The sequence below is a fragment of the Triturus cristatus genome, chromosome 7, assembly GCF_964204655.1.
Source record: "Triturus cristatus chromosome 7, aTriCri1.1, whole genome shotgun sequence".
Classification (NCBI taxonomy): Eukaryota; Metazoa; Chordata; class Amphibia; order Caudata; family Salamandridae; genus Triturus; species Triturus cristatus.
This window is the reverse complement of record NC_140590.1, coordinates 409,788,561-409,932,739: the sequence shown is the minus strand read 5'-3', so window position 1 is coordinate 409,932,739 and position 144,179 is coordinate 409,788,561. Positions and strand designations below refer to the sequence as shown.

General features: G+C 44.0%; 1 protein-coding gene across 1 annotated transcript; it reads left to right on the top strand.

Moving 5' to 3' along the window:
• Positions 1 to 27,731: 27,731 nt before the first annotated feature.
• Positions 27,732 to 139,317, top strand: LOC146809810 (extracellular calcium-sensing receptor-like). Its single transcript, XM_085614904.1, has 7 exons — positions 27,732 to 27,958; positions 41,762 to 41,905; positions 47,824 to 48,115; positions 55,408 to 56,250; positions 91,863 to 92,090; positions 94,278 to 94,401; positions 138,404 to 139,317. Exons 1-7 carry the CDS (start codon positions 27,732 to 27,734, stop codon positions 139,315 to 139,317), a joined length of 2,772 nt encoding a protein of 923 aa, XP_085471030.1.
• The last annotated feature ends 4,862 nt before the right edge of the window (positions 139,318 to 144,179 follow it).

Here is a 144,179-nt window from a genome sequence, read left to right as displayed (position 1 = left end):
AGTCTCTAAACCTTCACTTTGCCACATTTCAGACACCTCTATGGTAGGCCCTAGGGCAGGGTGCATTGTTGGTAAAAGGTAGGTCATGCCCTGATGTGTGTGACATGACCTAATAGTGAATTACAGCCATTTTCGTTTTTCACTATTGAAGGGCTACCTGCCTCCAATAGGCCAGACTGGGCAGACTGATTATTAACTCCATTATAATCTATCTGACTAAGGGAGCATGGTAGCAAGTCGAGTTTAGTATCCCTGAACTCAGAATTTAATAACACACCCTTTAGGATGGATGGTTTTTAAATTCTATGTTTGAAAATAGCACTTTTAGAAAGTGGCTATTTTCTTGTCCAACTATCTACCGGTCTCTGCTGGTTTGGTGTGTGTGTCAGGGGCTGGGTGGCTCCAGAGGTCTGAATGAGTAAGTGTGGGGTGAATGGGGCGTTTACACATAGAGTGAGGGAAGAGTAGCCTGCCCTGCCTGACACAATACTGGCTCCGCCTCCTGCTGGGCGACTGATAGCCCTGCTCCTGCCAGTGACAATACTGGCTCCGCCTCCTGCTGGGCGGCTGAGGACCCTGCCCTGCTCAGTGAATAGGCCAGGTGCCTCTGCCTGGCAACACCCACAACAAACCTGAGATGGTGGGAATTTCCCTGCTTGGACAAAGGGAACAAAGGAGAAATGGGGTATAAGAGGAGGACCCCTGAACCAAGAACTCAGATCACTTCTGACAAGGAAACCTGTACCAAGGACAAGAAGCCTGCTGATCTAAGGACTTGCCTCCCCTTTCTGCCAGAGTGCTGTTTTGCTGTGGAGGAACCTGAAGCTGCTTCTTTATTTTTGCCAAGGAACAAGGAGAGAGGAACTTGGTGTGTACTCTCTGAACACTTGCTAGGAAATCTCCAAGGACTGGAAGAGTGCCAGTCTCCTGTTGAAGTCACAGGGCCAAAGGACTTCACCATCTACTGAATTGCTGAATTGCTGGAAAGTGTTGTTTCCAGTACACAAGGGAAAATCTGCAGTCTCGACGCCGCCGACGCCGCCGAATCCAGCTCGACATCGTGAGTAACGGCTCCAGTGTCTCGAGCCTTCGACGCCGGCCGCCGGGCCCGATCGACGCCAGCAGCAACGCCAGTGAGCAGTGGGTATCGGCCCCGGCTCCAAGTGACCCCGTCTCGACGCCGGTATCGACGCCAGTGAGGAGTGAGTATCGGCTCCACCTCCAAGCGACCCCGTCCCGACGCCGCTGCTGATCGCATCGACTCGACGCCCTTCTCGACGCCGTGAGCGCTGCTCCGGCCCGACATCCCTCGACGCCGCTGCGGATTGACCCGACTCCGAGGCACGACCTCGACGCCGACATCTCGACGCCGTGGATCATCGTTTCTTCGTTTCTCAAGGTACTGTACTTGTGGGGTCTGTTGCAACTCCAGGCTCGACGTAGCGCTCCTCGCGGTCGACGCTGAACCTTGGGAATCTTGTAGACTCGACGTCGTGTGACTCCTGTGGGGGTTACATTGTTGCCAAAGAACTGTGCTCAGAAGAATACTTTGCTAAAGAACTATTTGCCAAGAAGAAACCTTACTTGAACTATTACTTTTCCTTCCAAAGAGTATTTATTAAGACTGTGGTATATTTTTGTCGTTATTTGGTCTTGTGCTAAACCCTATATAAAAATCCTATTTTTATAATACCTTCTGTGTCGTGTCCATCTGTAGTGTATTCACTTTATTACTGTATGTGGTCATAAATGCTTAACACACTGCCTCTGAGATAAGCCTGTCTGCTCTGCCAAGCTACCAAGGGGGTAGCAGGGGTTATCTGAGTGTGTAATCCCCTTTCCCTGACTAGAGTTGGTTGGTCCCTATTTGTCAGAAGTGTATACCTCTGCCAACTAGAGACCGCCGGTTCTAACAGAGCTATATGTTTTTTTGCCCAGTCTTTCATCATCCTAATCTTGCGAAAAGGGTTCATTTGGGTAGAAAACAATTCTTGTTATTAAAGAGAACCCCCAACAATGATGTTACATTTTACATTCTGAATATGTGCTTTTACAGAATAAGGACTCTTTATTGCCTACCAGTATCGATGACATGTCACTCCTACACCTTGTAATCCTGTCTGATGTAACATTTCCTATACACTGATTTACACACATATGATAGTGTGTGATGTAAAGTGCTCCGACATCTAATACTGGTATGAGCGGTGCTATAAAGCCAAATGATTCTGGGAGACAGTTGTTATGGAGACTTGAGGGGCCCTGTTTAAGGGTGCTAGTGAGGGAATCCGTGGCAGAGGTGGTCATTGGGGGGGGCGCCAACAGACATTGTCACACAGGGCGCCAACAGTGTTAATGCCAGCCTGGGCAGCATGGTACCGGGACACCGGGCCCCTCGGGGCTTGACCTGTAAGACTGTGAGTGGGGCCTCCTGCAGCCACCAGCTGAACGCCCGCTGCACACCCCTTGATAACACCGGAAGTTGCCCTGCTCTGTGTGACTTTGTATGCCACCTGTACTTATTGTTTGCTGTTGTATTCCCTTTCTTTTTGTTTTCAGTCCTGCTTTAGGCTGCCTTTAGTGTTTTATGACATAAAACCACTAAATAACATTTTTAAAAAAGATTGGAGATTGAACCGTGTGCTGACAAGGATGGAATCCTGGCTCACATCTAGCAGGACGGAGACCAGGACAGAGGGCGTCTTCCGTTTGACCTGCTGTGCTCTGATGGTGTTAGGAGGTTCTCAGTGATTGATTTGAGTGACAGCTGAGCCTTCTTGCCATTCACCAGGAAGGTGCAGGAAGGTGGAAGAACAATATTCGACAACAATTGCTGAGATCACCAAGGCCAGCAGAGGTTTGTTTTAAAGAGGAGATTAACTGAAGGTAGTCAAAGACAACACCCTGGGCCGGTGAGGAGGTCAACCGAGTTGCCCAATATGGAACAATACGGTGAGTAAGGTCCGTCACAAATTGAGCGGGGAAATAGTTGGTAGAGTAACTGCAAAGGTAAAGAGCAGCAATGGTGCTAGTGATGTCAGCTCCAGAAACAGCCTCAAAGTAAGACGGCAGGATTATGATTTCCTAGTGAAGGCCATGGGAGTATAGCTTTGGGTGGGAAGCACAAGGTCAATTATTATGCCTCATTCTTTGTCATATCACACTTTTAGCTGCTGTATAAAGAATGGTGATGGGTGATATGGGGTGAAAGGCATTTTTATCCTGCAAAAATGCAAAAAATGTTTACGGCACTTTCTGGCAGTCAATTGTCTCTTCAAGGAAGGCTGAGAGGAAATTCTATACTAAAGTGAGACCTGATAGGTGCTTGCAGAAAAGCTGGTTATGCAGCTTGAAAGAACACCGTTTAAATGCCTGCATTTGTCAGGTCATCTTGTACAGAGAAGGGAGTGATTGGCGGTCCTTTAATCATCAACACTGATTTTACATTATACTGTTGGAGCTACATCTGACCATTAACTCAGTTAGTTAAACAAGTGTTGCTGATATTCACTGTCACCTTCAGGTCATGTGTACAAAAATAGCTTATTTTTTAAGTTCAAGAAAAGGTTTATAAATTCAAGAAAAGGTTTATTGAAAAGATTAATATGATTAATATGATCATAAAAACAATACTTCATATATGCAGTTATTTTTTAATACATAAATACATGAAGGTGTAATAAAGAACAATAATGATATATAATATCCATTAAAATAGCAAAAGGATAATATAGAAGATGATATGAATACAAGCAAAGGTTCACAGAAATCGTAAATAAAAGTACATGTCAAAAATACCCAATTAAATTTAAAAAAAGAAATATATATATATTATAGAAAATGATAAATTAAACATAATTATAAATAAACAATAGGAGGTCAATGAGGCTTGGTAACTTCTTGTTGTGAGGGAGCAGGTAAAGAAGTTTTCTTCACGGTATCATCTAGAAATTGTGTGAGTGGGCCCCTAAGGTGAGAACGTTTAGTAGCAAGAGAGATAGGATGAACGAGTGCTGTATCGAGGTGATGATTGTGACATACAGCATACCACCAAGCTAAATAGGACAATTTAGAGGAATCTTTCCAGTTTTTTTATATTTGCTGAAAAGCTACAGCTATTTACAAATCAATAAGTGGTAACAAAAATAGCTTCTTATCCTTCCAAGATCCGTAACATGCAGATCATTAAATTAAATATGACTGACACCGTTTACCTACAGACCGCAAACATTGTGTTCAAAAGTTCGATATAAGAAATAATATTCAGTTGAAGTCATAATTTGAAGAAATTCTTCACTTGTGTGTGATTTGTGAAAAATAAATAATAATGTAAAATTCAAGTTTTCTTCTAACGGTATTGTAAGAACTGCACTTTGCAGTAATGAGCTACTTCCAGTACACCACTTTTTTTCATAGTTTTGTATAGCGTGAACTTGACCTGAAGGTATCAGAGCGCTTTACGTGAGCACCAGTTGCGTTACAGACGGACACTTTCATTTTTGTGAGACACGGGGAGATTAAGGGGCATATCAGCAAGGGCCGGCGATAATCATCGCTCAGCGCTCTTAGCGCGAGGATACTTATCGCCGGCTAACGCAGAATTTTATCGCTGAGATAGCGTGCTATCAGCAACGCTTATCTCAACAGCGATAAAATTCCAGGCGCAAGCTGCCAAATGTGCGATTATCGTTGGAAATCCAGCAAAAATGGCACAACGTTTGGCGATAGCTTGTTGATAGGGCAAGGCAGACTCAGCCATGATATCCACCTTCCATTGGATATCATGGCTAAGTCAGATGAAAAGCAGGCGTAAGGAAAGTAGCGTAACCGCGGTTAGCACTACTTTTCTTATCGCTCTGCAGGTTAGCGTGAGGCTAGATAATAGGAGAAATGTCGGTTAGCGACATTTCTCACGTTCTTTTGGGAAGGAACGCCCACTTTGCATCTCATTAGAGATGCAAAGCTGGGTGTTAAGGGGAAAGGCGCTAAGGCAAGGATTCATGCGATAGCATGACCTTGCTGATAAAGCGATAAAATTATCGCCGCTTTTCATCCGAAAACAGACGCAAAAGCGGTGATAATTTTATAGCGCCACCTTGATGATATGCCCCATAGTGATTTGCCCAGAATCACAGGATGTTGAGCGTCACTGCCGAGACTCGAAACTGGTTCCTCCAGATTTTAATTCGACTGCCCTAGCCGGTAGATCCTTGCCCACTTGATCACATTTCGCCAATAACATCAAGCAGATGCTGAATTTGCCACCACGGAAGGGTGTACAGGAGGGTAATCTCTTGCGAAAGGTGAAAGTCCATGTGGTTTAAAGAATTTCAGACAAACAGAGATTTAAATTGAGAAAGTTAGAACGTTCCGCTAATTATTTTAAATTTTATTTCTATCAGCCTTTTTAGAATCCCTGGCAGTAGTCTCAATGGTACTTGAAGATTAAGTATATAACATTAGCGTCACAGCCTATGCCTCTCCTTGAGGACTCTTGATGCACCCTGGAGGCACCAGTTGGGGGACCCGTTTAACCTACACAGTGTAGAGAGGAGGAGATTGTCTCTTGCTTCGCCACCAAATAGCAGTATAACTCCTCTTTGAGAGGGAAATGGGTCTCCAAGCCGTGCGGTATTAGGCAGTGTGCTAATTGCATAGCTTTTGTTTGTCCATGACCAAATATTTTAACAAATAGTGTGAAATTCAGATCTTCACACCAAGGAACACATCCATAGTGACACATTCCAATTTGTCAACAAGATTCCCACCATATTTTACCTGGTACAGAGGGAATGGACACATAGTGTTATATTTCATATAGGTACCCCAATATAGGGCCAGGTAACATCACCTATAACCTCCCCTACATTACACACATAACGGTTCTTGGGGACCTTTTACCTAGATACGACACTGTACACAGAACACGGGATTTCCCTAATAGCAGCATCATACATTATGTATGAGGATTCTTGGAAACTTAGCAGGACTTTCATCTCCTGCATAATAACCATGTACAAAGGTAATTCCCAACATCATCCTAAGGCCAACAGTGGCACAGCAAGGTAGAACCCCCTGGGAGACCTTAGGGTATATAAACATCACATCTTGCTGAAACAGAGAAGATCAGGACTTCCCTGCCGACACACTGACGCGAGACGCTGAGGTTCCTGCATGCAGGTACTCCAGCTCGCAGTGGTCTAACATCCTTTGCGGGATGTCCAACTCAAGACCAAGATGGAGTCCCACAGTCTCTCACTTCAGGTAATGGGGTTGACTTTATCCTAAAGGCATTCTTGGCTTAACACCTACATACATGCTAGGTACACTTAGGTACATCTAGTTAGGGTTGCATCAGAGGAGTACGCATTTTATTGTCATGTATTTTATATACTTGCCTGTATTCATGATTATAGCAAAATATATAAATCTACCATCCTTTTACTTTCTTAGTGCTTCTAATCATTTATATATGTTACTGTCTAATGGTTGATTCAGGACACCTGTTTTACACTAGAATAACGTTCAGTAAATACTTATTGAAAAAACGTCCGTACCATTTATTTTGTGTATCTCTCTGAGACTAAGTGAGCATGAGTGACTGAGCGAAAAGTAGTAAACTGTCTCCACGGTACTGAGGGATCAGGGTTGTCATGTTAGATAGTTGCCAGGAACTATTCTCTCCTTGGTAAGAGGAGTTTCTAGTGGCACTGTGAGCTAACTGGTACACAGGCCAACATACCCCGTGGGGGTGTCCAGAATCAGTCTGACACCAATCCTATAGTGTGTGTTGTCCAAATATGCAGATCATATATAGGTTTTATAGGAATTACACGACATGGCGCCGCCAACGTTGGTTTGGTACTTATTTAACGGTCAAATCTGAGTAGTTCATTTGTGCTTCTCTCAGAGACCCCTCCTTACATTTCCCCAGAGACGTCTGGAGTGGGAGGGTACAAAATCCGCTGCAGTTGAGTAGGCAAAAATACTATTTATTGGCTGTAGGTTAATTAAGCTTGAAGGACACATTGTTCCTATTGTGCATAACACCTTATCTTAGTTCCCTTGAAGAGAACTCTTCTTACTAAAAATAATGACTGAGCAAGCGGATAACCCTGTGCATAACTTAAATCTCTCAGCTGAAGAAGAAGATGCTGATGCAATACAAATAACAGAAAATGTTAGAGATGCCAAACTCATAAAACTAGCTTCATATGGTTTAACAGGTAAAAGTGGGCCAGCAACCTTCGTGACTAAGGCACACAAATCATTTAGAACAGAGGTATTCTATTCATGGGTTACATTCCCATAGGCAAATGCACAAAGAAAGACATTTCATTACTTCACAGAAGATGAAATACCGAACTAATATTTTTCGTACAAGGACATTGAAGTTCCTCTCACTTACCAGGATCATTTATACTGGTTTAAAGGCGCCCTACCCCATACAAGAAGTAAAGTCGGCTCACAAGAGACAGAGCAACATGGCCAGTATTAGCAGTCTACACACCACATCCTGACATTGAAACAATGCCAGCATGAGACTTACTTACACTTCCTAAAGAATTAATATAACTTTACAGAAACATGACACAGTTTGTGATGCGAACACTCACAATTCAGCCGGCAATGGCCACATCAACAGGTCCAATTCAAACTTCAACAACTAAAATTACATCGCAAACATTACACGCAGTGATGGGTAAAAAGCCACTCAACGTGAACAAATGCCATTCTGGGTGGCTCAAAAAATAACACAGCTAGAGTCGGTATTTCCAAACACAACCCCACAAGTAAAACACAGAATGTGAACAATTTGCTTGCCCATGGGGATAACACCCCAGATAGAGGATTGTACCTCTTGGGGTACAGTTTTCGCTGCCATCTATATACCAGGACTCATGGTATACCAGATGTATTAAGACAAATACAGAACGAGTATGGAGCAGAACCTGCTCTGAAGTTAGGGATGAAGTTACCAGGTAATTTTACCCAGGTATCAGCTATAATATTAGCAAATATTACAGGGGAGGCAGCATCGGTGGCAATACGCCAACGCCTAAGGGAGTTCACTGCTCTGCAACAGTAAAATGAATTACCTAAAATAATTGAAACTGCATATGCAGCATTAGGCAGAGACAGTTTGGGGGATAGAGCAGTAAAACCTCAAGTGATGGGTAGTCCTGAAAAAGATACCTTTAAGCAAATACCTGCTTCTTCAAAAAACAAATAGGAAAATAACAAACAACAAAAGAATAAAGAGAACAGATCTCAATCCAGAGGTAGGTCTCATCAACAGGAGCCCTCCGAAAAGAGGTATAACCTTAGGAATAGGGACAACACTAGAAAACCTGAAAGGTATCAGGACACTGATACACGTTCTTCTCGTTCCTTTCAGGATTCATCGAAAAACTCAGAGAGGGAAGGACGTTCAGAACACTGGCAAGAAGAGGGTACAAAGTTCAGAGATGGACAACGCACTTAAGACTACGCTTCCAAAAAAGAAGAAAAGCCTAAAGCAAAACCTCAATTCAAAAAGAAGAAAGTAGCAGGTCACAAAGTTAGACATGCCCAGAATTCTGAGAACGCAACTACTGAACAGGGAATGGGCTCTGACGATGCTAGACAGCGCAGCAGAAGTAACAATAGATCCCCAGAACCTGATGGAATTTCTGGTGACAGCAGAGTTGAGTGAACATATCACGGTGGAAACGCCTGACACTAGGGTAAGTGTCCCACATGGGTCACATGTAATAATATTCCAAATGGAAGGGGACAAGCACAGAAAAATTAAAGGTCTCTTTTGGGAGAACCTGACTTTTGGCTACGATATTCTTTTAGCTGAAAGAGATTGGCCACCTACCATTGTTATGGATTGCCCAAAGGGAGAAATGGTATTTAGGTTTAAATCTTTTTATTGGTTTAATAGACAAGACAAAACAGAATGCATTTAGCAAAAATACCCAACATGTGGGTTGTGCTCAATGAAATGCTACATAGTGCATTTAAAACAATTCCAACAAGGGAAAAAACAACCCACTTCCCTGTTCCCTCCATACCCACCCGATGATCTAGAGGAACACTTGTCCAGGGTGAGCACCATATTTTTGGGATTCGCCTATGAGGGTTATAAATTCAACTTCAAAAAATCAAAAATAGCCCACCTCAATGTCCGTCCCATTTTTGGGATATGAGCTTTCAAGTGAAGGAAATAGCTTGGCAGCCAACTTTTTAGAAAAGTGCGCGCTGCTCCAACCTCCAAAATCATTGAAAAATGTACAATCCATACTGGAATTCCTGAATTTTGGTAGAACATACATTTTGGATTACGCAGAAAGGGTTAAACCTTTCTACAACCTCATAAGACCTGATTTTTCAGTTAGGCAATGGACATAGGAACATCCAGATATCCTTCGTTCCCTACAAGCTGACATGATAGCATCCAAACTCTTACAGACACGCGTAACTGTTCGCAATCTAGTAATCCGTATAGTTGCGGGTCAATCTGGGTACACCTATCTCACATAAAATGAAGGCAAAGCATATAGCATGCAAATTACACTTGTACACAAATGCTAGGATGAGTTTTGCATCTACAAAACAAATTCTGACAGCGGTACCGACTGCTGTAGTGAGAGAAAGAGCACTGGCTCAGGGGAAACAAATAATTGTCACGACTCCGGTACCGGCCTTAGAGGCTGCTACGAAGGCTAGCCCCAAATGCTAAAGCCTTACACCCAAGATGGATACAATGGGCTAATTCTCTCACTGCATCAAACTCAGAATACAGATACAACCCAAGTCTAAAAACACAAGCATTTTTGCAATATGAACTTGAATATCCTCTCCAGAATGAAATTATACCTCTAGATCAGTATGAATACATCATTTACACTGATGGATCTGCTCAGCTGGCCATTGGAAGTAAATAACAATACAGCGCTGCATGTGCGATTGTAAAAGGTCGTATGCAGGACGGCAAGTTCCATCCAAGCTGTACGAAAACACAGTCTCTAGGAGACTGCACGGCTCAGCTGGCAGAATTAAATTTAAAAGCTCTAATACTGGCACTGATAAATACGGATCGAGAATTCCCCACACTAATTGTGTGCGATTCGTTTTACTGTGTACAGTAATATAATGAATATCTTCACTATTGGGGACTCAACAGGTTTAAAGACTCAAAAGGTGGCACGTTTAAGCACAAGATGCTATGGGAACAGGTAGTTGAGTTGAAAAACAAACTACCAAGGGCTCACGTGATACACACACTGAGTCATCAACGTGATGGTGATCACGTTACAGGGAATTCATTGGCTGATGAAGCCGCAAAGGGGGCAGTACGAACTGTGTCTGTAGCTACAATCACTCATTCAAAAACGAGAATAGACGGACAGATAATAGTAGTTGTCATTGCAACACGCAAACACAATAAGGCATTGCCAAAAGGTTTTCCACTCAAGTACTCCTATAAGTTGGATGCAGATAACGTTCCATTTGCTCAGCTTCCCTGAGTGAGGGATAGAGTAATACCAAACATTCATTGCAGATTCGGCTTAATTTTAGCTGCACACGAGGAACTCGGTTCTGCACACGTCGGAGTGTCAGCTACAGTTTCTTTACTGAACCAACACTATTTGTGGCCTGGGTTAACAAAACAGACCAAAGATTATGTCTTAAAGTGGGACATCTGTTAACAAATGAAGGGCTCCTCCATAACACGTCCAGAGCAGACACCATTACTTATATCAGACAGACTGCACACTTGTGTAAATTTGGACTACTGCGGCCGCCTACAATCTGATGGGGCTTACAAATATCATGGTTGCAGTGGATTCCTGCTCGAGATTCCTATGGGTATGGCCTCAGCGCTCGGCTGACGCTCGAACTGTTATCAAAGATTTACGAGTCTTTATGGGTACATACGCAATTGGCACATTTCATTCTGACCATGGCCCGGCATTTAGCTCTCGGGCTTACAAGGAAGCCAAGGGAGGTTTGAGTATAGCATTGCGGTACTCCTCTCCGTACCATCCAGAGGGAAATTTGGCTGTGGAGAGGAAATACCGGGTCTTTTTTTTTTCTGGAGAGCATGGCCACTATTTAATAGAGTTGAATGTTATGCCTGGTACGCATTTCAGGTAAAACAAATGGTTTTAAAAGAAATAACAGTTCATCAATGACAGCGACTGGTAACCTCAGACAACCGCCACCAAGAAAACTCAGAATCCTTGAGCCACTTCCAAGAAAGCATCATCTTGTCCATCACAACTGTGCCAAACTGAGCCAGGTTACAGTAAAATAAGTATTTTTAAATGGAAACGATTAACAAGAAATACAGAATTTAAAAGCTTACTTCTAGAATACGTGCGTTCTCCAGTATCAAGAGAAAACAATCTAAAGGTGGTGCTGTGCTTTTTTAAAAATGATTTAAAAACTTTATTTGGGTAAAGACACATTACAAGTTTTGCATTTGAATACAAAGTTGTTGGTAAAGGCATATTTTGATAGATACATGAGTGATAACAATAGGTAGGGTATGCATGTCAACATTCACACATTCTGGGCATAGAAATGACATTAAGAATTAACCTGTCTGTTGTTTACTATGTCTCACTTGCATTGGAGTTAGGTCTGTCACTCTCCATGTCAGCTTGTTCATTTGTGGTGGTGAGGACTGCAGGGTTGTCAGGGGTTTGATCAGCCCCATCTGTCTGCTAGAGATAAGATACCAGGGGTGCCCATATGTCACGTGGTCTGCTCGTGAGGGGCATTACATTCCAGTACTCCCATAAGTGTGACTGGCAGTGTGCCACATCCGTTAGCCAGACTTCTGAGGATGGTGACGGGTTACACCCTCAGTGGATCGCCACCTTGCGCTGAGCCAGTACCAGCAGCATCGCGACCAGTCGGCGACTGGCATCAGAAATTTCTTTGACATATCCCAAGAGACAAATTAGTGGATCAGGTGCAAGAGTATCAGAGGTGATGTCACCTATAATGTGGCATATGTCTTGCCAAAAGGTAGCTACCTTCAGGCACATCCAGGCAAGGTGCACGAATGATGCGTTAGGAGCAGAGCATCTTAAGCAGGTAGCATCACCTGCCAGGCCCATTCTGTAAAGTGCTGCTGGTACAGTCTGTGTAGGTATTTGAAATGTATAAGGCGTAGTCTATAATTGGGGTAAAGTTCTTGGAATTGTTTGAAGCAGCATTGCCACTGTTCTGGCATGTGCTTGTCGGATAAGTCTGTTGTCCATGCGAAGGCGTGCCCAATCAGTGTCAATTGGGGAGGCTGCGAGTGTCAGAGCGTATAGCCTGGTTACCAGTTTGCGCAGGGAGGCTGCTGTATGAATGTATTTGAGTGCAGCGCTTGGTAGTGGAGGGTTAGGAATTGAGTCGTTCTTGTTTTTTGCAGGTAGCTCTTATCTGATAATGTAACAGCTTATCTAGTGAAGTTGCATGTTCTGGGAGGGAGATGAATTGGCCGTTTGGATATAGGTTGGCATTGGTACTGATGCCTAGCGCTACGGTGCGTCGTGCCATGCCACTCATCTGCAGTGGGGGGAAAGAAGGAATTTTTTGCCAACTGCATTGCCGGGAGTGTAAAGTCTTTGCTCCTCTGTGTCTGCGAATCCCCTCCCAGGCCCAGCAAACGCATTCTACAGTTTCTATTTCACCCCTTGGGGCCGTGTACGGTAAGAACAATGCCTTTGAAGCAGCCACGGTGAAGCGAGGTCTGTTTTGACTGCGGCATGTGGTTGAAAAGGCATGGAGTGTAGCCAAAAAGGAAGAAAGTTGGCCTGTGCAGAGTATGCGTAAAGTTTGAAGTGCTTTATATGCAATGGTGTTTGGCAACACGCCCAGAAAAGCATGATCATATTGGAGCGCAGCATCTGGAAGAAGTGGAATGTGAGTAGCATCAAAATATTTAAAAACAAGTAGAGGAACTTGGGCAGGATCATCATTTTGGCAATTGCAATTCTTCCCGCTAGGGAGAGTGGGAGGGTTTTCCAAGTGAGGAGTCTAGATTCAAGCCAGTCCATGGCCTTACCATAGTTTGACCTTCACAGCTCTTCTATGTCCCTAGTTAACCAGATGCCCAGGTATTTGGTTGGGCCAATGGCCCACTTTATCGGGTATTCTGTGGTGAAGGGATGGGTCGCGTCCGTTAAAAGAAACATAATTGTTTTTGCCCAATTAATCTGTACCCCAGAGTAGCCTCCAAACCTAATGACCTCCCTGGTCATAGGGGCCAGATTTTCTTGAGGTTCGCGGATGAAGAGTGCCACATTGTCTGCATACATAGAGGTCACTAAGCCACGGGACGAGAACCCAATGCCACGCAGCGTATGATGTTGCCACAACTGTGCTGCAAGTGGCTACGTTGCTAAGACAAAAGGCATAGGTGACAGAGAACAACCTTGCCTAGTGCCTCTGGTGATGCGTATGGGCTCAGTGATTTGTCCATTAATGCGGATGAGTGCTGCTGGCAGCATGTATAGCAACTTGATTTTGCTGATGAAGGCAGGGCTGAACCCCAAGTGGCTCAGCACGGCAAAGGGCCATTCCGAAGAATCGAATGCCTTGGTGGCATCTAGTAAGGCGGCCACTGCCGGCAGGCCGGGGTTAATCTGGTGCATGATGGAAAAAATGGTGCACAAATTGTGTGATGAGGCGCGACCTGGGATAAAACTGGATTAATCCGGGCGGGCAAAAAGTGACATGACTCAGGCGGCTTCTCAGGTTTGAGGAGGAGAGTGATCAGCGCCTCGCAAAGAGTGGTCAGGAATTGGCCGATCGTGACGGACTCATTGTACATCTCAGCGAGATGAGGGATGAGGATGGGAGCATATTCTTTATAGAAGGCAGCTGTCACCCCATCTGATCCGGGTGCTTTATCCCCGGGGAGACTAGAGATCAACTGCGCAATCCCCTCAGAGGTGAAGTGTTCATCTAAATATTCGCAATGCGCATTGCTGAGCCCTAGTAGCTCGATAATGTTTAAATATTGTTCGAGACATCCAATGGTGTCTCAGCCCCAGCGGTGTATAAGTTAGCATAGAATGCGGAAATCCTGTCGAGGATATCTTAGGGGGAAGTGATTCTGCTCGCAGTTTCGTCATGTAGTTCTGTTATGTAGGAGGAGGTGTGTGGCTTCCTTAGTAGGTTTGCTAGGGTCCTGCCTGGTAGGACTCCCTCCCCATAGTGGCGCGCCTGTGTTTCGCGGCCAAGGAGTGTGACCTTGCATTTGGCTTTGGTCTGATATTCAATCATTTTTAAATGTATGTCAGCCAATGTACAACGGAAAGGGTTGCTGATATAACTTTGGTCAAGTTGTTTGAGTTCCGTTTCCAGCCTTTCGAGGGTGCCACCAATGGATCTAAGAACACCCTATTGTCTCGCGATACATTCTCCCCTGACCACAACTTTAAAGGTCTCCCAAATGGTGGAGGAGGAGTCCGGTATTGAGTTCAAAGAATTCAACAATTGCTCCACGGAGCTCCTCTCGAAATGCAGCATCTCAGAGTGCGTGTGAGGGAAGGTGCCATGCAAACATACGTTGAGGGGTGCGAGGGAGTCGGCTAGCCAGGCTCACAGGCGACTGGTCCAATAGTGTGCATGCTAAGTGTGAAGTGGAGGTGATCCAACCCAGTATATCTTGAATGACAAACCCCAGGTTGATACGGGACCAGGAGCTGTGTGTGTTGGAAATGCAGGTGCCCTCGGGCTTATCTGGGTTACAATGCCTCCAACCATCGACTAGGCAGTTTTCCTGTATAATGGCGTGTAATGTGACAGTGGCCTGTGGGTGAAGTATGCGCATGCCCGAGCAGTCTAAAGTGTTATGTGGGGAAATATTGAAATCGCCGCCCCATATCAATGGGAGCGGGCCGAATGAAGAGATGAGTTTCCAGATGTGAGTGTTAAAGTCTGGGCTGTCCGTGTTCGGGCCATAAACAGCTGCCAGAATCACGGGTTGGGCCTGTGAGAATCACATACCTTCTCTCAGTGTCTATAAGGGTGTGCATGGGACACCATGGCAGACTTTCCCTAACCAGAATCACAACACCCCTAGCATAATTTCAGTAAAAGGAGGAGTAAGTGTCACCCAAGTATCTCGATCTGAGCCTGGTAGCGTTCTGAGCTGTCAACTGAGTCTCTTGGAGAAAGTAGACATCAGTCTTGTGTCTAACAACGTATGTGTGTATGAGACGTGCTTTGCGGAAGTCGTTCATGCCTCTGATATTCCACGTCATAAATGTTAACACTGTCATTGTGATGTTTCTGGGACGGGCATGAGTACTTATACGTGGTTGTCCATCCTGTTAGCGTACCTTGGTGCAACATAAAATGCAATAACCATGCAATCAAATACCTTCACAGTTGAAGATATAAGGAAATGTATTCAATCATGAAATATAACCCTGAGTTGCAATTCGGTGGCAGCACCAGTTTCAGGAAACAGCCCCTCCAACCCCTCCACCCCCATCCTACTCCAACACCCCAACATGGTTGAGAAAGTGACCTCCCCCCACTCAGGGAACCCCAACTTGGCTAGTACAAACATGAAGCAGGAATTATCCCAATGGGATACATAGGCTCAGCCAGACAACCTTGTTCCTTGAGACAGGGTGGCCAAGCACGGCAGATCACAACAAGGGGTAAAGATGAGAGTAATTGAATCACAGAAGTTAGAATGAGCAAGAGAGCAATAAAGAGTTTTACAATTGAGCACGATTTGTGAAATCCTATTGCAAAGAGGATCATATGTAAATGTAAATGTAAAGATTTATTTATATAGCGCGATTATCACTCCGAAGAGCATCTTGGCGCTGAAACAGAAACCAAAGATGGAACCCAAATCTGGTTTGCTGCTAACGGTAAAAAAAATAGGAGATCAGATTAGAGTTTTGAAGAGTGTGTTCGGTGCACCAAAAATCCAGGTTCTAAGTGCCTTCCTAAACAGGGAATCGGATGTAATCTGGCGAAGTTGTGCAGAAAGTTTATTCCATGCCTTTGAGCCTATGAAAGTGAGCGATTTTCCTCCCTTCGACACCAATCTGAAGGCTGGAATATTCAACAGATTGGCGTTTGATGATCTTAAACTTCGGGAGGGGACATATCGCTTAAAACCAGTTCGAAGATATTGGAGGTCTGAAGAGTGGAAGGCCCTAAAAGTGATGATAAGGACCTTAAACAGGACGCGTTTGTGAATTGGCAGCCAATGCAGAATATCCAGTGCTGCTGATGCTGATGAACTCCTGGGCCACTTCAGTACCAGACGTGCAGCCACATGCTGGACCATCTGAATCTTGTGCAGAACTGATCTGTTAGTTCCTGCATAGAGGCTGTTACAATAATCCAGCCTGGATGTAAGAAGGGCAACAGCAACAGTTTGCCTAGCTGAGATGGGAATCAGGTCGAAGAATTTCTTTAGGCTCTTTCTGCTATGGAAGCAGGTACCTGCAAAAGCCAATGTTTGCTGTTTAAACGATAGGGTAGTATCAAATTGTATTTCTAGATTCCTAGCCACCTTTATTGTGTTTGGGGGGGGGGGCATTTTCTGGCCACCAAAGTTTAGGCGAGAAAAAGTTTTGTTGGCCTAAAGGTTTTTTTCTGAATTACACCTCGAATGGTTATTATTAATCCAACTGAAAGTCGCTGTGAGGCATTTGTGGAGATTTTCTTCCGCCTGGGTAGTATCATTATCCAAGACCAACATTAGCTGCGTATCGTCCGCATATGAGATGGCGTTTATGTTAAAGGATGATATTAGCTTAATCAAAGGGGCCATATAGGCATTAAAGAGGGTCGGGCTAAGGCTCGGACCCAGGTGTACCCCTGAAATAAGTGCCTTTTCTTGAGAATTATGTTGGCCTAGTGTGATCACTTGGCGGCGATCTTGCAGGAAGTTCTTTATCCACTCTAGGACACTGCCAGATATGCCAGATGATGCGAGATGGTCTAAAAGAATGACATGTGAGACCGTGTCGAAGGCAGTCAACAGGTCTAATAGCACCAGGACTTCTCTCTTTCCCTGATCCAGGGCTGCTCTTAGGGTTTCAGATTGATTAGAGTGCAGCGTATTTGTTTTCTCCAAGAATGTTGTGAGTTGACTATTAAAAAATATTTCGGTCAACTTACACAGACTGGGTAGCAGCGAGATGGGACGTAGGGGGAAAGAGTAGTAGGATCCGCCAGTTGTTTCTTTTGGAGTGGTTTTACCGCGGCAAGTTTCCACTCTATTGGAATCTTGGCTGTGAGAAGCGAGGAATTTATTATGTTATTTATATTAGGGTTCACAATGTCAATGAGAGGGTGTAAAAGAGTAGGGGGGCAGGGATCGAAGGGAGAGCTCGATTTAATGGACAAGATCGCCAGGCGCGATTGTTCTATCGTAACTGTTTAAAAGTTTGCATTCAAGCTCTGTCTGAGCCTACAGAGACTTCCTTGTTTATGATGGAGAGAGTAGAGGGGGGAAGTCTTTTAATAATGTCAGAACTTTTTCTTCAAAGAAATCTGCTATCTTATTACAGAGACTCTGAGAGGGGGGAATCTCTTGTTGTAAACTTTTGGGATTTGTAAATAGATTAACTATTTTAAAGATCTCTTTCTGATTGTTATTGGGGGTTTTAATAGCCTCAGGATAGTATACTTTTTTAGTGGTTTTGATCGGGGCATGATATTTTCTGAGAGCTGTTTTGAAATTATTAAGCTCTTTTTCATCGTAGTTTCGACGCCATCTGTGTTCTAACGACCTGACATGGCCTTGCACTTCTTTCAGGGATTGTGAATACCATGGTGCAGAGGGTTTCATTTTAGATGAACTGTGAGACGAGACCGGGGGATCCAACCGATGTCTCAGGTCATGCACCCACTACCCAAAGAGCTGGTTGTCTGCTCTAAAGGTCTCCTAACATGTTGGGTCTGCCGTGAGGGCCTTTGGAAGGAGATCTGGATGCCCTATTAATTCCTTCCATCTAGCCTTGTCCTGTTGTGGGGCCTTGTTGCTATCCCTAATAGGGGGCCTATTCTTTATGAAGATCGCAAAGGGAATTAATTTATGATCAGTCCATGTTTGATCGACAGGGGGCTTAACTTTGAGGGTTTCCAAGTTAGAACAGATACAGTCCAAGGTATGGTCTGCGCTGTGTGTGGCAGATGGGGAACATTGTTGTAGGCCAAGTACGTCCACTATCTCCTTGAAGCAAGTTGCTCCTGGATCCTTGTATGAGTCGAGATGTAGATTGACATTGCCTAGCAAAGTAAAATTAGAAAACCTGAGAGCTATGGCGCTAACCACCTCTCCAATATTCTCTGGGAAATCTTTATGCGGTCCCGGAGGACGATACAATAGTGCTCCTGCGAAGGAGAAGGAGTCAAGTAACTAAAGGCAAAAACTAATGCCCTCTGCTCCTTTCAAGTCAGGTAGTTGGTCTATGGTGCACCTAAAAGTGTCACGGTAGATAATTGCGAGGCCACCCCCACGTTGTTCTGATCTGTCTGACCTCTGAATGAGAACCAGGGGGGAGGGTGTTCACAATGTCTGGGTTGCACCAGGCTTTCAGCCATGTTTCGGTCACAAAGAGGCAATCCAAGTTGTCATTAACTATTAAGTCATGGGTATGAAGAGCGTGCTTGTACATTGACCTTGCATTTATAAGGACACCGCGTAGGCCGCTACGCATGTCCTTCTCTTTAACTATAGGTGCTTGTGTGAGTTTAAAGGCCTTTTTGCAGTCTTTGAAGCTGATAGGTCCCTCCCATTTAGCAGCATCTAAAGACTGGTGACAGTTTGGTAGAACATTATTTAAGGATAGTATAAATTCCCACGTGCAGGGCTGTTCTGACCATGGAGAGGCAGCATTTCTGGCCCTGGGCCCGGTCCAGGTGCGGACGGGCGCAGACAGACGCACCTTTGGTGTGCCTGCAGCGTGCCCTCTGCGCGCATCCGCTGCGCATCGGCGCTATCCCCACGGTCTCCTTATCCGAAATGGACCCTCTAATGTGCCACCGAAAGTGAGGATTTTAGAAGTAGGTCGCATTTAGACCCTCCCTCCACACAATCAACACAAGCTGTGGTGGACCGGGGAGAAAAACGACATCCACAGAGGTAGGGGAATAAGTTAAAAACTATTTTTCAAGAAAACCAACCGTGCTTTAAAAGTGACAATGCAGCCAGGAATAGTACTCATTTGTGCATGCAGTCACCGTATGTGCGATAAAAGGTTTGTTTCTAGACAGGCATAATACGTGTCCCCGCAGCACGTGCTCTGCAGATCGCCAAAATACCTATTAAGCAGCTATTCCGCTGCGCGTCGGCGCCATCCCCATTTAAATAGTTGATTGGCAGCAAGCCAGTCAAAAGACGAGATCGTCTCCTTATCCGAAATGGCTCCTCTAATGTGCCACTGGAAGTGAGGATTTTAGAAGTAGGTCGCATTTAGAACCTTCCTCCACACAATCAGCACAAGCTGTGGTGGACCGGGGAGAAAAACGACACACACAGAGGTAGGGGAATAAGTTAAAAACAATTTTTAAACAAAAACCACCGTGCTTTAAAAGTGACAATGCAGCCAGGAATAGTACTCATTTGTGCATGCAGTCACCGTATGTGCGATAAAAGTTTTTTTTCTAGACAGGCATAATACGTGTCCCCGCAGCGCATGCTCTGCAGATCGCCAAAATACCTATTAAGCAGCTATTCCACTGTGCGTCGGTTCCATCCCCGTTTAAATAGTTGAATGGCAGCAACCCAGTCAAGAGACTAGACCATCTCCTTATTCAAAATGAACCCTCTAATGTGCCACCGGAAGTGAGAATTTTAGTAGTAGGTCGCGTTTAGAACCTTCCGTCGCACAATGAGCACAAGCTGTGGTGGACCAGGGAGAAAAACGACACCCACAGAGGTAGGGTAATAAGTTAAAAACTATTTTTGAGCAAAACCAACCGTGCTTTAAAAGTGACAATGCAGCCAGGAATAGGACTCATTCATGCATGCAATCACTGTATGTGCGATAAAAGGTTAGTTTCTAGACAGGCATAATATGTGTCCCCGCACGGCGTGCTCTGCAGATCGCCAAAAAACCTATTAAGCAGCTATCACAGCCACTTCCAATCATAAACAGATTCAGTCATTGTCACCTGCGCGACTTTGCTCTGTGGGTGACTGATGATCATGGGAGTTCTGTTTTTGTAATTGTTTAGCGAACACCAGGGCAGCCTTTGGGTCAGTTAAGTGGCGGGGTTTGTTCCCGGAGTCTATGCGCAGTTTGGCAGGGTACAAGATCGTGTATGTGATATGAAGATGCTGGAGAACGTGCTTAGTTGGGAGGAAGTCTCTACGGGCAGCCTGCACAGATAAGGTAAAGTCAGGATAGAAGGATAATGTATTACCTTGACCCCTGACCTCCCCCATCTCTCTTGCCTTCCAGAGTATTGAGTCGCGGTAATTCAGTAGGCGAGCTATTATTGGCCTAGTGGGGGTAACCGCGGGCCCAGCGATCTGTGCACCCGTTTAACGATGAAAAGGTCTGATAAAGCCTCGCTGAACAATTCTTACAGTAATGATCCCAGGTAAGTCTCCATTTTGTCGATGGCGGTGGATTCAGGGAGTCCCACAATGCATATATTGTTCCTGCGGGAGTGGGATTCAAGGTCTTTGTTTTTTGCGCAAATGATTTCCAGCACCTTGTCCATTTTCAGGAGTTGCTGTCTGTTCTCCGCCCCGGTGTCGTCTGTGTCTTAGACCCTTGCTTCCAGTTGCATGATACGAGTATCGTGAGTGTCAACCCATTGTGTGACCTGGTCTAGGCGGGAAGTGAGATTATCGATCTTAGAGTCAGTGGTTTTCAAGCTAGATTTCACCTCGATGAGCAGAGAGCGTACGCTGTCATCTTGGACCTCTGAGGCTTCCGTATGTGAGGCCCACTCACCGGCCTCCAGAGGCGACTACTCGGCCCTGCCCACCCTGTGGCCCTCAAATGTGAGCCTGGATTGTTTTGCATCGGCCTTCCCCCTTTCTGATGACCTGGAGTGATCCGGACCCCACACCAACAGTATCCATGAAGACGGAGCATGTCAGGCTATCACAGGAGTAGTATGTTTGTCTAGCCCAATTTCCATAGTAGCCAGAAGCTGTCAAGTGGGCAGAGCCAGTGCACGTTCATTCCGCTGTGTTCAGGCAGGCAAAAAGGGCGCGTTCTGGTGTCCACAGAGCTGATGGGGGTCAACGTTTCCTCCACTCCTCAATGCCGCTGATAGAGCTCCCTGCGGGGTAGATGAGGGTCCGAGTTGAGGGTTAAGATCTGGTTCAGGGCCATGGCGGTATCTTCGGGGGCCTCCTGGGGCTCTAAGCTATGAGCACCAAAGGACGTCAAGTGCCAAGTGGCTAGCGCGTCGCCAGACAGAATTGTCAGGGCAGTGGCGCAGCAGTCACCCATGCCAGCTACCACCAGTCAGTAGTGGGTAGCTGTGGTACCGATGGAGCTCGCGGGGGTGAGGACCTTATAGAGTCCAGGCGATGAGGCCGAGACGGCCCACAAGTTTTCGGGTGCTCACCTCCCCCTGCCTTTAGCTCCTCACCGGAGTGGGTTGCGGAGATGTGGCTGAGATGGCCGTAAGTATTCAGGGGTTTGCCTCTCCCCTGCCTCAGCTCCTTATCAGGCTGTCAGTGGATTGCGTCGTGGTGGGTCGTGCCTGCAGCTCCGCAGACCTCTATTGCGGTGAATGGTTTCCTCTGGATCAGGCCGGGGCCAGGCCTCTAGGTCCACACACTCCATGCAGGCCTCTCTGTCATGGGGCTGAGACCCAGCTGGGCCCCAAGCCCAATGCAGCCATGTCACAACCGCAGCAGCGCCCACAACCAGGCTGTGCCGCCCCCCCAAGGCGACCAGGTGAAGGGCCCAGGGATCGCGCATGCCACACCCTACCAAGAGGCACAGTCCACTCACACCAGGCAGGCCACTGTTTAGTCCCGGGCAAGATGGTGTCCCGCGCAACTCAATCGGGTGTAGATTCGGCATTACAAGCCACCTGGGTTGGAGAAAGGCAGCGATATTGGTGCCTGGGGTGTTGTGTGGAATGGGTTCGCCTGCTATGCGAGTCAACCCCCTCGCTGCTGTCGGATGGTGTAGGATTCTTTGCTCGGCCAGCAGAGCTTGCCTAAAGCACAGCCATCTTGCCGCTGGAGAAAACCCAGAAAAAACGCAACTTAAAGGAATCTTTAACAGCTAGAGTATTAGGTTCGGGTGGTAGTTGGGTCAATCATTTATATGGGGAAAAGTGGGCCCTCAACAATATGCCAAGAAGTTCTCTAGGGGGTGTCACTCCTTATGAGGTCCTATTTAGGACGAGAATGTGGTACCTGATCTCGATTGTTAAGGCACAGTGGCGGATGAAAACCTTTAGACATCAATAAGCGTTTAGCTGTTTTACAGGATCTGAATGAATCCAGAGCACTACAGAGCAATGTGCAAGTACAGTGGACCGCCACTGGGGAAGTCAAGTCAGTCATTGCAAGACCTGTCTGGATTCCTAAAATTGGGGATCTAGTCAGGGAAAAGAGAGTGGACAAAAAAGAATTTGGGCCATCATACAGAAAGCCTGTACCTGTCCTGGCCGTTGAAAGAACAAGAACTGTACTTCTGCCGCCACTCCCGGAAAACAAAGAGAAGGGATTCATCTCCATTGATCTGATAAAACCACACTATGTGGCCGATACTGAATGGTAGGCCACAAGGCTCCTGAGTAGCCGACGCCCTCCTCTCGCTACTATACAGGAAGTTCAGACAGAACGGCTCATCACGTTTGAAGAGTCTCCTATACGGAATGATGGACTATGCAACAATGCCATGGAACTCGTTCTCCTTGAACAGAAATACAAAATCAAAATGAAAGAACATTTTCAATTCAACCTAACACTGATGTCTACATAAACATGCCTCAACAAGAACCGTCTACAAATTCAACCAATCCTGTGGTACTACCAAAAATAGATCAAACTGCATCTGGCAATTTCATTGATTTCGATACCTTTTCATTGGATCCAAGTGAACCTGAAACAATGCCAGCCCCAATATCTCCTCAACAACAAATCAAAGACTTCTTCATTTTTCTCAAAGGACTTACCTGCTGTCACCTTGGCTAGAACATTGGATAATCGTTGGGATTCTATTCTTTCTTTTCTGGATTGGCTTAGTAACAGTCTTTTGCTTACCTATTAATGGAACTTGCCTTCGCCAAAGCTCGGCAGCATCAAAGGTGAACTTGATCCTGAAACCTCATATTTCATCACATCGTGAACAAAGAGACTTGTCATCTGTGAATATTACAGCAGTTCCTATACCTGATGGTATAGTATGCGACAAGGTTGATCATGACATATTTGGTCCGACAGAACTTTAAAAAAAAACATATTTGTTTTAAATTTCCTTGAATTATATCATTACCTCCAGTACATTTTCTGATGATTGGGATTTTGAATATGTTGTCTGATTTAGAACAATCTCCCACATTTTCGAGCAATTAAATGTTAGAAGACACATCAGACATTATGGTCATCATTTTCTACACAAATCCAGTACCCCTAGAAATGTTTTCACATATCACCAATTGGAACATTGTCTTACACCACCAAAAAGTAGTTTGAAAACTTTTGCACAGAAATTTTCATATATTATTCAGGGTTTAACGTTTCAGACCCGACCTCATATTACTATAAGGTTGCACCGACATCCACGCAGAAAAATATGCTGACTAACTCCAAACAGATTTCCTTCATTACCCAACTGTCTGAACAGGGTTTCAACTTATGGAAAGACACTATAGTCTTAAAATCAGTCTGGGGTTCTAGAGACTGTCAAGCCCAGGGAACAGAAGTGCTATTTAGAGCATGCCTCATTCCCCAGGAGAGGATATTTCTGAATGATACTGTGCACCAGACTTCCTGCCTTGCAATAGCCAAGAACAAGGATTTGAACACACCTCGGATTCCAACACCATCACACTCCAGGTTTACTTGCTGTATGCAAGTATTATTTCCACTGACACACACGGTCAGGGAGGCGCCGCTCTGGCCCTCGTTGAATATTCCCTTTATACTATTTGATACTCTGAGCAGAATGAAAGCCATGCTTCTACAGAAGACCGTGCCCTTAACCTCCGCCCGGGAGACGTTTGATCTCCAGATCAACTCAGATACAGGCACTCATATGTACAAACTGCTCCTTCCATTTCACAGAAATGGTAAGTTGTATCTTTAACATGTCTGATACTTCGGGTATAGCCCACCTATTTAAGATCATAGGTTCAGGACTTTCAGACGGTCCTCGGAGTTATACCAAACTTTATACACTCCGTATTCTGAAGCATTTTGGAGGACTTCCGCTGAACCTGTTTCTAATAGCAGGTATCCTGATTGTAATTTTTCTGCTATGTAGTGGACGTCCCAGTCACCAAGGAGATGGAGACCACTCCTGGAGCGTAAATACCATGATCTCATGGTACAACATCTGGGCACACCTCTCCTACGGGAACAAAGCGCCTCTTGGTTCCTGTTATTCAGACCTGTCTGGGTGGACTACATCCTACCTATTTTATGATGCCTGTTCTGCAGACAAGAATGTGTGTTGGATCTCTGTTTGACACATCCATCAGTTGTGCAACCGGATGTTGATGTTTTACTGGACCTGATAACGGCCTATGTTCTGCAGTGACCCTAGCGTATTCCTATGTTGATGGCGGCATTCTTAAAGCCTCCAGAGGAAGTCTCTACTCCTGTTGGAATGGATATCGTCTCCTCCACTGACACCCAGGCCTTTGATGGAGCACAGGCTGCCCCAGCATCGGCTGCAGGCAGTACAGAAGATCATCTGTGCTCAATTGATGTGATCTGTGATGTCTTACAAGGGTCGTCGTCTCCGTCTACCAGCCAGGACACATAAACATTTGGCTCGCTGTGTGCTGGCAAAAAATCAGCGTTTTTCTAAACAAACTCAAATTGAAACTTCAAAACAAATAGACACTTTTTTGAACCTGCATGGCTTTCCGATGCTTGTAGTATTTGGAACTATATATACAGGACACATTAGAGCTATTGCTTGAGTGAAAATGTTTTCTTTTAACATATTTTAGAATTTTTTAGCAAAACTATTGTTTTACTTTAATTGTTTGTGTACCAGTGCCTAGACAGCCTAGTAGTACGTTAGAATTTAAATATGTTGTCCAGTCGCATGAGGAGTGGGTGTTATATTCCATATAGGTACCCCAATAAAGGCTCAGCTAACATCACCTACATCCTCCCCTACATTACACACATAACGTTTCTTGGGGACTGACCTTTTACCTAGATACAACACTGCACACAGAAAGCGGGATTTCCCTAGTAGCAGCCTCATTCATTGTGCATGAGGATTCTTGGAAACTCAGCAGGACTTCCATCTCCTGCATAATAACTATGTACAAAGTTAATTCCAGACGTCATCCTAAGTCCAACAGTGGCACAGCAAGGTAGAACCCCCGGGGAGACCTTAGGGTATATAAACATCACATCTTGCTGAGACAAACAGAGGAGATTTAGGACTTCCCTGCCGACACACTGATGCGAGACGCTGAGGTTCCTGCATGCAGATACTCCAGCTCGCAGTGGTCTAACATCCCTTGCAGGGTGTCCAACTCGAGACCATGACGCGGTCCCACAGTCTCTCTAAATACTTATTGAATAAACATCCATACCGTTTATTCTGTGTATCTCTGAGACTAAGTGAGCACGAGTGACTGAGCGAAAAGTAGTACACTGTTTTCACGGTCCTGAGGGATGAGGGTTGTCATGTTCGATAGTTGCTAGGAACTATTCTCTCCTTGGTATGAGGAGTTTCTAGTGGCACTGTGAGCTAGCTGGTTTACAGGCCAACATACCTGGTGGGGGTGCCTAGAATCAGTCTGACACCAATCCTACAGTGTTTGTTGTCCAAACGCGCAGAACCTGTATAGGTTTTTTTAGGAACTACACGACAATAGAAGGGACTTGGAAGGGGCGATTCTTGGCATGGACAGACTGTCGCACACTTTGGGCAGCTGGGGCAGGGGGCACAGAGGGCGAATCAAATTAGGGGTAACTAGAGGTACCCTAGGGATACCAGAGGGGAGGTGGAAATAGGGTAATAAGTGGCGTAAGGTCAATGTACAGAGTATTGGGACTGAGTTATAGAGGGAGCATGTCATTGTGGATCCAGAGTGCACTCTGGGGAATGAAGTGGGAGCATCTGGAACACGGTCAAGGACAGGCTTGTAGGCAGTTGGTTGTTGAATACTCAGCAGCTGGGCCTCTTAAGCATAGGGAATACTGTGCTGGGCTAACTAGGATATCTAAGGAACAGAGAAAGAGTGTCTTTCTCGGGGTTCTGAGAGAAGCAACTGGGATTTCTTTAGGTTTCTAGTTAGGACTGGAACTGGGGCCATCATCGACTCCCAAATATCTGCTGAACTCAGGAGTTTTATGAAGGCTAAAAAAATTGTGGACACTTCCAGCCTCCACAAAACCAGCCAGAAGAGGCCTCCTAGAGACTTATGGAAATCCAATGTTCTGGCTGTGTGGCCAAGTACATCATCCCTGATACACTCCTGTCGGCAATTTAGCCCTCCTGCTGGTAAATACTAGTTTATTTGCTGTTTGGCCGACTGCTGACCATGTAATCCATAATGTGCCTTAAATATCTCCAGTTAGAAAATTTGCTATTTCCCTAGGCGCCGGCTCAATGATCATGAACTCTTTTATTTAGTCATTAGCTGAGTAAATTGTGAAATACTTTGCTCTATGTCTGGTGGCTGGAAAAATAACTGAGAAGCTTCACTATTTTTCCGGCAGCTTGTTAAGGATCCATCATCAAATTTAAGAAACTGGCAAGGAACAAGCAAGGTATATCGTTTCACAAACATGATAATAGTCACAGAAAGAAAAACTATTAGAAGCAATAAAACATGGTGTGATATGATCAGTAATTCAATGGCATTCAGTCACAAGGCAAGAGAGTGAAATAGCAATGAATGACGTGAGTTTTGACTAAACTGAAACACGGTCTGGTGAGCGTTAGAGGTGGTGCTCGCAGGGGATCAATGTTCTCCTAATAGTGTCCATCGGGTCACAGTTCTGTAGGTCTAAGATGATTCTTCATTTAGGAGATAAAGATATTATCTCTGATGTGCTATCACACAGACATCTAAGCCGGCTATCATGACGGCAGGGTGAGGTTAAGTTGGGGAGGTATTCCCTCATTGTATGACAACATAAAGGGCTGACAGGAAAATTGCTCAACACCAGGGTGGTAAAGGTTGTCTGACTAACATCTTACACAAGGTTTGTGCACTCTTACACTTACACTCCTTATCAGTCACATTTCTGACATTTCTTGATTTGTTGACCACAGCACAATTAGTGATCCATATGTCATCCTTGGATGCAAATTAAACCAGAAACTAGAAAGTCCTTGGGAGATGCTTGTCCAGCAAGATGGTTTGTGACAAAGGTTTAAGCAAACATATCAGGTGGGAATATCATTTAGATCTATTTAAGCTTGCTCATGTTGGGTCATTTCTTATTTTTGTCCCTTTCCCAACCATCATGTTCCTAATTTCTTTCTAATTATTTTCAGGTACAGACACAATTCCAGATCACTGATTTGATTTCAAAAACTCTCTGAAGGGAGACCCATCCTTCATCAAAGGAAGACATGCACAGTGTGTTTCTACTCACCTTACTCCTGATGCAGCCCATGCTGCTCTCTGGTGCCAATGCAAATGAAGACCACATAGCCAGCTGTGCAATCCCTTACAAGCCCAACCAGGCATACTTCAAAGATGGAGACCTTATCATTGGTGGCATTGTCTCAGTGAACCTAAAAGCCGTCTACTCTGATGCCACGTTCAGAACTCAGCCCAAACTTGTGCGCTGCGAGACGTAAGTCTTTTAACCTCATGAGTGTTTGGCTGACTTGAGAAACTGAAGCTGTCACAAGCAAATTCTCAAATAGGTATTGGGGCGTTCCAAAAATGTAAACCTATGTTGTTATTATTCTGTTTATATAGGGTCAGCTATCCTGAGGTTTGGCAAACTGAGATTGAAAATTCCAATTAGTAGTTGGAAAATTACATTTCTCATTCTTAATGTGATTCATTTTGTGGGGCACTACCTTAAGTCCTCTTGTACAGGTACTGAAGTCTAAATATTGGGACCCAACCTATTTCATTTGTGAATGCTCCCATTCACTCTCCGCATTTCCCAAATCCCACTGTCAGTTATAAGTAAAAAAATACCCATTTTAAAAAGGAACAAACATGACAACAAACCATAATCAGGGCTAGATTTGTAATTACACAAGATGCTTATACTTCAACTAGAAGTAAGTGCTGCTTTGATTACAAAACTAAGAAAAAAGAGAGGCAAAAAGTGACCACATTTGTTCTCAATGGTTTAATCCCATAGGATTAACCGTGCATCTTGAAATGTATAGCTAAAGTATATTCTCTATTTCTGATTTTCCTAAGCTCTCTGTTGACACACAAGATAACCTGTACCACTTTCCAGGCCCTAACCTTCCCTTTTCTTACATGTAAGTCCCAAGGTACCCCTGTGTGTAGGGTGCAGTGTATGTGAAAGGTAGGACATGCCCTGGTGTTTGTGGCATGTCCTGATAGCGATTTACTGCCAATTTCCTTTTTCACGATGCAAGGCAACCTGTCCCCATAGGACAGGATGGGGAGTTTGTTTATAACATCTCATATACATAACTACCCCTGGGAACAAGGTAGAAAAATAAAGTTTAGTATGCCTGAAGTCAGAATCTAAAGATGGATCTTTTTGTAAAGATGATTTTTACATTCTGTGTTTGAAAATACCACTTTTAGAAAGTAGTTGTCTTCTTGCTTAGTCATCCAGTATGCCTCTGCTGGGTTTGTGGATTGACTGTCTGGCTTTGGAATGATAGGGGCTAGGGAGGGGCTCCAGAGAGTCTAGATGGGCCAGGGATGGGCCTGTTAGACCTGGGCTGCATTTAGAGTAGGGGGAGGAGATTTCCTTTTCATCTGAATGGGCCTAGTCTGCCTCTGACAATGCTGTCTCCATCTCCTGCCAGGAAGCTGCACCAGGGAGGACAGAACTGGTTCTGGTTGGGCACAGACACTCTCTGCCCCAGAGAACAAAAGATTTTGGCTTATAAAAAGTGGGGCCCAAACCCCTGAACTTTAGAACTCTTTTGGACCAAGAAGAGCTGGAGAAGCTGTGAGGAGGAACTATCACTTTGCTGAGTGCTTTGCTGTGTTGGCCTGCATTGGCTGTTTCTGTCTTGAGCAGTTGAAGGACTTGACTGAACTTTCTGCAACTTCTTTATTGAGTATCTCCAACGGCCTGAATTAGAGCTTGCCTCCTATTCTTAAGTCTCAAGGACTGCAAAGACTTCACCAACCTCTGGGTACTGCTTCTTGAACCACTGTTTCAGCTGGCAGAGGGGAGGGAAACGCAACGAATTCCGTCACGGACTCTGTTGCTGGCTGTGTGACCTAACGGCACCACAGACCGCATCTTGCACCGTAACCCTGGTCTCACCAACGATCGCCGCCACCGCCATTGAGCCGCTGCTTGCATGTGACCTGTCGGCACTGCACTACACACTGCCTCGCTTCAGCTCGCCATCCTGGTCTCACCAACTCCATCGATTCTGCTGACTTCCATACCCGTGACCGCATCGTGGCTGTGGGAACATAAGTTTCACGACGCACCTCTTCGTCCCACACAGCCATCTGGGCCAACTGACGCCAGCTCCCACTAACCAGCTCTGTCACCTGCACCGCAGCCTGCCAGCACCACATCAAGCTCCGTCTTGCTCTGCCCCGTAAGTCTTGGTCTCACAGATTCCGTCTGGACGATCATCATGGAGCCGCTGCGAGCACCGCATCAAGAGAACACCACCTGCTGTACCACTTTCATTTTGCAAGGCAACCGCGACAGTTGCAATGACCGGCTTGCACCAACGTGTCAGCCGCAACGAGAAAGTTACTGTTACCGAGTCGGTTCACGCTTTCGCTGGCTTGGCTGGAAATGGTAGACTCTGTTGTTTTCAGCATCGCTGTAGCCCCAGACGGAGCTACCAACTCGTACGAACTGTGTTTTCTAAGTATTTTTATCGTTTGGGTCTTGTTTAAAGTATAGAAAATATTGGATATTTTTTTTAAACTGGTGTGGTGTCCTTTCGTAGTGTTTTCACTGTATTACTGTTGGTTATGTGTAAATACTTTACACACTGCCTCTAAGATAAGCCTGACTGCTTGTGCTAAGCTATCAAAGGGGTTGACAGGGGTTATTTTATCCTGACTAAAAGGAAGGGTTCCTACATGGACAAAGGTGCAAACCCTTGACAACTTGGCCTAACAAGGGCTCAACAAATTAACATGCAAAATCAGTGTTTAATTTGTGCTGGTGGTTGCAGATGGGGCCCACCAGTACTCATTTTTCGTGACTGGGACAGATGTTTTCATTCAGCAAACTTTGGCCTAGAAAAAGGCTGAAAAGGGGGAGAGAATGAGAAAGGAATAGATGGAAAAACAGGGAGAAAGCAAGGATGAAAAAGAACCTGCAGAAGTGAGAAAGAGGCAGAGCGTATATGATGGTGGATCGAAGAGCCATGTGGTGAAATCACAACTAAGCAGCCTTGCTATTCAACACCACAACATTGTGTAGCTCTGGCCACAGGTGTCTCAGCACATCAAAACCTTAGGCCCTGGCATTGATTCTTTAACAAAATAAACACTTTACAAACTAAAAAAAGTTATCTTGTTTACGAGACCCACCCTCTGTGGTAGCTTGAGTGCAATGTATGAATCATGAAAAGGCACTTCCCTTCTATTAAAGGAAACTTTAGAACTTTAACTCAGCAATCACCTCGCCCTCTTTCCCTGCATGAGTTACATGTGACTGGCACCTGTGTCTTCTGGGTGAGTTCCAGAAATTGATTTGTTGGAAAGTGGATTATTAGTAGTGATAAGTAGTTACTTACCACTAGTATTAAGGCCACAAACACGATAAAAGGGTTAGTCATGGTCTCAATAAATTATTCCCTTGTTCAACATTTTGTAACTTGCAACGAGCAGGCAGGCATAAGTTAGGATACATGTGTGTAAAGCATTTAAAAACATCAATCATAAAATAAGTAAGACATAGCGCACAAAAAACAAATTCCAGCTCCAATTTCTAAAAATAGATTTTATTTCTATGAACAAATAGACACCAAAACTACAAAAATCCAATGTAGAGGACGGGAGATATGATTTTTTTAAGAATAGATACTTTCTAGTGCTTAAAAACACATAGAGCCTCTGTGAGACATTTGGTCACGCGTGGCCGGAACAAAGTCAAAGTTTGAGGCCAACTGCGATTGAGCCCTGGTTGGATACATTAAGCGGGAGGCCTCAGTCAAAATGTTACCTTTGAACTTGGAAACTTTTCTAGAGAGTTTTCTCTCGACGTCGAGCAGTCCCCTCCTACAGGCCGATTTTGATGCAACATTATTGGATTGCTTCGCTACAAGGCCCAGGTCAAATCCTGGAAGTCCGGAGCTCAAAAGTTCTCAGCGGGACAAACCTGAAATCCAGGTCGGGTCATGGTTGAAGGTAGTCGGCTTGACTCTCGATGTCGAGTTGGTCATCTTATGGAACATATTCTAAAAGTTGCTCCAACCATCTCCAAACTTCTGGAACTTCTTCCTGGAGTTCGTCTTGAGGATCCAAAGTGTTGAAAACACAAATCCAAGGGTCTGGAATCTGCTAGATGGTCCTTGGGATACCTGGACTACAATTCCCACAATGCACCTGACTTAAACGTCCACTGGAGGCACTCCAGGATGGGGACTCTTGGTGAAGATGATGCAGGTGGGCTCTGTTAATCTGAAGCTTGCAGGGAGTCCACTCCTTAATCCTTATTGAAGTAAGGTACAGTCCCCAGGGCTAAAGTACCAGATTGTGCAGCAGGCACATTCAGTCAGAGTGCAGGCCTTTGGGTGCAAATCCTGAGTCAACCAGGGAAGTCCTTCTTCTCCTTGTAGCTTCAGGTAGCAGATTTGAGAGACTATGCAGCTCTCACATATTTATTCAGTGCTCTGGGGCAACAAGTAGGGGGGCACCTCTGTCCAATTAAATGATGGGTGGCATCCAAAAGCATGACAACTTCCTCAAACGTGTGACATCTTCCTGACCCACAAAGCGCTGCACTTCCATAATCCTACATGGATGATTTCTCTCAAGAGGAGCAACAGCCAGCTAAGCCAACCCACAGTGTGGCTCATTTCCATTAGCTCTCCTCCCCTGACCTCTGCAAATTCCTGTCCTAAGCCAGGATGTGTGGGTAGGTACACCTGGCATTCCTCACTGATCTGCTCTCTCTTTGAGCTCAATTTGATTTACCCAGCCCCTTCTGCAGGACCCATCCTCCTCAGCTTCAGAGCTCTCTCCATCAGATAATCTCTGCTCCGGATAGGCCACTTATCATCTAATCAAAGCAGCCTGGCTAAGCCTGTTAAGGCTGACCAATCAGCAGAGACCACTAAAAGGCTGGATTTTGACTTATAGAAGAGAAAGTTCAATACCTCCTCTTCTGTACTAGTTATGATAAATTCAACAGTGGCAAGTTGTTGACTTTATCAATACCAATCATTAGGTTATTGAACGATATTTCCGTCCTTTCCTGGCAATAGTTATACCTAAATAAAATATTTACAATGTTAGCCTATGGAGCTAAGTATCTACAGTGCGGCAAAATGAAATGAGCAGTTTTTCCCTCACCAGGGCACATAAAACATATTTTATAAGGTCCCTCCTTACAGTTTCATGGCCCCCCACCCCTGGGATAGCTAGGGGAGACCTTGGGATACCTAATATGTACACAATAAGGTAGATTATCACTTGTAAAGTGCCCATGCCACCAAAGACGACTTTAAACACAAATTACTTTTAAAGACAGTCTACAAAGCATGGCTGCCTTTAAAATGACAGCAAGCAGTCGGCAGTGCATACATGAAAGTGAAGGAAATCTGATGGGCCTCTAAACTTCCATGCCCTATTCTATACTAGGATATTTTTATATTTCATACAGAGATCACAAAGGATCATAGTAATGTCACATTATACTTTACAGTCTCACAACTCATCTTATCCAAAGCTGGACACCTCGCTGCAACAGTACAATTAAGCATCTCACTGGCACACTTTTGTCTTGACTTGTTATAAAACAGTCCCACACTAGCAAGGCTGCTCTTAAGATACTGACCGAGTTATGGTTTTAAACAGAAAAAACAGTGCTTAGATCCTGGTCACAGCTGAGGTCAACATTTAAAAGCAGATGGAATTTCCTACAAGTTTGTACTGCCCCCTTGTTTTATTTGAACATTGTTTGCAATGCTTATGTGTCTGTTTTACTGGATTTCATGTGTGCCTAGCATAGGGCTGGGAGTGCTGGATCTATGCCAAATGTTAACGGTTACCACTGACTATACACCTGAGATAAATTCTCTTTAATATATGGATATTTTAGGTGGATATTGTAAAGGAAAATCCGCTCACATGTCCACTTCGAATCTGAACAAGTTTATTAGAAAGAAAAATCGAGGTCAGTGACTGAAACAGTCGCACAACAAGACATTGCCGTATACTATTGCTGTTCATTAATTTCTAAAGCAAATAAGTTAATGAGGAAATGTATAGCTTTTACACACAAGGCTCCAATGGAGATCATATGGTCGAAATTGAAATATAGAGGTTATTGCATAGGGAAGAAAACCAACCATGAAACAGAGCACATTCAACCTTCAAAATGATGGAAAATGTGACATTTTCTCTGCTAAGGACGTTACTGTTGCCTAAGCATGAAACTGAGGCTGCATACATCATAGGCAGCACAGTTTGGTTCCACAAGTACAATTATCAAGTAAGATGGTACCAGGCATTGGAGTAGTGCGAAGGCAAATCAAAAGGTTTCACAATCCCTCCCCTTTGCACGTTTTAGTGTAACCTGTTTTAACTCATTGACTGACATGTCTGCTTAGTTCACAGGACATTTAATCATCTAGCCATTTTAAAGAACCATTCCCAGAATTGTTTTTCTGTGCCATCATCACTCTCAGGCAATGACAGAAGAAAGGAGGGAGAATAATCTTTATTTTTGGTGAGACGATGAATGGTGCACACACTGGGTCTTCGTAAGATGCCTAGTCGTAAAAGTACTACAAAAACAATTTGAGTTATTTCTAGATCTTTGATTCCATAACTTCCAAATATGTATTTAAACCACGGCCAGATACTCAACCTCAACAAGGTACAACCCATCACAAATTGTTTGTAAATCCTTGGCACTACTATGGATGTGTTTAATCTGATTATGTATACTTAATTAAACATTTGGTATGAATGTTCATCATTCTGATCCTACAAAGGCACAAACTCCACCCTTAGCAAGACAAAATCGTGAGCCATTCATTTTTGTAGGAGGACAGTTCTCTGGGTTTCAGCTGATCGGACATGGATCCTTACACTTTGGCCATGGCATTTGCAACCTTTTCCCAGACTTTGGGTATAGCCTGAACTTCATGGTTACAGGAATAGGATGCAGAAGAAACTAGCAGTCTCACATATATCTGAGGGTATTCCCTTCCAATATTGGGCTAAACAGGGGTGAATAGCTGTTCTAATATAACTTAGAAAATAGGCTCTAGACTAGTCCTTACTCTGCCAGATAGAGGTGGATTTGCCAAAGATAAAGTAAGTACCAGGTTGAGTTATAGTTTGACCACTGAAATAATGGATTCCTGAAGGAAATACAGATTGAACCATGACCCGAACAAACACATCACAGTCAATAGCCACCATAAATACTGTCATGCTGTAATTCACAAATTAGTCTGCAGGCAAGATGAAGGGTGGGTGCATATTCTTCTGATTTGAGATGTGGCAATCATTGAATACCATAGGGGTGGGGATAGCAGCATTATCACACATTTCGGGGAATTGTCCTCTGAGGTTCCTTTTAATGTACAATCATTTTTGGCTTTTAGGGATAGGGAGCATTGGCATACCCCCTCCGCCTCTTTATGTGGTGAGTGCATATCCAACAAGAGGAAAGGTTGAGATTCAGTTGATATGGTGCAAGAAGGTGCTCTCATTGTAAAAAGAACAACAATTCTGAGGGTCACCGCAAGCACTGTGCTGTTGTTCTCTAGGCATCTGCTACCTGACCCTCCAAGCAGAGCTACTCTTGAAGCCAGACATCAAAACTCATAGCAAAGAAGACTGGCCAGTGAGCCACTTCCTATATTTTTATATATCTTTAAATCTTTTTTAACATATGTTAATGGTTCATCGCTAGTCACAGGACCTATCTTTTGAAATGTAGCACACACATTGGGGGTGTTCCTAGATAGATACTAGAACTGCTCCCTACCTAAAAGAAAAATAGGGCGAATCCCAGGTATGAGGAATTAGGTGTGTCCTACATATCAAGGGCTATTGTTACGATTTGACCTCTAAATCTGGTGCCAGATCCACATGTGCATCCTCTATCTAAAGTGAATCATCACTCCTCTTTCCTACAGATTCCAATTCCATTGGAGGGGTTCCTACATAGATACAAGAACCATTCCCTTCCTAAATGAAAAATACGGGTATCTCATATATTAAGAATTAAGGGCCTGATTACAATGTGACTCGGAAAGCCTCCGATACGGTCACAGGCTTTCCGAGTCACATCGTAGGTTTCACTTCTGACCGCCACATTATAATGCAGGCGGTCGAAAGTAAAACCGCCCGATCATTCAGGCTGGATTCTGACGGGCCAGTCGGATGCCTCACCGTGCCCCCTAAGGATGGTGTTTCCGCTGTCAGGATTACGATGTTGGTTTCCAACGGGCTTTTAATGTCGGGCTTTCCCATATGGAAAGCCTGTCGGGAAGTGACTTTGGGGGCACCTAGCAGGGCCCCCTTCTCCTTGCGGCCTCTGGTTGGGGGCCAAGGGGGCACGTGCCCCCCTGTTAGTCCCTGCACTGTGTGGCAGGCACCATGGCGTTCCCTTTACTGACGTTGGAGGGCGGATTTACACTGATGAAGTTGCACATGATCCTAGCTGCCTAGCGCGATTTCCCACAGAGATCATGAACGAACTCCGTGGGGCAGATTATTAAGGACCACGAAAGCTGTTGGAGACATTGAATAAGTTATTTGCAGTATTGGAGTACTATATCATGTCTAACTACTAACTTCAAGATTTAGGTACAGCATTTTGTGTGCTGATTGAAAACATGGTTATTGGCACATCAAAACAGACCAATAACTGAAAGATTAGGTACCAATCTATGGAGCAGTGAATTGTACATCAGAACTGTTGGAAAACATGTTCTTAGAAACAGTAATTGGTAAACCTATTACATCAATAATTCTCTCCATTATATTCTAATGGAGATAGCTATTAGGAACTTCTTCGAACTAGGTGGTGTATTTTGAAAGTAATTTTCAGCTTCTTCAGCATAATTAAATAATAATATGTTTGACAGGGTTTTTTTTATGTATATTATGGGTAAAGTATAACAGAACTTGGGTTAGTCTTTGAGATGGATCAAATGGAAAAATGTTTTACATAATCAGTGCGTTTTGTAGAGAAACGTTTGAACAGAACCATAACATGCATTGCTGTTACACTTGTGAAGAGCAGAGGAACTAGAGGCATTGAAAAATGTACCAAATCTAAGTCAAGAGGAGGACAGAGGTCTGAATGAATATGATATTTGCTTTTAAAAAACTTGACCTACACTATTTACCGTGGGTTAGCACAATTATGGAAAGATACCATTTTGGGAGGAGGGTTCAAGGAGAAGGAGAAGAGGTTGAAGACTATATAACGTGTTCATGGTGGCAAAACGTATAGAGCACATGAAGAAATGTGTTCTTCAAATTAGGCAAGGTGGTGACAAACATTTAGCTGTGAACACCTTAGGGATGAGGAAACAAGAAAGGGTGGGTGTCGGACTTGGCTCTTTTTGGCTAAAGTTCCCTAAACTTTTTTCCTTCCCCCTAGACCTTTTTTCTGACATTGTGTTGCCAACTTAGATGCTTTGGGCACTTTGCCACTGCTGATCAGTGTCAAAGTGCGAGTGCTCCTTGCGTAAAGTTTAATGGTAATTGGTTATCCATGATTGGTATGTTAGCCTTACTAGTAAAGTCCCTAAGTAAAGGACACTATGTGTGCCAGGGCTAGTAATGCAAATGCTACTAGTGGGCCTGCAGCACTAATTGTGCCACCCACACAAGTAGTCCTAAAGAGAGAACTCAGGCGTGCCACTGCAGTGCCTGCGCGCAGTTTGTTAAACTGCCATGTTGTCCTGACAAGGGCACCCACTTGCCAGGCCTTACCCTTCCTTTTCTATGCACATCAGCCACCCCTATGGTAGGTCCAAGATACCCTCCTGGGCAGGGTGCAGTGTATGTGAAAGGTAGGACATGTAGTGAGGTGTGTACCATGTCCTAACAGTGAAACACTCTCCATTTCGTTTTTCACTGTTGTAAGGCCATCTTGCCCATAGGACAGAATGGGGAGGCTGTGTAATATTTTTCCAGCCTATCCTCCCATAGGCTTAAGATGGAGAGGTGAAGTATAGTGTGCCTGAACTCACACATCTTTTTGTGATGGTGGTTTTTGCATTGTGTGTTTAGAAACCACTCTTTTAGAAGTGGCTGGGTTTTTGTGCTCTAGCATTTCTGTGTGTCCCTGCTTGCTTGTAGATTGACTGTCTGGATTTGAATGTGATAGGCTCTGGGGAATGTCTTTATCCAGGGCAGGAGGTGAGACAGCAACAGGCTAACCTGCATCTGGAGTGTAGGGGGGAGGAGTAGCCCCTGGAGGTGAAGAGGCCTGAGCTGCTGCCATAAAACAATGGCTCCATCTCCTAATGAGTTATTGAGAATCCAGATCCCCACTATCAAAGGAAGAATGTGTCACTGGCAGGGAGACACCAGAACTGGTTTGGACAGGGGCCAGTGCACCCCTGAACACAAAGACTTCAAAGACATTTAGGGGTATAACCCCTGTACTTAGGAATGGAACTGCTCAAGACTGTAAAGGATTGAAACTACTTCATGGTCAAGAGGAACCTCTGCCATGGAAGAAACAGCTGAAGAGACTGTAGGAAAGGACTGACCCTTCTGTGTGTTCTGGGGCTGGCCTGCAGTTTACTGATTTAACCAAGGAGAGGCTAAAGGGACTTTGCTGCCTGCTGTGTCCCCCTTCCTGAAAGGACTTTACTGTGTGCTGTGTCCTGAAGTAACTTATCCCCAAGGGCCCGAGTAGGGCTGGCTCCCTGTTGTGGAAACTCAGGAACACAAACGTTTCCAGGTGTGTCCCAGAGATGCTGTGTGCGTGTGCTTTTTGCAGCCTGAGACCCTCGTAAGAATTGCCCTGTGATCGTGGGCACCTGGAGTCCAAGTGAGTCTCAGCGACGCTGTGCGTGTGTGCTTTGTGCAGCCTGAGACCTTCGTGAGGATTGTCCTGTGATCGTGTGCACCCAGAGTCCAAGTTATTCTCAGCAACGCTGTGTGCGTTTGCTTTATGCAGCCTGAGACCTTCGTGAGGATTGCCCTGCGATCGTGCATACCTGGAGCTCAAGTGAGTCTCAGCAACGCTGTGTGCGTGTGCCCTGTTGCAGCCTGAGACCTTCGTCATTGCCATCGGCCCGGACCGGCATCCCCAGAGGAGCTGTGCCGCCGGCCCGAGCCTGCTGCTGCCAAGGAGGAACCTCGAACCATCTCCGTCACGGGGGGGGGCCGAGTTCCTCTGCCCAAAATCAACAAAGTCGCATCGGAGGCCCAAATCGTGAGGACATGAGAGGAGAATGAGGTCACACCCCCCAGGTAACGCTCTGCGAGCGTGCGTGTGTCGCCACCTAGCACGGGATGCGGGCTCCGAAAGAAACGCTCTCTGCCTTTCCCATTCTCGCAGCACGAGCCTCCGCTCAAGCTCGTATCGACGCCCGTACTTGCCAAGGAGTGGCAGTACTGGGGCCGGAGTGTGGAGCTGCACTTTGCTTTCCACCTTACCCATGTTGGGGGCATATTTTGGCCATGGCTGACCATGAGTCAGTAAAAGTGGCATAGAGACTGTCCAGAGCACCGTGATCGGTGCCGGAGTACATTATTGTTGGCATTACAAACTACCTGATTGTTGCATTACGCATTGCATTATTTTTGCATAACAAACTGCCTGATTGTTGCATTACGAATTGCATTATTTTGGCATTACAAACTGCCTGATTGTTGCATAACGAACTGCATAGCATTGCTTTAGGACTGCATTGGATCATCTAGAATTGCTCATTAATACTGCAAGAACCTACAAGGGCTTGCTGGCCTAATAACCGGCCAGGTGAAATATTACAAATACGCATATGTTGGATTTTTATCATGTGGTCTCATTGTATATCTTTTTATATAAACATATATTTGTTTTTATGAAACTCGGGTGGAGTCCATTTGTGGTGTTACCATTGGGTTACTGAGAGCGTGGTTGCAAATACTTTACATATTTGCCTTGGAGATAAGCCTGGCTGCTCGTGCCAAGCTACCGGGGGGTGAGCAGGGGCTATCTGAGAAGGTGTCCTTCCTTTCCCTGACTTAGAATCAAGGGTCCCTATTTGGCCTAAGGTACCTACCTCAGCCACCTAGAGACCCCCAGTTCTAGCAGTGGGCAGAAAGGAGGGCAAGTGCAAGTGTCAATGATTCTGGAGTGGTAAAATAACCCATGGCAAGATTTCATGTCGGGCTTTTGAACCAATGCGCATAAAAAACATGGCAGAAAGGGACACCACATGAAATGTTGCAGGCAGGGACAAGAGAAGAAAACTAAAAAGTTGAAAGAAGTATAAAAAGAGACTGTTCTGAAATTAGACCTTGGTGGGAGTGGTATTCCAATTAACTGGGTGTTAGTCGATGGTACGAGCAAAAAAAAGATGCATGACTCCTGTTCATGGTTAACCATTATATCAGAGGAAGTGTACTGTAAGTGGTCTGCTTAAGGAAACAAATTCTGCATGATGGTTTTTCGAAAGTGGCGGGTATAGGGGTAAGGCTATATAGATGAAGGGTTTATTTCAAGATACAGTAGAATTTCAGAATAGGTTGATTGCAGAAACTATTTGTGTCAAGAAAAGGAGAGGGCATTGATGGATGGCCAAATTTGAAGTAATATGTGATTTTTAGGTTCCAACATACATCCCCATGTTGAGGTACAGGTAGTCGAGGAAGGCTGTTCTAATTTTGAAGAGAAATATCCTGAAGTATTCAGGAAGGAGTTAGGCTGTTTATGGAATTATCAATAGAAGTTTAAATTAAGAGGGGAGCAGTGTTTGTGGTGACAAAAATGCAAAGGCTGCCTATTGGAGTACATGAAGCTGTGTCAAGGAGAGATTGTTTCAGGGCAGTGCAATTGTACCAATGGAAGCAACATAATGGTTAGCCCCATAGTAGGAAGCCAAGAAATCTAGTGGAGAGATATGTCAGTGTGTGAATCTGAGGGCAATGAGCAAGCAAGTGGTTGTAGCTGTTGAATGGTTAGGGACAAAATATTTTCACAGTTTTGGACCTGGCCTCAGCAAACCAGTATACCACCACATTTGATTGCACGCAGAGTCTCAAGATCTGAAGGCCTTTATTACAACTATGGAGGTTTCCAGGTTTGTAGGAATGCCCTTCAGCATGTGTGTCAGCACCAACTGTTTTTTAAATGCCATGACATTTATGTTAGGGAACTTGTCAGGGGGGACATTTTTCACTCACTTTACCAGGGTCCCACTTTCCCCATGCCTTAAAATATCTCTGAATACCAATGCAGTAGCTTTGCTAACAGCTTGGACCACCCCTGTCCTAACTGTGAATTGGGGACAGCTAAATTCAATCCAGCATTGCACATTTATGACAAGAATTTTGCTCCCTGCAAATGTGCATGCATGGTTATAAGTGTTTATAACTTGGAACAGAATGTGAGCTTCTGCTTTTTGTGACTGATTAACCATTATGCATCCAAAACAATCAGCATCATCTAAAATTATCCATATGAAAGTGGGAGGCATTCACACTCTTTCTAAGTTAAATGAACCTTGGCAATGCTTGTTACTCCTAATGACAGAGAAGGGACTTTCAAAGAGAGTTTACTGTAGAAAAAGGTTTTCTTTCACACCTGAAACAACAGATTATTATCAGAAAATGCTTTGTTTTGACCGAGGCAAGATGGCGGTGGCTATGTTGGCACTTGTGTCTGATCGACTACCCCTACTGTTAGGTTTACGGAGCGCTATTTTTCACCATGAATCTAAGAACCAGCCTGCTTTGATAAAAGGAAGAAGAAAATGTAACCCCCCTGCTTTTCGCCCCTCACTACGAGAGATATGCTCTGGGATATCTGCCTTTTTTGGCGGTGTGTGGTCCCGCTTACCCGACTGGCTCTGTGTCTCCCCCGCAGTCTTCGCGTGATTTCTTCTGGAGCTGGGCATGGCTCAGTTTCTCATTCAATTGAAATGCTGCATAAGAACTCCAGAGTGGCCAAGGCGCGTGCCGCAGGGAGAGCCCTGGAGGTAAAACATTGAACCGGAGTAACGGCTGTCGGGGAAGGTGCCTCAGCTTCTGAAAATCCGGGGGCTGCGAGGTTACCTAAGAAAACTACACCCTCGATCTTCTTCCCTGCTAGAAAAGGAAAGACTGCTGATACCAAGCATGAGAAGCGGTTACAGGGAGAGACTGCCTCGACTAGACAAAATAAGGTGGTGAGCTCTGAGAAAAAGAGGGGCTCCATTGCAAACCCTGTTTCTGGCTTTGTTGTGGTTCAGGCAGGGTATGGGGGGATCTGATTTGAACACTGTAATACCCTTATTTATTTCATCATCAGGGGAGGCAGATCCACCTGGGGAGCAAATTGTGAGGCAAAAGGATCAGATATCACCCAGAGAAAGTTGTCCTGAATTAGCAGCTGCCACAAAACAAATTAAGATGAATTAGATGGATGGATGTAAACATCAGATTGCAGGGGAGAGAAATGTTAGCTTAACAGACCAGGCAGAGATCGATATCGGCAAACACTTTTTTCATTATCAGATTAATCTAATTCATCAGGCGATGAGACATCTCAGTTGCCAGAACTGCTCTCAGGGGGAGAGTCAGCAAATTATCAATGGAGCGAGGCTAGTAGTATACGGTTGGAGGAAGAGGGGTTGGGCAACTTAAACACTGCATCCAGTACTGGTACTGTATGTAAGAAGAAATTGATATCTGACCCCACGGATCAAAAGGAACTGGTTGCGGAGCTCTCATGAGATTATTCTTTTTCCTCCAATTTGGGGGCCAAACCAGGGGATACAACGAGGCCGGCTCCTTTCAAGACTCTGGAGAACCCGGAGGATATCTCTCTTTCTGTTATATTGCAAACCATAATGGCACACAGAGAGGAAACTCGTATATAAAGCTAAAAAATGCAGGGCACCTGCCACAAGTTGCAAAATTTGATACATCGAGTAGCTAAATCATGCTTGGAATTTGCGGAAAGGATCACTGAAGACAAGAATAGACTTTCCATGCTACAAGATGAGATCATACTACAAAAAGCTGTTACTGATACTTTGGAGCTTCAGAAGACTGACATGGCATGGAAACTTGAGGACATGGATAATCATCTTCTCCATAATAACCTCAGAGTCCTTGGTCTACCTGAGGGTGTGGAAGGGTCTGATCCCTGGAAATTCATTGGTGAACTCTTCTCAGAAGCATTCTCCGAGCTTACTCAATGGGCCAGGGACTTGGAGGTTCAGCGAGCTCAACGGTTCCATTTCAGGCAAAATAGCCGTTCATGGTCAGGCCACTCAGCCCTCAGACCTAGAGCAATCCATATTTGTTTGAATAATTTTTTGTCCCAGCAGGCTTTATATGATCTGGCATGTCCACACAGGAAAAGAAGATGGAAAGGGAATTAGTTTTTTGTCTGGCCAGACTAATATCACACGATAGTTGAAAAAAGTGTGGCAGCTGCGACAGGTGATCACTCCTTTTCTGATCAAGGGAGCTCAAGGCTTTCTTTTCAATCCTGCAAAACTCAAAGTCATCTTTTTTTACAACACAATAGGGCTGGATAATTCAGGTGGGGAAGGTCGATCGGCAGGAGACGAGAGGCTCTCCATCACATTAGAATGAAGGTTCTTTTTGACTCCAGAATTCGGGTGGAAGGGGGTCTCCCATTTGCAGGGAAAGCTCCAGGGTGGACTTGGGAGTTTTTTGGGGGGGGGGCTTGGGAGGTTGGAGAGCTGCGTGGGGGTAAAAATTAGTCAATTGATGAAGAAGCTTGAGTAGAAACTACGGATTGTGATTTTGTATTCATTGTGTTGAAATTGATTTTGGAGGGCTCTCATTTTGGGAAATTTGATGGGTTGATGTCAGATAGACTTTGTATATGTTCGTTCAATGTTTGTGGTCTTAACAGTATGGCTAAATGGCACAGAGTAGCTCAGAAAATAAGAGGAATGTTTGTGGTTTGCCTTCAAGAGACACACATACCCCGCGGGAAGCATAGAGTTATATCCGAGCTAGGGTATACTTTGATAGCCTGTACAAAGCAAGGTAATACTATCAGAGATGTGGCCATTCTTGTAAAACCTAATATATTCCACTGGTAGAGTGCTTGTTGATAAATATGGATGGTGGGTGATATAGGAATCTGTGGCTGGTAATAGAAAATTTGCAATATGCTTTGTTAATGGGGCCAACGTGGATGAAGCACAGATACTAGACTCTCTTAACTTAGAGCTGGCTTCCTAGCCCACCCAGTTGCTGTTGTTTGAGGATTTTAATATTCAGCTGGAAGATACTGCTGTGCGAGCAGGTAGGGATACATATGTTGGTCGGAAAGCCAAGGTCTTCAGGGCCTTGCAGCAGCTCTTACATGATCACTGCTGAACTGATGTTTGGGCCAAATTAAAACATCCAGATCCCAGCTTCACACGTTATTCATGTTGACACCGAAAGTTTGCTAGACTTGACTATTTTTTTTATAACTAAGACACACGTAGCAGAAGTAAATATACAGGTTTTTCCCTAGAGTTACATTGGATCACGTTCCATTGTTATTGGATCTTTCAGTACGAGGTCTGATATGACCATGTGGGTCTTTTTCATTTGATAGGAAGCTACTGCTCAATTAGTCCTTTGTCAGTCACTTTTGTCAGTGGCTAAATCAATTTTTGGCTATTAATCAGAACTCTACATATCATATAGTAGTTTCAGATGCTTTAAAGGCAGTGCTCCATGGGGAAATCTTCAGCTTTGGTTTATATATTTAGAGACAGCAAAGGCAGTTAATGCAGGGCCTTTTTGAGGATCTCCGGAAGGCAGAGCAGAGTCTTATATAATCTGTTCAATGAAACTAGATACTACCCACGCGCAAACTGACATTGACCGCTGCAAGGCCAGAATCAAAGTGCATTGGCCCAAAGAAAATGCTAATAAATATTACCTCTTTAAAAGGGAATGTTATGAATATGGTGAGGCAACTGGTAAATGTCTGGCAAAAAATATTCTGTGTAAGGAGGCCAAGTGTGCAATTGCCGCAATTGAAAAAAAGAGCTGGGAAGTTGGTTGAATCACCATCTGAGATTCTTAAACTATTCAGGGCATTCTATGAAGACCTCTATATCGATGGTCAGAATGGCAATAAGAGATGAGTCTTATTGAAGGATCCATATAGAAGGATTCTCAGCCCAAAAGCTTGTGAGTATTTGGAGGAGCCTATTACACCAGAGGAGCTCATGGAGGCCGTTGGCTATCTGACTGCCGGTAAAGCTGCCGGTCCCAATAAGTTGCCTCTAGAACGCTACAAAACTTTTCTGTAAGAGCTAAAATCAGATATGCTCACAACTTTTCTGGAAGCACAAAAAGGGCGAGCTCCAGCATCATGGGACGTAGCCAATATAGTGATCTTTAAAAAGAAGGACAAGTCTCCTATATTACCCGGGTCGTACAGACTTCTTTATTAAATTGCGATGGTAAGATCTATGCAAAGATCATGGCCATGCGGTTAGCAAGAGTTATCATATCTCTCCTTTAGTTTTAGCCCGTCAGCATGGTTACCCTGCTGGAGCTGGCTAATGTCCCTCAAGGTCCACTTGGAATGGTGCTACTTGATGATGAAAATGTGTTTGACCGTGTCTGTTGGGAATTTCTATGGGAAACCATGCGTTGGCAAGGTTTCGGTCGAGCTTTTATCAGTGCAATAAAGGTCATCTATAGATCTCCTGTGTCTCGAATCTGTGCGCTTGAGCTAGAATCTGATCCAGTATTGATATCTAGAGGGACCAGACAAGGCTGTCCATGCTCCCCCTTATTGTTTTCCCTTTATATTAATCCATTTTTTAACTTGTTGGAAAGTAGCCCAAATATTAAACCGTTGCAACACGGACAGGAGCAGTTTAAGGTCCTAGCTTATGCTGATGATATAGCTATTGTCTCCCCTCAACCAGCCTCAGCATTATTAGAAATTGAACAGCTAGCAGTTAAATTTGGGCAGGATTCGGGCTATAAATTAAATATAGCTAAAAATCAAATCATATGTACTAAGCAAGCTTCTTTTAATGACCTTCAGGTCACTGAGGAAGTAGTGTATCTTAGTGTTCAAATTAAAACTTGTTTGGACAAAATGGTATCTGCTAACTGGGATCCCATGTTGCGAAAAACAAAAAAGTGAGTTAGACAGAATAGAATGTTTACACCTTTTAATAGTTGGAGGATGTAATGTCTTAAAAATGAACATACTACCTAAGGTACTTTATCACTTTAGATCTGTACCCTTGGAGCTTTATAGAAATCAGCGTAAAAAACTACAGTTCATCTGTAGTAGCTTTAGATGGGCACAGGATATATCACGCCAGGCAATGATGTACATGAATCTATCTCGAAGCCATGGGGGTTGGTTGAAGCCGTGGGGGTTGGGCTGTAACTAATTTTACGTTTTATTACCGGGCCTGCCTTCTCAACATATGCAAATTTTGCTTGTAGGTGAAGGAAATGCTGAGGTAGCCGATGCTCTGCCTATTTTCCAAATGCTGTTGGCCCCTGAGGCTGAGAGAAGTTTTTTTCAACGTCTAGAACCTAGCTACTATAAGAAAACTCGATTTAAGGTTGTTCAAGCCTCCTGTAAAACATGGCAGCAGGTTCAAAGAAGTTTGCAGATTAGTAGGATCTGCCACTACAGGCCTACTTCTGCATCATTACTATCACCATATACTTTTGGGACACCACTATGGCCAGATGGAGATGAAAGGGTATAATTACACTGTGGACCTTTATGATAGAGATGGTATCCTGCCCTAGTCGAGCTTGGCAGCGGAATACTCTTTACCAAAAACAGATTTTTTTAAAGTATTTGCAGATTCAGGACTATCTACAGAGGAAACGAAATCAAGGACTATTTGCCCCAAAAAATTATTTGATTCGGGCAGTTAGAGGACACTGGAGGATTGGCACTCTTTATCAAGCCCTTATTTAAACGCAGCAGGATGATTTGGGGGTACAAAATCACAAATGGAATACTCAATTATCTCAAGGAGGTGAAATTCTACAGGACTCCATTACACAAGGCAAGATGATTTTGATATCCTCCAACCTTAAAGCACAGTATTATAAGACCATCTTGAATTTATATTACACTCCAGTCAAAATCTCTCAATGGGGTGGGTCGAATGACGGTAAATGTGCACAATGTGGGGTTGATCAGGCAGATAGTCTCCATATGTTCTGCATATGTCCATAGTTGAGATAGTTGATTTGGGGGGATCGAGACCTTCCTGATGGGAATAATTGGGGTACAGATTTATAACCAACGGATATGCTCTTGGGAGTGCTAAATGAGTCCATGACTAGCCGTGAGATATATCAATCCAGGTATTTAATTTTTATGGCAATAGTAGTGGCCCGGCTATGCATAACCTTACTCTGGCGGCAGAAAGAACCCCCGTCATTCGAAATGTAGAGAGATAGGCTATACGCCATATGTAATCTAGAGAATAGCCTGTATGCCCTCAAAGGGTCCCAAAAACGTGGACCTGGCATAAAGATCTGGGAAGCTATGTTAGATCATATGGCACATATCGAGGATTTAAATTTTCTCTTTTTATGATCGAATTTGTAGATATCGTTTTGGCCCGATTTTATGAATTATATGATACATGATTTTTAGGTAGTAGTGATTATACACAATCCTGATGTCATCTTCCAGTACTACTGACATACTTTAATTTCAAATATTTTATTTCGTATAATTGTGTTATTTATTGGCTTAATAAAAATTAAAAATTAAATGTAATACCAGATTATTGCTGCAGCTCTACATTTTCATGCTAGCTGCTCTCAGCGCTGAATGAAGTATAACTGGAAGGCGAAAATATGTGCCGGCACATTGGGCTGCTCCAATTAAAACATTTTGTACCGAACAGTTGCTTATATGCGTGACGATGCATATCATCAATGTTATAAGTAAAAACCAAATAACATCACTCATTAAACAGTAGCTCTGCATTACCCTAATATTCGCCTCAACACATTTCCTGCTACAGTTGGAGCTTGTTTTCAGGTCTAAGCAGATTTGGCAAATATTAATGTGCTGGAAGTTTCTGTAGGAACCAAACATATTCAAACTCTTGTTTAGGTCTTTAGCAAATATTTCAATCAAGTCTATGTTTAAATCTTAAGAAAGACTCTGCTCTCTCTACACAGATTCTTTGCTGAAGGATACCAGTATGCACAGGCCATGGTTTTTGCCATTGACGAAATTAACCGCAATCCCAACATTTTACCCAACATCACCTTGGGGTTTAAGATTTTTGACTCCTGCTACGTAGAAATGATGGCTGTACAGGGTGCCATTTGGCTCCTGTCAGAACAGCAGAACATGGTTCCAAATTACAGCTACCAGGCTCCACCCAAGATGACTGCCATCATTGGAGACAATCTTTCTACGTCTTCTATACAAGTCGCTCGAGTGCTGGGACTCTACAGATTTCCTCAAGTAAGACATCTTCTTAAATTATTATAAATCTGTTTTATTATTCACCTACTTTCGGTTTACCCCCCAAATTAAAAAAGTAAAATGATGGTATAGTCACTGAGCATGCAGAGTAAAGGCTTATACAAGAATATGAAAGGCAAGCACAGGAAACCTCAGTTGGTGGGTTGCACTTCCCAGGAGGCTTAGCATAAGTTAAAAGGTATATTAAGGTAGGATCATGGGCAAAATGTTTTAAATGTGGAAACTGATACAAGAGAGATCGGACATAACAGGATAATCTAGAAATACCCAAAGACAAAATACAAGATACCACAAACATACATGCATACAACAACCAAGTACAGTACTGAGTAAGAAGACTAGTCTCTACACTCTGAAACGAAATATTTATTGCATAGTGTACATAATAACAATTATGAAAAAATTAGGGTGCCTTCGTAGGTATGTGCGACGTAGGTTTTTGCTTATTTCAGTAAAATAGATGTTCCTGCGTTGAAGGATGGGCAAAAAAGTAAATCTATATGATTAGGGTTGCTTTTAGGTTCCTAGAAATTTTTTAGACATGTCGTACACCGATTGATGTCTACGATGACATCAGGAAATAACGCGTAAAGTGCAAATGTTTTTAGATCTGTGCTTGACTGATTATCGTTTGGATTGTATCTATTCGTCCTGGTGTTAATAGCCATGTGCAGGTTTCCTATGTCATTATTCTGTTGTTGCACAATTTAAGAAACCCTGCATGGTTTGAGCATGTCGTAACCTTCAGTTTCAAAGTATTGTCCATATTTTTACCAGTCTCCCCCATCTGGGGACTTACTCCCTCCTTCAACTATCATTAATCAACCCATGAATGAATATGAAAGAAAACAAAGCTCAGTTAAAACCTTTGTGGACTACTCATTAACAGAGAATGAACTGCCTCAGAGAAAGAAACTGACCTGTCAGAAATTCTTCTCGTTTGCACCTCCTCTACCTACCCTTCTGCTACTTTTTCTGCAATCCTTCAATAAGATGTAGACTGCTCAGTATCCTTAAAAAAGAACGTGAGCTACTCTCAGCCTTTGTCACTGTCTTCATCCCAAAGTTGAGATTTTTTTCTTCCTCGGTTCTAGTTAATTTTTACCAATTTCAGTGGCAATTTAGGGAATATCACGATCTTGGAGTCCCAGACATCTCTCTCCCGTTTTTAAGAACCCTCTTCAGAATCTAATCTCAGATTTTTCTCTAAATTTGTCTCTAAATCAAGCTATGATCCTAGTCTCTTTATCTTCGCGCTTGCCATATCTTTCTTTTTGATCTGATGCACCGCTCTCCATTTTCTATTTGGATTCTCCTTCTGCCAACTGGTATTGTTTCTGCCGTCAGTTCTTTAGAACATCATTAACAACCGACTGCACATGGTCCTGCCCCTAAGAAGCATTTACTGCAGGATATGACAGCCGAGATGGTTCTGCATTGTGCATTGCGACACCTTTTGTTTTCTCAATGCCTGAGGACGACCATATCTGCCCCCTTCTGATCATAAAAGGCATGCCTCACCCAGGTATAAGTCATGCAGCCTATGTTGACTCACCCTGTGAACATTTTATATGAAGTCATGTCATACTCTAGAGCTGTATCCAAGCATCACACACAAACATATATAAACACAACGGATGTATGTGCAGGCACCCACATGTGCACTAATTGCGTACCTGCACACAAATAAATGTGCACTCACGAATGCAGACATAACGATGGTGCACAGGCACACATATACAGACTGACACACGTGTGTAAATTCATCTACAGCCTGAACATGTTCCGAAAAAAAAAGTGACAGGTTTGATCTCTTTCAAAAGGGTGGTATTCTTCATTCTAGACTGGCACTGATAGAGCATTGCAAGCTTGTCAAGGGTTGGTTTAAGGATTTTTCTCCCCGATATACGGTGTGACAGCTTTAGTTACCTTCTAAACATCTTGCACATAATACACTGTGAGCTATTGGTTGCTTTTGGTCAGCCACCTCCAGCCATTGTTTGAGACAGTGCAACAACATGCCTGATCAACTGAGAGAAGCATTTCTGTCTTACCAACATGCTATTTGCTATCGAGTGTGTTTTTCTACCGCCAGTGCTTCCAGTGCAACACATGAGATGTATTGTTTCAAGCACATGGCAGGGACCATTTGTTAAATGCAGAAGCCACATTGAAGAAAGACTTCCCCTTCTAAAAACATGGCCTTCTGCATTATGACTAACTGCTTACTTGAAGTATGAGCTAAATAATAATGTAAATGCTCTATACTATTTGTCACTTTTTTCTAAAACAAAACATTTTTTTCTGATATACCTAACAAATAAGGCCAGACAATCTTTACAATTTATTTTTACACTTACATCAAGTAGGCATTTTGTTTTTTGCATGGTGTGTATTGCTTTTTGCAGGTAAAGCCAACTTTTCGCTTTCTTTCACAGACGTATGTTGTGCTTCTCCTTTGTAATTGGATTGGTTTCCTTGTCACTCACAATTTACTGTTATTAATTAAATTGCCTTTTGGAGTAACATGAGACTATTTAAATTATGTAAATAACTTTGCTTTGGGGAAATGTATTTCATGGAAACGTACGTTCATTTTGTTGACCTGCACTCTTCATATGTACCTGAGACAAAATGTTACCAATTTCAGTGACTTTAGAAGTAATAGCTCCACTACTTCAAAACGTTAGCTGTTCTCACTTTTGGAGACATTTAGGGGCATATTTACAAGGGCTTTATCTCCGCTTTTATGGCTTAAAAAGCCAAAAAAGCAGAGATAAAACTATCGCCCTATTTACAAGAGGGTGCAAACATGCATAATCGCATGTTAGCACCCTTTTTCCCAGCGCCTCCCTTTACATCTCTAATGAGATGCAAAGTGGGCGTCACTGGGCGTACCCCGGATGGACTACCTTGCAAATATCGCTGATGTTCACATCGCAATATTTACTAGGCAGCCCACAGGAGTTTAGCAGACGTTAGATTTTGGCGAAAACTGCAGTTTTAGCCAAAATCTAACATCTGCTAAAATCCTGACTTACCTATGTTTGACATAGGGGGTGGATTATGCTGATAAAACCACAGGGTCGTATCAGCAAGGTTATCGCCGTTTTGCAGGGAACATCGCTGGAAAACCAGAGATGTTCCCTGCAAAACGGCGATAAACTCGCTATCTCTGGAATTTTTATAGCCCTGGAGAAACGCATTGTTAATAACGCGCTACAAGGGCGATAAATTCCAGAGATAGCCTACTATAAGAAATGTATCGCTAAGCACGGCCAGCGATAATTATCGCTGTCCGTTGATAATATGCCCCTTCTAGTATTGAGACCATTGCAGGGAGATCTGAAGACGCCTTGTGATCTCAGAAAAATTGCAGGTTTTAAAAACTTTTATGCAAGCCTCCATAATTGCTTTTATCTATTTATATTTTCTATTTATCTAAACCTGGCAACTCACACTCATATCATCAAAGATCTACGCTGGCTCCAAATCCACGAAAGAGCACGCTTCAACCTCCTAATGCACACATACAAAGCTTCATACATTTTCCCCACGTACTTTAACAACCTCAGAAACATGTTCAAAACCTCCGGACACCTTTTCCCAGCCAGAGCAATGTCTTCTCCTACCTCGTCCCAAGTCTGTAACAACCTGCCCCTGAATTATACAAGAAATTGAAGACCTGGCTCTTCACCCAGCCCCACCCCTGGCTCTGCCCATACAGATCCTTCGTCAGAGCCCGGATACCCTCTGAGGTGAGTTATGTGCTAAATAAACAGACATAACATAAGTTGATAAAGCCTCAGCGTGTCTCAAGCTCCTCATCGTATTGCTGTTTTGCTTGATTACTGTTCATTTCCATGTGTGTAATTTGAGCTTGTTTAATTGGGTGTAATTTGTAATCATTGATTCAAGTGTGTTATCTTACATCATAAATAACAAAGTCAGAGTTACAGCAACTCTCCAGTGTGTTTTAATTTTTATTATCTTCCCTTTTGCCCTCCATGTTAAGAAATTGCACTTGAAATCTATGTTAATTAAAAACCTACATGTAAGACACTTAAAAGTCAGCCTGTATGACGCTTATAGAAGGGCACGGGCCGAAAATGCATATCTACAAAATGTACATGATACTGAATCGAATCTCTGCCATGATACTCTGTGTAACTGTGTCTGTTGTTCCATAGTAATGTTTGTGCTACAAAGGTACCAGTACCAAAGTTGAAGGAATTACAAATGAGAGTGGCACTGTTGGCATACTGCTTTGGTAAATGCACAAAGCTAGAATTTGTTCAAACCACACTTTCCAACTCGAAAAGAAGGTGTGCATGTCAAAGAATCATTGGAGCAGTTTTAGAAAAGAAGGATGACAGCAACAGTTTGTATTGTTTTCCAGCCATCACAAATGCCATCAGCTACACCTGAAGCGTTTCGGCGAGATTGCCTTGATCACGTGTGAATGACAGATCACCAGTACACCCATAAAGGTTCACCATAGTGTCATAAACATAAACAAGGATCAAAAGAGCACAACTCATCCAAGGGCCATGGTGTCCATCTTGTAATGCATCACTCATCATTGCCATGTATAGAAACAAAAAGAATATTATAAAACTACAAAGATGTAATGAAACTACTGGGCAGTTGACAGCAATAATTGACAGAAATAATAATCAAAACAGTAGTAAATCGCATGGCATAATTCAAACAAAATGTAAGTAAACCTTAGCAACTCAGTTATTCACGTGTGTCTCATTGATTCATGAGGATCAAAATCACAATTGTAGTTTTATCTTCTAGGAACCTTCAATTTTAATAAACAAATTGAATGTTCGTCACATGGCTAGAAAATACTTTTCATGATACATTCAACAACCTTCTTGAATATATTATGTAAATGTTATTCAACCCCAAGTTATTGTATAGTACCTATACAGTATAGTACTGTATAGGTTTAGTTAATTTGTCTGCATTCTATTTTTGCATATATCGTCTAGAAAAATAGAAAGAAGGAGAACTCTCAATTATAAGCTTCTTATATAGTTAATGTAGAGCTTGTACAAATACTCATGAGCGGCCTCTATTCTCACAAAGTAAGTCATGTCATGAATGTCACCCATCCTCTGTTGAATGTATGTATCATCTTTACAATACAGAAGTATTAACATCAATCGCCGTGATATATCATCGCTCAAGTGGGCAAAAAATAATAAAAAATAGAAATTAAATTCTTAGTTAGAAAATGTTCAATGCACCTCAGGCCGCATGTGCGCCAAACAGCCCTGTGGAAAAAAATATAAACATTTGTGAAAAAACCCTCTAAAACCACTGTACTCATAGTACACACTTTCGTCTTAGGATGCACAATCAAAAAATGTGCAAATCTATGTCATAGCATAAATTCCTATGCACCTATTAAGAACTCAGATGTATTTTCAGCTCCACATCTTTGATCAACCCATTTGGGCCTTTGTGTATACTTCAATGACATATCTAGATTCTGTCCTTTGATGGCCGAAAAGAGTCAGATGTAGCAGATGACTTTTATAATGGTTGGAAAACAATTAAAGTGTTGCAGTGATCCTTTTAATCCAGTGTGCACCACTCCAGTGAGAGCTGTAGTACTTGTGTGCAAGAATTTATAATATTACAATTCATAGTCAGTTTCTGTTATAGGGTTACTTGTATTTTTTTCTTTATCAGTTAGCATTCTCAAGAGATCTTAGGGGATACATCCAGTGTCATGTAAGATAATATGATAATATGATGCATTAGTTTAGTTTCTTTAATTCACAACATAATAGTCAAACATACTGTTTAACCAAACCCTCTTCCATTGCAGTTTATCGCTGTGTGGTTAGCTGTGACCCTCTTGCTGATAATTTGTAAAGTCAATAGGTCTGGCTTATAACTTCAACTTTCTTTACATTGATTGTTGTGTGGTATTCAAAACTGGTGATAAAGTGAAAGGGGTGGATGAAGAGATGCAAGAGTGCAATGAGGAATGATCAAGTGCATCAATGATGGGTAAGTGCAAAAATGGAAGTATCCATTAATCCAATCATCAACTCATTCCTACCTTCAGCTTCTCACCCACCCCAATACCACACACACAAAAACATACATGCTCACACACTTACAACTCAACATTACACAGTCATATTCAGTTGTATGTCAGACCTATTGGCTTTATCATTGCTTGTTTGCATTTGGGGGGTTTTGTCCTGAGAATAGCTCAATAATAAAAAGAGAAAACAATATATTAGTGGTGTGGTCAGTAGGACAATGATATCTTTAGCACTGTACTCCTAACCTAGGCTGATGGCTGTTAATGTCTGCCACTGAAAATTAGCTATTATAAAGCATATGCATGCTCTTTCTATGTCCCATACTTAATATAATGTTGGGCGCAAATAATGTTTGCATCTGATTTTAGATTCTGAATCGAGCAAAATTTGAACCTGACATTTTTCCCCGCACACATTTCTCCAGAAATTATCTGGAGGAATTTGTGCAAAGAAAACAATTTATAAAAATGGAAAACCTGTTGTTTTGCTTTGCAATAAATCCCTTCCCCCACTTAGGCCTGGGCTCCTGCTATCAGGGCAAAATCCAGAAAAGGGTTGTTGTGAAAAAGACCAGTGCCAAGAGGTTGCTGTGGGAAAACCAGGAGAAGAGTATAATTATTATGAGACCATTAAGGCTGGGAAATGATGAAAGATGCTGTAGTGTCCATAGTTGTGTTGTAAAAGGCTGCAGCTGGGGAACAATTTGTGAGAAAGCTCGGGTAGAGGGTAGATGAAGTAACGAGGGACAAATAGGCATAAGGAGATTGGAGGGGATCTAAGGAGTAGAACTGGAGTACAAACCGGAAAGATCATATGAGGGGCATATTTATAATAGGTACAGACTTCGGTGGGGGTAGGCTAATTATAGGGGAAGTCTTGAACAGTAGAATGCTGGAGCAGTGAGAAAAGAGAAAGCTAGTCAGCTGGTACCAGGGGATAATGGAGTGATAAAGAGGAATGAGAGCAAAAGTGGCAGTGCCCGAGAGAGACTGCAAGCTGATCATAGACTTTGTTTTGAGGAAGGCCCAGATGAAAAGAAGAGGCTGAAAGTAGGGCCTATTACAAGGGTATGGGAAAGGCTGATTGAAGCATGTGCAATGAGAAGCTGGAGGATAAGAGAGGCTGAGGGTAGGAGACCACTTGGGATGCCTATGTATATGTTACACCTTTTAGAATCATAATTGCTTCCTTTCTTTATAGATCAGCTATGCCTCTGCTGTATCCTTGCTCAGTGACAAAATGCAGTTTCCATCCTTTCTTCGTACTGTCCCAAACAATGATTACCAGTCCATTGGCCTAGCACAATTGGTACTGCACTTTGGTTGGACGTGGATCGGCATCCTTGCCTCAGACAATGACTATGGCTTAACCGGAAGCAGGAAACTCATGGAGGAGTTGGCAAAACATGGTGTTTGTGTTGATTTCTTTGAAGTATTTCCAATCCAAAACCCCACTACCAAGATACTTCAGCTTGTGCAGGTTGTGAGGGGATCCTCTGCAAAAGTAATTATTGCCTATGTTAACAAGCCACAAATAATTCCTTTATTGGTGATTTTTCAGAGAGCGAACATCATAGGAAGAGTCTGGGTAGCCAGCACCAGCTGGATGGTATCTCCTGTGTTCTCTCAGCGAGAGCTGTGGCCCAGTTTACATGGCACTATTGGCTTTGCTGTCCACCGTGGAGAGATTCCAGGATTTAGTAACTATCTTTCCCAGATTCATCCATTCAGACATCAAGAAGACATATTCATTCAAACATTTTGGGAGAATGTTTTTGGCTGTCACTGGCCAGTAGCTATTACATCTTCAATACCTTTAAATGGCAACAGAACAAGTGGGCAACTTGTAATGTGCACTGGAGGGGAACTGGTGACTTTGCTCGATGCGTCTACATATGACATCTACAATTATCGAGTGGTGTACAGCGTGTATAATGCAGTGCATGCCGTGGCTCAAGGATTACACCAACTCTTGTCATGCAAGCCTAGGATTCTTCCAGCTGCTAACATGTGCACTAATTTTCTACAGTTTAAACCTTGGGAAGTAAGCATTTTTGTATGTACAGTTTTGTTTTCTAACCATGTCCTTTTCATCCTAATTTTGTCTTCCCTGGTCACAAATTCGTGGTGCATTGAGCAAGCCATATATGTGTTTCTCAAACACACCACATTCAAAGGCTGATAACACAAAAGGATAAAGGAAAAAAACAACGAAATAGGGAGCGCTATCAAAATAATTCCTTTGGCATTGCAATAGTATCCATATTAAGAACATAGCAAGAGTTAATTCTTAACAAAGTCTATCCAGATGGGTGAAAACATTCTTGAACTAGTCCATAAACACATGAAAATACGTAGAGGTGAGTCTTCGATAAACTTTATTCTTCACAAATTGAACATCCAGTCCAGCCAACTTGTTTCACCCTTCAACAAGGACTTCATCAGGGCTGTGAAACAAATATATACAAAAGCTATATTTAAAAACACATAAAATACATACAAACCCACAATCATATTATCAGCTCCCTCTACTTTTATCTATACATATCATATTCTGATAATTAAGGACCCTAATCCCATCTTCACTAGATCCACAGCCACTGTGAGCAAACAATATTAAACATCACAAGTGTTAGAAAATTGATTTACTTGGATTCAAGCTCCACATCCCGTAATTCGATTTTTTTCTAGGCTTAACATTGCCAATAGTCATTCCTATCAGCATTGCATTCACAATAACTCAACACAGTATTTGCAACATCAGTTTCTTGCTATTCATTTCATCATAAGCGATTTTCTGCCCTTACAATGTTAGGTGATTGCAGTATTGCAGATCTGTGTTGATCATTGAAAATGAAATCTCCTGCATAAGTGAGAACTGTGAAAAAGAAGCAAAATGCTTTAATATCCACTGTTATGTTTCAACCATATTTTAACATATGCACTTTATAGTCAAAATATATATTGTCTATTAAGTTCTTTCCCTCATGATATACTCCTGCTGAAGTCTATGTCTTTCCCTCTACAAGCATGTTCCTGAATGTGTTAGTGCACTAAACTGGAAAAACCAATTCCATTTTTGTATATACCACAATATCATTCAGTACTCGACAGGAACTTACTTAAAATGTATCAACTCCCATTCAAATAATTTTACCGCAAGGTGGTTGAGAGAACCTGCCATCTTTATCCAACAGTTTGGAGTGATATCACGTTATTAAAAACATTCCCAAAGCTTCAAGCCCTCCCTCATAGCCACCTCCATAGTTTCCAAACAGTCATTTGATTCTCTAACCATTGTCATCGAATGGTAACAAAATTCACATTCAATACAAACTGGAAACCCAGGAAAATTATTTTAATTCCCTCTCCTTCTTTTTTTGTCTAATAGATCCATACAATCACCTTCATAAAGTCCCTTCCCCTTATGGTAGAGGGGTATCTGATATCTGACATGTCTACTCCTTCATTCAAGACCAGTATGTGAGGAAGCCATTATTCTTTCCCTTTACCTGCAAGTAGCCAATCAAAAACCCTTAAAACACAAATGTTTACAAATATATAGCCTCTGAGGAAGGCACCTAATTCAATCTGGTTCTCTCTCTGGTCCGCTGTTATTACCATTAACTATTCCTTTCCAAAAATGTTGTATTACAAAATTATCACCTCCAAATAATGTTCATCCCTAAAAAACATCCATCCAAAGGGCAAAATATCCAAGGACCATGATACAGCTCACTTTACAATCAATCGAGACCGTGATTAAAGATACAGTTCCCAATTTGGTCCGTCGTTACTGTATGCAAAAATTCACTAGGTTTTTCATAGTGGTTCCCATTCAGGTCTGTTTTTGCTATATGTAAAAGTAGGCTAGGTATTTAATAGCAGTGTCCAATCAGGTCTGCTCTCGTTTCTTCGACAGTATCCTCTATGCATGTCACTATTGGCATGTTCTATCTACCAATGAGCAATCAGGCAACTTCGTTGCAACCAATCGCTTGAGCCCTGTGAATGTAGTCTGCTAGATAAAAAACATTTTTTGTATCTAACTCACACTAACCCATTCACCTATAATCCTAATCTACACAACTCAATTACAACATACAAGCGCAAACTAAAGCCTAAATTCCTAATTCTTTATGTGCTAATTCTCGGCAATCCAGAATCTTTATAATAATTATGAAGTGTAGCCTATCCATCAGTAATTAGTTCACTTCATTAGTGTTGTGACTTAAGTATTGCCATACCTTTTCCTTAGCTCATGGTCCCTACTGCTCATACATTATTACAATGGCGATGATTTGAGGAAAGAACCTCTGTGTTGGGAAAGATAGACTGTATATGAACCTGCTGAGAAAACTGGAACTAAAGAATCGACTGAAGAAATTGGAACTAAGCAAACTGAAACTTCAAGAACAAGCATTGGCATAGCCAATAGGTCTCGCCATTGGGACCTTATAAGTGTATAGGCATGCAACAGTTGATGTTGTTGCACCAAGGATATTGTGCTGGATAACTAAACACTTATAAGGTCCCAAAGGCGAGACCTATATGCCAATGCTTTTTAGAACTGCAGGTGCTGAGCACACAACCTGGCACCCTTAAAGCCCTGGTCGTGGGCCTCAATGGCAGGAAGGAAATTTATATATATATACATATATATATATATTCGAACAAGAACGCTTAGCCGTCTAAAAAAAAAAAAATATATATATATATTTATATATATGTATATATATATATATATATTCACTAAAATCCATAGGTTTCAGGGACATTATGGTTAGCTGGACATTTCCCTCGTACAAAACCCTAGAAATTCCCCCGTTATAGTTAGTTCAGCTAACTATAACTTGCGCCCCCGCAATGCACTGCTGATGATGACGTCACATATTACATCACTCATGACATGGTCAGTGACATCACTGATGACATCACTGATGACATCTCAAATGACATCACTGATGACATCACTGATGACATCATCCAGTGAGTCTGTGTTGCTGTAAAGTTTTAATATGTTTAATATATATATTGAAAGGCCCGTTGAAGAATGAGTGGGTGTACAAGTGTGTGAATGGATGATTTTCTAGGTGCGTAACTGACTCTATAAGTGAGTCATTAAATGTATCTTACTGCAGACTAGTGACTAAACTGTGTGAATGTCTGTATGTGTCTGTGTGTTGGTGTATAAGTGGCTGCATGGTTTTGTGAATACCGATATGAATGTGTATATATGGGTTATTGATTGGTTGTCTCAGTATCTGTATGGGTGTCTGAGTGTTTGTGTGGGTAGGGTAGTCAGGGTGTGTGTGACTCTGTGCATAGATGTGTGAGTGGGTGATTCTATGGTGCATGGTTTTAAGAGTGCAACTGTGATGGACTGCATGGTTGGGTGAGTGTATGTATGAGTGTGTTAGTGATTGAATGTATATCTCAGTTGTACATGTGTCAGTAACTACATAAGTGAAATGCAGTGTATATGTGTGTAAGAGTATACAACTATCTATTTGTGAGAGTGTGTGATTGAGGGAGTGCCTGTATGGATGAGTGTTGTGCTTGTATTAGTAATTGTATAAGAGTGTCAGAATTTGTTAGTATTTTTATGAGTAAGTGAACTTGAGTGTGTTTAACTGTATAGGTGAGTAAATTGGACTGTGATAAATTATTTGCATGACTGACTAGGTGTGTCAGTACCTCAATGGATAATTGGCGGTGTGTGAGTGTCTATATAGGTGTATAAATGCATATGATAGTCCTGTACGGAGTGAATGTAAGTATGAGTGACTGTACAGGTGAGTGAGTGGGGATGTATGTAGACCTAAGAGTCAATGAGTGGGTATGTAGTTATTGGTATTGGAGTATCTATGGTTTTCAAAATGGCCGTCTGAAATTTTGAGTCGGTGTATCAAAGGTTATATTAGGGTGTGAGAAGATGCACTAATATATCACATGGATGACATCATCAGTGATGTCATTTGAGATGTCATCAGTGATGTCATCAGTGATGTCACTTACCATGTCATGAGTGATGTAATATGTGATGTCATCAGCAGTGCATTGCGGAGGCGCGAGTTATAGTTAGCTGAACAAACTATAACGGGGGAATTTCTAGGGTTTTGTACGAGGGAAATGTCCAGCTAACTATAACGCCCCTGAAACCTATGTTTTTTTAGTGAATTTCTAAGTTTAAATGCCAATTCCTAACTATAACGCCCCTGAAACCTTTGGTTTTTTCAGTGAATTTCAAAGGTTTTTAAATGCCAATTCCTAACTTCAACATGCATGAAACCTATGGTTTTTTCAGTGAATTTAAAAGGTTTTTTTAAAAAAAAATTTATTGTGCAGAGAAAAAGGGTACAAGCACGGGCCTACAACCTCCTGGGCCGGCCGCTAGTATTCAGAAATGATCAAGCAGTTCAAAAAACAATGACTGGCCCACAGGGGCTCCGCTAAATTACAGGAGATCAGACTGCACATAAGGGACGTCAGGATATACCCTTTTTACATAAATATCAACAAAAGTAAAGAAAAACAAAAAGCAAGGCGAAAAACATTGAAAGGGCGTCTAACCACAGCAGAGGAACTCCACACCCGATGACCCTAGGGTGGTCAATAAAAACGGGGATCTGAGAGGGAGGGGGGGGGCACGGGAAAACCAGATCTATACACAGATGAACAAGTTAAGCAAGGAACCCTCAAGGATCAGGGGGACAAGGCAACCTCAGACGTATCCACCAGGGGGGGAGAACAGATAGTCCCTCGATACACATTCCACCGACCCCTGATTCTACCCCACGCCCCCGGTTTACCACGAGCCACATACACCGTCTTCTCCCTGAACATGCACCAGTCCATGTTCTCCTTCCATACGGACGCGGTGGGAGGCTGTTGGGAACCTCAAAGCTGCGCAATATCTCTCTTTGCGATCATGTTCCCAAGGGCCGCCCACCGAGCCTGGGCCGCATTATAGTCATTGGGCTCCCACACATTCAGAACACATCGGCGCACCTCCGGCAGCAGAGCGACCCCAGTGACTCGTTTCATAACATCATGCACCTGGCGCCAATATTCCGCCACCTCGCGGCACTCCCAGAGGATGTGGAGAAAGGTGGCACTGAGCCCGCAGCCACGCTTACAGAGCCCGTCGTCAGAAAACCCCATCGAAACCAAACGGGGACCCGTCACATAGACACGATGGAGAATCTTAAGCTGGACCAGACGGAGACGGGCCGGGATGGCAACCTCCTTAGGGGATGATAGTGCAGACTGCCAGTCCTCGTCGTCCAACTCAACACCAAGAGATCAGCCCGATTATTTATTAGTTTTTTATAAATCAGAGAGATAGTACTGTCGGGGACGTGTCCGTCGAGTATACGGTCCTCGAGAGGCGAAGAAACAGGGACCGTGGTCCCCTCCCCAAAGACCAAGAGTAGGGCGTGCCGAACCTGGGCATAGCGGAAGAACTCCCTTTCACTAAGCTCGTACTCGCTCTGAAGCGCCGCGAAGGATTTAACCGCGCCTTTAACCCATAGATCCCCCACTCTGCTAATGCCGATCGTATCCCAGTGCTCAAAGCCTTTCGTTGTCCAGAGGCTTCCCAAGCGCTCTGAGGCGAATAAAGGAGTAGCACACGTTAAACTCTCACTCCAGCCCACAGCTACATTCGCCGCCTTCCACACACGTACCGCAATCCTAGTAGGGCCCGTGAGGGTCCTTCCGGCAGATCGAGAGTAAAGCGCTCTGTTATAGTTACCGCCGGGAAGCAGGAATTTATCCATCTCATATGCCGGGTTTGAACCAGGAGCGTACGTAGCATGGTTAATGGCAGACAGCTGGGAGGCCCAATAGTACCTTCTAATGTCAGGAAGCGCGATGCCCCCGTCATACCAGGGAAGAGTCAGCTTTGCCAAAGCGATACGCGCACGACCGTCCCAAACCAGTCTCCTCTGCAAACTCTCCACTTCCCTAAAGTAGGCCGCCGGAATGATATCGAAGGAGTTCTGGAGTGCGTAAAGAAATCTGGGAAGGGACATCATTTTAAACAGTGCTGCGCGACCAAGCCGTATCCACCCTCAAACGCCGGAGGGGAGACAGGAGATTCTGCTCGTAGCGGACCGCCGGATCCAACGAAACGTACACCCCCAAGTATTTAAAGCCGGATTGAGATGTTTGGATCGGAAGCCGAGGCGGCAAGAGAGGAAGGCCACCGGAGATAGGATACACGCAAGATTTGGACCAGTTAATTATCAAACCCGAATTTCTCCCGAAGGAAGTAAGGACATCAAAAAGCACACTGAGCGACTTCCGCGGCGAGGTGAGGTACAAAAGAATGTCATCCGCGTACAACGAGACCCGATCCTCGAAGCCCGGGGCCCACCGGATCCCTCTAATCGAGGGCTCCCAGCGGAGCCAGGCAGCGAGCGGTTCCAAGGCGAGAGCAAAGAGCAGAGGGGACAACGGGCACCCCTGCCTAGTACCCCTCCCGAGAGCGAAGGGCCGAGAAACCCGCCCATTGACAACAACCTGAGCCATTGGTCCAGCATAGAGGAGCTTAACCCAACTAATAAATCCCTCCCCAAAGCCAAACTTCGCCAAGACGGCCCAAAGGAATGGCCACTCGATGGTATCAAAGGCCATCGTGGCGTCTAAGGAAACCAATATGGCCGGTTCAGAGAAGTACTCCGCCCTAGCGAGGACGCCATGTAGACGCCGCAAGTTGAGAGCGGTATTACGATGAGGGATAAAGCCGCATTGATCCGGATGTATCAAATCACATATAACTCTCAGCAAGCGATTAGCGAGGACCTTGACAAGGATTTTCGGTTCGGCATTTAGTAGGGAAATAGGCCTATATGAGGCACAGCGGTCTCGTGGCTTACCGTCCTTGGGAATCACAACTATAGTAGCCAGACGCTGGTCGTCGGGAAGGGAACCCCGCTCGAGCGACTCCAGAAACATACGACGGAGGAAGGGCGCGATTTTATCCGGGCGTAGTTTATACAGTTCAATCGGCAGTCCGTTGGGGCCCATAGCCTTGCCCGAGTGAAGGGAACGAATCGCGGTAGCAATCTCGTCGACAGACAGGGAGGCCTCCATCTGCTCACGGTCCTCGACGGATAGGCTGGGCAAGGCAATATCCCGCAGCAAGAGACGAGAGTCATCCTCATCTCTATCAGACACCGGGGAGTACACCGCCCGGAGGTGGTCAGCAAAACACTCCACAATCTCACCAGGGTCAGTCACACACACTCCATCCGAAACCCGAAGCTCCGGGACCACACGATTCACTCTCTCCTTCTTATCCAACCAAGCAATCAGTTTACCCGCCTTGTCCCCAGCATCATACAACCTACCCTGTTGCTCCCTATACATGGTCTTGGCAGCGTCAGTAACAAGAGACTTATATTCAAACTGCTTCAAACTGAGGGCATGAAGCCCATCCTGAGTGACACCCGTCTCCAAAGCTGCCTCCAGCCCCGATATTTCAGTCTCCAGCTTCACCACCGCCTCATTCTTAACCCTCTTAGCCTCCACTATCTGGGATAGGGCATGCCCGCGGAGCACTGCTTTAAAGGCCTCCCACAGGGACACTGAGGACAACACCGACCCCTCTTTCTCGAGAAAATACTGATCAATCGACTTAACAAGGCTATCACGAATCTTGGGGTCTCGCAAGTACCAAGGGTTAATAGGGGCGATCCGCCCAGCGGACCGCGTCCCGGTGTCGAAAAGCAACCACAGTGGGGAATGATCAGAGATACCCCGGGCCAGGTGCTTAACCTCTCGAATCCGGGCAGTCTGGGCCGCGGGCATAAGAAAATAATCCAATCTGGAGAGACTCCCATGGGCCCCAGAGTGAAATGTGTACTGACACTGTGTCGGATGCATTAACCTCCAACAATCCACCAGACCGAGGGTATCCAAGAGCCTGCCGAGCCACGCCTGGGCAGCAGGGAGGGCCCTGGGCGGGTGGCGATCCAGATCACCCGAAACAACCAAATTAAAATCCCCACCCATAAGCAAAAGACTGTCAGGAAGCTCAAGCAGCATACGACCCAAGTCTGAGAAAGTGGAGTTCTGGAGGCCCGGGGGAACATAAACCGAAACCAAGGAAAGGGACTGTCCCTCCCACCTCCCAGTCAGGGCCGCATAGCGCCCTCTATCATCTAGGACAACCCTGGTGATCTCTAGCGGAAGTGAAGATCGTAGGAGAATGCCCACCCCTCTGGAGCCGGTGGTGAAACCGGAATGGGCCACGAGTCGGTAGCCCCCCCTGTTCATGGCATGACAAACATTACCAACCAAATGCGTCTCCTGTAAGAATACCACATCAGGAGTCAAACGACGCAAATATTGCAGCACAACACCCCGTTTGATACGATCCCCCAATCCGTTGACGTTCCAAGACATCAATCTCAACCCGTCCCCCCCCATCCCCTCCAGTAGGTCAAGGGTCCCCCAGCAAATAGCGCGACACCTGAAACTGAAACAGAGCCAATACCTCACCTTGAAAAGAAAAAACACAAATCCAAACAACCCCTCCCACCCACCAACCCCCCCCCGAATTCAACTCCCCCCACCCTGCACCCCTGCGGTCCAAAAAACCACCCCAACTTGCAGTGTGCCTGTCGCCCTACAAACCCCATTCTACGAAAAGACCCCGGAGGAGGAAAGGGACCCGTCCCTGCCCGCCCCCAACACAGATCATAATTAAACAAAATGTACAAAAGAAGTAGAACCCAGCCGAACAAAACAAAATGTCAAAGTCAAGGACCAAAAGTCACTCCGAAAGAGGCCAGCCAGCCTCGGTACCACCAGAAGGCCCAGGCCGGTCACCCCGGTCCGGCAGAGAATCCAGCCAGTCACTCACAGTCGCAGGACAGTCAAAAAAGGTAGTCCGGTCTCCGTATTCCACTCGGAGCCTAGCAGGAAAAAGCATAGAGTACTTAAGACCCAGGTCCCGGAGACGGCGCTTCACCCCCTGGAAGCCCATCCGCTGCTTCTGGACAAGTTGGGTGAAGTCCGGGAAAAAGTTAACGGATGAGTTCTCATATCGGACCGGGCCATGTACCCGTGAGGCCTGCAGAATCGCATCTCGGTCTCTGTAGTGAAAAAGTTTTGCAACAATAGGCCTCGGGGGAGCCCCCGGTCGCGGCCGACCGCCTGGGACTCGATGGGCCCGCTCCACGGCAAAGAACTTACTCAGGCCAGCGGGGGCAAGCTGGTTGAGGATGAGATCCTCAACCAAAAGATCAACCGGGCGATTGTCGGAGGTCTCTGGAACACCTATGACGCGGATGTTATTGCGTCGAGCCCGTCCCTCGAAGTCCTCCAGCCGCCGGGCCATCAGGTCGTTGGCCGACTTGAGGTCGCCAAGAGCAGTCTGCACGTCCGACACATCCGTAACAAGGGTGGACGTCCGCAAATCCAGCGATTGAACCCTCTCATTGGTCTTAGAGAGATCTGCCCGAATTAGCGTAACATCAATGGCCACCGTGTCGATTTTACGGGCCAAGGCCTCGTACTGCTTAGCGATGGTCTCCTTGATGCCGTCAATGGCGCCCATGATGTCCTGCAATGACAAATCCGGAGGGACGGACGGAACACCACCAGCGTCATCCGGGAGAACACTGGCCGTCCCAGGGGACCCTTTACCTTGAGTGTAGCGGTCCATGTTGTTAGTCTGGACCGGTCCCCCACGTAGGGATGTCTTGGTCTTACGCCTCTCGGGATCCCCCTTGCCACCCATGTTGAACCACGCTCGCCGAAGGGGACCACCGAGCAAGCGGCGAAGGGGCACAGGCGAAGCAGACACGAGCCGTACCAGAGACCGCAATGTGGCGGTGCGAGAGGATCAAAGTCAATGGGCACACTGGTATCAGGCGGAGGCAAAGGCACCAAGCGAAGGCCGAGTGAAAACCCAGCCGCACAAAGCAACTCCACGGTCCAGCCACTCAGAGATCCAAAAGTGAAACCGAAAGTGATGGGACGGCCGCCGGCACAGCCCCGATGCCGTTGTTGTTCAACTATGCCCTGGCTCCACAGTTCACCTTCGCACCGGGCACAGCCATCAGTTGGGCCTCAAAAGTTCAAACCACCATAGATCAGGTCTCCCAGGTCCGATTTGGTTTCTGAAAAGAGTTTAGGGTTCAGCCAACGTTCATCTTCCAGAATCCGTCAACCAAGTCAGGATAAAGTCAGGATAAGTTCCGAGGAGCAGCGAGGGTCCGGGGAGCCCTGTGCTCACGCGACCATCTTGGATGCGTGCTAGGCTCCTCCCCTAAAAGGTTTTTTAAATGCTAATTCCTAACTATAACTTATCTCTGAAGATATCATGTTTAATGATTTTGATTGGATTTCTATATTTTTCAAATTCAGTGTGTCAATTTCATTAATTATCTTTTTTTTAAAATACTTTTTATCACCATTTTTTTAACTTATTTTTTCAATTAATTCTTTTAAAAATATAAAAATGTTATTTGAACTTAATGGGTTTTACAAACATATTTTTTTATATATTTCAATTTTTTTTAACTATATGTTCAAAACTGTATTTTATATATATTTTTCAATGTTTTTGGATCCGCGCACCCTATGCGCACCTCTACGTGATAGCATCCGTGCATGGTACGAGTTGGGTACGTGTTTAGTGCACGATCGCAATGTGACAGGTACGCGACTCCCAGCCTATACACGACATGTTCGATGTACGTAACGCGATGTTTACGCGCTTCCGCGATGCGTCATCTGCGTCTATGACGCGGCGGGTGCGCGGATCCCACGAAATATTTAACATTTAAAAAAACATATATATATGTATTTCATGTGAATATTAATTGAAGACAAACTCTAAACTAGTCTTAAAACTAATATATTTTTACATCTAATCCGAGATTACTTTTTAATTGAATTTCGCGGATGCGCGCTGGGTGCGTGCTGCGTAAGCGCAGGGTGCGCGGATCCCATGTGACCTGCAAAAAAAGAGATTTGATTGGTTCATTACACATCCTCTTCTAACTATTGAAAGACCCCACCCATTTCAATCATTCTTCTTTGACCTTCTTTAGAGCACCATCTCTTTGGAGAGAAGAAGATTTTTTAGACTAAGTTTACACTTAGCTCTAATTTTTTTCAACCAAAAATGGCTTCAGGGCAGCAGGCATCACCTGCATCACCTCATACCTCTGAGGATGAATTTTTGCCGGAGGCACCACCGAAAAAATGTTTCTCTTCAGTGGTGTGGAAATTTTGTACTTTTCCCGAGGGGCAGAATAAGACCAATGCCACCTTAGTCACGTGCAAGATTTGCAAAAGAGTCCTATCGAGAGGGGATCCTATCAAGAAATACTCTTGCGGCACGGCAAGTATGATGAAGCACATGAGGACCCTTCATCCGAACAATCTTGCACGAGAAGAGTGCCGGCGGATGAGAAACACTCCTGCTCCTGCGCCATCCACCTCATCCCAGCTGAGCACATCAAGAGTGCATCCATCAGCCCAAACCTTGGACATCCGTCCTCAATTTCAATTTTTAAAAGTGCTCTGCACTAACTGCAATAAGACTTTGTGCTATGGTGAGCAGTCAATCGATCTGATCTGCCGCCGGCAAGAAAGTCAAATTTGCTAGTTTTTTTATTTTTTATTATTGTTCCCTGAAGTTCATTGTTTGGTTTCTCCTGTTTTGTTTTTTTTTTTTTTTTTTTACAGCAAAACCAAAAAAAAAAAAAAATTGTTCAGAAAACCCCAAAAAAATTATAAAAGAAAGAAGAAAAAAAAAAGCTCTTTTTTTAAACCAGGAAAGTTAGTGTAAGAACTAACTTTCCTGGTTTAAAAAAAGAGCTAAATTTCTTTGTTAGTGCTAGTTTAGATGAATGTATGTGTAGTATGTAATTGACTGAATGAATGCATTACTAGCGTATGGTGAATGTTTAAGTGCAGAACTATGAGGAAGTGCTGCAGCATCACACAGTAACCTCTTTAACTGCAGTGTGCTGTAGTACTTCCGAAGCACAGGGATGCAACATATGTACATAAATATGTTGCAAATCTATGCTTCTCTCTGCATGGCTGCTTAAACTGCAGCCATGTGGTGACACAGGCACCCTTGCACCATAGTGCAAGGATATCTGTGTCATGTGCTGTTTGTTTTTCTGCAGGAAGACACACATTCCTGCACAAAAACAATGAAAAATGCATTTTTCTTCTTCAATGTATGCTGAACATTTCAGCATGCATTGAAGATATAAAAATGTGGAGAAATTAAAACAATTCACCTTGTTGTGCTTTCCTACACCAATTTTAGAATGGTGCAGCATTCACACACATATGGAGATTTATGATTTCTGATAAATCTAGACATGTGTCTTGTTCTATGAGTATTAAGTGCAATCATGCACAACAACGCTTATAGAACACCCTTTCAACACAAAGTGGTGTGCATGATGAGGTTATATTTACGTGGAGTATAAAAAGTGCACAGAGTGCCTTTTCCTCTCTTTGTAAATATAAAAGAGTATCTTGCACAATAACTATGTTACAAAAAGTGACATATTTCCGTTTTTAAATTTCCTTGCGAATGATAGAAGGTAAGCACAGAGTTTTGTCTGCAAAGATGTTCAAAGAAGAATGATTGAAATGATTGCGGTCCTTTAACAGCTAAAAAGGTGAAATATTATGAACCCCTCAAATCTCTTTTTTTGCAGGTCACATGAAATCTGATTATGGTCAGATTTCAAAACGAACAGAGTGTTTTTAGAAACGTGTTTCAACTTTGTAGCTTCTTGCAGGCCTCTTCATTCTGCATATTGAGACTTAGTTAAACTTACCTTCACAGTAATAGGAATAAAAATTGGTATACATTTTTTTCTGTTTGTCCTTCAAATATATATTCATATAAATTGCTTATTTAAAAATTTGGATCTGTGAAAGAAAAGGAAAAAAAAATGATAACATGCAATAATACATTTTATACAACACAGCATAATTTCCACAAAGTAATTTTTTTGCCTTTTTTGCTGTTCTCAGAATATATTAAATTTAACTAAAAATAGTGATTTCAATCGTACTCATCACTTAACAGCGGGCAAAAAAAACACAATCTCAAAGATTGTTAAAAAAAAAACAATATGCCATTCTCAAAATACAAATCACAGAAATATGAAATGCACCCAGCTAACAACATTTTTTAACTTTAACTTACAAAAACTGTAAATTATGTCGCTATAAAATATTCACCAAATCTAAAGTTGAATTTTTGGAGGATGCACCACGCCCACAACGTTTTACTTCAGTGATGTGGAAATTTTCTACTTTTCTCGAGGGGCAAACAAAGACCAATACCACCTTTCTCATGCACAAGATTTTCAAAAGAGTTCTGTTACGAGGGGATCCTAACAAAAAATACACATGCGGCACAGCAAGTATGATGAAACACCTAAGGACCCTTCATCCAAACAATCTTGCACGAGAAGAGTGCAAACAGATGAGAAATACTCCTGTTCTGTATCTGTAAAAAAGAATCACAAATAAATGTATATTAAGAACTTTCAAAATGATACTATTCCATTACTGTACAAACATATTTTATATAAATACTGGCTAAGAAACTATGTCCCTGAACCACAAGTGTGACAATGGTTAAAACACTACTTGCATACTGCATACTACTTTGAAGCAGTTCATGCCCTAAAGCCTACCTCACTAAAACTCTACATGCTAACTGACTAAATGATTACAGTACTATAAGGAGACACACTGGGTGAGTGACAGGGTGTTTGCGAGAAGAGTATGAATACTAACTAGGGAATTGAAGGTGTGAAACACAACTGTGTAGGTGATTAGAGGACTGCATCCATACTGCATAGGCATTTAAAGCAGTTCATGTGCTAAGGCCTGGCTCACTGCATGACTACTTGGGTACTGACTGAATGATTAGAGTACAGCAAGGAGAGTGCCTAGGTGAATTTATAAGTGCTAGGCTTTTCGCACAGGGAATGCATTAGTACTTGGTACTGAATGGGTCACTAGAGGAGTGCAAAGGCAGTGACAAGATGTTTGCTGGACTGTATGGATACTGACTAGGAAATTGAAAGTGTGAAAGACAAGTGTCTAGGTGGTTAGAAGACTGCATGCATAGTGCATAGGGGTTTCAAGCAGTCCATGTGCTAAGGCCTGGCTCAGTGCATGAATACTTAGGCACTGACTGAATGATTAGAGTACTGCAAAGATAATATCTTGGTGAATTTATAAGTGTTTGAGTTTTCGCACAGTGAATGGATTAGTACATGATGCTGAATGGGTCACTAGTAGACTGCAAAGGGTGTGACAGGGTGTTTCCTGGAAGTAAATCCAAATGGTCGCACACTGCTGACCTACCTGCGTGTTACCCCAAAGAACTGTGGTCCCTGTAGTCAGCGTCGGCGGATACACCTATGCTCGTGTCGTGAGTGCAAGTGTGAATAGCGTTAGCCATCCCTGGACACGTGTTTCGAGGTTGTTGCCTCTCGTCAGCAGGGAGTAGGAAAGAGTGCAGGGTTGCTGTGTAGGCTGCTAAAATCATTATCAGGTATGTACCTCTCGTAGCAACGCAGGTGCGTAACCTGAGCCCGTCGACTCCCCGGCTCAAAGAGCCACTAAATAACTAAATCCAAATGGTCGCACACTGCTGACCTACCTGCGTGTTACCCCAAAGAACTGTGGTCCCTGTAGTCAGCGTCGGCGGATACACCTATGCTCGTGTCGTGAGTGCAAGTGTGAATAGCGTTAGCCATCCCTGGACACGTGTTTCGAGGTTGTTGCCTCTCGTCAGCAGGGAGTAGGAAAGAGTGCAGGGTTGCTGTGTAGGCTGCTAAAATCATTATCAGGTATGTACCTCTCGTAGCAACGCAGGTGCGTAACCTGAGCCCGTCGACTCCCCGGCTCAAAGAGCCACTAAATAACTAAATCCAAATGGTCGCACACTGCTGACCTACCTGCGTGTTACCCCAAAGAACTGTGGTCCCTGTAGTCAGCGTCGGCGGATACACCTATGCTCGTGTCATGAGTGCAAGTGTGAATAGCGTTAGCCATCCCTGGACACGTGTTTCGAGGTTGTTGCCTCTCGTCAGCAGGGAGTAGGAAAGAGTGCAGGGTTGCTGTGTAGGCTGCTAAAATCATTATCAGGTATGTACCTCTCGTAGCAACGCAGGTGCGTAACCTGAGCCCGTCGACTCCCCGGCTCAAAGAGCCACTAAATAACTAAATCCAAATGGTCGCACACTGCTGACCTACCTGCGTGTTACCCCAAAGAACTGTGGTCCCTGTAGTCAGCGTCGGCGGATACACCTATGCTCGTGTCGTGAGTGCAAGTGTGAATAGCGTTAGCCATCCCTGGACACGTGTTTCGAGGTTGTTGCCTCTCGTCAGCAGGGAGTAGGAAAGAGTGCAGGGTTGCTGTGTAGGCTGCTAAAATCATTATCAGGTATGTACCTCTCGTAGCAACGCAGGTGCGTAACCTGAGCCCGTCGACTTCCCGGCTCAAAGAGCCACTAAATGACTAAATCCAAATGGTCGCACACTGCTGACCTACCTGCGTGTTACCCCAAAGAACTGTGGTCCCTGTAGTCAGCGTCGGCGGATACACCTATGCTCGTGTCGTGAGTGCAAGTGTGAATAGAGTTAGCCATCCCTGGACACGTGTTTCGAGGTTGTTGCCTCTCGTCAGCAGGGAGTAGGAAAGAGTGCAGGGTTGCTGTGTAGGCTGCTAAAATCATTATCAGGTATGTACCTCTCGTAGCAACGCAGGTGCGTAACCTGAGCCCGTCGACTCCCCGGCTCAAAGAGCCACTAAATAACTAAATCCAAATGGTCGCACACTGCTGACCTACCTGCGTGTTACCCCAAACAACTGTGGTCCCTGTAGTCAGCGTCGGCGGATACACCTATGCTCGTGTCGTGAGTGCAAGTGTGAATAGCGTTAGCCATCCCTGGACACGTGCTTCGAGGTTGTTGCCTCTCGTCAGCAGGGAGTAGGAAAGAGTGCAGGGTTGCTGTGTAGGCTGCTAAAATCATTATCAGGTATGTACCTCTCGTAGCAACGCAGGTGCGTAACCTGAGCCCGTCGACTCCCCGGCTCAAAGAGCCACTAAATAACTAAATCCAAATGGTCGCACACTGCTGACCTACCTGCGTGTTACCCCAAACAACTGTGGTCCCTGTAGTCAGCGTCGGCGGATACACCTATGCTCGTGTCGTGAGTGCAAGTGTGAATAGCGTTAGCCATCCCTGGACACGTGTTTCGAGGTTGTTGCCTCTCGTCAGCAGGGAGTAGGAAAGAGTGCAGGGTTGCTGTGTAGGCTGCTAAAATCATTATCAGGTATGTACCTCTCGTAGCAACGCAGGTGCGTAACCTGAGCCCGTCGACTCCCCGGCTCAAAGAGCCACTAAATAACTAAATCCAAATGGTCGCACACTGCTGACCTACCTGCGTGTTACCCCAAAGAACTGTGGTCCCTGTAGTCAGCGTCGGCGGATACACCTATGCTCGTGTCGTGAGTGCAAGTGTGAATAGCGTTAGCCATCCCTGGACACGTGTTTCAAGGTTGTTGCCTCTCGTCAGCAGGGAGTAGGAAAGAGTGCAGGGTTGCTGTGTAGGCTGCTAAAATCATTATCAGGTATGTACCTCTCGTAGCAACGCAGGTGCGTAACCTGAGCCCGTCGACTCCCCGGCTCAAAGAGCCACTAAATAACTAAATCCAAATGGTCGCACACTGCTGACCTACCTGCGTGTTACCCCAAAGAACTGTGGTCCCTGTAGTCAGCGTCGGCGGATACACCTATGCTCGTGTCGTGAGTGCAAGTGTGAATAGCATTAGCCATCCCTGGACACTTGTTTCGAGGTTGTTGCCTCTCGTCAGCAGGGAGTAGGAAAGAGTGCAGGGTTGCTGTGTAGGCTGCTAAAATCATTATCAGGTATGTACCTCTCGTAGCAACGCAGGTGCGTAACCTGAGCCCGTCGACTCCCCGGCTCAAAGAGCCACTAAATAACTAAATCCAAATGGTCGCACACTCCTGACCTACCTGCGTAGGTGTAGCAGTGTGCGACCAATTGGACTTTTGTTAATATTCAGGCTCCTTGAGCCGGTGGAGCTGACGAGCTCATGGTTACGCACCTGCGCGCTACGAGAGGTACTTTACCTGAGAAAACTTATTTTAGCAGCCTACACAGCAACCCTACACACTCACCTACTCCCTGCTGACGAGAGGCAACTACCTCGAAACACGTGTCCAGGGATGGCTAACGCTACACTTACTTGCACTCATTACTCGGGCATAGGCGTACCCGCCGACGCTGACTTCAGGGACCACAATTCTTTGGGGCAACACGCTGGTAGGTGTAGCAGTGTGCGACCAATTGGACTTTTGTTAATATTCAGGCTCCTTGAGCCGGTGGAGCTGACGAGCTCATGGTTACGCACCTGCGCGCTACGAGAGGTACTTTACCTGAGAACACTTATTTTAGCAGCCTACACAGCAACCCTACACACTCACCTGCTCCCTGCTGACGAGAGGCAACTACCTCGAAACACGTGTCCAGGGATGGCTAACGCTACACTTACTTGCACTCATTACTCGGGCATAGGCGTACCCGCCGACGCTGACTTCAGGGACCACAATTCTTAGGGGCAACACGCTGGTAGGTGTAGCAGTGTGCGACCAATTGGACTTTTGTTAATATTCAGGCTCCTTGAGCCGGTGGAGCTGACGAGCTCATGGTTACGCACCTGCACGCTACGAGAGGTACTTTACCTGAGAACACTTATTTTAGCAGCCTACACAGCAACCCTACACACTCACCTACTCCCTGCTGACGAGAGGCAACTACCTCGAAACACGTGTCCAGGGATGGCTAACGCTACACTTACTTGCACTCATTACTCGGGCATAGGCGTACCCGCCGACGCTGACTTCAGGGACCACAATTCTTTGGGGCAACATGCTGGTAGGTGTAGCAGTGTGCGACCAATTGGACTTTTGTTAATATTCAGGCTCCTTGAGCCGGTGGAGCTGACGAGCTCATGGTTAGGCACCTGCGCGCTACGAGAGGTACTTTACCTGAGAACACTTATTTTAGCAGCCTACACAGCAACCCTACACACTCACCTACTCCCTGCTGACGAGAGGCAACTACCTCGAAACACGTGTCCAGGGATGGCTAACGCTACACTTACTTGCACTCATTACTCGGGCATAGGCGTACCCGCCGACGCTGACTTCAGGGACCACAATTCTTTGGGGCAACACGCTGGTAGGTGTAGCAGTGTGCGACCAATTGGACTTTTGTTTCCTGGAAGTGTTTGGATACTGACTAGGGAATTGAAGGTGTGAAAGACAATTGTGTAGGTGGTTAGAGGACTGCATGCATAGTGGATAGGGGTTTGAAGCAGTCCATATACTAAGGCCTGGGTCACTGGATGAGTACTTGGGTACTGACTGAATGATTAGAGTACTGCAAGGAGAGTGCCTGGGGGAATTTATTAGGGTTTGGCGCAGTGAATGGATTAGTACATGATGCTGAATGGGTCACTAGGGGAGTGCAACGGGAATGACAGGGTGTTTGCTGGAAGTGAACGGATACTGACTGGGGAATTGAAGGTGTGAAAGACAAGTGTGTCGGTGGTTAGAGGACTGCATGCATAGTGGATAGAGGTTTGAAGAAGTCTATGTGCTAAGACCTGGCTCAGTGCATGAATACTTAGGCAGTGACTGAATCATTAGAGTGCTGGAAAGAGAGTGTCTTGGTGAATTTATAAGTGTTTGGGTTTTGGCACAGTGAATGGATTAGTACATGCTGTTGAATGGGTCTCTAGAGGACTGCAAAGGGAGTGACAGGGTGTTTCCTGGAAGTGTATGGATACTGACTAGGGAATTGAAGGTGTAAAAGACAAGGGTATAGTATGTTAGAACACTACATGCATACTGCATAGACATTTGAAGCAATCTATTTGGTACTTAGAAACTGACTACTTCTAGGACAGTGCTTAGGTAAAACTTTTAAATTTTCAGTTCTGCCACAGTAAACAGAATAGTACATGGTACTGCACCTTAGTGTCAAATCCTGACTCATTTTATCAATGCATAAGCAAAGACTAGCTTCTAATGCTACTAAAACTTGACAACATGACAGGTTTTAAAAGAGTTATCTGCTAAAAAATACACAATGTTACCAAATGCTTCTCTCACAGTGGTTCCCAAATGCACACAGACTCACAGTGTGATTCTAGACAACAACCACTATACCTAGGAGCTTACCAAAAATCATTCACTACTGTGGAAGTGGTAAGGGAACTGAACACAATCTTCATATTTCAGGAATGCACTTTTGTGTCAAAGCCTGACTCATTTAATCAAAGCATAAGCAAAGACTGGCTTCTAATGCTACTAAAATTTGACAACATGACCGGTTTTAAAACAGTTATCTGTCAGCAAATACACGATATTACCAAATGCTTCTCTCACAATCCTTACCCAAATGCACACAGACTCACAGTGTGATTTTAGACGATCAACACTATCCTAGGAGTTTACCAAAACTCATTCACTAGTCTAGAAGAGTTAATGGTACTGAACACAATCTACATATTTAAGTACAGCACATCAGTGTCAAAGCATGACTCATTTAATCAATGCATAAGCAAAGACTGGGTTCTAATGCTACTAAAACTTCACAACATGACAGGTTTTAAAAAAGTTATCTGTAAGCAAATACATGATATCACCAAATGCTTCTCTCACACTGATCCCAAATACACACTTACTCACACTGTGATTCTAGACAAGCACCACTATCCCTAGGAGTTTACCAAAACTCATTCACTACAGTGCAAGTGGTAAGGGAACTGCACACAATCTACATATTTCAGGACTGCACTTTTCTCTCAAAGCCTGACTCATTTAATCAAATCATAAGCCATAACTGTCTTCTAATGCTACTAAAACTTCACAACATGACAGGTTAAAACAGTTATCTGTCAGCAAATACACAATGTTACCAAATGCTTCTCTCACAGTGGTTCCCAAATGCACACAGACTCACTGTGTGATTCTAGACAAACAACACTTTTCCTTGCACTATACCAAAACACATTTCTTCATCTAGAAGTAGTACTACATTTTAGTATAGAAACATAACATAACTCATTTCACAAATTCATAAACAAAGACTGGTTTCTAATTCTACCAAAATATAAAAACAGCACAGTTATCTGTCTGCAAACACATGAAAAACACAAATGCTTATCACAGAATGGTTTCTACATGCACACACACTGTCAATAAGATTGTAGAGAAAAAAAGTACTCCCTACACTTTAGCAGGAGAAATACATTAGTCTGATTAAAATCAAAATAGTCTACATACATCCCCACACAATTAAATAACTCACCTTTCAAGTTCTTTTGTAGATTAAGAAGTATATCAGTCACTCACCATATTTTCTTTTACAGAATCTCTGCACTGTGCACCTCTCAGCAAAAACAAAGAATGGAAAAGTTTCCCTTTCATTTTCCACACCTATACATGTAAACATCAAATCACAATCCTTCACACATAAACTCAAAAGCAAACACACATTTCTATTGGTTAAACATTTCAACCCTTTCCAACTGAAAGACATTTCGACCCTTCCCCCAATTTGCCTTCTGCCTGTTACCATAGAAACAGGTCATGGAACACTGCACTAAGCACACAGGTCAGAAGTTCAGCACACAATGTTCCTACACAAGAGAGGAAGTGTGCTTCACTTTTCAACATATCAGCTAATCATATATAATGTTCCTTACAATCTGTTTTTGTTAACCAATAAGAATCATACCTTTAAAAAACAGAAATATACACCCTACCCTTCAGTGTACAAAGTAGTCATACAACCAATGATTTCTTGTCTTTTTTTTAAAAAAATCCATGGATCCGCGTACCCAACGCGATAGGATGCGCGCACTGTGCGTGCATTTCGCGTTTAAAAAAAAAAAAAAAAGGGTGCCCCAGGGGGTCCTTCTGGGTTCCCCTAAGCACATCTAGTATTTCCACTCTGCCCCCTTTATATGTTTTACACACTTATTCCCCTTGCTTCTTCAGCCTTGCTTCTACCGAGGCAGAAAATGGCCGCCAACAGTTCCTGGTTTCGAGAGACACTCGACAGCCGATTAGCATTCAGCGCGTGATCGGGAGGGTGCGCGCTCAGTACGGGGAGGGTGCGTGTACGGTGCGTGTACGGTCCGCGGATCCTCCGCGGCCATAGATATTTATGTACTTTTAACTCTAATTTTCTCAGGGGCCGAGAAAAAGGGGGGTCCCAAAACGCGTTTTCCCCATGCATTTTCCCATAGGACCTGTTGACGCAGCTACAGCCCGAAGTGCTGAACAGAATTACACCAAATTTGGCAAAGAGGTAGTCCTCAGTTCAGACTCATGCCTTTTGCTTAAATGGTGTAAATCCGTTCAGTAGTTCCTGAGAAAATCAAAAGTAAAATCACATATATATCTGGGCAGAGCCTAACCACACTTCTCATTGTGAGATCTGATTGGCTGTCAGCACTTCATCCAAGAAGTGTTGGCAGCCATCTTGGGACCAATATACATGATAGCACCTCATTAAAAAGTATTGCAGTTAATAGAAGGTTTTAAGACATTAGTTACATTATAAATCATTTGTTGATGGTACCATACTCATTTTAGGAATTGTGGTGTGTTCTAAGGTGATTTTACCATGTGAAAAAGCCTTCTGCTATGATATCATGAATCATGTTTGAAAGAAAACTATTTTCTCATGCTTTTCCCACGAAGATTTGGAAGGTGATCTATAAGCTAAACTGAGAGCATATTTTCTGTAAATTCACATTATCTTTCTCAGTCATGTGAGAATGAAGTCTGGCATTCTCAGTAAAACATGTACATCCAACAAGGGGAGAGACTGTCAGTTGATTCCTTTGTGTTCTACTGCAGCTTACCAGAGTGTTCTAAAGAACAACTAGAGCGCTAACAGTCCTACTTATGACAAACGTATGGCACACCTGAAGCTATCTTGGTTGGAATAAAGTGGTAACTCTTAAAGCATTTAATTTACAAAGGAACAACATGAGGGGGTTCATATTGCCATAGAAAGTATGATTAGTGCTGCAGAAAGAAAAAGTAGGGCACATTTTGAGTGACTTCTCAAATCCTCTTCTATTTCATTAAAAAATTCTGACATGCAGACTGAAACATGCACTTTCAATACCAGCAGCAGACTTCCCTGGTGAGCAGTAGCTTTACTACAGTGATCTAATAAGAAACTAGAGTGCTAAGATTCTGAATTTATGGCAAATGTGTGACACATCAGAATGCCTTCTTGATGGAATCAAAGTAAAAAAATGAAAGTATTTCCTACTGAGGAGACTGTAGTAAATGAGGAAATTAGGAACCATCATAACAAATAAGTCTCCCAAAATGGCCACCAGAGACAAAAGAGCCCAAATGTAAGCCAAATATCACCCAGATGTAGCCCAAGTATAGCCCAATGACAGAATGTCCCAGAGTGTTCTAACGAACAACTAGAGCGCTAACAGTCTTACTTATGACAAAAGTATGGCACACCTGAAGCCATCTTGATTGGAATAAAGTGGTAACACTTAAAACATTTAATTTACAAAGGAACAAAATGAGGGGGTTCATTTTGCCATAGAAATTATGATTAGTGCTGCAGAAAGAAAAATTAGGGCACATTTTGACTTCTCAAATCCTCTTCTATTTCATAAAAATATTCTGACATGCAGACTGAAACATGCACTTTGAATACCAGAAGCAGACTTCCCTGGTGAGCTGTAGCTTTACTACAGTGATCTAATAAGCAACTAGAGTGCTAACATTCAGAATTTATGGCAAATGTGTGACACATCTGAATGCCTTCTTCTTGGAACCAAAGTAAAAAACTGAAAGTATTTCCTACTGAGGAGACTGCAGTAAATGAGGAAATTAGGAAACTTCATAACAAATAAATCTCCCAAGATGGACGCCAGAGACAAAAGAGCCCAAATGTAGCCCAAATATCTCCCAGATGTAGCCCAAGTATAGCCCAATGACAGAATGTCCCAGAGTGTTCTAACGAACAACTAGAGCGCTAACAGTCTTACTTATGACAAAAGTATGGCACACCTGAAGCCATCTTGATTGGAATAAAGTGGTAACACTTAAAACATTTAATTTACAAAGGAACAAAATGAGGGGGTTCATTTTGCCATAGAAATTATGATTAATTCTGCAGAAAGAAAAATTAGGGCACATTTTGACTTCTCAAATCCTCTTCTATTTCATAAACGAATTCTGACATGCAGACTGAAACATGCCCTTTAAATACCAGCAGCAGACTTCCCTGGCGAGCAGTAGTTTTACTACAGTGATCTAATGAGCAACTAGAGTGCTAACATTCAGAATTTATGGCAAATGTGTGACACATCTGAATGCCTTCTTGATGGAACCAAAATAAAAAACTGAAAGTATTTCCATTGAGCAGACTGCAGTAAATGAGTAAATTAGGAAACTTCATAACAAATAAATCTCCCAAGATGGCCACCAGAGACAAAAGAGCCCAAATGTAGCCCAAATATCACCAAGATGTAGCGCAAGTATAGCCCAATGACAGAATGTCCCAGAGTGTTCTTAAGAACAACTAGAGCGCTTACTGTCTTACTTATGACAAACGTATGGCACACCTGAAGCCATCTTGATTGGAATAAACTGGTAACACTTAAAACATTTAATTTAAAAAGGAACACAATGAGGGGGTTCATTTTGCCATATAAATTATGATTAGTGCTGAAGAAAGAAAAATTATGGCACATTTTGAGTGACTTCTCAAATCCTCTTCTATTTCATTAAAAAATTCTGATATGCAGACTGAAACATGCACTTTTAATACCAGCAGCAGACTTCTGTGGTGAGCAGTAGCTTTACTACAGTGATCTAATGAGCAACTAGAGTGCTAACATTCAAAATTTATGGCAAATGTGTGACATATCTGAATACCTTCTTGATGGATTAAAAGTAAAAAACTGAAAGCATTTGCTACTGAGGAGACTGCAGTCAATGAAGAAATTAGGAAACTTCATAACAAATAAATCTCCCAAGATGGCCACCAGAGACAAAAGAGCCCAAATGCAGCACAAATATCACCCAGACGTAGACCACATGTAGCCCAATGACAGAAGTGTGCAAAACACTTATTTTTTGTGTATTTGCAGTTTTATATAGTGCAGACTTGTCAGGTATTGGAGTGCTTTACATGAGCATTGGTTACATCACACAAGATCAAATTCATTTTGGTTGTAGACATGGGGAGATTAAGTGATTTGACCACAATCACAGAATGTTGAGCTGATGCAGAAACTCCAACCTGGTTCCCCAGTTGCAAAGTCTGGAAGTAACACCACATCCTCTCCCCTAGGTGCAACATTTAATCAAGGGGTCAACTGGATAAAAAAACATAAAGATTACAAATAATTTAAAAGTTCTTTGTCGCTATTTGAAAACTCAGAAAATATGTCCTCGTTTTAGTTTTTTAGAGCACTAACCATAATTTTGAAGCAAATAAGACCCTCTCATATATGTAATTTCTAAAGGAAATACTCTAGGTATTACAGTTTTGATTACATCAAGATGACGTCAGGCGTTCCACACTTTTGTAATAAATATATAATGTAAGCAATCTAGTTGTTCATTGGGATACTGTTGAGAGGCAGAGGCCAGGGGCACGGACTCTGAAAATTGAAGGCAGGTAGGAGAGTGCAGAGGCAACAATTTGACCACACTGGGCAGGCAGGAAGGGCAGTGGCAACACTACAGACTATGGAGGGCAGTGGAAAGGGGGGCAGGGGAAACAAACCATCAATACAGGACTGGCAAGAGAGGCTGTGGCAATATAATAGACCATTGTGGGCAGAAGGAAGAGGCAGTGGTAGTACAACCACACATGCCAACAGACCCGTTTCAGCCAGGAAACATCCAATGTTTTTAAGCTCAAATGGGTTTTATTTGATCTGTCTCCTGTCTACAATCTCCTCGTTTTCAATGTAACTCAAAGGGGAAAATCAATACCCCAGTTTTTTTTCAAAATCTCCCTCTTACCAAGTTCAAAATGTTCGCAAGTATTGTACATTGGATCATGGTAGGCAGGAGGAATTGGGGTAGGGACATGGACTCGGATAACAGAGGACAGGAGGGACATGGAGAGGTGCACCAAACTGACCCTACAGGGCAGGCATCCGGGTTTTCAGCAGCACAATACACCACACAGCGCATGCGGGACGGGAGTGCAGCACAACAATCCATAGAAAGCAATAGGGAGGGGACAGGACCATGCACATGGACAACAGAGAACAGAGGGGAAAGAGGCAATGGCAGCTAGCTGACCATAATGGACAGACAGGAGAGAAAGCTGCAGCATAACCGACCATAAAGGGGAGGAGGGACGGATCAGACCATGCATGGCAGGAGGGAGGAGGCTAGTCCATGGATTCAGACAACAGAGCATAGGGAGGAGGTGGGTGGGGCAGAAAGCTAACTGCTCAGAGAAGGTGGGTATTAGGAACATTATTGTTTTTAAAATGTGTGTCTGTGCGAACTACTTAAAATATGAACAAGCATGCAGCATAATCTCACTTTTATTCAGGAAGAAGAGGACGTTTGTGACTGTGACTCCGGGCTCACTTGGCAGAAACACCCCCTGAGCCTCCACCCCCCATCGCAAAATGTAATGCCCGTGAAAAGGGTAGGTGGACGCAGTGTTATATAGAACATAGCCCTGAGAGCACGATTGAAAATGAAAACTAGATATAGTATATGGCATAAACTATGCACCAAAAAGTGTGATATAAGATGAGCCGGGGCGTGAAATATAATATGCAATACATTGTGCGCAATGACAGATTCATTGGAGAGCGCGAGATAGCACAGGCACTAGCGCGTGCTATGCGATATGCGCCTTGGAGTGTAATATGCACAGGGCAGTGTTGTGTAACCTAACTAGTCTCTAAAGTTGTAATATAAAATATGTGCTGGGGAGTGTAACGTTGCATATGCACTGTGACAAAGATATGGATCCCAGATTGTAATATGTATGGCATAGCGCTGTGCGTTATAACATAGGCATCGAGGAAGGCACGTTAGATGGGGCAATATAACCCGTGCGAAGGCAAGTGTGGCATGACATATTCACGGGGTGGTGTTACAGTGCACATGGTGGAATACAACACAGAGGTGTGAGGCACTCGGCGGGCACTGGTGGGTGTAACACAGCATTGGGCTCAGCCAGGAGCACACTGTGACTCTCAAGTGAGGTTCGTCTCCTTTCCAGAGAGTAAAATAAAAAGTATTACACATCCGGCGGTGGATGTGTGTTTTATTACCCGTGAGGTGCATAGTCGCCTTTTAATGAATGTCACGCAAATCGTCATGGTGATAGGTACATACGGTTTGTCCAGTATGTCCTAGGTGTTTCTATAAATATATATATTTTTAAAATAATAAAAAACAAAGGCCAGCCCCGCGGGATGGGGTCCCCGGGGCCATAAGTGGCCTGAGGAGGGGGGCAACTCAGCCCCCTCCTAAAGAATTTTTTTTTAAAAAGGCCATGACCCGGGGGTTGGGGTCCCCGGGGCCGATTAAGGACTTGGGAGGGCCAAATTTATATTTTCAACAAAAAAAAATAGGGTGCAGGCCCTGGGGGATGGGGTCCCCAGGGCCAGTAAATTAGAAAAAGAAGGGGGGCCACATAGCCCTCCTTCTTAAAAAAATAAAATAAATAAAAGACCGGCATCGAGCCGGAGGCCACGCCCCCTCCTTGCAGCACTCTGCAAACGCGCCCCCTGGCCAGTTGTAAGTTGGGGAATTAATTCCCCTTCAATACTAAGGGTCCCTGAGGGCCAACTAGCCCAACAGGTATCTCCAGTATGCGCCAGGGAGCTGCGTTGCAGACAGGTGTTCTGAGGCCACGCCCCTTTTTACACCTCTATGCAACGCAGCTCTGTGGCGCTTACTGAAGGTACCTAGTGTGCTAGTTTGACCCTAGGGACCCTTAGGATTCAAGGGGACTTAATCTCTCAACTTAGAACGGCCACAGGGCGCGTTTACACAGTGGTGAAGGGAGGGGACGGGGCCTGAGGTGACGTGTGCAAACACGCCCTGTGGCGCATTTTAAGTTGGGGAAATAATTCCCTTTCAATCCTAAGGGACCCTGGGGGCCAACTAGCCCAACCGGTGCTTCCAGTAAGCGCCACTGCTCTGCGTTGCAGAGAGGTGGTGCAGGCCATGCCCCTTTTTACACCTCTCTGCAATGGTGCTTACTGGACGTACCTAGTGGGCTATTTTGCCCCTAGGGATCCTCAGGATTCAAGGGGACTTAATCTCCCAACTTAAAAAACGGACACAGGGTGTGTTTACACAGTGGGGAAGGGAGAGGCCGGGCCTGAGTTAACGTGTGCACACAAGCCCTGTGGCGCGTTTTAAGTTGGGGAAATAATTCCTCTTCAATCCTGAGGGACCCTGGGGGCCAACTAGCCCACCAGGTGCTTCCAGTATGCACCACTATGCTGCGTTGCCGAGAGGTGGTCTAGGCCGTGCCCCTTTTTACATCTCTCTGCAACGCAGCTCTGTGGCGCTTACTGGAGTTACCTAGTGGTCTAGTTGGACCCTAGGAACCCTCAGGATTCAAGGGGACGTAATCTCCCAACTTAAAACGGCCACAGGACGTGTTTACAGAGTGGGGAAGTGAGTGGGTGGGGCCTGAGGTGATGTGTGCAAACACGCCCTGTGGCGTGTTTTAAGAGGTAGTTTTAATCCCCTGCCCTATTATATACTAGGGGCTTACAGAGGAGGTCATGCTGATTACAGGGGGACCCCAACGCATAGTGTTCCCTAGTGTATGTAGGTGTTTTCACTGTATTCTGAGTGTCTTTTAACATAGCACTGGCTCTGGGACTGGTTAGTCAGACTCAGTTACCACCAGTATCCGTCTGAAAAAGTTGAGGGTACAGGATGGTTTTGCAACACGGCTTCTTTCTGCTCTTCTGTTTGTTCTTTCTGCACGTTATCCTTCTTCCTGCACTTTTCTGCATCTTTGAGGACTTCTGTTGCTTCTTTCTGCACTTCTTTTTTTTCTTTCTGTGCGTTTTTTCTTCTTTCTTCACATGTCCTATCTCTGTAGGCATAGTTAGAAATTAGCATTTAAAAAACCTTTGAAATTCACTGAAAAAACCATAGGTTTCAGGCACGTTATAGTTAGGAATTAGCATTTAAAAACCTTAGAAATTCACTGAAAAAACCATAGGTTTCAGGGGCGTTATAGTTAGCTAGACTTTTCACTCGTACAAAACCATTGAAATTCCTCCGTTACAGTTAGTTCAGCTAACTATAATTCGCGCGCCCGCAATGCACTGCTGATGACGTCATATCTTACATCACTCATGACATTGTCAGTGACATCACTCATGACATCACTGATGACATCTCAAATGACATCACTGATGACATCATACTTGTGATAGAGTGGCAGACCTCCTCTCCACCTAATATAACCTTTGATACACACATTCAAAAATAGAAACTACAATTTTCAAAACAATGGACATACCAATATCAGTTACAACAACCTATTCAGTAATTCTAAGATCCACATACACATCCACTCATTCACCAACAGTACAGTCACTCATACATTTACTCACTCATCATATGTACTCATACACCTATACATCCTGTTACACAACGCCACTCATCCATAGAGTTACTCACACACATAGTCACTTATGCTAATAAAGAATCAAACATCCATTTACTTGCATATACAGTTATACACACACCACCACACTTACTTCTACAGAAACTTACACATTCTTAGTCTTTTAAACAATCATACTTATTCATACAGGAACTCTTTCAATTTCTCACTCTCACATATACTCACTTACATACACCAATAGTCACATATACTAGTTTAAAACATATGTAGTTACTCATAAAGACACTATTGAGACAGTCATTCACTCACTAACACACTTATGCACACACTCATCCACCCATACAGTCCTGCACACATGCTGTCTTCAACACATATAAACAGTGAGTCACTCATTCATGCACCTATACGTAATACCCCCTACCGAACCATACAGACACTCAGACACTCATACTGATACTCAAAAAACCAACTAATAACCTATATAGACACTCATGTAGCTACTCACCAACCCATGCAGCCACTTATACACAAAGTAAGAGACTGATACAGATATTTACATATTTAAACATTACTCACTGAGCCATGTATTCACTAAGATACACTTATTCAGTTAGTTATACAATCAATTTATCAAAAACAAATCATCCATTTAGACACTTATATACCCATTTATTCTTCCATCGACCTTGAGATATACATATATAAAACATATGTAATTTTCAGAAAAACACACATTCACTGGATGATGTCATCAGTGATGTCATTTGAGATGTCATCAGTGATGTCATGAGTGATGTCACTGACCATGTCGTGAGTGATGTAATATGTGACATCATCAGCAGTGCATTGCGGGCGTGTGAGTTATAGTTAGCTGAACTAACTATAACCGGGGAATTTCAATGGTTTTGCACGAGTGAAAAGTCCAGCTAACTATAACGCCCCTGAAACCTATGATTTTTTCAGTGAATTTCTAAGGTTTTTTAAATGCTAATTCCTAACTATAACGTGCCTGAAACTTATAGTTTTTTCAGTGAATATATATATAAACACATATATATCTCAAGGTTCGTTGGCCCCATAAATGGCAGCTACGTCGCTGAAACAAAGGTTGTACGGAGAAAAAAAAGATGGAATTCAACATAAAATGGCGACCGAATACGCATTAGCCAAGAGTAAACGTGTCCCGCACTTGTACACTCTAAATGGTAGGGATTCTGTGCTACAAAGCACATGGGGAGAAGTAACGTGTTTTGTTTTACACCTGAATGTCTGCCTCTCGTATTAGTTAATCAGTGGCTCCCTTGTCTTTGGAACATCTTGTTTGATGCACAACAATAGGAACACCTTCTCCCTCAGTAAAGTTTTGGCCCAAGCATTTGGTGCAGTAATAACGTGCCCATGGGGCTCCTTCTGGGCTTGTTGGCATGACTGTGTAATGTAAGCTGTGAGATGTTTAAGATCTCTTCAGACACCAATACAAGTTAGAGGACTCAGGGCTCCCTGTACATTTACACTGGACACACCCCATGTGACCTCCTCGGCCTGCACTGACTGTCACACTGACCCCAGTCAGTCACACCCCTTCATGAGGGCCACTGCGTAACCTCGGGTCCTGGGCAATACAATTAGGTGTCATAAAACCCGCATCTAATGGGAGCAGACGGCGCCAAATGTGGGCCACTTCGTGAGAGGCATGCTTCATCCAGTACCACAGGACAATTGTGCTTGCACATCAAAGTACCGTCTTGCCACACGTTGAAATTCGCCATACCCAGTTAAATATGTTGTATTAGTGTCGACGATTTGACACCTAATCAAGTGCCGTGTGACAGAGTTAGTGATCGGGGGTGTGAAAGTATATAGCTATCTATTTTTATATGTGCTTTTTTATTTGGGTGTCTGCAGACATGCATTTGTTTAAGACTATACAGGTTCTACATTGCGCCCCACAGTTCCCCCTCTCTGTTGCGTCTGCTCAAGAATGAACTTTTCTTGAATATCTCTGTCATCTGTATGTGTCTGTGAGAGTGCATGTATCTTTACCTCTCTCCCACCGGTGTCCCCATTTCACACTCACCCCCATTGCCCACTTTTCCCCTCTGGCTCTGTATCCTATCAGAACGTTTCGTGTTGGTAGTAAACTAATAATCATGTAAACAGATCTTGATGAGTAGCTTTTGTATGTATTTCCAGTCAGCGATACTTTGATTTGTTGTGCAAAAAGTTAAATCACCAGATCGCTGCTGTCAGCTTTGAAAATACATTATGTGCATCTTTGTGGTGCGGCCATTAAGCAGTGTGCAAGCTGTTGCTGACAAATTCAACAAGTACAAGCGCGCGCGCGCCTCGCGCGGCAGCAGGGGAAGGGGGAGAGGGGAGGGTGCCTGCGTGATTCACTTGTGGGAGCGAACGGCTGGCACCGCGATAATTGATAACATATGGCGCCAGCCGCTCGCTCCGGCAAGTGAATCTCCAGACGTGCACGCATTGCCATTGAAGGCAATGGAACGATTGCTAAAGGTCTTTTGCCTGGGCAGCGCATGCGTGCTGCGTAAGTGAGACCTTAAAAGCAATGCCCTGGTCAGCCGCACCAGTGTCCCTCATCACCTTGACAGCCTGCAGCCTCAGGCGTTTGACGTTCTTGTCATCCATGGCCTTCATGAACTCATGTCAGCAAGTCTGAAACATATTTTCACAAGTGGTGATGCTGCGTGCCTTGATTTGCTGAACAGACTTCTACAAGTGGTTGAATCACTTGGAGTTGCTGTAAGTGTACACACAGCCTGCCTGCTGAGCGAGCAAGAACAACCAGCAGCATTCATTTCTAAAGATATGGGCAGTGTTTTATTATTAAAAAAATTGGTATCCCTGGTGTTTATTTTTTACTATTTACGTGAGGCAACGTCATCCAATTGATTGTATACTTTCATTCAGTGCTTTAAATGGGGGCAAAATAGTGCAGGTACTCATTTAAATGTGGCGAGTGGGCGGGGTTTGGGGGCGGGGCGTAGAAGTCATGCCGATACTTATTGACTTCGATACTACTTGCCGCACATACCAAAACACATGAGAAATGTCTTTCAATAAACAAAGCAGATTTGTTTACTGATTAGAAACAACCGAAACCCAAACGCGGCGATATTTCAACATTTCGTTGTTTTGTAATATGTGCAACATCAATTCTGTTAATTGCTGTTGCTCCGCACAATTCTATATGTTCTCCAGTGACACAGAAAGAAACAAGCAGACATGCACCGACAACGCATTCCACACATTTCTTTTAATATAACTACCAAGAGTGTCTCTATTGTCTCCCCCGTTCTCTCATTTTTCTCAACAATCACAGGCAAGCAGACAAACATTAGCAGACACTTAATCGGGTGGGCTTAAAGCCATTTGAACCTGGTTACCTCCCATGGCTCTCTTAATTACGCTGTCACTGGGCGGCCTCGATGTCTGTGAACACCCGATTGGTATGCAAATGAGCCCACGCCGAATTGTTCAGCTGGGCTGGCGCAGGTCTACAGAAGTGCCTTAGCTATCAAAGAAAGGCCGCCAGGACCAGCTTTTCATGAGTACCGGTACTCTCCTCGGCAGTAGAGAAGTGCCGGTACTCCGAGTGCTAAATCTAAGAAGTGCCGGTACTCAGTACCGGTGAGTACCGGCCCATTTAAAGCACTGCTTTCATTATATTTTGTCTGGACTGGCAGTTGGCAGAGGGACATCACCAAAAATCCACATGATCATTGACAGGTTTGGGTCACATGGAGACATCGCGGCGTCTTTGTTTTTTGTTTTTTAAATATTTGCAATGCCTTTGACCTACAAAACCTTTGATGTGATACTGAGCGACAGTGTTTTTTTAATAAAACAAATCTGCATGAGCTTGGACTTTGCCTTACCGTTGGTTTTTAGCTCAAGCGTGTAATCGCAAATTCAGGAGGGCACGAGCCACGGCACCAACCTTGTTCCTTGCCGTCCATGTCATGGTGGTGGAAAGCGCTGGTCTTTGCGAGGCTCCTTCCTGCATGCTGATTTGGAACTCCGTGAAGTCACAGTGTATGCTGCATATACTGAGTGGTGCGCAAATAAAAGAGTGATGCACTGACCTACATGCATGCACAGGTTACGCTTTTTCAATGCTTTTCAACCGTCACGTGATGCAACGTCTGGCTGAAGTATTCTTCGCTGACCGGAGTGGAGCACAGCAGGATTCCTTGTGTCACACCGCATTTAAGAATATTCCAGCAGGGCACGCGGATATCTTATCTAATACCCTTGCCATCAGTTTTCCTTAGCTGTTTGGGGGTACCAGTGAGGTCATATCATTTTGACATTCCAGGACATTTGTGCTCATTTTAATTGCCATGCTATAGTGTCTGTCCTGTTGCCGGTTATTTTAGAAGCATGTCAGGTGAGGCATCACTCACCAGGGGAAATTGGAATTCTTTTAATGATGTTTATTACGTTTATTTTTATTGCTGTGGTTGTTATGCTGCAATGTTTATTTCATGCCATAAGCAGTTCTTGTTTATGTTGATGTATGCTAGTCTAATTATTTGGTGTGGATGTCATGGTTTAGCCTTTATGGTGATGTATGGGGAGCATTCTTCCCTGTTTTGCCTACTTAAATATGTGCTAAATGCCAGTTGAATTTACTCTTTCTCAAATCATTATTGAGTCTCCTACTCTGGCTTGCGATCTTGTGTATTTAATAATTGTGTGCGTATAGGGAGGTCTCACACTCTGGTTTTGAGTCGTAGGGTGGTGAGTACCCTAGTACAGAGTTGTAGGGTTGTGAGTACCCTACTACAGAGTTTTAGGGTTGTGAGTATCCTAGTACAGAGTTGTAGGCTGCTGATTACCCTAGTTCCATGTTGTAGGGTTGTGGGTACCCTAGTACAGAGTTGTAGGGCAGTGAGTACCCTAGTTTCATGTTGTAGGGTTGGATGTACCCCAGTGCTAAGTTGTAAGGTTGTGTACTTTAGCACAGTGTGTAGGGTGAGTGCCCTAGCACTGAGTTGTGGGGTTGGGTGTATCCCAGTATTGAGTTGAACTGCTTAAGTGCTCTGTTGCAGGTTTGTGTATTCAGTTTAGTGTGAAGTGGGATGCCTGAGATTTGTGTTGTATGTGTCTCCAAGTCCTTTCTAGTCACGGTATACTTGTATCTCTTTGTTCCCTTAGAAAAGGTGAGAGTTTAATGTTTGGGTGAGAGTTAAATGCATTTATAGCTTTGGGAAGTATTGTTTGCCTTAGGAATATTCTATTTATTCTTGTCGTGATTTTAAATAATTTATGCATTAGCAATGTTTAATCAATTATTTGTGAATTTAATGTATTTTATCGCCTATTTTCTTCTGTTTGGTTTCTTTGCATGTTATGTTGTGACTTGAGTGTTGCCATACTTTTTGCTTAGCTCATCGTCCCTACTGCTCAGCCAGGGTGAGTGCTGGAGTGCTTGGTGATGAGTGGAATGCTTGGTAATGTCATAGAATGCACGGGTGCCTGGTGATGTGCTGAGTGTCAGTTAGAGTGTGCAGACTGAGCAGTAGGAAGGCTGCTCCTTGTGGGGCTAATCCACTAAACTTCCTATCTTCCATATACTTTTTTACTAACCTGAAAATTGCCATCTTGACTTGTAACTAAATCTTAATAAACCATATTCTACAATGTACTCTACGGTTACCATATACTTTTTATACTTTATTACACTTAGTTCTTTCTCACAACCACCAATCGCTGAGCTGTATTGTACATAAACTAACGTTTCTGAGTTAATGTATACACACTAAGCAGGGCAGTTTTACCAAAATCCGTGTACAGATGCCATCTGGGCTAGTGCATTGAAGCTTAAGATGCTCATGGTATCATCACTGATCCATCTGTATAAAGAATGTGACTCATATAGACATGCTTTTCAGACCATCTTGATGTAAAACTACCAGGTGTCTTGGATGCATCCCTTTATGGGATAATCATCATAGTGGTGCCCTTTGCCCAGGACAGAGTGTTGCTCACAGTTCAGCTTGGAATCTGCTGGCCACTACACAGAAACATCCAGTGAACAGTGAGTTGAAGCTATATGGGGTGAGTAAGGCTTCCATGATGAACGCAGAAGTTTGTGCAGGGGATCTAGGGACCTTGTGGAGAGTTAGAAAGGCATATTAAGTGATTAACACAGCACACAAAGGGTTGAGGCAAAGATCCTGCACCTATTACTAATAGTGGCCTGATAATATTGCGATGGTGCTAGAAAAACCAGGATGTGCACCCCTCTCCACTCCCTATTGGGTAGACCCAAATACAATCAAAAACAACAAATGGAATTAGCACCCATCATTTGGAAAATCTCATTAAAATTGATTGGAACATGAAATATCTGTAGCAGATAGAAGAAGCAGGTCCACAGTTTGCTTGTGGTCGAAATAAATGTTCTTTGTTCATATAATATATTCAAATGCTTAAAATCCAAAGATCATAAAAGTTATTCTTTTAGCCAATGCGTTTGGGCAATATGTAGCAGCTATATGGAGGACAAAGGTTTGGCAAATTCAATATGTGACAGAGGTGAGACCTATCAGTCAATGCCTGTTTAATAATGGAATTAAAAGATGGCCACCACATATACATGCACATGCATGATGACGATCTTTGAATTTTTTTAGTTTTCACAACTGATCTAAAGACTGTCAGAACCTGATCGATAGTCTATTTTTTGCACGGTTCCAGAATATGAACACTTGGTATATCCTTTCCACCAATTATTAAAACTGATCTGAAGAGAAGTTAGAATTTGCATAAATGCCTGGATCTTATCGTCTTCCTGAAAATATTTTTGAAGACTTTTTTCTCAAATTTAATTTTGATTTTTTCAAATTTCTGATGTTCTGTTCTCCCCTTGCATGCAGCTGCTCAATTTCATTCGTAAAGTTTTCTTTACAAACTCTGCTGGTGAGAAACAGTTTTTCGATCAGAATGGGGACCCTCCAGCTCTCTATGACATTTTAAACTGGCAACTCTTACCAGATGGAACCGCCCGGTACGTAAAGATTGGCACATTTGACTCCTCCTTGGCTGAACATCAGGATATCACAATCAATGACAGTGCTATTGTGTGGAGCACAGGACACAGAGAGGTAAATTCAAAACCGAAAAAAGTTCATGTCTTCTGATAGAAACAACACTTTTTTAATGTTCTGGAGACTGATACCACCCACAAGGCTAGTTCCCACACAAAAATAATATTTATGATGTTACGCAAAATCTATTATGCTAAAGGTTATTCATCCTAGATATGGGTCCAAGGTTCTAATATCTTTGACATTGTGCAGTGCAATCTCTGGCGACTTCCTTGGATGACCCTTTCAATCAGTAATAATGTTTGGTGATATGGTTGGCACTCTGACGTACAAATTCAATCACATTTCTCTTGTGTGTTTGACATCAGTATGAACCACAACTTTAACATCAGTTCTTGACATTTGTTTAGATTTGGCATGCATTAGCATCTATTTTGTGAGAAATATTAAAATGGTCTAATAAATGATTGGGCACCTCTTGCCTGGAGGATATTTCAATCATATACCATGATTCTGCCAATTATGGGGTATATTTAGGAGGAGGTTTGCATCACGTTTGACCCACGCAATGTGGTACATGCCTGGCGTAAATGCTAAGTAAGATTTATGAAGACACACAAAACCACTTTGCGTGGCCATGAGTGGCTTCATAAATCTGGAGTAATGCAACACAGCGCAAATCGCTACATTGCGTTACACTGCCCCGGGAAGGCATTCCATGGGCATTGCATGGGTGTTCGCATACAACGTCCATGGTTTTTGATGCATTCCCATATTTACCAGAACTAGTAAACCTAGGAACGTGCCAAAAAGTTCCTGTTTCCCAGGAGAGGCATTACGAGAAGAAATATCTCAATTTCTCTCAGTTTCTTCTACTCATAGAAAGAGTAATATGCTTCCCAGGATTTCTTTTGTGCAGGAAGGTGTCCCTTCTTGCACAAAAACAATCCTGCATGCAACACAGGCACCCTTGCACCAAAGCGCAAGGGTGTCTGCACTAGGCTGCTAGACTGGCAAAAGGTTGCGAGATCAGAGGAAAGGACAGGAATGCGCCCTATTGCTTTAAATACAGCACATTTCTGCCCTTTCCCTGTCAAGCAGTGCAGCGCTGCAAGTCAACGTGCTGCGCTTACTGCGTGACTTTCTCATAAAGGAGCCCCTGTGTGTCTATGTTCTGCCTGTCTCTGACTCCAGAACTACATTTGAATCCTCTACAGGAACTGAATCAGCAACTGGCTCAAACTCACAGAACAAGCGGTTACATGCATCATATATAGTAGAAAGGGAAATACGCGCTCTCCCTCTATACTGATTTCTACAGGAAAGTCATCAAAGACACGACAGAGCCCTGCTTAGGAATTATTTTCTTCACCTAGTGCTCGGTGGAAGTTGTCTTTCCTAGCAGCAGGTAAGCTATGACTTTGTCTGATCTTTTTTGGTATAAGATGGCAGCTCATCATAACTCATAATCCTCTCTGCATGTGAACTATTATTGGTGAAACATGGCTTTTATCAGTGCAGGGATTGAATCGTTTGTGTTTATTAAGGAAGACAATCTCATAGAAGTGTCTGGTCTCTGGTTCTGTCTCGCACTTCATTAGATTCCTGTCTTTCTCTTTCTTTTAGCTGGAAGCTCACTGTCTCCGAGCTCAGCTGGTGCCTTCAGTCCCTTGGCTCCAAGCATTGCCTTGACAACCAGTCCCTCACACAAAGGGGCTTTTCTCAAAGGTTCCCTGAAAGTAAAAATGCATCGCACTTTCTAAGCCATAAAATACTCACCCATTGGATTTAGTGCACTAAGCCTGCGCATGAAATTATGACTATGGGTTCTGTCTTTCATGTACACATTTTTTAGCTATGCTGTTTACAATAACACAGATATGTGTGTGCTCAAAGTAAATTACAGTGTCTTAAATTTTTTTAGATATATTTTATTACATTTGAAAAATGTCAAATTCGAATTACATTTTTATGGTTCTGCATTTCTTGTAGCACCTCAGTAGTGCACAATACTGATTTAGGAAAAATGTACAAACGCATACCTTTATGGCTGCTACATACTTGTTCTCGGTTTTGTATTGCCCTGGCAACCAAACAGAAACTCATCAATCTATTGACTCTATCATGATGGTAGCCAAGGTCTACAAGATCAGGATTTACCAAAAAGCTGACAATGCCATATCCACAGTGTTGATTGAGTCCAATGCTATATGGCTAAAACATTGTTTGTTTTGTCCATTTCAGCTCCCTCACTCAGTGTGCAGTGAAAACTGCTCCCCTGGTCATAGAAGAGCTGCTCGACTTGGATACCCCACTTGCTGCTTTGACTGCCTCCCATGTCCAGAGGGAGAGATCATTAATAACACTGGTATGCTTGATACTCCAGGATGTTAAATTAACTTTATGGGCATATGTGCTACAGGAACAGGCTCTACTTTCAATCTTTCTTGTGGAATTTTGAGGGGTGTGGATTTATTGTTATAAAAAAGTCATCCTACTTTAGATGTGTGTTTTGTAACTGATCAAGTCATGTTCGGGCTGGTCAGCCTGTGAACTACTCATGTTCCTATAGCACTGCCGGTCGGGCTGGTGCGCATGCTCTACAGTGGGAGCAGAGTGGGGAGCTGGGACTACAAATGGATTTTAGAATGCTAAATGACTACCATACTTAATTTATCCTCAGTATATTGACAAAGTTGAAGGTGCATGGCAAAATAACTTCTTGTACGAGAACTGTGTGGAAACTAGTGTTTTTTCTACTCCTGGGGCAATGACGATTTTAAGACATAGGTATTTAGGAAAAGGGTATGCAATGTATGCTTTACTCGTTGGTATGCCATTGAATTGAAAGTCTCCAGTGCAAAATTGTTTGTTTTATATATTTTTGTGAATGTGGGTACTGTCATGCCATGAAATTATATAATCTGATGGATATTTCTACTGGCTGATGTTTGTTCCTGTAACTGTCAATCAATCAATTATGCACAGCTTTGTAAAGCACAGCTACTCATCCGTGAGGATCTCAAGGCACTGAGTGGGGGAGGGGAGGCTGCTGATCCGTCTGGGCACTGGGTCTCAGTCGAAGAGCCAGGTCTGTAGATCCTTCCTGGATTGGGTCAGCGACGAGGATTACTTGAGGTGAAGAGGTAGGGTGTTCCAGGTCTTGGCGGCGAGGCAGGAGAAGGATCTTCCTCCGGTTCTAGTCTTGTGGATCTGTGGGATGGTAGCCAGGACCAGTTGGGTGGAGAAAAGGTGCCTGGTGGAATGAGAGGCGGTAGTACAGATATGCTGGTCCAGTGTCATGGAGGGCTTTGTAGACGTGTGTGAGGAGCTTGTCGGTGATTCTTTTTTTGACTTTGAGCCAGTGGAGTTCTCAAAGGTGTTCGGTGATGTGGCTGCGGCGGGTGGAGGTTGAGGACAAGTCTTGCAGCGGCATTTTGAACGTTCTGTAGTTTCTGTAGTTTCCTGTCCTGATACCCTGAGTAATAGCCATGGTATACCATTTCCAGCATTGAGTAACCTCTTGCCCGTAACAACACAGTATGCAGAATCAACACTAGGAGTGACCCTGGGTTATTTAAATATAAGTGATCACCTAGACAGGCTTGCACATGAACGCAGAGCTCTGGCACATTGAAACATTACTCTTGGCAGGCTGAAACTTTAAGAACCTCATTATCTACAGCGCCCATTCATGTTTCAGCAGAATCATATAAATCTTAGCACCATGAACTACTTCAGTAGAACAATGGATATGCCTTATCGTGTGATGGGTGTGCCATGGCACGTGATTTGTTCATTTTTTTATTTTTTATTTTACAAAGTTTTATATAGCTTGAACTTGACCCGAATCGGCTATCAGCGCGCTTTACATAGAACCAGTTGCATTGCATGAGGACACATTCACTTTTGTTAGGCACGGGGAGATTAAGTGATTTGCCCAGAATCACAGGATGTTCAGCGTCATTGCCGATAATCGAACTCAGTTCCCCATATTCGAGGTTGACCGCCCTGGCCGTTCGGCCAACTCCTTGGCACCTTTGCATATAATGCCTTACGTTTGTATGGTATTGGCAGAAATGGGGGTCTCTAGTTGGCAATGGTTTGCACCTTTGTCGCAGATATTTTGATTGGCTATTAATTGCCACAGGAAAAGTGTAGGGTGACCTGGCACAATATTTGAAACTGGTGTTATTTGTCCTGACATTGAAACTGCTATTGCTGGAGCAGTCACAATACCGACACATCTTGTCTTATAGCAAATAAACATTTCCCTATCCTGGAGTCAGTGTTTTACATCAAGAACATAATTTTCTTGTACATGCATTATTTGCTGCTTTGGAGAAATAGTGCCCCCTGCGCACCATGCTAGGCTCTAAGGTACAGTAATATTTCGCTACTTCCATTTAGAATAATGTTAGCAGGTGTTTTGGAAAAGTTCACAGAATGTGCAGAGACTAGTTCTGTTTGGCTTCTTGTTCAACATATTTACTTGGTACGTGAATCATGCACCGTCCCTTCTAGTACTGTGGGGTGGAACCACCACACCTTCTGCATTCACTTTCTTGGTGCGAATTTGATGTCACATCCATCTTTCTTGCCAGGTTTGTGTTTCATTCCCAGTCCATCATTAGAGCTATTTGACAATGTAAGTGCATGCTTCTGAATAATCATTCCACCAACCACATAAGAGCGGAGGCACCATCCACTGACAACTATATCCTTCCATCTACAAGTGTTCAATACTTTTACAACTACTATTATATCACATAATGTGCCCCCTGAGGTGTGAAGTTTAAAAACAGAAGATGAAGTAACTTTTACCACACAAGGCATCTATCTGGTCAACGTCTGTGCATGTCACCAAATCAAAGCAGGTATGAAAAATATATGGATCGGTCACCTCACCACGTATTTTTGTGGCATGTTTCTTTATCGGTGACCCATTCACACCAAGGTAGGTGAATACCCCATTGGTAGACTCAACAGAGAGTTCTGATAAATTGGACTGGATGAATTGCAGGGATCCAGATTCTTTATATAAAATTATATAAGTACTGCAGAGGTTTCCCTTTTAATATTTTAATATTTGATTCTTTGGATGTGAATAAAAATACAAATGTGTGGATTATGGATGATTTGCAATGGATCATCAATCTACTGTCATTTAGCCAACAATTTCCAGGGTTACCGCTAATCCCATATGGATCACAGGCCTTAATCAGGACTTTACGAGGTTTGCATCGCTGCCTGCTTGACTCTCTTTCCATGCATCACACTAATGAATGCAAGAAAAACATGAGAACTCAGAACACTTATTATTATGTGTGGTTTTGCAGTGTGCACTATACACTGGGTGCGCATTTGTGTGCCTCTTAATAGCTATCTTTTGCTTTTTTAATATATGTTTCTGCAGGTAGTATGTGAAAACCAAGTAGGTTAAATGTTTTTCTTGCATTTCTTATAGTGCATCACATATTAAAAGCGAAACCTGTGGGGTACATAAATTAATGCTACCTTGACTTGGGTCACCGATGATGAAGCATGCCACAAAAATCTGTGGGTGACGTAAAGTATTCGTAGCTTTTTGATACCTGCTTTGATTTGGTGAAAAAGGTTTCTCACTATTGTTTTCAACTCCAGCATTTTTTGTTTGACATGTTTAGATAGGGAGGTCTTGCTGGATTTGTTTAAGCTTTTACTTACCTGTGGTGAATACATCTGGTCAAAGTCTGCCTGCAGCTGCACCTAGAGAATAATGGAGCTCATTCATAAAACTATTTACATGTGCAAGTTTCATTTTGCAGGTATTCACAAGGGTTTCTGGCCCTTTTCCCTCTCTTGAAAATGTTTAAGGCTTACTCCTATTAAGGGCATTAGTAAATTCCTTGCTAGGGAACGAAAGAGAAGAGAACACCCTTAAAATTGGTGGGTTGTGAATGAAGGTGTTATACCGCAGAAGCTAGTACATTTGTACTGGTGCTACCAATTGTAAGAAATTGGGTTATTAGTTGAGGGGGTGACTACCCACCATAAGTAATAATGGCAATCCTTTGAAAGGTGAACCTTTAAAGTCACTAAATTAACTTGAGCTCAACCTCTGGTAGCTATGGCACATAGCAGACAGGCTTAATTTAGGGCAATGTGTAAGAACAGTAATAACGTCAAAACACAACATAATAAAAATACCAAAATTGTTTTAACTAAAACAAATAAATGAAACCAAAATGACAAAAATTCAATAAGAGTAACTGCAGGTATGAATTTTAAAGCTTAAAATAAAAATAGCATCAAAACCTTAAGCGTCACCATCATTTAGCTGTTTGCAGTAGACCAGGACCTCAGCGCAATTCGGGGCAGACCATGATGGAGTGTGGGTCAGATACAGAAATCAAGTTCAACCCTGGGGGCTTTGTCTCAAAAATTGAAAATCTTCAGCGGGCAGTGCCGCAAACTGTAGACTAAGAGGGCTCCACAACGTCAGAGAGCCATTGGATTCGGTCCTGGAGAAGCTGTTGGTTTTGGTGGAAAAAGCTTTGAGTGGGAGAAATTCTAATTACATGCCCAGCGAAATCCTCTTCCCAGCTGGATAATTTTGGCACCATTGCGCATTCAAGATTTCTACATTCACACACAGTCACTTCTTTGGACCTCGGAATCGTTCAGCGGGGGGAGACGGATTAGGCTGCTGGCTGTACAGAAGAGGGCTCCATAAGGCGCAATACTTTCTCCGCAAGGCATTCTGAATCGTATTTGCTGTGTAGAGACACACTGTAGGGGAAGAACCTGAATCTACTGCCGCACACATTGGGCAGGTAGGCTTGGAATGTTGGTCCCAGTCCTCGAGGTCTTGAAGTTCAAAAGGATTCTGTAGGAAATTAGGTTACTGGTTGAGGGGGGTGATACACTACCCAAGCAGTAGCCACAAGTTTGGGCACGGTGAAGTCACAAGCAAACCCAAATTAACCAATGTTTAACCCTCTGGTTGCTAGGCACAAAGCAGTCATGCTCAACTTAGAGCAGGGCAACTGGAATTATACAGCAGAGTTGAATAAATTACACGACAGGACAAGGGAAATTATGCTGAGCAACGCGGCATCTTTTATGATAGTATTACTTCATTATTTTCTACTTTTTATACCTGTTAATACTGTCTGGGTTTAGGTTGCACCTCATTAACAACAGTAGCACACAAAGGTAGCAATAAGCATAGAAAGGTGACCAGTCTACCTTTGCAAATGGCGTTCCACAGCATTTTCTGGAACCATTTGAGCTAAAAACAACTTTTTTTGTTAAAATCTGCAGATTAAGCAGCAGACAATGGATTATATGGCAAATGCGGCAAGTCCATAATTATGCGGACACACAATCACATAATTCCAGTGGAACTGACTTAAATGCAATGTTTGAAATATTTTTGCAGCACTTCATTCAGTAATAAAGTGAAAAAACAAGATGAACCCAAGACCAATTTAGAAAAACAGAGTAATATTAAATACATTTTTTCAGACCAAAATTACAAGCAGTAGAACCGGAAATAAGCAGTGTTAAAGATTTAAGTGAAACTAGTACCTAGAAGCACAACACACCAACTGTGGTTATCTGGTCATGAGGGACTGCAACAAAGTCACAAGTTCAGGCTGAGCATGATGGAGCATGGGCCGGATACGAGGACCAAGTTAGGCCTGCTGAACAAAGTACCTTCAATCCTTCTAGCAGGGCATTGCCAGATCCTGTGTTGAGGATGTGTTGCGCAGCAGTATCTTAGAGGAAGCTGTGAGGCTGCAATGTGGAATCCTGCCTCGTTGTTGTGATGCTGTCAATAAGGGGCTTGTGCTGTGAAGGCCTGCGTCGAGGATGTGTCACGCAGCAGCAGTTCAGAGGAAGCTGTGGGCTGCAATTCGATGGACTGCATTGCTCTGTGATGGTTCTCAAGTGGCTACGAAGAGATGCACCTTTCTGCATCATGTCTGCTCTCAGGACCACAACTGGGCTGGCAGGGCACATTCAGGCCCACTTCCAGGGGTCCAGGACTGGAGGGGTACCACTTGAGGGGGGGGGGCAATACTCACAGCAAATATAGTCCATGTGCCAGGTTCTTGCAGAGCAGCACAGCAGTCCTTCTGAGTCTTCCACAGGTCCAAAGGTGTACTGGATAGTTGGGTCTAATGGATAAATAAATGAAAAAAAGGAGGGGTCCCCTGCAGCAGATTGGCTTGCGGGTCCATTATTTATACCTGGTGCCCCATTTGAAGTAGGAGGAGTTTCTGGAGGTTTCCACCTCCAGAGGTGTTCAGAATTGCTTGCCTCAATGCCCTGGCCCAGCTTGTCTCGGGTCACGAAAAGCTAGTGTCAAACTCCTTTGTGAGTGTGCTGGGCAGGGCATATGTGATGTGCAAGTATGGTAGGTGACAGCTCCTCCCCCTCATCAAGTCAGAAATGGCCTAATCTGCCAACTCTTATTCTCCCTTTGTCTTCCTGCCTTAGAACAATACACAAGACCAACTGCCAGCCTAGTCATGTGACCCAAGATACAGGCTGTAAGCACCAAAAGGTTGGAACAAGAAAATGCAAACTTTCTAAAACTGCCATTTTAGGAATTGTGACTTAAAATTATTTCTACCTGCTATCAATTAAAAGTTATCACTTATTAAATATAATAGTTCAAACCAATGTTATCCTATGGGAAAGACATGTAAATGTTAAAAGTACATGTTCTATTTTTTTAAATACTGTGCACACTGCCTAAGTGGCTATTTAGGACCTATCCACCGGGTGACGTATATGTATTACAAATAAAGGTATAGGCATGGCAAAAGGTTTATTTTGCCACGTTGCCACGTTGAAATGGCAGTGTAAAACCTGAACACACAGGCTCCAATAGCAGGCCTGGGACATGTTTAAAAGTCTACTGAATTGAGCGCCACAGTAAGTGCCTCAGACACGCTGGTTTAATTTACAGGCCCTTGGTACATGTAGTACCACTTTACTATTAAATTAAATGTGCTAATTGGGTGTAAGCCAATTTCTCAATGTTTACAGGAGAGAACACTAATACTTTAGCAATGCACAGAGTTCTAGCACCAACAAAAATAAGATGACCAAAAATAGAGGAGTAAGGCAAAATGTTTGGGGGAAGACCACTCTAAGGTTGACATGTCTAACAGTTTCTAATTGCTTGTTTTTCAGGAGTGGTAGGGAGAGTCTAGTCAGACACAGCCAACAGCTTTAGGACCTCAGAAACAGCACATGGGGGTTAGAACTCACTCCAGTACAGGCCAACAACAGGTTAGTGTTCTAAAGAGTATTCCAGGGGATGCCACATTTATGCCTGGCACTAGCTTGTGGGTGGATGACTCATTGCCCCTACTTAACGAATTGGGTAAAGGTTTCCAAGGGTAACCCTATCCACTTTGGCAGCAGTTTCTGTCTGCTCCACAACAAAACAATCCCGCAGTGCCTCTAATTCCTAAAATCCAATATGGTGAAACCCGTGTCTCCTTTTTCAGAGCCTGTGTGCCCACCCATAGGTGTAGCCAGAGAAAAGAGCAGCCCCTCCTCTGTGGTCAATCCGAACCAGTTCTGGGGACGGCTCTATTCCCACTGGGTTTTGTGTCTGGCTCACAAGTGAAATAATGAAAGGGGGCTGCCCAGGTATCCAAAGAGGTCTGTTTGAAGTAAAATATTTTCCTGGACCCAGCCCAACTTGCCATTCCACAAGGCAAGCAAAAACACCTCTATACACTCAGATCTTTGTCTCTGTGGGAGCAGTTTTCATAACTCACTAGGGCCATCCACCAGCTGAGTGGAAGTTGGAAGTCAAAGTGAATTTGCATTTAAAAGTTTCAGGCAAAGAAAAGTAGTCTGTCTAAAAGTTACTTTTCATGAATATTTGTTAAAAATCTGTTGTCACCATTGAGTTTTAATATATTTAAAAAAAGAATTGTTGAAGCATTTTTCTAGATGGTCCCTACCCTGAAATAGCAGAAATAATATGTAATATAGCTTACCAGTGTCTCTCTGTGGGCCAGTGAAAATAGCTTGTGGGTGCTAGTCACTATAAGATAAGGACATGTTCACATTAAAATTCTACATATGGTGCTTTTAAGCATTTGACTGCTGGGGCTTACTCCCCCTGTGCTAAGCCCTTTGATGTATGTTAAGGATATTTAATATTTAAAACATCATGACCTTTTTTTCCACACAAGGTGTCTATGCTCAATTTTCATCCTTCTTTTCCAACATTCTGGGATTTCTAAAAATACCCAGCATTTGTAGATTCCCTTGGAGGGAAGTGAGAAATGTTTTACCTAAAAACTGCATCAATGAAAGGGTTGCTTTGCTAAGATCAACATCTTCCCAGATTTCTGGAATAAGCAGAATTTTATAGACAAATGTGTGGTTTTTTTTGCCACTGTTTTTGCTATTTTCTAAGAGGTATTCCATTTTACCTACAATTTATGGTTTATGCCTACTTGCACTTTGTGGTGCAAACAGGTGTGGCAACCATGGGTGACCCTGTACAGCTGTACATTTTTGAAAAGTAGGCATAATTCGGAATTCAGCAAGGGGTCATTTGTGTAGATACCACAAGACTTTCCCAAAGAAACTGTTGAAATAAAACAATAATGAAAATAAGTAGGAAAAAAACTGCCATTTGTGACAACAACTTCCTCTATAATTTTATGTCACGATGACGATACCATTATGTCTGACAGATGCTTCTGGTCATGGTGATATATAGGGTTTGTACGTTTGCCAAAAACACGATTCCCAGAGCTAACAACTACAATGCACCATACAATTATATATTTTTTCATTTTGTACTGACAATACAGCAATTCATATGATAAAATATAAGGAATGGCACATGGGTATGAAGAAACCTTATGTACTCCTGAAATGTAAAAAAAATACTGAGTTTAGGAACAGTGGTTATTAACACATTTCTAAATTTGTGGTTCTTCCAAACATGTGGTTCGGAGGCCATTTTGAAAAATGCCTTCTTTTGTGCACACTGGCTATCATTTGGAAGCCACAAATGCAGAAAGTCCAATTAGTAATAAAAAATCTTCCTCTATTCTGTGTTCCTACTTGTCTCCCAATAAAAAAGGTACCCCACATTTGTGGCTGGGCCTAGCACTTAGGACACTAAACATACTAAAGCATAACCTGGAGACATAACATTCTTTCCACATACTAAAATCAACTTTGTTCTACAATAGAGGTGTCGCAAATGGGTTCCACTCATTCAGTATTCCCAGATTCTTTTCTTTTTGATCACCCAGTTTTGTACCTTCATGCTAGTTGAGTCTCCCTACCTGAGTATCACTCCCAGTAATTTCATGGTAAATGGGACTGAATATTTTTACGGCCAGTGTCTGGCGGGTTTTAAGTTTAACTGCTGCGATGCATGCATGTATGTCTGCGCAGGTGCAGGTGGCATGTAAGAGACTATAGGTGTACATAGCCTGGTAGCTGCACACAGGTGCCCTGACTGTGACAATTCTAAACTGCAAAGTTAGCCTGTCAAAATACCCTTTATGAAAGGCCTAAATCTTCCTTTTAAATATTAATAAGTCACTTCTATGAAGGCCTTATTCCCTATAAAGGCAGAGTGCAGATATTTTACAGTAGGACATTTAGAAAATGATGCTGAACTTGTCATTACAGTGAAATAGCCACAAAAATGATTGTTTACAGTAGCAAGGCATGCTGTTGCCATAGTAAATCTTTGGGCTACATTGCTACATTTATTAAATGCTAAATTCGGATTGGTAAAGGAAAGAAAATATGTCCTACACTCTTTTCAATTCTGGTTTAAATTCTTCTTTTATGGTGAGGTCGGATTGTAAATGATTGTTTTAGAAATGCTACTTTTAAAAAGTTGAGTTTTTCTTCCCTAAAGTTTCTGGGAGTTTCCAGCTACCTCGGTTGGTGATGGTTCTCCTACTAGCGAAATGCATTCTGGAGCCAGAAAGCGCACAAAACAGCCTGGGTGTAGAGGGAGTGGGTCTTCCTGACAGGATGGCCGGGAAAGAGCTGGCCCCCGTCCTGATTAGACTTCAAAGGAACTTTCCTCAGCACACAAAGAGACCTGACACTAGCATTTTGTGTCTCAAGCCAGGCTGGAGCCAAACCCATGGAGGAGGGGAGAACTGACCAGAACCAGTTTTAAGATTAGATAAAGTAGTGCCCCCAATGCACAGGCTGGGCTGGGCATAAGAGGTGAACCCTCGAAAATGAACCTTGACTGCGATAGTGACAACACCATGGACAGCTGGAAGGGTAAGCACCTTGATGGACTGATGACTGTCTTTCTACAGCTGAGCACAGGGCAATTGGGTCTCTCAGGGGCCAGTGAGGCTGGCCCCCTTACACCTCTGTAGGACTGTTAGAACCGGCGGTCTCTAGTTGGCAGAGGTATACACTTCTGACAAATAGGGACCAACCAACTCTAGTCAGGGAAAGGGGATTACACACTCAGATAACCCCTGCTACCCCCTTGGTAGCTTGGCAGAGCAGACAGGCTTATCTCAGAGGCAGTGTGTTAAGCATTTATGACCACATACAGTAATAAAGTGAATACACTACAGATGGACACGACACAGAAGTTATTATAAAAATAGTATTTTTTATATAAGGCTTAGCACAAGACCAAATAACGACAAAAATATACCACAGTCTTAATAAATACTCTTTGGAAGGAAAAATAATAGTTCAAGTAAGGTTTCTTCTTGGCGAATAGTTCTTTAGCAAAGTATTCTTCTGAGCACAGCTCTTTGGCAACAATGTAACCCCCACAGGAGTCACACGACGTCGAGTCTACAAGATTCCCAAGGTTCGGCGTCGACCGCGAGGAGCGCTACGTCGAGCCTGGAGTCGCAACAGACCCCACAAGTACAGTACCTTGAGAAACGAAGAAAACGATGATCCACGGGGTCGAGATGTCGGCGTCGAGGTCGGCGTCGATCGTGCCTCGGAGTCGGGTCAATCCGCAGCGGCGTCGAGGGATGTCGGGCCGGAGTCGATGCGATCAGCAGCGGCGTCGGGACGGGGTCGCTTGGAGGTAGAGCCGATACTCACTCCTCACTGGCGTCGGTACCGGCGTCGAGACGGGGTCACTTGGAGCCGGGGCCGATACCCACTGCTCACTGGCGTTGCTGCAGGCGTCGAGACTGCAGAGTTTCCCTTGTGTACTGGAAACAACACTTTCCAGCAATTCAGCAAATGGTGAAGTCCTTTGGCCCTGTGACTTCAGCAGGAGACTGGCACTCTTCCAGTCCTTGGAGATTTCCTAGCAAGTGTTCAGAGAGTACACACCAAGTTCCTCTCTCCTTGTTCCTTGGCAAAAATAAAGAAGCAGCTCTCAGGTTCCTCCACAGCAAAACAGCACTCTGGCAGAAAGGGGAGGCAAGTCCTTAGATCAGCAGGCTTCTTGTCCTTGGTACAGGTTTCCTTGTCAGAAGTGATCTGAGTTCTTGGTTCAGGGGTCCTTCTCTTATACCCCTTTTTCCCTTTGTTCCCTTTGTCCAAGCAGGGCGATTCCCACCATCTCAGGTTTGTTGTGGGTGTTGCCAGGCAGAGGCACCTGGCCTATTCACTGAGCAGGGCAGAGTCCTCAGCCGCCCAGCAGGAGGCGGAGCCAGTATTGTCACTGGCAGGAGCAGGGCTATCAGTCGCCCAGCAGGAGGCGGAGCCAGTATTGTGTCAGGCAGGGCAGGCTACTCTTCCCTCACTCTATGTGTAAACGCCCCATTCACCCCACACTGACTCACTCAGACCTCTGGAGCCACCCAGCCCCTGACACACACACCAAACCAGCAGAGACCGGTAGATAGTTGGACAAGAAAATAGCCACTTTCTAAAAGTGCTATTTTCAAACATAGAATTTAAAAACCATCCTTCCTAAAGGGTGTGTTATTAAATTCTGAGTTCAGGGATACTAAACTTGACTTGCTACCATGCTCCCTGAGTCAGATAGATTATAATGGAGTTAATAATCAGTCTGCCCAGTCTGGCCTATTGGAGGCAGGTAGCCCTTCAATAGTGAAAAACGAAAATGGCTATAATTCACTATTAGGTCATGCCACACACATCAGGGCATGACCTACCTTTTACCAACAATGCACCCTGCCCTGGGGCCTACCATAGAGGTGTCTGAAGTGTGGCAAAGGGAAGGTTTAGAGACTGGTAAGTAGGTTTCCTTACCAAGTCGACATGGCAGTCAGGGACTGCACGCAGGCGCTGCGGTGGCAGGCCTGAGACACATTTTACACGCTGCTTCTGTGGGTGGCACAACCAGTGCTGCAAGCCCACCAGCAGCAGTTAACTTACACGCCCTTGGCACACGCAGTGCACTAGACTAGGGTCTGAACAGTAAGTCAACCAAGCCAATCATGGTAACACCAATCAATGTAACAATTTAACATAGGGAGCACTTGCACTGTGGCACTGATCAGCAGTGGCACAGTGCCCACAGCAATAATCCAGCAAAAACATCGTAAACAGAGGAGGCAAACAGAAAAAAATGGAGGAGAGACTCATGCCAATGATGCCAGGTCTAACACGTGTCCCCTCCAGCTGAAATGTGGGGAGAACTACCCTTCACCCAGGGAGTCCTCATCACTGAGGCGGAAAAATCTGGACAGACCATCAGCATTGGCGTGATCTGTACCAGGGCGGTGTTCCACCGTAAAGTCCATCCCCTGTAGGGAAATGGACCACCTCAACAGCTTTGGGTTCTCACCCCTCATCTGCATTAACCATCTGAGGGGCCTGTGGTCTGTCTGAACCCGGAAGTGAGTCCCAAACAGGTAGGGTCTTAGCTTCTTCAGCGCCCAGACCACAGCAAATGCCTCACGCTCTATCGCACTCCACCTTTGTTCCCTGGGAAGTAACCTCCGGCTGATGAAGGCTACAGGTAAGTCTCGGCCCTCCTCATTCATCTGTGCTAGAACAGCCCCCACACCATGCTCTGAAGCGTCCGTCTGGACAATGAATTCTTTTGAAAAGTCGGGTGCCTGGAGGACCGGTGCTGTACACATTGCAGTTTTCAGGGTGTCAAAGGCTTTCTGACAGGCGTCAGTCCAGATCACAAGTCTCGGCTGCTTCCGGGAAGTCAGCGAGGTCAAGGGGTGCACAATGTTGCCATACCCCTTGACAAACCTCCTGTAGTAACCCGTGAGACCCAAGAAGGCTCTCACCTGAGTCTGGGTTTTGGGCGGTTCCCAAGCCAGGATGGTATCTATCTTGGGTTGCAGGGGGGCCACCTTGCCGCTCCCTACTTGGTGCCCCAAGTACACCACTGAACCCTGCCCAATCTGGCACTTACTAGCCTTGATTGTGAGGCCTGCTCTGCGCAGGGCCAACAACACTTCCTGGAGGTGGCTCAAGTGTTCCTCCCAGCTGGCGCTGAACACTGCTATATCGTCCAGGTAGGCGGCGCTGAAATCTTCCAGCCCGGCCAATACCTGGTTAACCAACCTCTGGAATGTGGCAGGGGCATTCTTCATCCCAAAGGGCATCACATGGAACTGGTAGTGCCCATCTGGTGTGGAGAATGCAGACCTCTCTTTTGCCCCATCAGTCAAGGCGATCTGCCAGTACCCAGACGTTAGATCAAACGTACTAAGGTACCGGGCAGCCCCCAACCGATCGATGAGCTCATCAGCTCTGGGGATGGGGTGCGCGTCAGTCTTGGTGACCGAATTGAGTCCTCGGTAATCCACACAGAACCGAAGTTCTGGTGAAGCACCAGGCGCTGCAGCCTTTGGGACTAAGACCACTGGGCTGGCCCAAGGACTGCTAGAGGACTCAACCACCCCTAAGGCAAACATCTTGGAGACCTCCTCCTTGATGTATGCTCTGACCTTGTCAGTCACCCTGTAGGCCTTGTGCCTCACAGGAGTGCTGTCCCCGGTGTCCACATCATGGACACACCACTGAGTGACACCAGGGATTAAGGAGAACAGATCAGGGAATTGTACCAACAGATGGCGACAATCTTGCTGCTGCTCAGGGGTCAGTGTGTCAGAGAGGACAACACCATCCACTGACCCATCTTTTTCTTTTGCACACAGGAGGTCAGGAAGAGGCTCACTCTCCTCCTCCATCCCAGCATCTGTGGCAAGGAGCATGCCCACTTCGGACCTTTCTAAGTGGGGCTTTAACCGGTTGACATGCAGGACCCTTAAGGGGTTCCTGGGAGATTTCAAGTCCACCAAGTAGGTGACATCGCTCTTCTTCTCCACAACCTCAAACGGTCCAGTCCACCTGTCCTTGAGCGCACAAGGTTCCACAGTGGCCATGACCCAAACTTTCTGACCAGGTTGAAGCTCAACCAGAGTGGCATTCTGATCGTACCACCGCTTCATCTCTTCCTGGCTGGCCTCCAGATTTGCCTGAGCAAGATCTCTGAAGCGCCGAGTCTGGTTCCTAAAGGCCAGCATGTAACTATATACATCCTGGGGAGGTTTCCTGGGAGATTGCTCCCAGCCTTCATTGACCAGACTCAAAGGTCCTCTTACCGGGTGACCATACAAAAGCTCAAAGAGGCTGAACCCTAGAGACTTCTGTGGCACCTCACGGTAAGCAAACAGCAGGCATGGCAAGAGGACGTCCCATTTACGCCTCATTGGTTCTTCAAGACCCATGATCATGCCTTTTAGGGTCCGGTTGAATCTCTCAACCAGCCCATTACCTTGAGGGTGGTAAGGAGTGGTAAACTTGTAGGTTACCCCACACTCCTTCCACAGAGACTTCATATAATTCGAAATGAAGTTGGTGCCCCGGTCTGACACCACCTCTCTGGGGAACCCCATGCGGGAGAAAACACCCATCAGTGCCCGTCCCACCACGGGGGCCGTCACTGTTCGGAGAGGGATGGCTTCCGGGTACCGGGTGGCATGGTCCACCAAGACCAGGATAAACCTGTTGCCCATGGCTGTCTTGGGGTCCAGTGGCCCCACAATGTCAATTCCCACTCGCTCAAAGGGGGTACTGACGACGGGAAAAGGTTGGAGGGGAGCCTTCTGCTTCCGCCCACTTTTCCCACTTGCCTGGCAAGTTTGACAGGTCCTACAATGGATATCTGAATCCCTTCTCATCTGAGGCCAATAAAAATGGGTGACAAGCCTGTCATAGGTCTTGTCCTGCCCCAGATGTCCAGCTAACGGAACGTCATGAGCCAACCCCAGTAGGAAGGCTCTGAAGCGCTGGGGTACCACCAGCACACGGGCTGACCCAGGCTCAGCAGCCTTAGGCTCGCTATACAGGAGGTCGTTCTCCCAGTAGACCCAATGTGATCCTGACTGATCACCTGTCGTTTGGGCTGAGGCCTGCTGCCTCATACCCACAAGAGAAGGGCACACTTTCTGTTCAGCACAAAATTCCTCCCTGGAGGGACCACCATCCTGCTGCCAATGGGTCAGCTCGGGCAGGTCTCCCAGTTCGGCCACTTGTTCTCCTGTCGGTTCCAGGGCCTCCCCCTCAGGGTCTGCTCCCTCCTGGACCGCGGGAACGATGGGGGACGGTTTCCCGCGCCCCCTGCCTCTTCTCTTCACGGTTGGGACCTGGGCCATACTTTCAGGCTCCGGGCCCCCATCAACACCCTTACTGACTGACATGGACCGGGTGGTCGCACACACCCACTCAGGCAGACCCAACATTTCCAGATGCGCTTTTCTCTCCACCTTAGCCCAAGGGGAGTCCTCCAAATCATTGCCCAAGAGACAATCAACAGGCATGGCGGGCCTCACAGCAACCTGAAGAGTACCTGAGACCCCCCCCCACTCAAAAGGAACTTGAGCTACCTCACACTGACTCTGTGAGTTGTCAGCAGCTACAACGGGGTAGAATGCATGCGGGACCACCTGCTCTCTGGACACCAAGTGACACGTGACAGCTGTCACACTCGCTCCGGTGTCTCTGAGAGCTTCCACCCTATGGCCATTAATGGTCACCCACTGCCTATATTTCTTAGTGTTACTAGGCAGAGGGGTTGGAGGGACCATTTCCACATCTCCTAAAGAGACCAGGGACATTTCTGCGGGACCCCACCCACCGGGGGCACCCATCTCCTCCCCTCCCAAGGCTACGCTCGCTACCTGACGAGGGGGTGCACGCGGCGGTGCATTCGAATCCTTCATGGGACACTGGGGATCATAATAACGGTGTCCCACCTGCTTACAGGCATAGCAGGTCATGGGGCCCCTGTGAACAGGTTTACCTGTCGGGGCCTCTGGCTTCTTTACAGGGGGAGGCTGGGAACCCTTCCCTTGGTTCCCTTGGGGACTACTTTGGGGCCCTTTCTGAAACTCCCTCTGTTTACCCCTGTCCCCCCCACTCTTCTGCTGGGGACCCTGCCCACCTTTGGCTGAGTCTCCCACTGGACCCTTGTGGACCCTGGTACTGACCCAGCGGTCCGCCTCCTCAGCAAGTTTTCTAGGGTTAGATAGCTTGCTATCAACAAGGTGCTGGCGTAGCTCTGGAAAACAGTTATTAGACAAGTGCTCCCAAGCAAACAAATCGTAAAGAGCATCATAACTATCAACCTTGCTACCCTTTATCCAACCATCCATGGTTCTGCAGAAAAAAGACACATATTCAACCCACGTAGTACCAGGCAACTTCTTACATTCTCTAAAGGTTTGTCTGTACTTTTCTGGGGTTAAGCCATATCTCAGCATTAAAGCATCTTTCATATGAGTATAAGACATCCTATCCTCAGCAGGAAGGCTCAACAAGGTATCTCTCCCCTCGTTTGTAAAGCGGCTCCACAACCCCGTTCCCCAATCCTTCTCAGGGACCCGGTGGGCCAACAATGCTAACTCATACGCTTTAAACCATTGGCTAATATCTTCATTCTTACTGTAATCCTTGATCACATCTTTAGGAAAATAAAACCTACTTTCTGCAGGCACAGATGGAGTGCTGCCACCAGAGGGATTCAACTCTAAACTCTTAGTTTTAAGCTCCATCTCCCTCACCATCTTCTCACGTTCAAACGCTAATTTCTCTCTCTCAAAATCCAATCTTTTGCTCTCCATTTCAGCTTCTCTTTTGCTTCTCGCATTCTCTAATTCCAACTGCCCTCCTAATTTAAGTTTTGCCATTTCTAACTTGTACCCCCTCTCCTTCTCCCTGTCTTCTAATTCTTCGGGGGAAAGGCTCCTAGAGGACGCACTACTGCCTGGAGATGACACTGGCCCACCTGTGGGCTCTTCCTCTTCCTCTTCTTCTTCCTCTTCCGGTACCACCACCGGATCAGAGGGATTTCTGGCCTCTAACCAGGCCTTCAGCGCTTTGAGGAAGTCGTCTTTCCTTGTGAGACCTGTGGTAGGAACTTTAAACTGCTTGCAAAATCCTTTTAGATCCTTTAGCACGTAGGAATCTATCTTCTCCTTATCAAATTCCCCCACAACAAGCTCCACAGGTGTAGCAGCTCTGGCATTCTCCATGGTCAAAACTGGCAGTGTTTAGAAAAATCAGATCCAGGAAAGCGGAGAACAAAAATAGGATATCCTACCAAACAGACTGTGGCTGCGTTATGGTCTGCTTTCACTATGTAGCGTACACTAATCACTGCACATGAGTCATAAATGCAAAGTTCAATCCTCACCGCTGACCACCAATGTTAGAACCGGCGGTCTCTAGTTGGCAGAGGTATACACTTCTGACAAATAGGGACCAACCAACTCTAGTCAGGGAAAGGGGATTACACACTCAGATAACCCCTGCTACCCCCTTGGTAGCTTGGCAGAGCAGACAGGCTTATCTCAGAGGCAGTGTGTTAAGCATTTATGACCACATACAGTAATAAAGTGAATACACTACAGATGGACACGACACAGAAGTTATTATAAAAATAGTATTTTTTATATAAGGCTTAGCACAAGACCAAATAACGACAAAAATATACCACAGTCTTAATAAATACTCTTTGGAAGGAAAAATAATAGTTCAAGTAAGGTTTCTTCTTGGCGAATAGTTCTTTAGCAAAGTATTCTTCTGAGCACAGCTCTTTGGCAACAATGTAACCCCCACAGGAGTCACACGACGTCGAGTCTACAAGATTCCCAAGGTTCGGCGTCGACCGCGAGGAGCGCTACGTCGAGCCTGGAGTCGCAACAGACCCCACAAGTACAGTACCTTGAGAAACGAAGAAAACGATGATCCACGGCGTCGAGATGTCGGCGTCGAGGTCGGCGTCGATCGTGCCTCGGAGTCGGGTCAATCCGCAGCGGCGTCGAGGGATGTCGGGCCGGAGCAGCGCTCACGGCGTCGAGAAGGGCGTCGAGTCGATGCGATCAGCAGCGGCGTCGGGACGGGGTCGCTTGGAGGTAGAGCCGATACTCACTCCTCACTGGCGTCGGTACCGGCGTCGAGACGGGGTCACTTGGAGCCGGGGCCGATACCCACTGCTCACTGGCGTTGCTGCTGGCGTCGAGACTGCAGAGTTTCCCTTGTGTACTGGAAACAACACTTTCCAGCAATTCAGCAAATGGTGAAGTCCTTTGGCCCTGTGACTTCAGCAGGAGACTGGCACTCTTCCAGTCCTTGGAGATTTCCTAGCAAGTGTTCAGAGAGTACACACCAAGTTCCTCTCTCCTTGTTCCTTGGCAAAAATAAAGAAGCAGCTCTCAGGTTCCTCCACAGCAAAACAGCACTCTGGCAGAAAGGGGAGGCAAGTCCTTAGATCAGCAGGCTTCTTGTCCTTGGTACAGGTTTCCTTGTCAGAAGTGATCTGAGTTCTTGGTTCAGGGGTCCTTCTCTTATACCCCTTTTTCCCTTTGTTCCCTTTGTCCAAGCAGGGCGATTCCCACCATCTCAGGTTTGTTGTGGGTGTTGCCAGGCAGAGGCACCTGGCCTATTCACTGAGCAGGGCAGAGTCCTCAGCCGCCCAGCAGGAGGCGGAGCCAGTATTGTCACTGGCAGGAGCAGGGCTATCAGTTGCCCAGCAGGAGGCGGAGCCAGTATTGTGTCAGGCAGGGCATGCTACTCTTCCCTCACTCTATGTGTAAACGCCCCATTCACCCCACACTGACTCACTCAGACCTCTGGAGCCACCCAGCCCCTGACACACACACCAAACCAGCAGAGACCGGTAGATAGTTGGACAAGAAAATAGCCACTTTCTAAAAGTGCTATTTTCAAACATAGAATTTAAAAACCATCCATCCTAAAGGGTGTGTTATTAAATTCTGAGTTCAGGGATACTAAACTCGACTTGCTACCATGCTCCCTGAGTCAGATAGATTATAATGGAGTTAATAATCAGTCTGCCCAGTCTGGCCTATTGGAGGCAGGTAGCCCTTCAATAGTGAAAAACGAAAATGGCTGTAATTCACTATTAGGTCATGCCACACACATCAGGGCATGACCTACCTTTTACCAACAATGCACCCTGCCCTGGGGCCTACCATAGAGGTGTCTGAAGTGTGGCAAAGGGAAGGTTTAGAGACTGGTAAGTAGGTTTCCTTACCAAGTCGACATGGCAGTCAGGGACTGCACGCAGGCGCTGCGGTGGCAGGCCTGAGACACATTTTACACGCTGCTTCTGTGGGTGGCACAACCAGTGCTGCAAGCCCACCAGCAGCAGTTAACTTACACGCCCTTGGCACACGCAGTGCACTAGACTAGGGTCTGAACAGTAAGTCAACCAAGCCAATCATGGTAACACCAATCAATGTAACAATTTAACATAGGGAGCACTTGCACTGTGGCACTGATCAGCAGTGGCACAGTGCCCACAGCAATAATCCAGCAAAAACATCGTAAACAGAGGAGGCAAACAGAAAAAAATGGAGGAGAGACTCATGCCAATGATGCCAGGTCTAACAAGGACCAGTTGTGGGATGACCTAAATTGTTAGGCCCCAGCAGGAAGAGAGGATCATTATTAGGAGCCAGGTAAAGGATAAGGCTCGTGCAGGAATCCAGTGAATCTACCTTCCCACCCCATTGAAGGTAAGGAGGCCTGCTGAAAATGCTCCTAGTGGCAGCTAGAGCTTACCACAAAGAGTAAAAAGATGCCAGAATTGTTGGAATCGGCACATTGGGCAAGAGTTACGCAACCTTGAAGGATTTGACCTTCGACCCTTTCCCTCGTGGGCTTTGTCGCCTTCCTTAGTTCTACCCGCAGGGTGAGACAGTGCCCTGGGGTCAGCACAATCTTAATATATTTATTTTGCCCTGGGAGGGGCTTGCATGGGGCCCCGCTCCAGACTTCTTCTTGGCCCAGATACTCCATCCTCTGGGCCGACTCAGTAATAAGTGGTCCTGGGACCCCATCCCTAGGACCCATTGATAGAGATCAGGGTGTGTATAATATTCCCACTACCACGGATAAAGTAATCTCACAGTTACACGCACATGCATACATCATACGCTAGGGCCCATTTGACTAACATACGCTCAAATACTCTACCAGCAATAAACCTGTGGAAGGAAAACTCCTAAACACCCTGCATCTATACCGAGGTCGATAAGACCTGGTTTTTGTGACTGTCCTTAAGCATAATCTATACAATATATACAACAATAATCAATAATGCAAACCCAATAATTGACAAGAAAGAATATCCAACACCATGTTTTAAAATTATATTGCTTTATCTAAAATTAGTCAAAGAAAAATCAATCAGAATAAATCATTTCTCATAGTTACCTATTCTAGCTAAATGTCAGAACGGGTCAGGACAAGTCTCTCGGTAAATGTCTCTCAAGACGAAGTCCCTTCAGCATCAATCCTCAGCAACGCAGATTCGGTACGCGGCAAAGGCAAAATGGCAAGTGACAAAAACCCTCTCTAGGCTAACATTTCTTATAGTTTCTAAACAATAGAAAGATACATTGGGAACATAGAAAAAACTGTAATGTCCGCCGGACTTGCTGAGCAGAGCGAGAAGGAAAGGATGTAACATCGCTACATTTGAGAATCTCCGCTCAGGAAAAGTACACATAATGAAAACTACGGAACAGGAACCAAGAAAATAAAACATGTATCATATTAGTTCTACTTTTCCTCGGCAATCAAACCACAGTTCAGAGCTTCTCTCTAAGGCTCCTTTGTTTCCCAAGGCTGCCAAGGACACTTTCATTTCACTTGGAGATTTCCCAAAAACTGCTGCTGTCCTCATGGAAAGTTTTTCAAACAAGCAAGCAAGGACCATGGTCAGTTAGCTTCAAGACCATTTCCAGCAGGGGTCTCCCTCGTCACAGTTTTCATATTATAAATCACAGCCAGGCTCACAAGTCGGCCATCTTTTCTTAGGCCAACATAGGCCTCAATAGACCATCTTAATTAAAAGAGACCAAAACAACGTTACCACAGCATAGTGATTAAACAGTGTTAACCCCACTAATACCCTTATGTGTATGCATTTATCTAGCACTTGCAACATAGAAAAGCATTAATTCGGAAAGCGTTTTGTGCTAAAAAATAAACAGCACATAGCAACGTTTAAACATGAAAACACGCACGTTATTTTTTAAAACAGCACATTTATGCACACCCACGTGTAACTCTCTCTTGTTAGGACAAACGAATTGATTAATATAAACGCACTTGCACAAGACAAATAATTAATTATTAATTATTAATAAATTAGTACAACAAATAGACATGCCAGAGCTTCAAAAGCCACTGAATTTTCAAACTGAAAACTGCTCCAGCAATCCCCCCTTTGGTGATTTTATCACCAAATAAACCCCCCAAAAAAAAATTAGTGAAAATTTAGTCCCATTTTAGGAGAAATCGGAAATGTCTTTTCCCCTTTACACAACATTACACTCCAGTCACTCTTTCATCATCCCTTTTTGTTTCTAAGTAAACACTCTCCCTCAATTCTTCTAGTTCAATTTCTTGAGGTTCTCTTTTCAACCTCTTGTTTTTCTTTTCTTTATTCAATTTCTTCCTCCCTCCCCTGTTTTTACAACACACACACACCAATCTTATTATTAATAAAGCAACAATTATACAAGTTAAGGGAAACAGTATTCTACCTATAATAGTACTACCTATTTTTGCAATAAAATCCTTAACATCTATCATTTTATTAGCTATTTTAGTACATAAACTCTCAGCTTCAAGTGGTACTAATTCTTCATGCAAATCAGTAATATTTTTGATATAGACCTTCAGGTCTTTGCTTTCGTCTGGAATGTAAGTGCAACAATGTTGAACTTTCAGCATTCCACAGACTCCACCCTCCTTGGCCAATAGAATATCAAGGGCAAGTCGATTTTGCATAGACATGGCACGTACGGCACTTAATTCCGTATTCACCAAAAGAAACCCTCCAGCGGTATTTGTCGATAAGCGATCAACCACTGTGGACAGTTTCCGAATTCCATAAGCATTCAAAGAAATTCCCACTGCTGGAATCAAAACCCCAAAAATATCACCCACTATTTCAGACCAAGTTTCTCTCTTAAAACGCATTAGTAAGTTAATATGTTCTACATCTGTAATTTTATCTATATGAAAAATCTTTGGAAAAACCAGGCCCACATAACACGTGCCATACCAATGGTCAGGCAATTTGTAATAAGCCTTATTCCCACAAACATAATATACTCCTGGAAAAATTGTATCTTCTCCACCTCTGAAACCCCAACCTGTTGCAATGAAGTATGTATCATGGCACTCACTAGTCCCGACAAAATATGTATCATATTGGGATTTCCTTCTTGTAATACAAAGTTTACCTTTCTGTGGTGCATCTAGAGCTAAAGTTGGACTAGCCCCATTCTTCAACTCTTTTCCCATCTCAATGTCCCAAATTGTCTCACTCACTTTATATTTTCCTGCTTTCTCCTGCATGTTCAATCTCCTTTCTTCTACCATATCCAGGAAAGCTTTCTCCTCTCCTTTCAAACTACAAGTTAAATTATTCTTAAAAATGTAATCTAATGTTAATCCTTTTTCTTCAATAAAAATCTCACCAAAAGTGTTAGCTTCTTTAGCTGGATTCAGCTCTTTGTTCATTGGCAAATGCCCAAAAATACTATCTCTGTTAGACATTTTATAATCTACTTTCCCTAACAAATAAAAAACACTACTTAAAATACTACAGGAAATACCATATGTAGCTGGTAAATGATGATAAGTAACACCCTCTGAAACGGATGCAGGTAATTGCATACAGACGTAGCAATCCCTTACTTCCATTGTTTTCACATATTCATATAACAGTTTTGAAAAAACATTACTAGAAAAGTTATTAATTGACCTATCTTTGTGTATGTAAGTATTACTAATTCTAATTGGAACTACTTTTTGCGAATTCTTCTCTACATTTGTCACATTCTCTGTATGCATCTCAAACTCTACTTTAAAAGTCACTAATAAAACTAAAACACCCCATAGAAGCATTAATAATCCAGTACAGCAGCAGCACATCCTACACCATCTTTTTAAGAAGGCACATCTATTTCTATTATCCTCTATGTTAGCCATTTTAGTTTAGCCTCTACTACTCCACTACTGTTTGAACTTCTTCAATTCTGATGCAAGTCTTCAGCTTTCAGTTTATCCAAATGATCTCTTCGTTCACTTAATCCAAGTGAATCCTTCCTTTATTCAGTTTGGATACTTGTCATTCTTCACTTCAATTTCTTCAACATCAAATTGTATTAGATCTCCAACATCAAAATCCTCAGTACTCGACTCTTCTCCAATGTCAGTCAAGAGTACTTTCAGAATTTCACCAGTATCTTCCTCAACCACTTCTCTCAAGATCTCTTCCGGATTATCTCGAGTCACTGCTTCTTCTTTTCCTCCTTCAGACAGTGCCACATAAGACCATTCCGGTGATCTGTACTTTTGGTTGGGTCTTCTTACTCTTTTTATTTCTACTGGTTCGTTTGACTCCTTTGATTCTTCTCCTTCAGCTTTTGAACTTTGACTCGAAACTTCATTCACTTGTTCAGCTTTCGATGTATTTGCTCTTATTATTTTGTATCTCAGCCTCTTAACTCTGTTGTTAGGCCAACGATCTCCTCTTAACACCTTTTTCGGCTTTATTTCTTTATTACTTCTTTCTCCAATCCAAGTTCTCTTTCTCAGAACTCGACCCTCTGTTTGTTCATCCTCATCATCTGTTTCAAGTGCCTCTTGTTTCCGTTTTCCAGCAGCTCTCTTCTTTTCCACAGATTTTTTCACCACTGTTTGAGACTTCCCTACTCCTGTCCCTCCTCGGATCTCCGACACGCAATCTTCTTGCTGTCTACTTGTCCCTTCACCTGACTCATCAAGAATGTTCCCTACACCTCCTCGGGGGTCTTCCGCAATCTGTCCCTCTCTATCTTCTTCTGACCCTACTTCTTCAAGTATAATCTCAAGTGGTTCTTCAATCTCCTCCTCTTCTGATTCAGGAGTAGTCTCTGTGTGATTTCTCTTTTCTTTTCTTTTTCCTTCACTGCTGTTTGAAACTTCAGGCTCTTTTACAGAATTTGATCTCTTCTCTGATACTCGCAGTGGTTCATTCGAAGCTCTTCCTACTTCTTTCCCCACTGATTCTGTATCTTCATCATCACTGGAATCTGACTCTTCAAAATACTCTTTACCAGTCCCTTCTTTTGGGTTTGGAACTCTCAGAGTATGACTTGCATGTACCCAGTGCTTCACTCCAGCACACTTTACTGCAGTTGTCGTAGTCAGAATAACTTGTCTCGGCCTTCCCCACCTTGGAATCAAGCAATTTCTTCTCCTGTGAACTTTTATCCTCACCCAGTCTCCTGGACTCAGATCATGGGCTTGCTTCTTCTCAAGTGTGGTAGCTTCTTCTCCAACCTGGTGAAACACAGAATGAACTGCGTCAGCCAGGCCTTTACAGTAATCCAAAATCATGTCATCAGTTATTGTCACCAATTTATTGACAGGCACGAATGCATGGCGCATTGCACGTCCCATGATTATCTCGTGCGGACTCAAACCAGTAGTTCTATATGGAGTAGATCTCATAGTCATCAGAACTAGAGGTAAAACATCTGGCCATTTCATGCCAGTGGCTAAGCACATTTTTCCAATTCTATTCTTGATTGTGCCATTAATCTGCTCAACCACACCAGAAGCCTCTGGTCGGTATGCACAATGTAGCTTCTGCTGTATTTTCAATGCCTCACAAATCAAACCCATAAGCTCATTTTGAAAGTGTCCACCTCTATCAGACTCAACTGTTACTGGAAACCTGTACCTAGGAATCAACTCCCTTAACAGTAACTTTGCCACTGTTAATCCATCATTTCTTCTAGTCGGGTAAGCTTCCACCCACCTTGAAAACAAACAGACTACCACTAGAACATACCTCAGTCTGTTTACTTGGGGCATTTCAATGAAATCAATCTGCATTCTTGTAAAAGGACCTCCCTCTCTGCCTATTGTCCCCAGACTCACCACTGTCTTTTTCCCAGTGTTAAATTGCTGACAAACTAAACACCTCTGACAGATGCTTTCTGCAATTGTCCTGAACTTTGCATTGTACCAGGTTTGCTTGAACGACCTAACCATAGCGTCCCTCCCCAAATGTCCCTGGCCATGATACATCCTTGCCATTGACGACAAGATGGAGTTGGGCATTACTGGTCTGCCATCTCTGTAGACCCATACATGGTCTGTTTCTCTTGGAGCACATCCTGCCTTAATCCAATCTTTTTTCTCTTCCTCTCCTGCCTCATCTTGCAACTGTTTCACTTCATCCCAGGTTTCTAAGACATTAGTAAACATCACAGAGAGTAAAGACATTTCCCCTTCTCTGTCCCTGTTGATGGACTGATTTGTTTTGGCACAGTATTGCGCAACATCGTTTGCATAACGGTTTCCGACCGTTATAAAATCCTCCCCTAGTCCATGGGCAGCACATTTTACAACTGCTAACTCCTTAGGCAGCTGTATCGCCTCAAGCAATTTACCAATCATTTCAGCATTCTTTATCGGAGTTCCACTCGATGTCAAGAAACCTCTTTGTAGCCAAAGTTGGCCAAAATCATGCACCACTCCAAATCCATACTGACTATCAGTCAATACAGTTGTCCTCAAATCTTTCCCAATTTCGCAAGCTTTTGTCAATGCCACCAATTCAGCAACTTGCGCAGATTTTACTCCTTTCAATGGTGATGCTTCCATGACCTCTGAAACTTTGCATACCGCATATGCTGCACATAGCACACCATCATCATTTCTCAGGCATGATCCATCCACAAACAACACATGATCACTCTCATTCAAGGGTAGATCCCTTATGTCTGGTCTTGGTTTTGTACAGTACTCAAGCACATCCAAACAATCATGATCATCTTCCATTTTCACACCCACATTTTCAACATCTGGTAAAAGTGTCGCTGGATTCACATTTACACATCTCTCAAGAGTCAAATTTGATGCTCCCAGAATCACTTTTTCATATTTAGTCAATCGACTATGTGACATGTACTGAGTCCTGCTTCTTGTCAAAAGAATTGCCACATTGTGAGGTACGAATACCCTTACAGGATATCCCATTATGATTCCCTCACTCTGTTCCAGACTCCTGCATGTTGCAGCCACAGATTTCAGACAACCTGGTAAACCCACAGCTACAGGGTCAAGTGTCGATGAGAAGTACGCAATAGGCCTTCTCAGTAATCCATGCTTCTGAATTAACACTGAAAGTGCACATCCATTTCTTTCACTGCAGTATAGCTCAAATTCTTTTTCATAGTCAGGCATACCCAAAGCTGGAGCCTCACACATTTTACTTTTGAGCTCTTCAAATGCTGCCATTTGTTCTGCATCTAGATCCAATGGATCCGTCATTTCACTTTTTGTCAGTTTAATCAGTGGCTTTGCTATCAAGGAAAAATTAATTATCCACTGACGACAATAACCCACCATACCCAGGAACATTCTCACTTCTCTCTGGGTTTTTGGAGCTTTCATTTCTCTGATTATTCTGATCCAGTCAGTAGTCACTTTTCTCAGACCCTTTTCAATATTGTGTCCAAGATAATGCACCTCTTTCTTGCAAAACTGTAATTTGGCTGGAGATACCTTTATCCCTCCATCTGCCAGATGATTCAGTAAAGCTATGGTATCTACTTCACAAGCTTCACGTGTCATCAATGTACTGCACTAGCACTGAACTCTCGGGCATGATCAAACTTTCCAGCGATTTCTTCAATAACTGATTGAATATCGAAGGACTCTCCGTATACCCCTGTGGGATTCGACACCATGCTAAGATACGCTGGCCAAACCTAAATTCAAAAATCGGCTGGCTATCATGATGCAATGGAATTGAAAAGAACGCATGACACAAATCAATCACTGTATACCACTCAGCATCATGTGGAATTTGATACAGGATCACTGATGGATTTGGCACAATAGGACAACATGCCACCACAATTTGATTAACTTTTCTCAAATCCTGTACGATCCTAAATTTCCCATTGGGCTTTTTTAGTCCCATTATCGGTGAATTACACGGACTACTCAGTAGTTCTCTCAGGACTCCTTGCTGAATCATTTTCTCAATTATAGGAGTTATCCCTTCAATTATTTCTGGTGTCATTTTGTATTGAGGAATGTTAGGATATGTGATTCCCTCTTTTACTGCAATTTTTACTGGATCTACATTATTCATCAATCCCACATCCTCTCCAGTAAAATCCCAAACTGTCCTTTTCACTGTGTCTCTCAGTTCTCGAGGCAAATCCTCCGGATTAAACACAGCAAATGCACCAATTAACTCACTTTCTCTATTTTCTAGAGTCACTCGGTACAAAACATCTTCATCTGGTGTCTCAAAGGCTATTCCATCCGGTGTACAAAAAATTGTGCAGTTCATTTTGCACAACAAGTCCCTACCCAATAGGTTCACTGGACTCGTGTCACAGACAATAAATCTGTGCATGTCTGAAAATTTCCCTATCTGTACTCTTACAGGTTCAGTAAGACGTGTTTTGATTTGCGTATTGGCTACACCAACTACTTGGATTGCTTCATCCGAGAGAGGAAGATTTCTAACATCTGTTGACCTGACAGTTGATCTTGTCGCACCTGTGTCTACCAAAAAAGTAACACTCTCCTCATTTATTTTCCCATCCACAAATGGTCCTGCCTGGTCTATTTCTAGAGTTGCACCAAGTATGCACTCTTCTTCCTCTCCTCGGCACCGTCAATAATCACCCTCAGACTCACTCCCTTCACTCTTTAACAAGTACTGTTGTACTTTGTTAGAACGTCTTGGTTTGTTTACCTGCTCATCATTGTAGAATCCTGAATCCTGATTATACTTTTGTAACCCTCTATTCTGCAGCAAGGGCGGTTTTGGCTCTTGACTCTGCTGTCTCACAACTTTCTGTTGTTGCTGCTGTTGATTATTTCCTTCGTTCTGCACCTGTTGATTTAAGGATTTACTTTCATTACTTACTAATGGTGGATTAGGACACTCCGATCTCCAATGCCCCAATTGGCCACAGTTGTGACAAGGAAACTTTTTCTTTGCTTCCTCAAGACTTCCTTTTCCTTTCCCTGCATATCTAGGTCTATTCGCTGCATTATTTCCTGGATTATTCGCCTGTTCCACTAACTGTGCTTCCTGTCTCTCCGCAACTTTCACTTGTGCCCACATTGCTTTCTCTTTCAGCTTTCTTTGTTTTGCTTCAATTTCATCACTGAAGTATTTTGCATGCCTCAGGATCTCATCTACTTTCTTACTCTGCCAATCCACTGTGTGCTCACGAATTCTCTCACCAATTTCAGGTCTAAGGCCATATACAAATCTGTATACAAAATGACTCAAATCTTTGTCACCCAGGTGTTCATCTCCACTGAATTGTTTAAATGCCAGTATCAGCCTCTCGTAAAAAGCATGAACTGATTCTTTCGCTTCCTGTTGTGTTCGATCTATCTTTACCCAGTCTGTCTCTTTTGCAGGTACTTTACTCTTCAGGTATACCATCACCTGATCATACTTCCTCATTACCTCTGGATCTGGTGCCCCTGTTCTTGGGTCTCTTGGATATTCCTCAGTAGGCCAACTCACAACTATTTTACATTCAGTCCACAAGTCTGCTGGAACAATTATATCAAACAGACTATTCAGGTCAACCCACAGCACTTTTGACAATTTCACAAACCTATCTACCTGCCTATACCACTCGACGGGCTTTTCTCTCAATCAAGGGAAATCATTTGTGAATGATAAAATATCCTGTCTAGTCCATGGAACATGTACATATCCTCCTCCAGGTATTTCTCTCATAGGATAATTATCCACTGGTTTCTCCTTTTCTCTCACTGGAAATGCTGAATAAGTTGTTCTATCTTCAGCCTCATCTCTTTTCTTGTACCACCTATCCTTCCACTTTTCTACATCACCCCATCTTCGCAATAATGCTACCATTTCCTTAATCTGTCCTGTTCTACCAGTAGCATTCAAATTTTCAAGATCCTTCTCTGTAAAATCCATCCTGTAAGTTCTTTGTAAAGCTTTTACTTTATCAATGTCAACTCCCTGTTCATTTGTTATTGCTCTTAGCCTGTCATGTGTATTTCTTGCTCTCCAGGTAACACTCTTGCACATAAACATTAGTTCACCATCATGATGACTCTTCAGAATCTCTGTTGGAACTGTTCCTGTGACAAGCTCTTCTAGTTCTACACGTAACTTAGCTACATCAATTACTTGTGAATCTTTATCCTTTTTCTGTAGAACCTTCATCCAATCATTCAAATCATCAACTGTTATTTCAGCAGTGTTTCTCACTGGAACCACTCTCTTTTGCGGTTCTAAAATTGGCATCCCTGAACAACTAGCTTCACTAGCATCCAGTATTTCACTACATGTGTCATGTCTTGATTGTCTCAGGTCACTTCTTTCTGCTCTTTTGCCTGAATCTCCTGAAGGACCAACTGAATTTGTCAGATTATTCCCAACATATGGAATCACCAGTCCATTCTCACCTGCTCTCTGTTTGTCAAACACAGGCATAACTGGACCTATTGTTACAGGCACCGTAACAGCTTCCAGATTCTTCGTTAACTCCCTAATCTTCTCTGTCAACTCTGTTGTAGTTCTGGCTAATTGTCTGGCATTCTTATCAAGGTAATGATCACTCCTTACCTCAGGTGTCTCATTTTCCGTCTCACTAACACACACTGTATCTCTTATCGGAGAAACAACTGGTGTACTTTTGTCCGGTTCTGGTCTATATGGAGGTGGTCTTTTGTAAATCATGTCATTCAAGACCTCATCCTCATATTCATTAACTCCATATTTTCTTATTTCTGACTCAGGAACCCTTTCTGCTCCTCCTTCAACTGTTCTCATCGGATATAATCCCTCTGACATACTAACATCTCGCCACCTTTTCATTCGATCATGATGAGTCTCACGATCATGTCTCCTCCCAAACATATACCTATAGTACCCTCCAGATCTTTGTTTTTCTCTCTCATGTACTTCCTCTTCCCATTCCACTAAAGCCTCGAACTGTGTAGGTCTCGGTTTCGGGTCAAGACATAGCATCTTTTCCCGTAAATTTCTCAACACAGCCAGATTAAATGAACCATGTTCTGGAAATGCTAGAACACCATCTTCTTTAGTATACCTAACCCAATTCTCCAACCATATACAGGTATGAAACCCATGTCTTGCAGCCATGAAGGATGCAGGTGTTTTCGGTGGAGGCAACAACTCACCCTCTCTTGTTTTAACATTTTTATCCTTGCTAAACCACTTTTTAATTTTACCAAAAAATGTCTCCTTCTTTTTCTCTTCTTGGTAATACATTTTAGCGTTTACAAAGAACTCTCTACTCTTTCCGTATTATAAATATACAATACGATTTTTCAACCAATTGCAACGCGACTCACACTAACGCACCAATCCTGGAACGTTTACGTCACTAAATAACCCTTCCAATCTTTGCGCGGCTCACACTAACGCACCAATCCTAGCGCGAGCACTATTCTGATCTACCATCCAATCAGAGCGCGGTCTTTCTGACGTCAACAGTCACTGCAGTTTGTCTCCTGTCTTCTGTGACTCGTCTACCCCTCCTTTACAAAATCTTTTCAGTAGACTTCGTGTCAAAATTTCTACAAAATCTATTAGTTACAACATAAAAACATCTCCATTGTCTGCTTCGCTAACCACAGAATAGTAAAAGAGAGTCTATTTCATAAGAAACCTTTCATTGACACAGTAGCACTTCTTCTACTCTGCCCTACTAACATACATTCATTAACTGTTTCCTCTAGGACTTGTCCAAAGAGTCTTACAATCAACTAAATGTACAAACATTCACGCACATTCATACAAGGAAATATAGTACGTACACACAGAATCCTGCTTCCCGAGAACAGACAATCTGCTCCACTACAGAATTATAACATACACCAACTAAGCAAGCTTTCTTTGCCCAGTTCTTCAAATTAGCTCAGAGAATACCTATTACTCCTCCCGCAATAAGCTTTAACGGAAATCCTTACGGATCCCTGGGACTTAAGACCAGAGTTTCACAGATAACCTTCACTATCATACACACTCCATATATACCAGAAATATCTAATAGTAACATACGACGATGTCACTGATTCCGAACCCAGACAATGTGACGCGCAACTTCAATTGTCACACGTTATTCCTTACAATTCCGTCTTTCCCGAGAGCAGCATATACTTCCCTCTGCCCTACTACGGAACTGCTACAGCTTCCAAGTTCCAGAAGCACTACATATAACTCAACATTACGACTCCAACATATAGTATTAGTACATATACCAACATGAACCAATAATCAATAATCATTAAAAACAATCTTATCAGATCAAGACAATCATCAAAAACCATCAATCTCTGCTACCAGGAAATTGATAGAGATCAGGGTGTGTATAATATTCCCACTACCACGGATAAAGTAATCTCACAGTTACACGCACATGCATACATCATACGCTAGGGCCCATTTCACTAACATACGCTCAAATACTCTACCAGCAATAAACCTGTGGAAGGAAAACTCCTAAACACCCTGCATCTATACCGAGGTCGATAAGACCTGGTTTTTGTGACTGTCCTTAAGCATAATCTATACAATATATACAACAATAATCAATAATGCAAACCCAATAATTGACAAGAAAGAATATCCAACACCATGTTTTAAAATTATATTGCTTTATCTAAAATTAGTCAAAGAAAAATCAATCAGAATAAATCATTTCTCATAGTTACCTATTCTAGCTAAATGTCAGAACGGGTCAGGACAAGTCTCTCGGTAAATGTCTCTCAAGACGAAGTCCCTTCAGCATCAATCCTCAGCAACGCAGATTCGGTACGCGGCAAAGGCAAAATGGCAAGTGGCAAAAACCCTCTCTAGGCTAACATTTCTTATAGTTTCTAAACAATAGAAAGATACATTGGGAACATAGAAAAAACTGTAATGTCCGCCGGACTTGCTGAGCAGAGCGAGAAGGAAAGGATGTAACATCGCTACATTTGAGAATCTCCGCTCAGGAAAAGTACACATAATGAAAACTACGGAACAGGAACCAAGAAAATAAAACATGTATCATATTAGTTCTACTTTTCCTCGGCAATCGAACCACAGTTCAGAGCTTCTCTCTAAGGCTCCTTTGTTTCCCAAGGCTGCCAAGGATACTTTCATTTCACTTGGAGATTTCCCAAAAACTGCTGCTGTCCTCATGGAAAGTTTTTCAAACAAGCAAGCAAGGACCATGGTCAGTTAGCTTCAAGACCATTTCCAGCAGGGGTCTCCCTCGTCACAGTTTTCATATTATAAATCACAGCCAGGCTCACAAGTCGGCCATCTTTTCTTAGGCCAACATAGGCCTCAATAGACCATCTTAATTAAAAGAGACAAAAACAACGTTACCACAGCATAGTGATTAAACAGTGTTAACCCCACTAATACCCTTATGTGTATGCATTTATCTAGCACTTGCAACATAGAAAAGCATTAATTCGGAAAGCGTTTTGTGCTCAAAAATAAACAGCACATAGCAACGTTTAAACATGAAAACACGCACGTTATTTTTTAAAACAGCACATTCATGCACACCCACGTGTAACTCTCTCTTGTTAGGACAAACAAATTGATTAATATAAACGCACTTGCACAAGACAAATAATTAATTATTAATTATTAATAAATTAGTACAACGAATAGACATGCCAGAGCTTCAAAAGCCACTGAATTTTCAAACTGAAAACTCTGCTCCAGCACCATCACCATTGATAGAGTCCCCAGAGTGCCACAAGCGCAACTGCACACTGTAACTATAACTACTGCTTCCCAGGTGGTCAAAGCAACATTGAGCGCATCTTTTACCTTCCTCACCTGTGTATAGGGGGGTGGAGGGCTCCCCACAGCCAGGAAGCAGAGGCAGGATAGAGAAGAAGGGCTGGCTCCCACATTGGCCGGTGGAGTTCACTGGGCATGAGAGAGCAGGTTGTGGTTGTGGGGGCCTTGAGGCTCGCTCACGGCCACCACCGTGAAATCTGCCAGGTACCCATAAATGAAAATAAAGACCAAAAGAAAAAGGATTGGCAAACACAACCGCTCATAAAGTAATCATAGCTCGAGCCAGGTAGCACCCTATAATGCTCTGTGAGGCTTAGTCTGCCTATATAGTTGTGATACTGGTGTACCCAGGATGGCAGGGGCATCACCATCAAATTAGAGGAGAACTGTGAGGGGCTACACATGTTGCAGCAGCCCACACAGAAGAAATGTATAAACTGACCCTATTTCTGGGGTCAGGAAATGCATGACCTCAAGACTGTGTAACCTTTATTTTAACCATTTCTAAGACTGTAACTTCCTATTTATAGCCTGTGAGTGCAGGGACTCTGACGGGTTGATTTATGGATGAAGTGTATGTGGCCTAAATGGGTATAAGAAAGACTCTGACACATGTTAAGTTGATTGTAAATGTTTTATTGAAAGTTAATTGCTGACAGTGATATTTGATAAACTTTGCAATAGTTTCTTGAGAATAAGGATTGTATTTAAACATGGATCCTGATTTTGTGATATGATGGTGATTTGTCAACATGTGATCATTGGCCCTATAATGTGATAACCCCATGAGAAAGCCAATAGGCTTCAGTTATATTCTAAAGAGGTGATACCTTGACAAAGGCAATAGGCGTCCTTTATTTTTAATGTGGTGACCCTGTGACAAAGCCAATAGGCCAATAGGCTTGCCCTATATATTGAAACGGTGGTCTCTTGACAAATTTAATCGGATTACCATATGAATTTATGTGGTGACTCCATGACAATGTCAATAGGCCTGCCTTATTCGAAAGTGATATCCCATGTATAATGATGTTCTATCTGGCATATGTGGGGCAAGGGGTTCTGTGATTTTGGGGGTTATGAACATTAGGGGGTCAAATGCGATTTTAGAGTGTCACCAAAGGAATTACAACCTACTTGATGTATATATTTGTAAATGAATGCATAGTATTTGATAGTGTGTGTGCAATCAATGTACTTTTCTTATTTCAAATAAAGATCACTGATTTGACAAACATTTATTGAGTGTTGTTAATGCTTGCCAGTGAATGGCGATTACTAGCACACACCACCTCCCCTGAATAGGTCTTGCTTCGCTGCCCTGAGAGAGTCAAGTCCCCCTTTTTTTTATAACGTTTTTTATTTTTTCAGAATCAAAATGATCATATCATCTTACAGAGGTAAATTACGTATTAATACATATCGTCACACTCTTCAATTAACAAAAGAAAAACGAGAAAGAAAAATGCACTAGAACCAAAGAGAGAAAAATAGCTAATAGTAATGCCGGTATCAAAAGCCTTCGTCTACCACAATCAACCCTTCATGCTCTGAATGAATTACATCCATTGAAGTTTGAACCAGATCTTAACCACTTTTATAACTCTTCTGGGTTCAAATCTTTAGCTATTGCCATTTCACACTCATACCTTTGTCGAAGTAGTGACTGAAATTCAGCAACTCTATTGGTATTACATCCACCCATGCCCTTGCAATGCATAAGCGCGCACTAGCTGTTATGACTGATTTCAGGGATTTAAGACTATGATTGTCCCCACCCTGTAGGCCAATTATTATCTCTTTGTTATTTAGGCTAAAGTTTTTTAGGGCTGGACATTCAATAAACATATGTGTGATGTCTGCAACATAAAGATTACATATTGGGCAATATACACAAGATGAATTCATAGGGTATGTTCATTTGGAAATACAGTCCGATGTATAATAAAGCATATATACAGTTTTAAATTTTTGCGTTTTGAGATTCACAGAATTTATTGCCTGATCAAGTGTTTCCTGTGCCTTTTGTATTTCTGATCCTGTTATTGTAGTTGCTAATCATTGGATCCTTGTTGCCGCTATCTGCGCACTATCATCTTCACTATGCGACATAAGCTCCCGATAAAATGTACCTATGCCGCATATTGAAGATTGATAGAGTAATGTGTAAACTGCAGAGATCTCTTGGTAGTTGTTAAATTCGCAGTTGTGGATGAGATAGTCCCTGACCTGGAGATATTTCAAAAATTATCTTTGTGTTAGACAAAATGTTTCCTGTGGTGCAGCAAAGATCATACTCACTGACTATCAAATAAATAGCGCAGATTTTGTAGTCCCCTATCTCCCCAGGCTTGCCCCACATTGTCATGAAAGATATTGGGAAAAGTGGATTACCCCATAATGGAGTGAGCGTGTGTATAGTTGGCAGGGAAAACATAGTACATATTACACGCCAAACTTGAACCACATCCTGAATCACCTTAAATCTTAACCTTTTGAAATAATTAGGGTCTGTAAGCTTATGCATTGCATATCTAATATCTGGTCCTAATGCTAATTGATAGCCATCTGTGCACTTCCTCAAGTTATCCCCATTCAATAATCGCCGAATTCGGCCTATGAATGCAGCCCAAAAATACAATTCGAAATCTGGCAGTTTGAGTCCTCCCTGCTCATATGGCAATTTCAGGTACCTCATTGCCCATCTGGCTTCCTATGACCCCATAAAAAACTCCCTATAACTCCTTCAAGTCACATAAAAAACACATCTTGGGCCAGATGTACGACTGTTTTTGCATGCGCAAACGGGTTTGCGAACCCGTTTGCGCATGCAAAAACAGAATGAGCCATGTACAAAGCCTATTTTGCAAGTCGCAATTTTTTTGCGACTCGCTAAATAGGTTTTGTAACTTGCTATTAGGAAGGGGCATTCCCTTCCTAATAGCGAGCGCAAGCCCATTTATGAATGTTTTGTGCAAATTACCACCCTCTTCAAGAGGATGGTAATGCACTCGCAAAAGGGAAAGGGTCCCAAGGGGACCCCTTCCCCTTTGCAAATTAAGGGTAAAATGTTTTTTAAGGACAGGCAGTGGTCCCAGGGACCACTACCTGCCCTTAAAAAACTAAAATGAAAATGTTTCATTTTTTTCTTTTTTTAAATGCATTTAGGGGCTGCATTAAAAAAAAACCTGCTTTATTTAAAAGCAGTCCCAGACATGGTGGTCTGCTGAGCCCAGTAGGCCACCAGACCTGGGAGGGCCTGCCATTCCCAATGGGGTCACAAATTGCGAGAGGCTCATTAATATTCATGAGCCTCTCAATTTGCGACCCGATTGGGAATCTCAAACAGTGTGATACACACTGTTGTACATTCAAAATAATGCCTTGCAAATTGCGTGTCACCCAAAAAATCGTGGGTATATTTGGGCCCTGTGCTGGTTCCTTGATATTATTCACCGATAAGAGGGTAGTCATCTGATATAGGAGGGCTGCCCAGTAATACATCATAATATTAGGAACTGCGAGGCCTCCCCTTTCCTGGGGCAGTGCTAAATATTTGAGTCCATGACACAGTTAAAGTCCCCCATTACTATGAGTTCCCCTTCCCAATCCACCAGCTCCAAGTTAAGAAAATTGAATATATCTGGTTTGTCAAAGTATGGGCCGTAAACCACACAAATAGAATACCTTTGTGTATTGATCATCAACTGTGTGATAGCCCATCTCCCTCTGCTGTCTGTGGAGGTTTTAACTATTTTGACTGCCAGATTTCTATATTTCATTAGAGCCACCCCTCGTATCGAAATTGTCTGGGACGTGCAGGCTATTTTCTCATAACCTAACTGGTCCAATACTTACCAATATCTATGTGCTAGGTGATTTTCTGTCAAGCCTAGTATACAGGGTTTATAAATTTCCAATTCCTCCCGAATTAACTGTCTTTTGTGGTTTTGATTTAGTTCAGCTACATTTCGACACATAAATCTCGGCTCTGATATTGTGTGGTTTTTAAATTTCCGTAAGAAATTTTCCTAACATCATTTGTCTGACTATGTCCCAACCTTACTAAAATTATAGTGCTTCTTGTGTATGCTTTCTGATAATTCTGACTCATTAACCCCATCTTCCCTAAAAGTGCATAAGTGATAATTTCTGTTCCTAGCAAAACTCCCCCCCCTTCCCCAGTCCCTCCCCCGTATCTTGAGAAGGAATCACCTACCCTGAAACCTACCAGCTGGTGTAGCATTCTTCTGGGAATGCCCCCTCCCGGCCCTCCACCCCTGTGCGCCCCCCACCCCTCACCCCCCATACGTGCTAGCCAAGAAAAAAGGAGAAACACAAAATCACCATAGAAAAAGAAGTGTCATTAGCTAAAAATCTTGTCGCTCAAGTAGTAGCCCTTGTATTATTATGCCACTGCCTCAGAACTTTAGAGGCTTCTGTTTCAGACTGGAATATTTGCTGACGTCCATCTTTTATAACTTTGAGACATGCACGCTCTTGCAAAAACACCTGTGCCCCAACTCCCTTGAATGGGTCTCTGAGATGGTGCATCTTTCAACGTCAGACCATTGTTGCCTTGCATAAATCTGACCGAGTCCATATAGACTTCAATTCGACCATTAGCGGTGCCCCTGGACGTGCCTTGAAGTGGGTAGCTTATCTCAGCAAAAAACTGCCCACAAAAATAAGAATAGAACAAGGGTGTACTTGACCCCTCTCCTTTAGCACGAGTGGCAGTCTATGCGCTCTTCGGATCTACGAGTCCATGTCCCAATCCGACAATTCTGGGAGTGCCGTCTGTAACAAATTCACTACAAAAGATCTTGCGTCATGTCAAGTGCTCCAATGGGGTTCATTGTTCCCAGTACGGAAACAGTTGTGAACCTATTACTTGTGCTGGCCTCATATCCTGCCCAATTAATAACCAAACTTCTTACAGGGGTTAGCTGCGGATGTTGGGCCCTACTTAGCTGCCACCCAGTGAAACCTAACTTACTCAGATATTTCTGAAAACTAGACTGGTATGACTTTTGTGGTCTTCACAAGGTTGTTTTTTTACTCAAACCCCGCTTTAAATATCAGACTTTGGCTAAGAACACACATTTTCCTCACATTGCTGTGAATGGAAGTTCCAGAATCCACGAGGTTCAACAAATGTCATACTATTCAACATTCCAACATCTCCTGATTAAAATAGTCCCCCTCTTGTGTGGGTGGGCCTCGCACCCATCACTGGAAAAGGTCTAAAATGTAACATGGGCAGATCAAATGTTTTCACTCAAAACTGACCCTTTCTTCGCAATTTGGGTAGCTGTGGATTTTGGACCCTAGCTTAGCTGGCACCCAGGGAAACCTGCCAAACCCAGACATTTTTGAGAACTACACACATGGGGGAGTCCAGGGTGGTGTTCCTCATATTGACTCACACCATTTTCTAAGCCACAATGCAGTAGCGATTTCTCAATAGCGGTGTGCCAGGGTAGTGACCCACCACCTTGCTCTGTCACTAACTGCTTTATCTTTTACTACTTTTACATGAAGACAAATTATCTCATAAATTGTTTGTTTGAATGTAAAACCTGTGATGTCAGGTTGACAGCAGAAGAGGGCTCCACTGGCTGTACTATATTGTCTATGTGCCAGGTAGTGGCTGTTACTGCCCATCCTCACACAGTCACAATACATATCTGACATGATGCACTAGCCTCATGCAGTGCAGTATGTTAGTTATTGTATGAAAAAAGAGGAAACAGAACCAAGGCACCAAAACCGGACCTCCCTCTTTGTCCCAATATGCATAATAAATGTATCTTGCCTTGTGCACAAACACGCTCCGGACTGCTGCCAGCGCGCTCTTGAATTGATTCATTCAACTTCCAAATATCTTCTTGCCAACTTGCAGAAATTCCCGGGTCAATCACATGCCTTGAGTCTAATTACACGCCGAAGAACACGGACTGTCAACGGCTTTACTCCGGTTTTTACTCCCGTCCATACAACGCCTTGGGAATTCTCCTCCCCTTCGTGCCCTTACCAACACGGACGCTCTCCTGAATCTTGGGCTCATCGACCATCTGTGCAGGTCTTGGATTCTATCACTACGGTCCCGCGTAATCATACGTGCTCGCACTTACCTCGTCCTGATGATGATCTTGACTCACTAAGATCGAAACGCCGTCGACCTCAATTTCAAAGTTCCCTTTAAATTGCTTAAACCAATTGGGTTCTTTTGATCTGCTTGTCAATGCGATGAAATGTTTTTATTGTCACTAAGCACTTCACTTCACGCACCCTCACTTTTGTATGTGTGAGCACTGTATATACAATATACACTGTCGCAAAATGAGAAAATGGTAGGAATGGAAGCGACTCCATTTTATGATGTTGAATAAAATGTGATGCCTTCCTCTACTCTCTTGTGTCCTTGCATACGTTTTCTAATTGAGTTCTACGTATTAGCAAACCATTGAATTGTTTTTCCAAATCAATAACTGTAGCTCCGCTACATGAGGATCCCTGACCTCACCAGACCATTGTCCTTGTGAACTATCTTCTACCCCAGGTCACATTTGTGAGGGGTTCCCTTGTTCTCCATACATATTGTGCACAAACACAGCACCTGCTGCTCCAACCGAAGCAACCGAAAGGTCAGAACAATCCAACACACACACGTGGAGTGCACTGCAATATCAAAGCTCAATGTATGTATCAGTCCAATCACTTATATGTGCTCCAAAAATCTTTGTTTCTTTGATGACAACACTGGAGAGCCAACATGTTTCGTTCACGCCGTGAACTTCATCAGGGCCAATTTTCTTGGTGATAAAAAAAACATGAAAGGAGAGAGTAAAGTTCTTGTTTCTTTTTTCTTATGCCTCCTCCCTGTCCCATTAAGGGATATATATTTCCAAGTAGTATCAAGGGTCCTAATAGAATCCATCTGAACTCCATTTTATAATGTGGTGGCATGATCACCAGGAACGGCCTCCTGCAAAGTGTGTAGAGAAAAGGGCTGGGTGAATTTTTCCGAAGGACACACTCTTTTTTGTTAGTGGTGGACGGCACTTGCTGCGTTTTACTCTGTGGAATTCCGTGGAGATACATAAAAATCCATGAGATTCTGCAGAGTTCTGTCCACACTAATTACACACACATAGCCTAAATTTTGACAGAACACACATTCATCTGTTTATCTTACATAAATACACAGCTTGAGTAGTATAAAACACATACAACTTAATTTTTGTCTCTAGTCATCATGAAAGGTGCCTGGTTGGGTACATATGTGTTTTCCATGGTGGTGATGGTGACCTGGAGGCATCCGTTTCAACTATGAACAAATGGTACAATTCAAGACAAAATAAGTGAAGCTTTAGCAGCCAGGTGGCAGTTTGAAGAATAAAGGGTCACCCTTGGACTGCGCTTTGCAGATTACTAATCCTATGCACACGGTGTGTATAAGCACTCACCCAGGCAAATGTACCAGTGTGTCATCGGGTGCCTAGAAGCCTGTTCCAGTTCAAACATAGCTAGATCAGAAACCGACCAGTTCCCACTCTATTCCCACACTCATTGCAGATAGGTTCTGCGAGACCTATCAAAACTCTATCCATGTCGTTATAGTCTGAGATAGCTCAGAGGGTGAAGCACCTGTTTTCAAACCAGATGCCTAAACTTGTAGACTAAAAGTTGAGTAAGAAAGCTCAGTAGGCTAACATGTTTGATTTTATATAGACAGTATGGCGCAGGAGACTACATAATGATTTTGGATGCAAGACATTTCATAATGTTGTTTCTGTCTTTCACAAACTCGATGCAATTCAGCCTTGTCCTATACGCAGTGACCAGGGTGCCTCAATTGTCGACTTTGATAATAAAATATTTGAACAGTGATATAGTCATTTACAAATAATGTATGCACAATGTTTTTGGATTAGTCATTTACATGTTGTCCTGAAATTTGAAAGTGTTTTGATTACTGCATACTTTGTTCTAGCCCTTTTCTCCCCCTTGTCATTTTCCCTACGGCTAGCAAGTACATTCTTTGCATGTAGGGGTCCCTATTTTTCCCAAATCCGGCACTGTTAGGACCACTGCCTGGATGGAGAGGCAACCTTCCCCTTTTCGTCTTCCTGATTCTGGGAACCCTTCCCTATCTGCTTCCTGTAGAAAGAAAACTGTTGCTGCTGGTGCTGCTGACCAGACCTTTGGGATGGCTGATGAAAAGAAGACTTATGAAAGGAGGAGCGTGAGCCAGCAGCACTTCCACTCTGGAGAAAGGATGAGAATGTTTATTTTCCTTAGAGATTCTGTGTTATTTCTTCCCCACATCAGCATCGAATAACCTAGGACTCTCAAAAGGCATCAGTAAGGTGAGCACCTTTTGGGCTGCACCAGTGTGCCATTCCTGTAAAAAGAGGTCTCGTCTAGCATAGATGACTCCACCTCCAGCAAGTGCACAGTCTCAGACAATGTCAAAGGAAATGTTAGACAGAAATTCCACTTGCTTCTTCATAGACACAAGATGATCCGAACACTCTGAGGACTCCTGAACAGCCTAGAAGAGTCATTTAAAATCTGAAAGAAGAGACATAAGTACTATAAATTCCACTCCTTGATGCAATCTTAGTACTTGTATAAGATTTTTTCAATGTAGACTCAATCTTTTTTCCGTCTGATCCTTAATAATGCTCTCTTCCTCCATGGAAGTCCTACCCATTAGACTGGTGACCAATAAGTCCATTGTTACAGCTTCAGACATAGATTTACCCACCTACTCCAAAGGATACAAACAAGACACAAACCTAGGAAAATACATCTTGTCTGCATCCTTCCACTCTCTTTTCACAAAATCAGACACGTGTTGATGAATAGGGAGACCTAAAGGCTTTGGTTGATGGAACTGCCCACAGACCAGTTCAAAAGAAATGCTAGGCATGTCCTCCAGAGGATATCTTATATGAAGGCATACCCTTGTAAAAATTTCAGGTAACAACTCCTTATATTAAAAAAATAGATTGAAATATATTAAATTATGTGAGATCAAATGGCAGAAATCCAATCAGAAGAACTGGAGATATGCAATGTTAAAGATTTAAGTGAAAATAGTGCCTAAAAGCACAAAGCGCCAACTGTGGTTATCTGGTCGAGCCGGAACGAGACAAGTCACTAGTTCACGCTGACCATGATGGAGTGTGGACCAGATACAGTGACCATGTTAGGCCTGCTGAAAAAAGTAACTTAATTTTGGGCTGCGGACTGTTGCGAGATCCCACGTGGAGGATGCATCACGCAGCGGCAGTTCCGATACGTTGTGGGTTGCAGTGCAAATTCCGGCATCGAGCATGCATCATTCAGTGGTGATTCTTGGGAGCTGCAGGGCTGCGATGCGAGGTCCTGCATCGAGGATGTGTCGTGCAGTGACACTTCAGAGGAGCTGCGGGCTGCAATGCCAGGTCCTTCATCGAGGAGGCATCACACAGCGGTGGTTATGATGAGGAGCCATGAGGCGATGAAACACACTGCGTCAGGTCTGCTTGGACCACAACTGGGCTGGTGGAGCACATTCGGTCCCACTTCCAAAGGTCCAGGACAAAGGTGGCACCACTTGGGAGGCAAAACTCACAGCAGACAGAGTGCAGATGCTGGGTTTAAGGTGGTTGGAGCCTTTTCTGTCCCTGAGACTCTTACCAGGAAGCCTGACAACTAGCCCTTGGAGTCACTCTAATGCTCCGGGGTTCACAGTGCAGGTCCAGTCCTTTTCCCTCAGACAGCAGTGCTGCATGTCAGCAGACTAGCAGGGCAGCAGAGTATCAGTCCTTCTTTTAGCAGAGTGGCACAGCCCTCCTTCTGAGGTCCAGAAGTGTACTGAAGAATTGGGTCTAATCGTTCAATATTTATAGTTGGTATCAGCTTTTAAGTGTGAGATGCTTTTAGAGTTTTCCACTCCCAAAAGTAAATAGAATGTTCTTCCTCCCTGCACTGGCCATAGTTTGTATGCAGGCACAAAAGACTAGTGTGAAACTGCCGGAGCTCTGATAGCTCAAATAGCACTTGTTTGCGAAAGCGAAAGAGGTGATGGAACATGTACTAAAAATGTCTCCTGAAGCCAAATTTTTTTATTTGTGCCGTAACAATATTACTAACACTGTCTAGATACCAAATGGTTTTCCAGTTGGCTGAGTCAAGGTTGGGAGCAAAGCCAATAGCAGAGGAGAAATGAGGGACTGCCCCATTGAACCTATACTGTTCAGTGGAATGAACCAACATTTGAATGGCGCTCTATATGACCAATGACTGAAGTGCGCTGAATTAGAGCCCATTTTCTGTAAGTAAGATTATGTAGTATTAGAACATTGGAATGTTGGGAGCTCCATTGAAAACAATGGAGTGCTCCGGGCTTATAATGGCTGGTATAAGCCCGGAGCGCCAACATTCCAATGTTTCTTTGTTCACAGCTCTGGCTGTGAACAAAGGCTTCAGGGAGCCTGAGGGGATTTGAATCCCCTCCCGCTCCCAGAAGGCTTTGTTTTATTTGTTAGAACATTCTGCCCTCTAGTGGCAGAATGTTCTAATAGCCTTATAGCCCTTCGTAGCAGGGCTATACCGGCTTTTAAAGCCCCTCTGCATTGTTAAAGTCCCTCGCCTTCGGCTCGGGCCTTTAACGCTGCAGCGGGTCTTTAACAGCCGGTATAGCCCGCTACGGCGGGCTATAAGGCTATATTATCTCTTATTTTTGTGAAAACATGAGGCTGAAAAAACAGTTTAAAGCTGTCTTAAGGCCAGGCCTAAAAAGGAGTCACTGCCATGGAAACGATTCTACCAATTAGAAGGATTATGATTCATTTCAGTCATAGCTCAAGCCCCTTTGAGCTATAACTTGCATAAAACCCCAGTAGGTTTTTAACTGTGAACAGTGTCAATAACACAGAGCTTCTGCAGAAAACAGCTTCATTAATAACCGTATTTAAGCATTTTGTGAGAACTGAAAAAGATGAGGCGGATTCTTTCAACGCTAGGTAAAATAATGTTAAATTTCTCTGCTTTCTTCCAGATGCTGTTGAATGTGTGAAATGCTTGGATCATCAGTGGTCAAATGAAGTCCGTGATAAGTGCATCCCTAAACCCCTATTGTTTCTTTCCTACCATGAGCCTCTGGGAGCAGCGCTTGTGATTGTCTGTGCCATCTTCTCAGCCATCACCTTATCAGCACTGTGCATTTTGGTGAGGCACAGGGACACTCCAATCGTCAGAGCGAATAATCGAGCCCTCAGTTTTCTTCTTCTGGTTTCCCTCCTCCTTTGCTTCCTTTGTTCCATCATATTTATTGGAGAACCAAAACGAGTGACCTGTGTGCTTCGCCAGGTCGTTTTCAGCATTGTGTTTACCATCTGCATCTCCACCATTTTGGCAAAGACCATCACTGTAGTCATTGCTTTCAACGCTACAAGACCTGGGAGTATATTCAGAAAGTGGGTGAATCCAAAATTTCCATTCTACCTCCTTCTGCTGTGTTCACTTCCCCAGGTCGTCATATGCATTGTCTGGTTGGTACTTTCACCCCCCTTTGTGGACCTAAACATGAAAAATGAAATTGGTACGATAACCATTGAGTGCAACGAAGGTTCCTTTGTACTTTTCTATGGCGCACTGGGGTACTTGGGGCTGTTGTCGAGTATCAGCTTTGTGGTTGCGTTTATAGCAAGGAAGTTACCTGACAGTTTCAATGAAGCCAAAATGATCACTTTCAGCATGCTGGTGTTCTGCAGTGTTTGGATTTTGTTCATCCCCACCTATCTGAGCACCAGAGGAAAATATATTGTAGCAGAGGAAATATTTGCAATCCAAGCATCCAGTGCTGGGCTCCTTTGCTGTATATTTTTCCCCAAAATGTATACCATTCTTCTGAAGCCCGAGAGGAACTCCAAGGAGCATTTAATAAAGAAAACCAGACTTGACCATGGTTAGCTGCCACAAATACTGTGGGGCTTATTTACAATCCCCTTGCGCCGCCGGTGGTCACTTTTAAAATGGGAAAAAGTGACCCACTGGTGGCGCAAGTGGCTTGTAAATAAGTCCCTGTGGTGCAGCACAACTGTTGATTGTGATTGTTGAGATACATTCATTCCAGCAGGACAAAGTAGATTCATACTTAGGATCACATCAAATGATAGCACATAAATATATTTTAAGCAACACGTCAAAGAACTGATGCCCAGCCATATATATGACTTGGTTCTTCCTGATTTGTTATGATAGAATATACTCACATAGTACAAACAGCATTCTAATAAGATGAGTCATTCCTATGCTCAGAAAAACATTGTTCCTATGCCAACTGAAGAGAAATTTCTTAACTGCAGAAACAAATGTTTAGGCTTAATAGTGGCACAGGTATGGGATCTGATAGACATGAACAGCAGTAGAACAACTAGGGAGAATGGAATGCGCCTTTTTCCCACCAGCGCCTATTAACATCAACGTATATGTCATACTGTCTTAGGCATGGTTTTAGTATGTACATATAGCAAAAATGGGGGAGTAACCTGCTCAAAATGGGTTCATAAAAGGAAATTCGGGTGATTGTGCCCCCAGTTTTAGTTCTCCATGACATAATTATGGGTAATTAAGTGCATGGGACACTTTATGGCAGTTATTGGCCTCATTGCAAGCATTCCAGTCGAAGGACCAGGGCACGAGTCGGGGGACCACGCAGGTGGACGGTATCCCCCCACTTATTTTACAGGGTGGACGCCTACCCTCTGCTCAAGCTAGATCATCTAAGGTGCAAATACGCTACCTATCAAAGTTCTGCTTTTCCCTCTGCAGTGTCCATGACTGGGAGGCTGGGATGGAACGGGATATATTGCTATTGGGGGGCCAGGCACACAGCGCCTTTTGAGTTCAAAGGGCTTCAGCCCCTCCTTCCTCTCCACCCCCTCCCCCCAAGCGTGGGCTGAGACAGCTTTCTGGGCACACACACAGCCGCACCCAAGTACTTCACAGGTCTTTAAAAGCCCATTTGCTTGTGAATGAGGTTTTGTTGTTTTTCACTCCTTCTTCGAGCCCCTGCATCTCAACTCTGCATATTGCTGGCAGAGTCAGCCCCCATGACTGCGCATCGGTCAGTGTCTGAGCGCCAGGCTGCTTCCTAGTATCGCCATTGGCACCCCTCAGTCCCCCCTCCAACAAAATACATTACCCAATAATAACACACACACAGACAGTTTGATTGGGTACAAATGCTGCAGGTTTATTACATACACCGTTATGTAATAGGTGGGTTGTCTTACGGGCGATCCAAGGGCAGGCAACCAACTGGGCCGCCTGCCCACCTGATGAGCCAGGCAGCACTGGGGCGAACCTCCGGTTGTTCAGGCCCACAACCGCCCGAAGGACTAGCGGGGCGCCGACACGGCTTCCAGGACCCTCCCATGAGGCTCCTCGGATTTGGCTCTGGCACCCCCTATGGTGCCGCGCAGAGGTACCCTTGGTACCGGCCTGCTTCCAGACCGCCCTGTAACTCCGCCTGCAACGAAAAAAGGAAACATTACAATATTCTCACCCTCACCTGCCATCACTACGCCGGGTAAGCGGTAGGGAGGGATGCGGCGTGCGAGGCGAACACAAGAGATCGCCAGCATGGTGGGGGATGGCTATATAGCCTCCCACCTCGCACAAAGGAGCCCCGTAAGTGACGCCCCTCGCGTCACTTCTGGGCAGGAAAGAGGAGGGGGACACCGGCCGGAGTCCCTGCTCTCAGGAAGGGGGGGGGCGTGGAGGGGTGACCGGTGCCCAGGCGACACTAGAGCGCTGACCGCTCTAGTGGCCCCCTGTGGGGGCCGCTGTCAGCAGCATAATATCACCATTGGCACCCCTCAGTCCCCCCTCCAACAAAATACATTACCCAATAATAACACAAACACAGACTGTTTGATTGGGTACAAATGCTGCAGGTTTATTACATACACTGTTATGTAATAGGTGGGCTATCTTCGGGTGATCCAAGGGCAGGCAACCAACTGGGCCACCTGCCCGCCTGATGAGCAGCACTGGGGCGAACCCCGCCTTTGCTGACGTCCAAGTGATTCTCTTACAGGATCACATGACCGTTGGTAACTTCTACTCACGCCCCTTCCCGGGGCGGAGCGTCGCATAGCAAACCCCCGGTTCTTCAGGCCCACAATCGCCCAAAGGACTAGCGGGGTGCCGACACGGCTTCCAGGACCCTCCCATGAGGCTCCTCGGATTTGGCTCTGGCACCCCTTATGGTGCCATGCAGAGGTACCCTTGGTACCGGCCTGCTTCCAGATCGCCCTGTAACTCTGCCACAGCTCTGGAGGCGGCCACCGTCCCTGCCAGAGCCCCCAACCAAACCCGCTATAGTCTTACCTGCAACCTCTCCTGTCTAGAGCTTCCTGCAATCTAGATGAAAGAGAACCATCCCTCTGGATATAGATGGCCCCATCTATATCCCAAAGACCTTGATGCTAGCCTGGGTCAGATGGTGTCTGATGAAACAAAAGACCAGTTAGGCCTGGGAAGTTGTGCCAAGAACTATTCACCCCCATGAGGGAAAGTCACACTGCTTCAGTTGCCTCAGCCCCGAGCCAAGTCTGGGCGGGGGCGATGCCGACACCCAGTCTCACAAAGCCCCATCTATTTGCTGATCTCACCTAGCTGCCGTCCTTCTAGCGCCAAGTGTGTCTGAACACCAGTGTGCCCATCTATGGGACAGCAGCCTACTTGCTAGGTGACTACTCCCTGACCTGCCTGCCTACTATGGCTATTCTGGCAAGGAGGAATATACTTCCTTTGAACAGCCCCTGTGCTTGCCAAATGAAGGCGCACAGGAATATCAATAACTAAGCGTACTGTGACAATGAGCCAAGCTGCCCTCCTGCACTTGCCCTGCAACCCTTATCCCTGCCAGGAATTTCGCCTGCTCAGCTCCCTCTGGTGGAGCCCCCTAGGCATACCCGCATGGAGAATCTGTCTGATTCAATACAGGGCGCACTGTCTGTACTATGGTGCCTAACATTTGATGCAGGCGATGCCACGCACCGCCTAGGTCATGGGAACCTTAGGGAGCCCCGCATTTCGGCGTGCCTCTAAATGGGCCTGGCTCCTCCCAGCTGAAGTGCCACTACTGGGCTGTGTAAATGCGGCCCAGGATGACCTTAAACAATCAGCTTGGTGTGCTATCACAAACCGTATAGGTCATGAGAACCTTGAGAAGCACACCGTTTTCACCTGTGCGTACCCTGCGATGGGACCGCCTCCACCCAGCTATAAGGCCCGAGAGACATATATATTCCACCTATCTACTTGGTTTGTACGCCCCTGGTACCCGACTGGTTGCCGCTCTGTGGTTTTGTGAAGCGCGCGTGCCCCCGGGGCCCGCTGTCACTGACCAGCTGGTGTCTGTTACCCGCCTTGCTGTTACTTATCTATCCCCAACTGCCCTTACTTGGATTGGAGGGATGCAAGGTGCTTCCTAAGGACTGTGGATTTAAAGCTCCAACCTAGTTTGACCCCCAAAACTTAGGGAAAACCAAAGTAGTAATCATGCCCTTCATGGTATATCTACCCCGGCGTTGACTATCCACGTGTTAGTGATACCGGTCGCAGAAGGTGCCCCTTCCAATCTTCAGCCCATAGCAGGAAAACCCAGGGGGCAGGCAAGTCTGTAGGAGACAGACGGGGAACCTTCTGTGCAACTACTTGCCCTTTTCCGGAATAAAGGTAATGCCAGGTCATTAATACCCTGTTGTCAATTGGCTCTAACGCAGTGTTTACTAACTTTTACACCCCGCAGCACCCTTGTTAGATGGCACGACCACCACCCGCCTGCTGTCCTGGCTAAAGCGCGGGTGAATATGTCTTACTGAGGCGACCCAAAACCTACCCATGGTTGCAGCGGGATGCCCACCCAAGTACATGGTATTCGTCTATTTGGTGCCAGCCGATGTTCGAATAAGGCCTTCGTGCCGAATGCAGCTCAGCGTTCCGCAGCGCCTCTCTTTGGGTTGTAACTTCCAGAGTGAGAGTGAAATTATACTTCCCACCGAAGGGCTGTAACCAGTGGCAAGGCAGGCAGACCCTGGGCATAAGAACAGATTTCGAGTACGTCCCTCACCCAGCCTATGTGTCCCATAACAACTTTTGCTACAGTATCCCAACGTGCCAAGAAGTTAGTCAATGTACTTGGATAAGAGGACAGAGAGTAACATACTCAACACTTTCCCCTTCTGAAATAGAGAAGACAACTGTACAGGTAGTTGTGGGCAGTTGTGCTCTAACCACATCTTCCCAGCCTGGCGAATGACAGCACCCATTCATAAAGCTCCTATGCTGGTGGGAACAAAACTTTCACATTTCCACTTCTGACTAATTGAATACCTTCGCCCGGTGGTATCTGGCGCTGACTAACATAAGGTGCTTTGATTACCTGCCTACGCATAATCTACGGTCATGTGACCTGGCTGGTGGTGAGCTATCCCTGAACCTAACAGAAATTGAAAACCCTGGAGCTGCAGCCAAGAAAGCTTATTAACTGAAGACCAGCGGACCGGGGCAGCTCCAGGAGTTTGTACTCGCAAAGCTGAAGTCCTGAGACAATCGACGCCTTTAGGGTATCAGGGCATGTTCAAATTGGTCCCTTATTATCCTTCTTGAATGCTTTAAACCTATGATGCATGAGTCTGCTTAGACCACCCTTTGAATTACCCCCATTGTGAATGGCCCCCTAATTGTATGTAGCCACCCACTGGTTAGCCAACTCCTTGTGCTTGCAAAGGACGCAGTCCTTTATCACGTTGGTGCCAACC

Excerpts from the sequence above, each read along its gene's own strand:
- LOC146809810 (XM_085614904.1), top strand. The coding sequence starts at position 27,732 with ATGCACAGTGTGTTTCTACTCACCTTACTCCTGATGCAGCCCATGCTG. Across the intron at positions 48,116-55,407 it reads GACTCTACAGATTTCCTCAA|ATCAGCTATGCCTCTGCTGT; the intron begins GTAAGACATCTT and ends CTTTCTTTATAG. Across the intron at positions 56,251-91,862 it reads TACAGTTTAAACCTTGGGAA|CTGCTCAATTTCATTCGTAA; the intron begins GTAAGCATTTTT and ends CCTTGCATGCAG.